Genomic DNA, 121,896 nt, shown 5'->3' with positions numbered 1-121,896 from the left:
CAAGGTAAATTGCAGGTTGAGTGAGGAGTTAAGAAGACAAATGCAACGATGCATTTATTTTGCAAAGACTTGAATATAAAAGCAGGGACGTACTTCTGAGGCTCTATAAGCCTCTGGTGAGAACACATTTGGAGTGTTGTGTGCAGCTATGGGCCCCAAATCTCAGGATGTACTGGTCCTGGAGTGTGTTCAGAGGATGTTCATGAGAATGGTCCCAAGAATGAAAAGCCTAACATAAGAGGAACACTTATGACTCTGGGTCTACACTCGATGGTTTAGAAAGATGCGGGGGGTCTAATAGAAACTTACCAAATACCGAATGGCCAGGACAGAGTGGATGTTGGGAAGATGTTTCCATTGGTACGAGAGACTAGGACCTGAGGGACAGCCTTAGAGCAAAGGGAAGACCTTTTAGAACAGAGATAAGGAGAAACCTCTTCAGCCAGAGTGTCGTGAATCTATGGAATGCACTACCACAGAAGGCCAAGTCATTGAGTATATTTAAGACTGAGATAGATAGGTTGTTAGGGATCAAGGGTAACAGGCAAAAAGCAGGAGAATGGAGTTGAGAAACGTATCAGCCATGACTGAATAGCAGAGCAGACTCAATGGGCTGAATGGTCGAATTTATACTCCCATGTCTTTTGGATATGCCAATGGAATTAGACCATAACTGCTAAGTTAATGAAGTTAATGATGTTTGCACTGGCTCAGGCATGCTCACCAGATGGATGACAGCTGAATACCCAAACATCATTTGTATGGTGAACTGGCATTGGGCTCATGACCAACTATCATCCATAACAACTTGAAAGGGAGATGTACACTGAGGGGGTATACACTGAGCCTGGGAGATAGTCACGGATGGCATGGTCTCTAGGAACTGACTATTTGGAAGGGAATGAGAAGAGGCGAGCAGAAATGAAAAACTCAGCTGGCTGAAGAAAACGGAAATGCAAGTGTACTGTACACCCTCTCAATCCACTGTCATCTTCTGCCACATAGGTGGCACAGGCTGCCATGCTTGAAAGGGGCTCCTAGGTCATACAAGCAATGCTTAATATAATGTACCTCTACAGCCTTAACCTCAATTCAAAACAGTACCATCAGGTGTCTGCCTCATCCTCTCCCCATGCCCACTTTCTTTGTAGGTTAACAAACATGGGACTATTGACAGAACCTGAGCATCCCACAGTCTGTATTGCTCGTATTTAGGACATTTTCTCAGTAATGTCATGGAAAGTACATCCTATAAAGTTAACCAACCAGTTTGCATTTGGTAAATAAAAAGCCCAGTTACAGAAGGTACAATTCAATATTTTATTGAATTTTTAGACTTTTATGAAGTCACAATGCTGCAATACACCAATTATTGCAAGGAGTGCACTGCCAATGTCAACAACCCAAAATGGATTGATAATGAAGAATAATAATACAGATTTACACCGTATGACAAAGAAAATCTAATCCTCTGCAATTGAATCTACTCAACATTTCCTTTATAAAATACATTTTAAAATGCAAAATGCTATTGCACAATCCTGAATGATTCTAAACAATTATTCTGAATATCAATTTGCCTTCCGACTCAAGAAAAATGCGTTTATTGTAGAAAAACAAACAGGAGAGGCTTAATGTACACAGTGGCAGAAATGGGACATTATGATTCCCACACGAGGATTCAGCACAGTCATGTTTCTTTCCGACAGTTAACCCCATCTTGAGGGAGCTGGTGTATAACCAGTGTTCTATGCAAAGGCTATCAATAACAAAAAGACAGTCGCATATTATTTCTACTTAAAGAAGCAAACTGTAAGGTCTACCGAACGAGCTTATTAAATAGCCGTATTATTGACACCATTTGGCACGTGAAGTCTATGCATCTACCCTTTGCAAAATGCCCTGTCAAAAAAGGCAACAACCAAGTACATACAATAAGTCAGGTTATTTGGTCACCACCATTTTTAATTTAACTGGCAAGCCAACTCTCAAAAAAAAACCCGAAGCACAGATTTTGAGGGGAAGGCTAATGCATAAAGTCCGTGGTGTCAACAAATGCAATCACTCACTAAAAAAACAGCCTCTTCAGAAATGTTATGACATTTCTGGAGCAGTTGGGACTTGAACTCAGGCTTTCTGGCTCAGAGGTAGGGACACTACACTGCATAACAGCCCTCAAACAAAGATTCTCGAGGACAATTAGGAATGGAGAATGGCTGGCCACATCCCATCAATGAGGTTTAAAATAATAATGGAGTTGGGAAGTGCTCTTCATGCCAAAAATATTGCTTTACCTTTGAAAAATACCAAAAAGAAGTTATTTCCAGTATAAAAAAAACACTTCCCATGAATTTAAAAAAGATTGGTGTGATCACAGAATCCCTAGTGTGGAAACAGGCTGTTTGCCCCATCGAATCCACACAGACCCTCCGAACAGGACCTTACACAGACCCATTTCCCCCACTTTATCCCTGCAACCCTACATTTCCCATAGCGAATCTACCTAGCCTACACAACCTTAGACACTGAGTAATTTAGCATGGCCAATCCACCAACTTGCACATCTTTGAACTGTGGGAGGAAACCGCAGCACGGAGGAAACCCAGGCAGATACAGGGATAATGTGCAAACTCCACACAGACACCAGAGAATGGAATCAAATCCAATTTTGTGACACTGAGGCAGTGGTGCTAACCACTGAGTTAGGTGCAAGTGAGGACTACAGATGCTGGAGATTAGTGTCAAGTGTGTGATGCTGGAAAAGCAGGTCAGGTAGCATCGAAGGAGCAGGAGAATCGACGTTTCAGGCAAAAGCCCTTCATCAGGAATGAGGCTGAGGGGGTCTTGAGATAAATGGGAGGGGAGGTAGCTGAGAGTGCGATAGGTAGATGTAAGTAGGGGTAAAGGCGAGAGGTCAGAGAGGAGGGTGGAGCGGATAGGTGGGAAGGAAGATGGACAGATAGGACCGGTCATGAGGCCGTGCCGAGTTGTAAGGTTGGAACAGGGATAAGGTGGGGGGAGGGGAAAATTAGGAAACTGGTGAAATCCACATTGATGCCGTGCATCAATGCCTCAGTCCCATCGCTCCCCACCCCCTCAGCTCACAGCCTCATTCCTGATGAAGGGCTTTTGCCCGAAACATCGATTCTCCTGCTCCTTGGATGCTGCCTGACCTGCTGTGTTTTTCAGCACCACTCTAACCACTGAGCTGCCTGCTGGTCATTGTTCTTAATTCCGAAATGGACATAATTTGACAGTTAGCCATTTTTGCGAATACAACTGAATGGCTTCTTGGTTCATTTCAGGAGGGAGATCAAGACAGTCACAGACCAGGCAAAGGACAAATTTCCTTCACTAAAATGCATCAGTAAGTGAGGTAAATTTTTACCACAACTCTCTGGGTTCAAGGTTCTGATACTAGCACTTTATTCCATTTTCCCATACAATAGGCTTTAAACTTTTCCAGCTTCCAAGTCAGGATTTGAGCCAGTCTCTGGATTATTACCAGGTTTGTGGATTATCTGTTCAGTAAATATGACCACATAGTCTGTATACTCCCAGGATATGACAATGGATTTAGTAACCCTTCAAATCTCCCCTTCCACAAATAGTCAGTCTAATGGAAATTCAAATAGCAGATTCAGCCCTCCCATACTGAGCTAAGTATTAATGGTAATGGCTCCTAACCAGGAAATGTTTACACCACCTTCTCCCAGCTTCAATGCTTTCAGATCAAGAATCATTTCAGACTATGCCCTTGACCATCAAAACAGCTGCCTCTGATTGTACACAAATATCAGAAGTAAGAGGTTTTATTAAGTCCACAATACAAGTACTTTAAAAAAATGTTTATGCAAGTCCTCTTTGAATTATGATCCTTAATGAGCAAGATTATGATTGAACGTTTTTAAGAACAATATTAACATTCATGAGTAAAAAGTGCATTTATAAAATTCATACTTCAGAATTAAAACAGTGCACCATACACTTGAATTGTATAAACTATGTGCACTTTTAAATCTGATGTACCTGACACTAGAGCAGGACTGTTGTCCCAGAAAGAGTGCACACAATAAATGGTTATACCAATACAAGGCATGCAACATCACTCACTGCACCATTCAGCAGTCTCACCATTACCTTAACTTACTTCTCTGTATCACACTGTATAAATGGCGGCAAATTTTATCTTTTTAAAAGACGCAGATATATTAAAGTGGTTTTCATTTGTCACATTCACCTTGGTGAAAGCAATTCTCATGCACAAATCTTTTAAAAGGCTACTTCACATGATCCAACCCAAATTAAATTCAGGAAAAGAGGGATTTTTGATGTGTTTCTGCATAATCTGAAAAGCAAGGCAAATGGGAGCTTTGTTGATTAGACACAGTCAGGAGTGAATCAGACATTAGGACCGGTAACAAAATACAAATTCACATCCTGGGTTACAGCCTAGTCAGTACCAGTAGGCTAAATTCACCTCAAACCAATAACAATGCATCAAAATTTAGGCAAGACTAGTGTGTTACAGTTGTTGACCGAAAATAACTAGGTTAGAAAACAAAAAAAAATGAGGAAGAAACTGGATGTGTACTTAATTTATAAACAAGCATTTGAAAATGCTGGAAGTTACAAATAAAAGCCAGATCCAAGAACAGAATGCACAGCTAGCAGCCATACAGAAAATGTAGGATAACAGTTTACAGGTCACAGGAACAGGCATTTGGCCCTACCAGTCTAATTTTTTTTTTAGGGGCGGGGTCAGTGGGAAGACCACAGCACTTGTGTGCAACTTCAAAGGTCATCTTGTTCAAATCTGCCAAAGAACTTTGCTCAAAATCTCGTGGTTTGTAACAAACAGGTATGACCAAGTGGAACCAAAATCATGGAGTATTTCAAGATAAAGAAGGAAAGACTATGGATTGTAAATTAATTGAGCTGGCAATACTAGAAATCTGAAGTCTCACAACATCAGGTTACAGTCAAACTGCACCTCTGTCAGGTGAAGTGGAGGGAACAGCATACGCACAGAATTTATATGCGGAGAGATAATGGCAAGATAATTCCAGGCAATGACAAGTGTCAAAAATTAAGTATAAATAGTGAGAATGGAGTGTCAACAGGCTGACTAAGTCTTTGCAGGTGATCAAAAGTGTCAACTGGTGTGAGTAGAATGTCAACAGCTGAAATCATCCTCCAAGGCAGCCTTGAAAACACACCAAAACGCTGAATTGCTGAGCAAACATTGATGGCCAAGCTCCGCCACCATGAGGACGGCTTCAACTGTGATCTTGGGTTTATGATGTGCTACATATAACCTCACCATATTATTCTGTGTGAAATCTTCCTTATTATTCTGTTTTGACACCATCACCTTGATAACTTATTATCTCTCTACCTTTAATTAGTTTGCACAGTTTTGCATTCTTACTTTGGTTAGACCCTCGTCATATGACTCTTATACCTATCATGCTATTTTAGTCATTTGGTTTGACTCTAGCACCATCTTATTTTTGATTTTTTTAAAATTCTTTCTCTACCTTAATTAATTGGATCATAGATCATCCTTTCACTTGCTTTCCTTCACAGACACACAGACAGACACACAGACAGACACACAGACAGACACACAGACAGACACACAGACAGACACACAGACAGACACACAGACAGACACACAGACAGACACACAGACAGACACACAGACAGACACACACCATTTGTACTTATCTATTGACACTTTTCATTACCTGGAATTATCTTACCACTATCTCTCTGCATATAAATTCTGCGCCTGTGCGGTTCCCTCCACTTCATTTGACAAAGGTGCAGCATTGTTAAAGTTTTTCAAATAAACTTGGTGGACTATAATCTGGTGTCATGTGACTTCTGACTTCGTTCAGCCCAAACCAACACCAGCACCTCAATCATAGCGAGGTCAGTACAGATGTCTGCAATGACTGCGTAAGACTATATACAGCAGGTAACCAGGAAGGCTAATTGAATATTGGCCCATAGGACATAAAACATAGTACATTTCAGGAGGAGGTTCAGTACACCATGTCTCTGCCAACCATGATGCCATTGTAAACTAATCCCATCTGCTTACACATGGGTTTGTTTTGTTGTATTTCCTGCCTGTTCATGTATCTAGCTAAATGCCTCAATTATGCTTTATTTAAAGAGGGTTGGAGTAGAGTAGGGTAGTCTTATTGTACAAGATGCACCCTATGCTCCCATGAATGTTTTTGGTTTCCCCCTATTTAAGATATTATTTCATTGGAGGCAGTTCAAAGCAGGTTCACTAGTATTATAGACCTCCTAATAGTCAGAGGGAAATTGAGAAACAAACTTATAAAGAGATCTCAGCTATCTGTAAGAATAATAGACTGGATATGGTAGGGGATTTTAACTTTCCAAACATAGACAGTGTTAAGGAATTAGATGAACAGGAATTTGTTCAGTGTGTACAAGAAAATTTTCTGATTCAGTATGTGGATGTACCTACTAGAGAAGGTACAAAACTTGATCTACTCATGGGAAATAAAGCAGGCAGGTGACTGAGGTGTCAGTGGGGGAGCACTTTGGGGCCAGCGACCATTTAAAATAGTGATGGAAAAGGATAGACCAGATCTAAAAGTTGAAGTTCTAAATTGGAGAAAGGCAAATTTTGACGGTATTAGGCAAGAACTTTCGAAAGCTGATTGGGCGCAGATGTTCGCAGGTAAAGGGACGGCTGGAATATGGAAAGCCTTCAGAAATGAGATAACGAGAATTCAGAGAAAGCATATTCCTGTTAGGGTGAAAGGAAAGGCTGGTAGGTATAGGGAATGCTGGATGACTAAAGAAATTGAGGGTTTGGTTAAGAAAAGAAAGGATGTGTATGTAAGGTATAGATCGAGTGAATCTTAGAAGAGTACAAAGGAAGTAGGAGTATACTTAAGAGGGAAATCAGGAGGGCAAAAAGGGGACATGAGATAGCTTTGCAAATAGAATTAAGGAGAATCCAAATGGTTTTTACAAATACATTAAGGACAAAAGGGTAACTAGGGAGAGAATAGGGCCCCTCAAAGATCAGCAAGGTGGCCTTTGTGTGCAGCCGCAGCAAATGGGGAAGATACTAAACGAGTATTTTGTATCAGTATTTACTGTGGAAAAGGATATGGAAGATATAGAATGTAGGGAAAGAGATGGTGACACCTTGCAAAATGTCAATATTACTGAGGAAAAAGGTGCTGGATGTCTTGTAATGCATAAAAGGTGAATAAATCCTCAGGGCCTGATCAGGTGTACCTGAGAACTCTATGGGAGTCGAGGGAAGTGATTGCTGGGCCCCTTGCTGAGATATTTATATTATTGATAGTCACAGGTGAGGTGCCAGAAATATAGAGGTTGGCTAACGTGGTGCCACTGTTTAAGAAGGGTGGTAAGGACAAGCCATGGAACTATAGACCAGTGAGCCTGTCGTTGGTGGTGGACAAGTTGTTGGAGGGAATCCATAGGGACAGGATGTACATGTATTAGGAAAGGCAAGGACTGATTAGAGATTGTCAACATGGCTGTGTGTGTGGGAAAAGCACATCTCATGAATTTGATTGAGTGTTTTGAAAAAGGAACAAAGAGGATTGATGAGGTCAGGGTGGTGGACGTGATCTACATGGACTGCAGTAAGGCGTTCAACAAGTTCCCCATGGGAGACTGATTAGCAAGGTTAGATCTCAGAATACAGGGAGAACTAGCCATTTGGACACAGAACTGGCTCAAATGTAGAAGACTGGAGGCCTGTGACCAGTGGAATGCCACAAGGATCAGTGCTGGGCCCTCTACTTTTTGACATTTACATAAATGATTTGGATGCGAGCATAAGAGGTACAGTTAGTAAGTTTGCAGATGACACCAAAACTGGAGGTGTAGTGGACAGCAAAGAGGGTTACCTCAGATTACAACAGGATCTGAACCAGATGGGCCAATGGGCTGAGAAGTGGCAGATGGAGTTTAATTCAGATAAATGTGAGGTGCTGCATTTTGGGAAAGCAAATCTTAGCAGGACTTATACACTTAATGGTAAGGTCCTAGGAAATGTTGCTGAACAAAGACCTTGGAGTGCAGGTTCATAGCTCCTTGAAAGTGGAGTTGCAGTTAGATAGGATAGTGAAGGTGGTGTTTGGTCAGAGTATTGAATACAGGAGTTGGGAGGTCACGTTGCGGCTATACAGGACATTGGTTCGGCCACTGTTGGAATATTGTGTGCAATTCTGATCTCCATCCTATCGAAAAGATGTTGTAAAAATTGAAAGTGTTCAGAAAAGATTTACAAGTATGTTGCCAGTGTTGGAGGATTTGAGCAATAGGGAGAGGCTGAACAGGCTGGGGCTGTTTTCCCTGGAGCGTTAAAGGCTGAGGGGTGACCTTATAGAGGTGTACAAAATTATGAGGGACATGAATAGGGTAAATGGACTCCCTGGGGTCAGGGAGTCCAGAACTAGAGGGCATAGGTTTAGGGTGAGAGGAGAAAGATATAAAAGAGACCTAAGGAGCAACTTTTTCACGCAGAGGGTGGTACATGTATGGAATAAGCTGCCAGAGAAAGTGGTGGAGGCTGGTACAGTTGCAACATTTGAGAGGCATTTGGATGGGTATATGAATAGGAAGGGTTTGGAGGGATATGGGCCAGGTCCTAGCAGGTGGGACTAGCTTGGCTTGGGATATCTGGTCAGCGTGGACGGGTTGGACCGAAGGGTAGTTTCTGTGCTGTACATCTCTATGACTCTATGGTCCCTAATATTAAAAGATTGCCTTAAGAGCAAAGGTTGGCCTCTAGTCATTGAAATTTGGAATAATGAGTCGTGATTTCATTGAAACACAGGGATCTATAAAGGAGTTTGAGAAGATGGTTCCCCTCATGGAAGAGTCTAGGACCAGAGGGCATAGTGTCAGAATTACAGGGCACCAATTTAAGACTGAAATAAGGATGAATTGCATCAGAGGGTTGAGTGCCTTTGAAATTCCTTGCCACAGAGAGCTGTGAGGTCACAAGTCTTGGATATTTAAAGATAGATTATTGGTAAGTCAGAGAATAAAATATTATGGAGGAAAGTGAATTGAGGAATGTTTGATAGGCCGTGATGCTATTGAATAGTGGAGCAGACTCAAGGGGCTGAACAGCCTACTCCTGTTTCTAATTATTCGTCTACAGATCGAGGCTTGTGTTGTTCACTCTCAGGATGTGGACACCAATGGCAAGGCGAACATTTATTGGCTTTTTCTATACAACTGAATGATTTACTAATCATTTTAGTGGGCAATTCAGAGTTAACTACAGTTCTGTGGAACAGGACTCACATGTAGACCAGACCAGGTAAGGTTAGCAGATTTCTTTTCCTAAAAAGCAGCGAGTCAGAATTTTGAAAACAAATCTGAGAGTTTCATGGTTACCAGTGAAGCCAACTGTTATTCCTGACTGATTTACTAACTGAATTTAAACTCTCCAACTTTAAGTCTGAGCTCTGGATTATGAATTGAATAGCATAACCTACCAAATTTTACATTATCATATCCCAAGTTTTGGGGGAGTTGGAATTTATGGTAGGTATTTCCAAACTATGTGTTATGAATCCGAGTGAAATGAAAGGTCACATTTGCATCTCTGTAAAACAAATACAACAGAGAGGAAGAGATCGCCCAGTCTGGAAGTTTGACAGGACAATCCTGAACCCACTGGATTCATGTCAGCAAAGGAACAAGTCAGCCCAAAGAGCTCACTCGACTTGAAAAAATATTTCTAACATGGAGTTCATGTGGGCCTCGAACTTTTGAGGGCAGTTGCTGACACTTGGTGCAATAATTTTGCTCGGATCCAATTTGTGTACATGCAATTCGGCCCTGACAACATGATGTCAAATCCTGATGATGTCATACCAGGTCATTGGACATTCCAGGACAAGCATCATAGCCTTAGGATAAGGGGTAGCAAATTTAAAACAGGCTTGAGGAGGAACTACTTCTCCCAAAGGGTTTTGATTCTGTGGAACTCATTACCCCACAGTGTAGTGGCTGCTGGGACAGTAAGTAAATTTAAAGGTGGAGTTAGACAGATTGTTAATAGATAATGGGTTGGAGGATATGGAGAGAAGGCAGCAAAATGGTGAGGAACATATCAGCCATGATTGAATGGCAGAGCAGACTCCATGGGCCGAATGGCTTAATTCTGCTCCTATATCTTATGAACTTCTGTGGTTCAGGTGAGAAGGTGAGTGGCTGGTTCAAACTTTACTATTGTGTTCCTGCTCCTGTAAAACAGGCTCCTTAGCCCAGACTGATAAATTCTGTTGTACTGGTACCAGAAACCACTCCCAAATCAAGGGGACAGGAGCTAAAGAGTACGCTATGGTGGGAATTGGGGAAGACCGCTTAATAAATAAGTGGGCAGAGAGGTAAGGTAGGAAGAGGCTAGACTGTATAGAGTAGATTGACATTTACGAGAGGTGGTTTGATTATAATGAAATTGTGGTAGTGTGGAGAGGAAATTACATAGTTAATGATATAAAATAAAAACTAACAAGGTGCTTTAAAGCACTGATCTTCATGCTTACAAGATGTATGCCTTGATCTGGAACACACAGACTATCACATATTGAATGTTAATGAGCTATTTCATTGCTGGCAGCTGGGGTCACATCCTTAAAAATTAGTTCAGACAGAAAAACTATTTGGAAGCAGAGTTCCATTTTGTTTTTCATTTGCTTGTCCAGCCTTCCCTCGAATACATCACTTCCTCTACTACTGCACACCTTCCCCTGCAACAGATTAGGTGCCCATTTTACTGGGTACCCACTCAGGGTGACTCAATGTTAACTCCTCTTTCTGTTTCTATTTGAAACTCAGTCTTCAGCTTCCAACAATGTTACAAGAAAACTGGAGGAACACCACCACATATTTCTCCATCCCTCTGGTTTTGAGAAAATATCCTCAGTAGATTTAGAGATCTTGGCCACATTCCTCATTCTTGCCATTCACAAAGGGTTAATTGTATTGGTAGTAAACCCTTCTGGGAGGACAGTCCAGAAACAAACAAGAATCTACCCATAGTGTTCTCTTATTTAATCACCTGGCAAGACACAACCAGTGTTGCAATCTGAATTTTATGCATTTGCAGATTCTTTCAACTTTCAGACCAATTACATGCTAATTTCCATAGACTACTTTTTTTTCAATTTTCAATTACCTGACCACTTTTTTTTTGCTCAATCACTGTCGTTTCTGGGATATTATTAAGTCAAAGTTTCATGGGTGAGCAAATAAAAACTGAACAATTTTAATTGCACCCGTACCAAAGCTTCGACAACCCCTTTCAAACTTGTCATCCCTACCATCTAGTAAAGGAAATGACAGAAGATGTATGAGACCTCCACCATCTGCAAACTCCCTTCAACATCACACACCAACTTGATTTGGATCTCTAATCACTGCTCCTTCACTGCCACGGGATAAAAATCCACAAAATCCCTTCTCAACAGGACTTTGGGTGTCCTGAAACCACCGACTTCAGTGCTTCAAGAAAGCTGCTCACCTTCACTTGAAGGGCAATTAGGATGGACTGCAAATGCTGGTTTTGTCACCATGCTCACATCACAAATTCCATTAAAACAAGATTGCAACGATTGAAGTAAACTTTTACTTTTTAATTCCATCTTTCTCCTAAGATGCTTATGTTCACTTTTGTTTCAAGTAGTTGACCCTAAACAATAATTAATTCATCCTTGGATTTTAACAGCCTCTTTTATGCATGTAGAAGACAAGGGTATCACTGGTTAGGTCAGCATTTGTTGCCCATCCCGACTTGTCCTTGAACGGATTGCCTATTGAATGGCTTAGAGAGCCAATTAAGAATAATCTATATTTCTGTGGGTCTGAAGTCAGAGCTTGGCCAAATCAGATGAGAATAACAAATTTCCACCTCTGAGAGGAGACAATAACATAAGCAATGAATAAAAGAATGATCAACTAACTTATGACAGGAATGGACGAAGGAAATTAGCATTAAAAGTACTTTAATGAACTAGATGGCTTTTGTGTAAATTTTTATAATAGTGAAATGCTCACTGTTAGGGTGTTTTTTCCTAAATTCCAGATTGTTCATTAAGATTTCACCATTTGGCATGGTAGATTCAAAATCAAAATCATGTCCTCAGAACACTGGCTCTGCAGATTACTAGTCTGGTGATATCATTATGCCACCACTTCCCATTTGTAGTACCAACATACTATATTTCAAATGAAGATTTAATGTTGTTTGATTTAGCAAGCTGACAATTTTTTTTTAACATGACAAGAGCAGCAAAGATAACAATCTAGTAGCCTATTCACCTGTATGGGCTAACTCCAGCACCACTTAACTAATCCTATTTCTACTCTTTCCCAACAGCCTTTCGTTATTCAGATAGTACCTCAGTTTTTGTGTACTGAAGAAAGTTGATATAATAATTAATGGCACATATGTTTGAGTAAGATCAGGTGTTTTTTTTAAACTGGTTACAATCTGCACATTAAACAGCTTTTCCTTCAGGATGAACAAAAACTAAAATGGGGGTCACCATAATGAGCCAAAATTAAAGCCAGAAATCAAAATAGATGTATAAATTTGAAAATTTTAACACATTTGCTGAACACAACAACACAAACCCATGATCTTAAGAATGCACAAAATGATATAATAGCATGATAAAGGTCCTGGAGGAATAATCAGATTGGACAGACTTAAGCATTCTGCTCAGTAATTTTTAACCTGATTTTGAATCAATGTTGAAAACTGCTTAGCAATTAAAGAAATGAAACAAATTGGTTTTGGATACTCAACCAGATCAATGTGTTCTACATGAACCTGGTTGACATGACAAGGCAAAGAAACTGGGTTTGAATTTTGCACTGCATCTTAAATGAGCATGATAGCCCAGTATCAGTCCAACACCTACCCTCCACATCTGCAATGAAAATGAGATCACAGTTAGCACTGCTGCCTCGCAGCGTCAGAGACCTGGGTTCAATTCCCGCCTCACGCAACTGACTGTGTGGAGTTTGCACATTCTCCCAGTGTCTGCGTGGGTTTTCTCCGGGTGCTCTGGTTTCCTCCCACAGTCCAAAAATGTGCAGGTTAGGTGAGTTGGCCATGCTAAATTGCCCGTAGTGTTAGGTGAAGGGGTAAATCTCGGGGGATGGGTTTGAATTGGGTTGCGCTTCGGCGGGTCGGTGTGGACTTGTTGGGCCGAAGGGCCTGTTTCCACACTAAGTAATCTAATCTAAATGTAAAGGATATGCCTTCTGCCAAATCAGATGCAGATTGGAATTTTCACTGGAATAACCCAAAAAGGTGCTGAAGTAGTAGCACTACAATTAAGAGCAGCTGACCAAACCCTAATGGAAACGGAGCCTGGGACCTTCTTCCCTTAACTGATCACTGCTGCACAGAACTAAATCATTACCCATTCAAGCATTGAAGAGTTGGAGAAAGAAGTGTCATGACAACATGGGAAATTTCTGAATGTTCATCTATTCTTAGCTGGTCAGAAATTCAAGCAAGATATTTACAGGACAAGAAATTAAATATCTTCAGTCAATACAGTAGTGTAAACAAAATGTCAAATATAAAGATACAGCTTGCATTAAGAACTCAAATTTCTTTCACTATGAAATTTGCACAGCATGATTAATAGATGTACTTATGCCATTGTGCCCTCACAGCACTATAAATACATTTTAAACTTCACCATTCACCATGTCCAGTCAGGCCAATTCCCAAAACTTTGTGGTTGAGGGGCAGGTATTGCTTTCAAATCCACATTGCAGTGTTGATTCAGTTTCTAAAAATACAGGCTTACAGTTGAAAGCTGGACAAATGCCCTTAGACATAAGGATGCAATGAAGTTAGGAGCACCACAAGCATCACACATCCCTCTTCACAAACTAAACTGCAGTTTTCACTTTCTTTTGAAACGCATGCATCTGATCTACTGTGCACGTGCAGCCACGAGAGGAGTGCACAGTATGTGCTTATAGAATAGAATTAACTGAAACTGTGGTGCACAAGACAAAATGAGTCCTCAAATCAGTATATCTGCACCTGTTACTTCAAATACATAATCCTCCAAGCAGAGACATTTTCTTAAAAATGTTAAGAATCAGTTTGGATGTATAGTAGAAAACGTGGTGAGAGGCTTTAGTATCACATCACTTGGTCCTGAAGACCTTTGACAATTTTTTCAAAGTAAAAGTGGTCAGAACGTGCCTTGACATCTTTTTCAAATATTGATTGCATTGTAACAATTGAAATGGAAGGTGTCAGAGATCAAGAACCTGCAGGCTGAGCAGATGACGTCCACTGTTATGAGACAGATGCCCTCACAGCCTTGACTCCATTGCAGCTGAGTGTCCGTGACCTCTGCCTCAGCAGCTGCCTTTCAGGAATGTCAAAGCTCTCGAAGTATGGGTTGTTGACAATGTCCACAGCCTCTGGACGTTCCACTGGTTCGTGAGAAAGCATTTGCCGCACCATTTCATGCTGTACCAGGAGGGGTTTCAAAAATTCAGAAAAGTTAATTTCCACACAGCATACTGTTAGGTTTGCCCAACTTCCACCTTGTTGCAAATATATTCTCTAAAGACCTCTGCAGAATATTGTGACCAATACTACATCAAAACTTACAAAAGAAACTTAAGGCCTAGGACAGCATAGAGGAGATTAATAAATTGGTTTCAATTATCAGAGACATTAAGGAAAGATTTAGTTGGGGAGGTCAACTTTATGGAGGAGAAAAAAAAAGATAGGAAGAAACTATCTACTGACACCAGTGTCAGTAACATAAATGTTATGGCACATTCAACATAACTAGCAAAAAGGCAATTGAGAGAATATTTTTACTCCACAAACACTAAATAGCTTGCAGAAAATGCACCAAGTTGTCATAAGGTGCTTCGTAAAAGTGAAACAAAATTTGATATTGAGCAACATAAGACATTTGAACAGGTGACAAAAAAGCTTGGTCAAAAGGCAGCATCTTCTTGGAGGAAAGCAACAGACAAAACGATTAAAGTAGGGATTTAAAAAAGAAATCATGGGATGTAAGTGGCCTTGGCTGGATTAGTGTTTATTGCTCATCCTTATTTTCCCTTGAAAAGACAGTGGTAGTATTAAGCTGACGTTTTGAATCACGGCAGTCCGTTTCATGTAAGAACAACTACAAGGTCATTAGCGAGGGAGTTCCACTGACATTGAATGAACAGCGATATATGGGATGGTGAGTGGATTGGTGGGGAACTTGCAGGTAGTGGTGTATCTGCTGACCTTGTCCTTATAGATGATAATGGTCATGGATTTCAAAGATGCTAAGGAGCCTTGATGAATTTCTGCAGGGCATCTTATTGATGGTGCACACTGCTGCTACAAAGCATCAGTGGTGGAAGATGTGGGATTTGTGATTGTAATGCCAATCAAGCAGGCTGCTTCGTCTTGGACGAGCTTCTTGAGTGTTGTTACAGCTGTACTCATTCAGGCACATGAGGAGTATTCAAACACACCCCTGACTAGTATATGGTATGTGGTGGATCAACTTTGCGGAGTTACATGATGATTTACTCAATGCAAGATAGCTAGCCTTTGACCTGCCTGGTAGCCAGAACATTTAGACGGCTAGACGGTTCAGTTTCTGGTATACCAAATAGATGTTTGTAATTGCAGATTCTGTAACAGTTATGTCACTGAATGTCAAAGTTACAAAGGTTTGGGCTTAGATAGCTGATAGCAGAGTTGGCAGAGCAATAAAATCAGTGATGCATAAGCCAGAATCAGAGGAATACTGAGATGTGAAGGTTACAGATCTTGAGCTGGTCAGAAAGAAATGTGATTTAGTCCATAAAGATTTGAGGAAAAGAAAACAAAAGTTAAATTGAAACCTTTGTGGACAAGAAGCTAATAAGAGGTGTGATATGTGAACAGGACGTAGTAGAGGCAGCAGGGTTTTGGATTTAGGTAGGTTACAAAATGGGAAGCCAGCCCAAACAGTATTAGAAAAGTCAAGTCATGTTGCAACAAAGCTTTGGAGGAGGGCATCAGCAATCAGCTGAACCAGGGATGGAGCAGATGTTACAGAAGTGGAATGAGGCAGTCCTATCGACAAACTTTCACAGTCAGAAACTGAAATGAAATGACACCAGGGTTGAGAATAGTCTTGTGGAGCCACAGTCATCTTGACAAGAGGAGGGGGAACAGTCAGCAGGTAAGGAATGGGATTGTGCCAGAGACTAGTATCATACTGGAAATCAGATAAACAACAGTGTAAAGAGGGGAATGCATAGTATAAAGCTTAGCATCAAAGGCAACATGGGGAACTAAACATTATGTTTTTAGATGATATCACTGAAGGGCAGCATAAGAAATAACAGAGGGCTGAGGAGAGGTTCCTGAGGGTTCTGAGAAGTAACTGTACAGGACTGGAAAGAGAAACCATTTTAGATGATTATCTAGTTACAACCAGATAGAGAAGAATGGAACTAGGGGAGTGCAGTCCCATCTGGCTGGACAAGATACTGGATGTCGCATTTGGTACACTTGCCTTTATTGGTCAGTGCATTGAGTACCTGAGTTGGGAGGTCATGTCATGGCTCTACAGGTCATTGGTTAGACCACTTTCGAATACTGCGTGCAATTCAGGTCTCCATGATATAGGAAGGGTGTTGTGAAAATTGAAAAGTTTCAGGAAACAATTTACAAGGTTGTTGTCAGAATTGGAGGGATTGAGCGATGAGGAGAGGCTGAATAGGCTGGGGCTATTTTCCCTGGAGTGTTAGAGGCTTATAGATGTTTACAAAATCATAAGGAATATAGCTAAGGTGAATACAAAAGGAATTTTCCCTGGGGTGGAGAAGTCCAGAAGTAGAGGGCATAGGTTTAAGGTGAGAACGGAAAGATATAAAAGAGACCTAAGAGGCAACTTTGTCATACAGGGGTGGTGCATGTATGAAATGAGCTGCCAGAGGAAGTGATGGAAGCTAGTACAATTGCAGCATTTAAAAAGGCATCTGGAAGTGCATATGAATAGGAATGTTTAAGAGGGATGTGAGCCAAATGGGACTAGATTTGTTTAGGGTATAGAGTTACATAGAACATAGAACAATACAGCACAGAACAGGCCCTTCGGCCCACGATGTTGTGCCGAACATTTGTCCTAGCTTAAGCACCCATCTATGTAACTATCCACGGACAAGTTGGACGGAAGGGTCTGTTGCTATGCTATACAACTCCATGACTAACAGTGGAGTGCTGCAGCAGGAGGGTTTTAACCAAGGGTGTCAAAAGCTGCAGACAGACGAGAAGAGGCTTACAGGATGTAATTTGTGATTTTTATAGGGCAGTTTTAATCCAACACGATCAGAAACCAATTTGAAAGAATTTAAACATGATAGATAAAATGGGCAAGGATTTGTCACGGCACCACAGTCAAGGACAGTATCAGAAATGTACTGTCTGAAAACGATGGTAGAGGACTGAATAAACAGCAACGTTTAACAAAAGAATTGGATCACCACTCTAAAAACTGCAAAGGAATTGCAATGCAACGGGAGAAATAACAGCAGAGGTGAGACACCAACTGACTGTTCTCTCAGAGAGTACAGATTGTTCTGGTATAATACGTGTAAAAGCAATGCAAATTAACTCTAACATGATTAATGAATTGTGGATGCTGCTTGGATAACACATGGGCATAGTGATTTTCTATAGTAATCTTCTCCAGAAGAATATTCTATCGCTTGAGGTCACAGAGGAATACAACTGTCGTATTATAGCAGAACGACCTGTATGCGAAATGAGTACCAAATGGTTTCCTTTTGCGGTGTATGACTTTATTAGGAAATCATTGTCACCATGAAATAGGAATATTTATCTGTGACACATTGACACTTTTTACAGCAACTTAAGACAGCTTAGAGCAAGGCATCCTGGTGATGACACAGGATTGTCTAACATATAATGCTTCAGAAATAAGTACACAGGCAAAATCACAAGGCAGCACAGCAGAAAAATATGCAAATTGTTGAGACTATGATACTTCAACAGTGAAAGCAAAATACCTCCCCATTGTCCTCACCATCTGTCAGTCCGCTTGTACTGCTCAGGTGGCTTGGTGTTAAGCAATTAAGTTTCTGACCAGGAGTTCTGTGACTAATATTCCCTGGTCAAAATAGCTCTAACCCTTCCAGGCAAACCCAGATTATAGAACCGTGAAATAGGCAGTGATGCTCAGAAGTTGATAGAAATCATGCATTACTAGTCACTATTTTCAGCAATTACATACTCCCAGCTTGAAGCTTGTAACAGATGGTCACTCCCAACACGGCCAGCTCATCAATATTTGAATATTTAATCATTAAGGATTGTATTCACTTGCCTGCAGACCATTGACTATGACAAGATCTATGCTTCTTTCCATTCCTCATTTCTGCCTTTTTGACTGAGATTAGGAAGCCATGGTACATGCGCAAGAATTTCACCTCATCTTCTCATGTTCCAGCAAGTGGTAATTCACAAAAAGTTCCCAGTTCTGTTTATAATCTAGGTTTACGTTGTTCTTGTTAACGCCCATATAATTGAACATGTTAACATCGGATCATTTGTGCTACCAATTAAAAGCTAAGTATCAGATTGTGCCCCAAGCCCAATGCTTACCTCCTGAAGATAGTCCTCAAGAAATAAAGAGGGGAACTTCAAATTTCTTACATCTGTTAATGTCTAAAAAGGGAAAGGAATTTTATTAAACATTACAAATTAGCCTTGAATTCACAGATAATTCAATGGATAAACACTGCTTGCAACATAGACCATATCTTAGATTAATCTTTGACATGCACTAGTTAACTAAAGCCAGCAAGGAAAACGGCAGAAGTATAAAGTAAATTAACAAAAAATGAAGTCAGCCAACATCTCTGCCTCCAAACCTCTCTGATCTGCTCCCTGGATGTCCCTCTTTTTATTTTCAAAGAAAAACATAATTCATGAGACTTCAAAGTCACTGGGTGGGTCAGTGTTTATTGTCCAACCCAAATTGACCTTGAACTAAGTGGCATGCTCGGCCACTTCAGAGGGCAATTAAGAGTCAACCACATTGTTGTAGAGAAGGAACCACATCAGCCAGACCAGATAAAGATGGCAGATTTCCTTTCCTGAAAGGTATCAGCAAATCATTTGAGTCTTTATAGCAACCAACAGTGGGTACATGGTTACCATTAGGCTATCTTTTTTAAGACCCAGTTTTTACTAAAGTTGAATTTCATAAATCTGCCATGGTGGGATTTATAATCTGCTGTCTATACCTTTATTTCTGAGATTTGGATTACTAATCTAGTGACACTTGGCAGAGGGCAGCACTGGCATACTGGTCAAAAAAAAAAGTTTTTCTACCTTTCTGTTCACCTTCAAAATATTTTTCAGAATATTGTTTTTGACCTAAGCACCACTCCCCGAAAAGATCTTCTCTAGTAGCTCCAACACACACAACACACACACAGACACGCACACCTTGTATAGTGGAACAGCTGTGATACAGTGACTGGTTTGTCACTTTGGGCTTAGTGAACTGCATGTATTCTATGGGATCAACAGAAAATCATCATACTCCTAATTTGTTTTTAAAATCTTGTCAACTGGGAGAATACCTTGCTAGTTACCAAGTGTCTAATTTGTTATTTAATTATCTCAATTAGTGGTATTACTAAATCAAACACATTCCCAGAAGGAAACATGGCTCTACAGATCTATATTTAATTGTTTGCAATTGCTTGCCATGGAGATGCAGACGAACAATGTCAAAAGTCACATGACACCAGGTTATAGCCCAACAGATTTATTTAAAATCATGCGCTTTCAGAGTACTGTTTCATCCGGTGGACTGAAGTGAGTTCGGAGCAGCCCTCCAAAGCTTGGTGATTTTAAATAAATCTATTGGGCTATAACCTAGTGTCATGTGACTTTTGACTTTGCTTACCATGGTGATTAGAAACACACTCATACAAGGCTACAGGTTTCTTTGAACAAAAGAACATTCAAGCATACAAAACAAGGGGCAATAGTAGATTGGTTGACCTCTTGTACCTTTCCTAACATTCAAGTTGATGGCTGATCTGTTCTTTTCTTTTAAACTCTACATTCCCATCTACTTTGGATAATCCTCAATTCCTCTGCCTAACAAGAATCCATCCTCTGAAAAGTGTTTAATGACCTCACTTTCACCATGTTCTGGAGGCAAAGAATTCCAAAGTTCTACAACCCAGAGAAAAACTTTCTCATCACTACCCTGAAAGAGCAACCTCCTAACTTTGAACCCTGCCCCTTAGCTCTAGACTGACCTGAAACAGAAAACATTCTTTCTTCATCCACTTAGCAAAACCATTCAGGATCTTGTACTTCAACCAAGTCTCCTCTCACTCTTCTGAAGTCCAGAGGAAACAAACCTAGCCTGTGCAACCTATCCTCAAGACAACACACTCATTCTTGATACTTTAGTAAAGCTCCACTGGACCTCCCAAGCATTTACATGTAAAACAAAAAGAGACCAGAAGCTCATATGGTATTTGGGACGTAGTCTCACAACTGCCATACATAACTGAAGATTCCAATCTTTACTTTTATGCTTATAGTCAGGGCAGTGAGTGGCTTGGAGGGGAACTTGCAGGTAGTGGAGTCCCACATATGTTCTGCCCTTGTCCTTCGAGATGGATGTGGTCATGAGTTTGGAAGGGACTGTCTTAAGATCTCTGAATATCTCAGTGCATCTTATAGATGGTACATACTGCTGCAACTGAGTGAAGTTGGAGGAGGGAGTGGATGCTTGTGGATATAGTGCCAATCAAGCAGGCTGCTTTGTCCTGGATGATGCATACTGGGTATTGTTGGAGCTGTACCCATCCAGATACTTCTTGACTTGTGACTTGTAGGTGGCAGACAGGCATTGTGGAGTCAGGTGGTGAGTTACATGCCACAGCATTCCTAACCTCTGATCTGCTCCTGCGTTTGTGAGACGAGCCCAGTTGACTTTCTGGTCAATGGTAACTCCAAGATGTTGAAAGGAGGGGAATTCAATGATGGTGACATTATTGAATATCAAGGGGCAGTGATTAGATTGCCTTTCATTGGTGATGGTCAACGCTCGGCATTAGTGTCAAATGAATACCAGTTGTCAGCCCTTATCATGCCTTTCATTGACATCACTGTTGCAAATTGCAAAATCTTGAGGCTCCAGAAGACTCATGAAGCATCTGATCTCATCACATCCGATTAAGCAGGCAAAGACCCATTTATGTATACTCCATTTTCTGCCAGCCAGCCAACCATCTATCCATTCTAATATAGTACCCCACACAATGAAATCTTATTTTCTGCTACTGTTCTTGATGTAGCACTTTACTAAATGCCTTCTGGAAACCCAAGTATTCCGACTCCCTTTTAGCCAAAATGCAAATAACTTATACAAAGATTACCAATTTTTTTTCATTATATCCCTGGGACAAAACCATGCAGACTTCTCAAATACAGATACTTAAGTGCACAGCTCTCCTCTCTTTAGTGATTGATTCTAACACCTCCCTCATGAAAGACATTAAGCTAACTGGCTTTAGTTTTCTACCTCTTGCCCTCCTTGAATGGAGAGGTTATACTTGCTACTTACCACTCGCTACTCAAAAAGCATATGTTTATTATACAAAGAACAAAACTACAAGTTAGTTCAAAACATTTTGATAAAGACAGCAAAGTTTCAACCAATTCTCAAACACCATCATTTTTAGGGACACTATTTTAGACAAATAGGACTCCTAGTTTAATGCTATGGATTACTTAAGTGATATTTCCAATTCTTGTCTTTTGACCTTGAGACAATTTTTCAATTCCTATCAAAGTTCACTGGCATGAACCTTTCATAATTCTGAGTGCTTAAGCTCGGAGTTTTAACAAGGTGAAGCTTTCTAGCCAATTTGCCTGCCTTGGAAAATTGATAAACTATAACACTTTGGTTGTTGTGACTTCCTCTGTACAATACGTTAAACTTTTCTGCTGATAGCAAGTGTTCTTGCTTCTGAAGTAAACTCTTAGTTCTTCTGAACAGAGGCCTTGAACCTTCTGCTTGGAGGTCAAACTAAAATTATTGCCTTTTAATCTCATGTAAACTCAAAATAAGCATCTATCCATCAGTATGATAGTTCTCCCAGGTTCATTAATGTCATCACAAACATTTGGGCACTGTTCCTTGGGACTTTGACTTTTTTTTAATAAAAACAATGACCTTCAAGGAAGTGACACAATCTATTTGCCTCCATTTAAAAAAAAATAAAACCCATAATAACAACAAGTATAAAACATCTTTCTTCACAACTCATTGTCTCTTCATCAATGTTACATAACTCTGTAGTGGTATTTACCTGAACTCTCTCCATTTGTGTACTGAAGGGATACAACAATTCAAACAGGATCAGGCCCAAAGAAAAGATGTCCACTTTGTGAGAGTAAGTATTTCCAGATATCTATGAAGTATAAAGAAGCTTTTACAATGTTAAACTTAGCATTTACCGAGTTCAGTGGAAATGTTTGAGTTTGACATTACTCACCTGCTCTGGACTCATATAGAGCTTAGTGCCCACTTGCCCTGTGTGTCTAGCATACACTGGCATTGGTGTAAGTATGGATCCCTCTTCTTCCTCTTGGTCCATTTCAGTGACTAGCCCAAAGTCACCCACTTTCACCACATCATCCAAAGTAAAGAAAATATTTGAAGGCTTAAAAGGGAAATAAAAATGAACCCCATTTCAAACAAGAGTACATAAGACTCGTGATTAAGAGAAACTATTGATAAAAGTGTATTCAGACTAAATAAGAGACTGTTAAGAAATTAAAACAACTTTTTGCAAAAAATTTAGGATTTGTTTGAAAGTGTGTCTGGGAACCACTGCATTTAATGGTGAACATAGAAAGTAGGAGAAGTACGGTATTCCGCCCTCAAAACTCCTCCACCATTCACTATGACCGTGGCCGATCCTCTATCGCAATATCATATTCTTGTTTTCTCCCAAAACCCTGTGGTGCCTTTAAAAAAAAAATGTATAAACTTCTCTTTCTGGAATACATGCAGTAACTTCGTCTCCACAGCCTTCTGTGGGAGAACATTCTTTGTGAGAGAACCTTTGAATGAAGAAATCTTTTCTCATCCTAAACCTAAATGCCCTGAGACTGGCTCTAGACTCCCCATCCAGGGAAAACATCCTCCCTGCTTCTAACCCATTAGAATTTTACACTTTTCAATTAGAGTACCTCTCATCCTTCAAAATTCTAATTAAGACAAACACAAGTGAACTAGTCGCTCCGCATAGGATATCCTGATCAGCCTAGTGGCCTCCACCACACTGTATGACAAGAGAAACCAAAACCGCAAAACTGTTTAGGAGTTCTAGGATTTTAACCAACAAAAATTGAAGGATCAGCAATACATTTCCAAGTCAAGATCGTGAGAGACTTAGTGAGGAACATGCAGGTGATGGTGTTTCCATGCAAATTTTCTTGTCCTTATTGATGATAGCAGCTGTGCACTTTGAAGTTGTTGCCGAAGGAAGCTTAGAAATTTCTTCAGTGCATCTTGTAGATGGTACTCACTACTGCGACGAACGAAATAAATACTTATTAATATGGTGCAAACCAAGCAGACTGTTTTTATTTCCTGGATGGTGTAAAACTCTGATTATTGTTGGAGCTGCAGTCATCCAGGTAAATGAAGTATATTCTTTGAAACACTTGACTAGTGCCAAGTAGATGGTGGACAGGCTTTGGGGAGTCAAAAGGAGAGCTGTTTGTTGCAGGATTCCTGGTCTTAGACCTGCCCTGATAGCCACAGGATGTGTATGATGAGTCTAGTTCAGTTTCTGGCAAATTACAACCCCCTAAATGATTTAGCAATGGTAATTATATGGAATGATGGCTAGATCAAAGATAGAAGTGGGAAGTTGAGTGTGGACCCTGTGGAGATCGAAGAGGAGCTAAACGAACATTTCTCATTGGTTTTCACTCAGGAAAATGAGAATCTTGTTGAGGAGAAGAATGAGGTATGAGATATTAGACTAGAAAGGATCGAGGTTAGTTACAAACAGGTGTAATCAATTCTCTGGGAAGCCATGGAGGAGTTGTTGTGCCCTTGTTCAAGAAGGGCAGAAGAGATGACCCAGGTAATTATAGATCAGTGAGCCTTACTTCTGTTGCGGGAAAGGTTTTGGAAAGAATTAGGAGAGATAAGATTTATCATCTAGGAAGCAACAATTTGATTTCAGATAGTCAACATGGTTTCGTTAAGGGCAGGTCATGTCTCACAACTTCATTGAGTTTTTTTGAGAAGGTGACCAAACATGTGGATGAGGGTAGGGCAGTTGACGTGGTATATATGGACTTCAGTAAAGTCTTTTATAAGGTTCCACATGGTAGGCTGTTGGAGAAAATGCAGAGGCAAGGGATTGAGGGTGATTTAGCAGTTTGGATTAGAAACTGGTTTTCTGAAAGAAGGCAGCGAGTGGTGGTTGATGGAGAATATTCAGCCTGGAGTCCGGTTACTAGTTGTATGCCACAAGGGTCTGTTTTGGGACCACTGCTGTTTATCATTTTTATAAATGACTTTGACGCAGACATAGGTAGATGGATTAGTAAATTTGCAGACGACACTAAAGTCAGTGGAGTAGTAGGCAGTGTGGAAGAATGTTACAGGTTGCAGGGGGACTTGGATAAACTGCAGAATTGGGCTGAGAGGTGGCAAATGGAGTTCAATGCAGCTAAATGTGAGGTGATGCATTTTGGGAAGAATAACAGGAAGGCAGAATCGATGGAAAGATTCTTGGCAGTGTAGATGTGCAGAGGGATCTTGGAATCGGTGTACATTGATCCTGAACGTTGCCACCCAGGTGGATAGTGCTGTTAAGAAGGCATACGGTGTGTTAGGTTTCATTCGTAGAGGGATCGAGTTCCGGAACCGCAATATCATGCTGCAACTATACAAAACGCTAGTGCGGCCACACTTGGAATATCGTGTACAGTTCTGGTCGCCCCATTACAGGAAGGATGTGGAAGCATTGGAAAAGGTGCAGAGGAGATTTATCAAGATGTTGCCTGGTCTAGAGGGAAGGTCTTATGAGGAAAGGCTGAGAGACTTGAGTCTATTCTCATTGGAAAGAAGATGGCTAAGGGGGTGGGGATTTGATAGAGACATACTAGATGATCAGAGGATTAGATAGGGTAGACAAAGACTTTTTCTGAGGATGATGACGTCAGCTTGTACGAGGGGGCATAACTACAAATTGAGGGGTGATAGATTTAAGACAGATGTCAGAGGCAGGTTCTTTTAGCAGAGAGTGGTAAGGGCGTGGAATGCCCTACCTGCTAATGTAGTCAACTCAGCCACATTAGGGAGATTTAAACAAATCCTTAGATAAACACATGAACGATTTTGGGATAGTGTAGGGGACGCGCTGAGAATAGTTCACAGGTCGGTGCAACATTGAAGGCCGAAAGGGCCTGTTCTGCGCTATATTGTACTATGTTCTATTCTTGTTGGAGATAATCATTGTCTGGCATTTGTGTGGTGCAAATGTTACTTGCCACTTATCAGCCCAAACCTGGATACTGTCCTAGCACTGTAGTTGGATATGAACTGCTTCAGTTTCTGAAGAGTCATAAATGGTGCAGGTAATTGAATTATACAAGATGTGGAAAGGAGGTCTCTTCACGGGTCAAGCCCAGAGCAAAGGGACACTATTTTAAAATTCAGGGTTTCCCTCTCAGAGAGTTGCGCCTCTTTAGAACACAATGCCTCAGACCAGCTATGGTCTGACCTAATGGCTTGAGGAGCTGAATGGCCTATTTCTGCTAATTAGCACATTTGAATGTTCAAAACATATGACTGGCATAACAAGAAACAAGATGGGGGCTAAATAGTGTTCAAAACTGGAAGGTGCTGGTGTTAAGATGATTACTAATTAATCTAATGGTGGAAGTAAGGGGAAGCCTGTTTAGGCATGAAGTGTCTAGAAAGTAAAATTTGTTATCGTATGATACTACCCTAAGTATTGAGAATGACAGCACTGAAGAGATGATAATAAAAATATGCAACAAAAAGGGATGGAAAAATATGAAGGAGCAATTTGATCGAAAAGAATAGAGAAGCACTGAGAAGAACATAAATCTGTGAGGACAGAATGACAAGATTGTGTGTGTGAAATTCAATTAATTTACAAAGTGATAGTAGAGGTTTATAAAATCACGAGGGGCATGGATCAGATAACTAGACAAATAGACAAAGTCTTTTCCCTGGGGTGGGGAAATCCAGAATTATAGGCCATAGGTTTAGAGTGAGAGGGGAAAGATAAAGGAGGGAATTAAGACGCAACCTTTTCATGCAGAGAGTGGTACGTGTATGGAATGAGCTGCCAGAGGAAAGGTGGAGCCTAGTACAATTGCAACATTTAAAAGGCATCTGGATGGGTATGTGAATAGAAAGCGTTTGGACGGATACATCTGGTTGGCATGGACGAGTTGGACTGAAGGGTCTGTTTCCGTGCTGTACATCTCTATGACTCTGACTCTAAAAGGTCAGCTCACTGGACTCCTCACAACATTCCATATTAAGATTGTGGGGCATTGTGACAGTCCATAATACAAGTAGCGCTGAGAAAAGATAAAGGAAAAGACAACAGCTTGATGCAGAAGGTCAAGCTTCACAGGTTCTCATAAACACTGCATGAGAATGTAACATCAATTATATAAGGAGTCACAGAGCTGACTCGTACACTCAATTTAACAAGCTAAACCAGGTAACTTAAAGGACAAAGTGGAGGAAACTAACAATTTCTACTTCTAGCAGTAGTTACTCTTTGCACCTTTAACAATTATAAACACGAAGCACTTAGTAGTTAGGAGTTCAGCAGGAAGGAGCGCTAATTCATGAGCAGAAGTCAGCACCTGGTAATAAGGAGGTTTTCTTGTCCATGTTTAGCCTGATACCACAAGCTTTCACTATCTCGAGTCAACATTGACTTCTCCCAGGGCTTCAAATGTATGCAAATATAGTCTGGGTCAAGTAAGAGATGCCTTTGGTTTGTTTGAATAGAGTCAAATCCAATGTTTGCTTCCTTGAACTGAAACTACTTTCTGACTGTGTAAATAAAGATTTTCTATAATTAATGTATATTTTGAAATAAAAACTCCTAATTGTAAATCACTATACCATAGTGCCAGGCAATACATTCCAAAGAATTGTATACTAAAAATTAAAGTTACTCCTGCTGTAATTTGAACAAATATGATGTTTGAATCAAAATTATAAATGAAATGAAATTCTACACCTCTGTGTGCACTGAAGCAGAGTACTCTTCATCGTCAGCAAGACTGAAACATATGACAGATAAATGTGCAAACAAGCTGGAGATTGAAAAGAAAGAGATAAGACAGTCATGTACTGCATGACAAATAGTAGGCATATGGAACATCAATGTAGCAAAATAGAGCAGCCAGAGAAATAGACCAAGTATAATGCTCAAGTAAATTGCCTTGATGTACTTTTCTACATTCAAGATGTTGCGTTAATGTTTATGGACCAAAAATATGGTTAAATAAATAGGCATAGAGAAAATTAGCTAGTATTGTCACTGATCCCTATCCCTTCATCAAATCCGAGCCACGAAATTACAAGTGGAAAGTAATCAAAAGGCAAATTCAACAGCTAAACTATGTTAGAAGCAGTTAAAACTGCTTCAGACAGTGAAGAACATTGGCTCAGAGATCTACTCCTCTTTGAATAATGCAACAGAACTTGTTAAGGCTTCCCAAAAAGGCCAACAAGACACCTGTTAAATTTAAAATGGTATACCTGTAACAACACTGGTGGTTTTTTTAGATAGACAAAGATGCACAAGAGTGCACATTAAATTCAGCATTTGTTTTGAAGATTAAGCCAAGAGGTCACAAGCTTTAGTTAGTCAAATGGACAGCTTAGGACTCAGATGAAGACAAAATGATGGAATTGATATCGGAGGTGTAGAGGCAAAAACTCAGGAAAGATTCATCTATAGGGCACTTCAATCCATGACTGAATGCTTCCAGGATGCACTATTTAAAAGTCAAAAACATCTTCCAGCCATCACCTCTTTCCTTGCTGGTTTACACTGGTTCCCAGTTAAATTGAAATGGAGTTTTCAAAATTTTTTTTGTCGCTGCTTCGTGTCCAGACTGCCCCTAAATCACTGCAATCTTCTCCAGTGCTACAATCCTTGAATTTTAATCTCTTGAACATTCTACTTGCTCCACTTCTGGTGGTTAGGACTTTAAACGCCTGAGCCCCAAGATTTGGAATACCCTCTTTAAATCTCTCGAGCACATTTTTTAAATTTCTGAGATGCCTCTTAAAACCTACTGCACTGACCAAGCTTTTGGTCACCTATCCTCATATCTCATTTCGCACGATGCCACATTTTACCGCACTACACATTTGTAGAGCACCCAGAGACTCTTTAAGAGGTTCTACACAAACTGAAGTTTCTGCTGTACAACTCAATGATTCTTCAAGGACAACCCATATTTCAAAGGCTAAGAACTATATTCCACTCTTCCCTGCATTCCACTACCCGCTTTGTTTAGTTCAACTGTATTCAAAATGGTTCCAATTAAGTTTGAGTTACAGGCGTCAACATGTGAAATCTTAACCAGTATACTTTCATTGCATATTTAAATGCTTACAGACCTTGCAGAGTTTCATGTAGTATCACCAAATTCTTTCATATGCAAGACAAACAGAATATGACCACCATTGAAAGATTCAGAGAACACACTGATGCCTGTACTGTACCTTAAGATCTCTGTGCATTAATCCTTTGGTGTGCAAGAAGCAGACAGCATCCGCCATCTGTAAAAATATTTTTAAACACTCAGTCCGGTCCCGGTCCTCAATCTGACATCGGCCATTCATCCAGTCTTTCAGAGTCTCTTTCCTGCAGAGTTGCATCTGAATGTACAAGTAAACTTTAGGTGAGTTTGATTTTGCTTTCTCCCCTGGTTCGTGACACTGGCCCAGATTTAATGATGTGGGTCTTGGTGGAGAACGCGATAAAGCATCACTGGAAACCAGACCCGCAGTTCCACTTGCCGTCTCTTCCCGAGAAACGGTAGTTTGTCTCCCACCACTGCTTCTATTGTGACACAAGGGTGCCAAGTCCAGTGTATGCTCAGATGCTTGGTCACAGCCAGAATCTTCAAACACCACGTCAAAGGATGTGGTCCTGTCCTCCTTCACAAGACTGCCAGCAGCTGAAGGGAATGATTCAAAGGAATGTGCCAGCTCAGAATTGCCTTCACTTTCACGCTCAGACAGAAGACTATCCTGGTAACACTGGGGCTGTTCCAGTGACTGGCTGAAGTCTGTATGCAGGTCCAAACACACACATGGCTCTGAAGACGACGTCTGATTGGCAGTGATCACAGAGTAGGAACTAAACTTCACCGAAGACGAACTACCCAAACAGGTTGCTGCAATAGGAAGCTTTAGACGGTTCACAGAGGGAACATCTGGAGAACTCGCTGGCCAATCAGTGCTGGAAAAGTTAAGGCAAAAAACAAAATGAAACAAGGTTTTCATGTCTGATAATTAAATCATATCACAAATTTAAGGAATAATATTTCTGGTATAAAAATTAACATGTGGGAACTAAATGATATTAAAAGATGAAACAAAGGTAAGAAAGGAGAAAAAGCTTTGCAGACATGTCCATCTAAACACAAGGTTACATATTTAATCACAACCTATTCCTGGATATGGATTACGCTAAAAAACCAAAGATTTCAATGGATAGCAGATATAGGTTATGATGACAGGACAATATTTAGTATAGCTGAATGCAATTATCTGGACATCAGATAGGTATATAGATTTAGAGTCTAAATAGCGAGTAATACATTATATGAACAAGGAAATTTAGTGATCAAGGCAAACAAACCTATTTAAACAGTTAGTTGCAAAAGGAAAAAGAAAATGAGATGCTAGAGTACACAAAGTAGCAAACAAGTGCTACTGTGATCATAAATAACATGAAGATGACATGTGACAGTATACCAAGTTCTGGATACTTTTACCTGAGAAAGATACACTGGGAGGAGGTTCAACAATGATTCATGGGTGATACTGCAATGAAAGGACTGAACTATGAAAAGGCAACAGATAAACATCAGTTGAGTTTGTTAAACTCGAGACAAAGATCAAGGAGAAGTCCAACTAAACTGCTCAAAACATGGAGAATTGACAGAACAGATAAGGACTGGCTCTTTCTCTGGAAGAACTCAATAAGTCGGTATAGTCTTAAGACTTCAGTTAAGGCAATTAAAAATAAATTGAAGAAAATATTCTTCCCACAACAAGAACACAGGAACAAAAGTAGGCCATTCAGTCCCTTGAGCTTCCTCCACCATTCAAGAAAATCATGGCTGATCTGTGGCCCAACTCAATACCCTGCCTTGGGCCATATTCCTCAATGCCTTTGCTTAAAAGCTCATCTGTCAGATCTAACAAATGAATTAGCATCAACAGGTATTTGAGGACCATCGTTCCAAACTTGCATTACTGAGTGGAAGTGCTTTCCAACATCTCTCCTGAATGACCTGGCCCTAATTCTTAGATGATGTTCCCTCATTCTAGAATTTTCAACCAGTGGAAAAAGTTTACTTTTATCTTCCATTTTATCGTGTAAATATCCTGAAGATCTTGATTAGATTGTTCTCTAAAATTTAGAAGGTTAAGGACAATGTGTAACTTCTCCACATAACTTAACTCCTAAAGTTCAGGCATCATCTTGTGAACTACATTGAACTCCCTCCAAAACCAAAACGTCCTTCCTAAGGTGTGGTGACACCTGATCTGCTTACAGTACGATGAAACAGAGGGTGTGAAACACTTTCAGTGTCACAGACAAAGTGCTAAAAACAAAGAGGTATTTACTTGGGAAGTTAGAATACAGAAAAGGGATGTAGATAAACAAGAAATTTGGGCTGAAACCATGGGCCATATTAAATACTCTCCATCTGTTCTAGAGTGGGGGGGGCGGGGGGGGGGGGGGGTGGCTGGAGGAGAGAAATAGACCAATCCATTACCCTGGCTGTAAGCCACGCAACAAGTGACAGTCAATTCAGAAGAGCATATTCAGCTGCACTTGATGACCACGAGCACTGGAGTCAAAGAGAGATTTAGTCTGTCAATTTACCCTTCATCTTTCAGCAGTTGCTTGTCCATCTCCTCCTGCCAGCCTTCAGGTGGTGTCTCCAGCCAGGAGTTGAAATAACGGACGATGCCCGGATGCTCCAGCTTAGCCAGTGCCTTTACCTCCCGCATCACCTTCTCCCGTGCTTGATCTCTGTGGAATTATGAAGTTAATAAAACTCAAGACCATTCCCTAGGCAAATAACATCCTCTGCCTTTAGAGAAGTAAAGAAAATAATTTCAATATCGCACTTGGATATCAAATCACAGGACTGTCAAAGCTCCAAACTGAACATACAGCAACACATAGCTGAGGGAAATCGGTGTACTGAAATATAATTTGTTCTCAGGATGTGGGCATTACTGGCAAGATTAGCATTTATTGTCCATCCACACTGGATGAATTTTACAATACCTTGAAGTGGAGAGTTAATCAGTGATGTAGGACTGGAATTATGTTAGAACAGACTGCATAAAGGGAGGATTCTTTTCCTAATGGACATTAGTAAACTAGGCTTTCTTTTGTCAGAGAATGACAATAGAACATTGTATTGGTCACTTTTACTGATAGCAGCTTTTTAGTTCAGATTGTTAACTACATTACACTATCCATATTCAGGCCTTTCTGCCTCTCAAACCTGCTCTGCCAGTTGATAAGAATGTGGTCTTACGTTTTATGCACCCAATCGGATACCTTTTGATTCACTTTCTGGGCCTACCATGTGTGTGCATGATAGAAATGCAAGTACCCTTAAGAGCCAATGAGTACAGGTCCGTTGAAGGAGGTCGTCAGAGACTAACGGAAAACGTTTTTGCAACAAAACTTTGCAAACATTAGCATACCGATTCGGGAGTCGTATCCTCTTGATAGCGTAATTACAATCGTCAACTTTGTTTTTTGCCTCGAACACAACACCAAATCCTCCACGTCCAAGACACTGGACCAATTCAAAGTCAGTAAGGCATCTGAAAAAGAGGTTTATCTGCATTAATTACACCACTGGCATAGTTTTTCCATCGCTATACATGTTAAAAACCAAATAACTAGGGGAGTCCAAACTAGACAGTATAGGTTTAAGCTGAGAAGAGAAAAGTTTGAAAAGGGACCCGAGGGGCAATTCTTTCAGAGGACGGTGAGTGTGTGTGGAACAAGGTGGGGGAGCTGGAAGTGGAGGTAGGTACCATTACAACATTTAAAAAAGGTGTCTGGATGTGTACGTGAATAGGAAAGGTTTAGAGGAATATGATCCAGATGCTGACAGGTGGGACTAGATCAGTTTAGGATATCTGGTTGGTACAGATGAGTTGGACCAGAGGGTCTGTTTCCATGCTGTACAACTCAGACTCCATAAACTGGTGAGAAGATTCAAAATTATACATCCTCTGAATTAAGCATTCTCACGAAGGAAATGAATTAAAAAATAAATTGGACTATAAGAACAATATTAGGCTATTAAGCTAATCAAGCTTAATAAGATCCTAATAAACAGGAATAGGCTATTGGCCCATGAAGCTGGCTCCATCATTTAAAAGGACATGGTTGACCTGATTGCGATCTTAAATCTACTGTCTCACAATTAAGTCTTGGCATGTCTGTACCTCAAATCGCATTTTCCCAACTTTGCTTCACACTGGATTTAAACAAAAAAAATCTGTTCATCAAGTCCTGACATGCTCTCCAACATGAGGTGAAGGCAGTTCCAAATATCTTAGTGCATGAAGACCTTCTTGGTGACCTCCCAAGTGGCCGGAATATAATTAAGGTTACATCCCATTGTCCACCCATTGTGGCTTTTCTGTATTTGTTCTACAGAAGCCTCTTATAATTTGAAACATCTCAGTTAGCTTACCCTCAAGCCTTCTGAATTCAAGGGTGCAAGTGTTTGGATCATTGGGATTTCTTCAGCGGCAGAAAATACCTATTGAAAAGGGATGGTTTTCACCTGAACTGGAAAGGGACCAATATCTGGTGAAGATATTTGCTAGCTCTATTTCAGGAGACTTTAAAATAGTGGGGAGGGTGGTTCCGAAGTAGCATGAAAACAGAAGGGCAGAGGAGGATGGCACTGAATCAAAAAAAAGAGCAAGTCAGTTAGAAAAGGCAGACAAGAGCAAGTCAAGACACCAAGATAACTCTGAAGAATTAAACTGCATTTATTTCAATGTAAATGGGAAAAGCTGATGGAATCAGGATACGGGTGGGAATATGGACTGGGACATCACAGCTATTACAAAAACATGGGTGAGAGAAGGCCAGGACTGGCAGCTCAATGTTCGAGCACAGACAGGCAGTAAAACTCCAGGATTGGCAGCTCAATGTTCGAGCACAGACAGGCAGTAACACACCCCCGACAGGCATTAACACACCCCCGACAGGCATTAACACACCCCCGACAGGCATTAACACACCCCCGACAGGCATTAACACACCCCCGACAGGCATTAACACACCCCCGACAGGCTGTCGGAAGGACACAGACGAAGGCAAGAGAGGAAGGGTAGGGAGTTTTTGATTAAGGAAAACATTACTTGGAGATGATATTTCTGAAGGATTGGCCAGTGAATTTGGTAGAATTTGGAAATCAGAAAGGGATTATTGCCTTGACGAGTATGTACTACAGGCCCCCCCAGTAGTCAGAGGGAAATTGAGGAGCAAATATGTAGAGAAATCTTAGATATATGTAAGAATAGTAAGGTTGCAACATTAACTGGGTCTGCCATTGAGTTAGAGGGTGGATGGTGAGGAATTTGTTAAGTTTGTTCAAGATCATTTTCTTTACCCATATATACCTACTAGGGGAGGAGAAAATGTGACCTTCTCTTGGGAAATAAGGCAGGGCAAATGACTGAAGCGTTAGTAGAGGAACACTTTGGCACTAGCGATCAAAATTCTATTAATTTTAAAATAGTTATGGAAAAGGATAAGTTAAAATGTTTTAACTGGCAGTAAGGCGAATTTTAAATGGTATGAGACAGGAAGCTTCAAAAGTTGATTGGAGCAGATTATTCGCAGGTAAAGGGACAACTGACAAGTGGGTGGCTTTCAAAAGTATGATAACAAGAGTTCAGAGGCATTATGTTCCTGCTCGGGTGAAGGGTAAGGCTGGTAAGAAAAGGGAGCAATGATGAAGAAAGATACAGCTTTCTTCTATAATGCGCATTCTGTTAACATAAATTCGCTGTAACTAGGAGAAAGTGAGGGCTGCAGATGGAGAGTCAGGAGTCAAAAGGGGTAGGATTGAAAAGCACAGCGGATTAAGCAGCATCCAAGGAGCAGGAGCTGAAGGGCTTATGCCTGAAACAACAACTCTCATATTCCCAGATGCTGCCTGACCCACTGTGCTTTTGCAGTACCATCCTTTTTGACTCAAATTCACTGTAATAATATTGATGAATTGGGGACATTGTTTCTGAAGTGCAAACTTTTAAAACATGTATTGGTTGTAACATTACTACATCACCAACGCTTTAAGCACGGTTTCTAAAGCACAATTTTTTAATAATGCAGGATTACACAAGAACGCAATCATCGTGTTACAGAAGAACTATCAGTATTGAAGTCCTGGTCAAGACTAAGCAAGAGTCATACATTGGATATAGATAACTGGGATGAAATCACAGATATGACAGGCAACATTTTTTTTGAAAACACAGTGGGTCATGTGTGCAATAAACTTCCAGAGGAAGTGGTGGATGCAGGTACAGTTACAATATTTTAGAGAGACTTGGCCAAGTTCATGAATAAGAAATGCTTGGAGGGATATGGGCTAAGTGCAGGCAGGTGGGACTAGTTTGGTTTGGGAATGCATTCGGCATAGACTAATGGGTCTGAAGGGTCTGTTTCCATGCTATACAGCTCAAGGGCATTTAAGGCAGAGCTTTGCGAACTACCAGTCTTCAATTTTTGTTTAAGTTCATTCCTACATACAAAGTGAGCATCATTGACAAAGCCAGTATTTATTACTTATCAGTAACTGGCTTGGAGTCACTTTCTTTGACAGTTCTCATAATGCAAGTACACCACATGCTACTAAGGAATGGCATCTGGGAGCATGACCCAGTGACCGTAAAAGGAGCTATATTTCCAAGTCAGGATGGTTGCATGTCTTAGAGACGAACTTGCGTCCGACTGTGTTCTAATACCTTTATGCTTCAAAGCAGCAGAGTCTGTGAGTTTGGGAAGTGCTGAAGTGACCACAACAAGTAGCTGCAGTGTATCTTGTAGATGATACACACTGCTGCTACTAATGTTTTTTTGAGAAGATTTGTAGCTCAGGTTGATGATAAGTATGGAAGTTAGCTCGCTGAGCTGGAAGGTTTGTTTTCAGATATTTCTTCACTATACTAGGTAACATCAGTGGAGTCTCTGGTGAAGTGCTAGTGGTATGTCACGCCTCTATTTATAGGAGAAAGTGAGGACTGCAGATGCTGGAGATCAGAGGCAGGAGTGTGGTGCTGGAAAAGCACAGCAGGTCAGGCAGCCTCCGAGGAAGCGACGAGGTGGTGTGTTGTCCAGTCAAAGTGGTGTCTTTCTTTGTCTGTATGTATAGAAACTAGTGATAGTGGGTCATGTCTATCGGTGGCCAGTTGGTGTTCATGGATCCTGCTGCTACTGTGCATTAGGGCAGCACAGCTGCCTCACAACTCCAGGGTCCCAGGTTCAATTCCAGCCTTGGGCAACTGTGTGTGAAATTTGCACATTCTCCCTGTGTCTGCGTGGGTTTCCTCCAGGTGCTCCGGTTTCCTCCCACAGTCCAAAGATGTGCAGGTTAGGTGAATTGGCCAAGCTAAATTGCCCGTAGTGATAGGTAAATCAGTCAGACGGAAATGGGTTTGGGTAGGTTACTCTTCAGAGGATCGGTGTAGACTGGGTGGGCTGAAGGGCCTGTTTCCACACTGTAGGGAATTTAATCTAATCTAGTCTAGTGGAGGAAGGAGTGAATGTTTGTTACCAAGCCTGGGGCATCGATCAAGCACTGTTCTCGATGTGTCAAGCTTGGAATGTTGTTGGAGCTGCATCCATTCAGGTAGGTGGAGATTATTAAAATATAAGAAGGATTGCAGCTATTGTCTTGACTGATCTTTGTCATGAAATATGGGGGGGCGGGGGGGGGAAGCAAAAAGATAGTATTAGATGGCCAAACACCTACAGGAGGTAGATAATCAAGCACTAGCCCTCAGAATAGGTCACAAACACCACATCTGGACAATCTACTCCTGACAGCAGTAAGGAACTACATCTTAGTTAGGTAAGCAATATCGAATGCAAGTACACAAGTTATCCCAGGCTAAGTCTGCTACCTTGAAGTTATGATTTGACATATGTAGAAACAAGACAGCTGCTAAGTGACAGACTGACACAGGGAAAGGAGAAGTGCTAAAGTTGTGGAAAGAAGCAAAACCCGAAAAGCCAAACAGAAAGCCACTGATCCAGACCAGAGGGAGATTGAAAACTGCAGACAAGTTAATTCCGGCATTGGAAAGATGCTAGAAACCAGGTGTCATAGCTTAAGAAAGTGGTTGGGCCACTTAGGACTGAGATGAGAATTAAAAAAAAACTAAGTATGCAGGTGTGGAATTCATAGGAAACATTTGAGGCCCAAACATTGAACATTCTCAAGAAGCAGTTAAGAAATAATTCATAACAATAAAGGGATTAAAGGTTATGGGGCAAAAGCAGGAACAGCACACTGTATAGGATGATCAACCATGATTATACTGAATGGTTGAGTAAGCTCAAACAGCAAATAACCTACGCCTATTCTCTACATTTCGAAACCAATATCAAAAGTGAGCAACAGGACATTGAGAAAATCATACTGCAAACATGTTTTTAAAATTCATTCATGGTACGAGGATGTCACAGGCTAAGTCAGAAACTGTCTGTCTCTAATTGTCCTCAAGATAATGTTACTGCCTCCTTGAAATACTGCAGCCTTGGATGTCTGTTCACCTGCTGTGCTATTCGGAAGGGAATTCCAGCATTTTGACCCAGCAATAGTGAAGAAACAGCTTCAAGAAAGGGAAATCATGCTTGACAAATTGCGTTGCATTCTTTGAAGAGATAACAGACAGATTAGATAAATGGAAAATAAGCAGATGTAATATACTTGGATTTCATTTGTGATAAACTAGGATTGGTAAGGGACAGATGTTGAAGATACAGAAAAAGCTAAAACTTGAAAGAGTACCAACATTGTGAGCTAAAATACCAAGGTGACATGGATAACACACGGACAATGAGACAGGGTGCCACATAAAAAATTACCACACAAGACAATCTCATGAGGTTGCAAGGTAAGCCAACCTTATATCCAAGCTAACAGGAATACAGGTCAATACAAATGGATCACTCTCAGGTTGGAAAACTGTAGCTAGTGCAATGCTCCAGGGTTCAATGTTAGAACATAACAGTATGGTATAGGCCCTTCAGCCCTCGATGTTACGCTGACCTGTGAAACCAATCTGAAGCCCATCTAACCTACACTATCCCATTATCATCCATGCGTTTATCCAATGACCATTTAAATGTCCGTAAAGTTGGCCAGTCTACTAATGTTGCAGGAAGGGCATTCCACGCCCTTACTACTGAGTAAAGAACCTAGCTCTGACTTCTGTCCTCTATCTATCACCCCTCAATCTGAAGCTATGTCCCCTCGTGCTAGCCATCACCATCGGAGGAAAAAGGCTGTCACTGTCCACCCTATCTAAACCCCTGATCATCTTATGTCTTTATTAAGTCACCTCTCTAATGAAAATAGCCTCAAGTCCCTCAGCCTCTCCTCATAAGACCTTCCCTCCATACCAGGCAACCATCTAGTAAATCTCCTCTGAACCCTTTCCAAAGCTTCCACATCCTGCCTATGATGCGTTGACCAGAACTTCACTCAATACTCCAGATGCGGCCGCACCAGAGTTTTGTACAGCTGCAATATGACCTCATGGTTCCAAAACTCAGTCCCTCTACTAATAAAAGCTAACACACCGTATGCCACCTTAACAACCCTATCAACCTGGGTCACAACTTTCAGGGATCTACATACATAGACACCAAGATCTCTCTGCTTATCTATACTACCAAGAATCTTACCATTTGCCTAGTACTCTGTATTCCTGTTACTCCTTCCAAAGTGAATCACCTCACACTTTTCCACATTAAACTCCATTTGCCACCTCTCAGCCCAGCTCTGCAGCTTATTTACGTCCCTCTGTAACCTGCATCATCCTTCGGCACTATCCACAACTCCACTGACCTTAATGTCATCCGCAAATTTACTTACCCATCCTACTACGCCCTCATCTAGGTCATTGATTAAAAAATGACAAACAGCAGTGGGCCCAAAACAGATCCTTGCAGTACACCATTAGTAAATGAACTCCAGGATGAACATTTCGCATCAACCAACACCCTCTGTCTTCTTTCAGCTGGCCAATTTCTGATCCAAACCACTAAATTACCCTCAATCCCATGTCTCTGTATTTTCTGTAATAACCTACTGTGGGGAACCTAATCAAACGTTTTAATGAATTCCATATACACCACATCAACCACTTTACCCTCATCCACCTTTGTGATCACCTTCTCAAAAGAACTCAGTAAGGGTTTGTGAGGCAGAACCTACCCCTCACAAAACCAAGGTGGGCATAAATTTTACAATGCTCATGATATGGATGAATTGACTGACTATATAATAGGCAATTTTATTGCTAATTTAAGAATTGATAAAATAAATTAGAAGGAGGAGAATACAAAGCATCTGAAAATGCATCTAAATACATTAAGTGCGTGGACAAAAATGTCAGTTGGGCAAGTATAATATGGGAAACTATGCAAGACTGCGAGAAAAGAAAAGCAGTGCATTACTTAATTGGACAAAATCAACAGAACTCTACACTTCAATGGGTTTTGGGCTTCCTTGTACATGAATTACAAAATCTTCAACCTCTCCCTGCAGCAGGCCACTGTCCCTGCCTGTTTCGGGAGGGCCAACATCATGCCTGTGCCTAAGGATGCTCATACAGCATGTCTCAATGACTACCGCCCAGTGGCCCTAACTTCGGAGGTCATGAAGCGCTTTGAAAGGCTGGTCATGGCATTAATCAACTCCAGGCTCCCCACTGCTCTGGTTCCACTCTAATTTGCCCATCGGACCAACAGATCTACATAAGATGCCATACCACTTGCCCTTCAATCCTCCCGAGAACATCTTGACACCAAGAACAGCTACGTAAGAATCCTACTCATTGACTACAGTTCAACATTCAATACTATTTTCCCCTTGAGACTGATTACTAAACTTAGTGATCTCTGACTAAGCCCCACTCACTGCAACTGGATCCTCAGTGTCTTGACCCACAGGCCACTATCAGGGAAGACTGGGGACAATATTTCACCCTCACCCTCACTTAACACTGGCCGGCAGCATTCTCAAAGATCCATCCCACCCTGGCAATGTTTTTCTACAACCTTTACCATCGGAGAGAAGATACAGAAGCTAAAGCACACGCACCAGCCAGTTTCAACCCTAATGTTAGAATACTGAATGGACTCTCAAACTCTTAGCATTCGACTGTAACTGTGTTTTTGTTTTGCCGCTGCTTTCCTATTATTTACTTATCTGTGCTATTTAACTAGGTGATCTACCTGTATTGCTCGCAAGACAAAGCTTTTTCTTGTGTTTCAGTACACATGATAATAAATTCAATTCAATTCAAATTCTGTACACAGGTATAGCAAGGAACTAAGTGGAATTAATACTGACACTTATTGCATAGGGAAGAAACAGTGAAGGATAAACATCAGGAAGTTTTGCTACAACCGTACTGGGCAATGATGAGATTGCATTGAAACCTACACTGCTTTGGTTTCCTTAAGGATGTTTATATTTGCATTGGAAGCCATTTATAAAAAGGTTCACTTGGCTGACTCTGGAAATGAAGGAATTGTCATATGAGGAAGAGGTTCAGCAAGTTGAGCCTAGGAGAGGTTCTCTCATTGACACAAATATGATTCTGTAGAGGCTTGAAGGATAGGCCCTGTACAAATTGATCCAGGGGGCGGGCGGAAAGAAATAGATGACTGGCTAAAGCCAAGAATTTTTCTGACGTTATGCATTTAGCAGTTAACTCCATTGTCGCTTGAACTTTAGGGACAAGTGAAGGGTGAACATACTGAATTCAAAGGATGGTACATCTGACTGTTAGGATAGAAGCCTGTCCTCAGTACTGCGTTGAGGACAGGCTTCTCCATGTGCTTAAGTTTTGGGCAGGGACAAGAAACAATAATTTTTGATTTAAAAATGGGTCAAGGCAATGACCAGAAGCAAATCCAAGTCAATATCCCCTTATCAAAATTCAATATGCATGTTCACTAATGTGGAAGTCTAATTCACGTTGGCTACACCATAGGAGCTGGACACCTTAGCCTATGTTTGCTTGGGAAGCATTCATCACAACAAACACACTTCCAGGCACACATACCACCAATACACAATAAAGTTTAAGACTGTTTTTACCTGGACACATAGTCAGCAGTCCCACTGCAATTCATCAACTCAACCTTAACTTCTCCCACAGGCACCTCACTTGTGCTGTTAGTCCGACACGGAGACTCCAATTCTTCCCTTTTCTGCACAGAACAGACAACAGTGACAGGCCACTGTCTTAGCCAATCTTCATCCTGCTACAGAGGGATGGCATCACATAGCAAGCTTGGTAAATTGGAGATATAATCTGATGTGGAGAAAAATTTTTATTGAAACGTCGGATTCTGAGGAGCTCGACAGGGCAGATGTTAAAAAGGATATTTCTTCCCATTGGAGAATCTAGAACTATGGCAGCCAGTTTAGTAATAATTTAAGATAGAGAGGAGAAGGAATTTCTTCTCAGGTTTCTTAGTCAATGGAATGCTGTTCCTCACCGAGCAGTGGAAGCTGGAAAAATGGATAAATTTGGAAAGATTTTGTTAGGCAAAGGAATCCAGGGTCATGGAATGCAGAAGGGGAGGCCAAAATCTTATTGAATATATTGCACAAACCTTATATATTTCCAGAAAGCATTTCATAAGGTGCCACACAAAAGGTTAAAACAGAGACAAAGAGAAATTACTTCTCTCGAATGTCATGATTCTTTGTGGTGGCTGCTGAGAGATTGAGTAAATTTGAGGAGATGGATGATATTTTAATTAGTAATGGGTTGCAGAATTATGGAGAGTGGTCAGGAAAGCTAAGTCAAGGCAAAGAGGAGATCAGCCACAATTGTATCAAATAGCTGACAAAGCCTTCTCCTGCCCTCGTTCTTAACTCTTATACCAGGATGATCAGGAATGACCTAACTGAATGGCAGAGAAGACTTAATAAGCCAAATGGCCTTCCCCTTCAAATTGTTATGATCTTAATATTAGGTATTACCACAGTTTAGGACATCAGAGGCTAAGGGAATGACCATCAGCAGTGGAGCGATGGAAAATCAGGAATACATCAAAGCTGAGATCCCAACAGGCTGCAGAACTGAAGCATTTTCCAGCGAGACAGAGGGACATGGTCAGGTTTGCTAGGGAGGAGGGGAAAATATTGCAGATGAGTGAATCAGACTAAACCAGAACATCAGCTGCAAAGCACTCAACCATCAAGAATAAAGGCAGATAAAAGGGTGTCCCCTTGTGCTTTTCGGCCTCACACAATCACCGAAACTATTTTTAAATAAGAATTTGCAAAGCCATCTCTTTAAGAATGGAACCTTTTAAATCAGAAGCCTCCAACCAAAATAGCCCAACTGAAGAGTTTACATCAAAATATTGAAAAGCAAGAATTGAACATTGACACAGTCTAAGTATAATTGTTGTAAAATAATTGCAACAGTAAGAGTATATTTAGTGAAGGTGGATATAAAAGGAATAATTAGATTCCAGAAAATAATGTAAATGTGCATCTTTGTCCAGAGTTAACAAAAACAGCAATAAAATCACTTTATAGATTGACTTGCAGCACATACCCTGACTGAAGCTGGATATCGGATGAGTTTATGGACCACATAAGTAGTTGCAACAATGCAGCCAAGGATGGTGAAAGCAATTTCCCTCCACCATTCCAGCAGGAGAATGGGGTCCTTCCTTGTGATTTTCTTCTTGGTCCTTGTTGAGTCAAAGAATTTGATGGAAACCTGGGTGCCACGCTTGTTTTTCTCTCGCACATAGTAAGGCAAATGAAAACCATTATCTGCCAATACAAACACAAAAAGGAGTCACAAATTCAAGTTCACCTCAACCACTGCAGAGCCATGTTCTTGTTCACAATAATTCCCATTCATACAGTATCCCAGTTTCCTTGATCTAACTGACCCCTGGGTTGACATGAATTCTATAATTCTCAAAAATCAATATGGCCTCACCTGCCCTGTTCTTTAAGGTTTCTCAACAAATTCTGACCTTTTGGGATGCTCAGCGCTGCTACCGCATAGCTCCAGGGACTTGGTTTGATTCCAGCCTTGGGCGACCGTCTGTGTGGAGTTTGCACATCCTCCAGGTGCTCCGGTTTCCTCCCACAGAGCAACGGATGTGCAGGTTAAGTGCATTGCATGAACTGCTACTATGCTCAACCACAACCCTTCAATGTGACGATTAATCTTAAAGAATGCAGGAAGAATTCAGACTTGCTTTCTAGTACTTATAACTTGTCTCCAAACAACCTCTGCTGTTCCACACTGAAAATAATGGGGATTTTACCATCTTCATTCATTCACAGATACGGATGCTTATGGCAAAACTGGTATTTATTCCCCAGCTCGAATGCTGAGGAGTCTGGGCCTGCGTGTACTACCAATTTGATACATCTAACTGCTTTGTTAAGGTACTTCACAAGTTAGTTAAGAATCAATAATGTTGAGCTTTGGAACTCTTTACCACAGAGAGCTGAAGGGGTAAATTCTGGGTGTATACTTAAGGCGGAGATAGACTCTTGATCTGTAGGGAAGACAGATGTTTGAGGAAAATGGCTGAGAGAAAAGCTGGATCAGCCATGATCTTATTGAATGGAAGAGGCTGGTTTGAGGGACCAAATGACCTGCCCTGTTCCCATTTCTAATGATATTGAGTGTGGGGATTTGAGTTACACACAGTAAGGACAGCAAAACTGCACCAAAAACTCATCTGTGCCATTCTGACAGCTTCATGGATACTCTTACTGCCAACAGAGCTTAACTTCAGATATCTGACTTTTGAAACATCATTTCACATGTATGCTTTAAAACTAATCCAAGTGGTCAAGTTTCATTTACGGGATGTGAGCACCCTTTCTCTGAAATTAATCGATGGAAAATAACCATGACATTGTTGCTGGAGATGGCAGAGTATAGACAGGCTACAAACAGGATCGGAAAATTTGAAAAATCACAACAAAAAGACTCAAACTCTTGTTGGAAAGGTTCACAGCTGTCTCTTAAGCAAGTGCTCCCCAGTGTATATGCAATTGTATTTCAGTACAGTCAAGAGAGAGAGAGAACTGGACAAGTCAAAAAGATGAGAACAACTAATCATAGACTTACTTTAAAATACCCCATACTAGGCACAAGTACATACGGTGATTATAGAGGGTCTTAATCATAAACTATATCTCAACATCCTGTTTAGTTCATAGAATACAGAATATATTAGATACAAGCATCTAAACCAAGCTCATTTGCCACCACATATTAAAAGCATCAATAGCACAACCCATTAAAACTGAAGATTTAAAAAGCAGAGTTACTGACAAATCAGAAGTGCAGAATTAGTTAAGATTTTGCTACGTTAACTGCAATTTACTTTTTACCATAGTAAGATGCTTAGTTAGTGGAGACACTTAACTCACCGTACGGATACTGTAAAATTGACAGAGCTCCATTACTATATTCATCATGAGAGTGTCTATCATTGCTGAGACATTTATCATGCTCATCCGACCGAATCAATGCTGGTGTTCGAGCTGGTGAATCTTCCAAACAAAAAAATACAGAGAAGTAAACCTTAGATGACAAGTTGTGGACAGTATTCTCAGGTTCCTCACCTACCCGTCTCATCAGTTAGGTAGCACACTCACCTTTCTAATCAAGCCCACTACAGTAACTGTGCAAATCAGAGAGATCAGTACCTCAGTGGAGCACTGAAAGAGCACAGCAATGTTGAAAGGAACATCTTTCACATTAAATGTTAAACCAAGGATCCTGCCTGCAGTGTCAGGTCAATATATACAACACTACTTGGTAAATAGGACAGTGCTCTCTTCCTAACATCCATCTCTCAACTTATGTAAAAGAAGATTATTCATTTATGTCACTGCTCTTTGTGAGACTTGGATGCAGCATCTCAGACCATCAATAGTCATTGCCAAAGCTGACAGGAGTTCACATTCACAGTAAGCAGAACAAACTAATGCTGGAAATCTCAAACAAAAACACTGTGCTGCAATGGTTGGAAATATTATATTAGATTACTTACTTACAGTGTGGAAACAGGCCCTTCGGCCCAACAAGTCCACACCGACCCTCCGAAGCGCAACCCGCTCAGACCCATTCCCCTACATTTACCCCTTCACCTAACGATACAAGCAATTTAGCCTGGCCAATTCACCTAACTCGCACATTTTTGGACTGTGGGAGGAAACCGGAGCACCCGGAGGAAACCCACGCAGGAATTGAACCCGAGTCTCTAGCGCTGTGAGGCAGCAGTGCTAACCACTGTGCCACCATGCCACCCATTATCTTTAGAGGGAAAACAGTTACAGTTTCTGATGAAGGGTCACTGGATTTGAAACATGACTGTTTTCTCTGTAGAGATACCACCAGATATGGAGCTCTTTCTGGGGTAGGTGAGACCTTTACAAGCAGGATGGTCTTCATCGAAACCAGAGGGGGACCAATATCCTGGGTGGGAAATTCGCTAAAGCTATTCAGGTGCATTTAAACTAATACAGCAGGGGGGATGGGAACCAAAATTGTAGGACAGGTACAGAAGAGGATGCGAGTAGGGAGTTCCAAAATCAAGTTTCTGACACTGGCAAGCGAGAACCTGGCTTGAAGTGTGTGTACTTCAACGCGAGGAGCATCCGAAATAAAGTGGGTGAACTGGCAGCGTGGGTTGGTACCTGAGACTTCGCTGTTGTAGCCATTACGGAGACATGGATAGAGCAGGGACAGGAATGGCTGTTGCAGGTTCCAGGATTCAGATGTTTCCGTAAGAGCAGAGAAGATGGTAAAAGAGGGGGAGGTGTGGCATTGTTGATCAGGGACAATATTACAGTTGTAGAAAGGATGTTTGGGGACTCGTTAACTGAGGTAGTATGGGCTGAGGTTAGAAACAGGAAAAGAGAAGTCAGCATGCTGGGAGTTTTCTATAGGCCTCTGAATAGTCTCAGAGATGTAGAGGAAAGGATAGCAAAGGTGATTCTCGAAGGAGTGAGAGAGGCAGGGTAGTTGTCATGGGGGACTTCAATTATCCAAATACTGACTGGAATCACTACAGTATGAGTACTATAGATGGGTCAGTTTATGTCCAGTGTGCACAGGAGGACTTCCTGACACAGTACGTAGACAGGCCTACAAGGGGCAAAGCCACTTTAGATTTAGCACTGGGTATCAAGCCTGGCCAGGTGTTAGATTTGGAAGTAGGTGAGCACTTTGGAGACAGCGATCACAATTCTGTCAGGTTTACTTTAGTGTACTCCACCGAGCAAGAGTTACAGCTGGGGGAAGGGAAATTACGATGCAATTAGGAAAGATTTAGGAAGCATAGAATGGGGAAGGAAACTGCAGGGGACGAGCACATTAAAAATGTGGAGCTTATTCAAGGAAAGGCTCCTGTGTGTCCTAGATAAGTATGTACCGGTCAAGCAGGGAGGAAGATACAGAATGGGTGAGCCGTGGTTTACTAAGGAAGTGAAATCCCTGATCAAGAAGAAGAAGGAGGCTTATGTTAGGACAAAATGTGAAAACTCAGTTAGGGTGCTTGAGGGTTACAAGTAAGTCAGGAAAGACCTAAAAAAAGAGAGCTCAGAAGAGCCAGGAGGAGACATGAGAAGTTGTTGGCAGATAGGATCAGGATTAATCCTAAGGCTTTCCATAGGTATATCAGGAATAAAAGAATGACGAGAGTTAAATTAGGGCCAATCAAGGATAATAGTGGGAAGTTGTATGGGCTGAGGTTAGAAACAGGAAAAGAGAAGTCAGCATGCTGGGAGTTTTCTATAGGCCTCTGAATAGTCTCAGAGATGTAGAGGAAAGGATAGCAAAGGTGATTCTCGAAGGAGTGAGAGAGGCAGGGTAGTTGTCATGGGGGACTTCAATTATCCAAATACTGACTGGAATCACTACAGTATGAGTACTATAGATGGGTCAGTTTATGTCCAGTGTGCACAGGAGGACTTCCTGACACAGACGTATGTCAGAGGAGATAGGGGAAGCACTAAATAAATATTTTTCAACAGAGTTCACTATAGAAAATGTTGGCGAGGAAGCTACAGAGATACTTGCATCTAGACTAGAAGAGATTGAGGTTCACAAGGAAGGTGTATTAGAAATACTGCAGAGTGTGAAAATAGACAGGTCCCCTGGGCCGGATGGGATCTATCCTAGGATCCTCTGGGAAGCAAGGGATGAGATTGCCGAGCCTTTGGCATTGATCTTTAAATCATCATTGTCTACAGGAATAGTGCCTGAGGACTGGAGGATAGCAAATGTGGTTCCCTTGTTCAAAAAGGGTAGTAGAGGCAACCCTGGTAATTACAGACCAGTGAGTCTCACTTCAGTTGTTGGTGAAATATTGGAAAAGGTTATAAGAGATAGGATTTATAACCATCTAGAAAAGAATAATCTGATCAGGGACAGTCAGCACGGTTTTGTGAAGGGTAGGTCGTGCCTAACGAATCTTATTGAGTTTTTTGACAAAGTGACCAAACAGGTAGAGGAGAGTAAACTGGTTGATGTGGTGCATATGGATTTCAGCAAGGCGTTCGATAAGGTTCCCCACAGTAGGCTATTATACAAAATGCGGAGGAATGGGATTGTGGGAGACGTAGCAGCTTGGATCAGTAATTGGCTTGCTGAAAGAAAACAGCGGGTTGTAGTTGATGGAACATGTTCATCTTGGTGGAGAAAGTGAGGTCTGCAGATGCTGGAGATCAGAGCTGGAAATGTGTTGCTGGAAAAGCGCAGCAGGTCAGGCAGCATCCAGGGAACAGGAGAATCGACGTTTCGGGCATAAGCCCTTCTTCAGGAATGAAGAAGGGCTTATGCCCGAAACGTCGATTCTCCTGTTCCCTGGATGCTGCCGGACCTGCTGCGCTTTTCCAGCAACACATTTCCATGTTCATCTTGGTGTCCAGTTACTCGCAGCGTACCGCAAGTGTCAGTGTTGGGTCCACTGCTGTTTGTCATTTTTATAAATGACCTGGATAAGGGCTTAGGCGGGTGGGTTAGTAAAGTTGCAGACGACATTAAGGTCGATGGAGTTGTGGATAGTGACGAACGATGTGGTAGGTTGCAGAGAGACGAGATAGGATGCAGAGCTGGACTGTGAGGTGACAAATGGAGTTTAATGTGGACAAATGTGAGGTGATACACTTTGGAGGGAGTAACCAGAATGCAAAGTACTGGGCTCTTGGGAGTGCAGATGAGCAGAGAGATCATGTGGAAGGATGTGGAAGCTTTGGAAAGGGTGCAGAGGAGATTTACTAGGATGTTGCCTGGTATGGAAGGAATGTTTTACGAGGAAAGGCTGAGGGCCTTGAGGCTGTTCTCGTTAGAGAGAAGAAGGTTGAGAGGTGACTAATAGAGACATACAAGATAATGAGAGAGTTAGATAGGGTGGACAGGGAGAGCCTTTTTCCAAGTATGGGGACGGCAAACACGAGGAGACACAACTTTAAAGTGAGGGGTGATAGATATAGGACAGATGTCAGAGGTAGTTTCTTTACTCAGAGAGTAGTAAGGGTATGGAATGCTTTGCCTGCAACGGTAGTAGATTCGCCAAGTTTAAGTGCATTTAAATCGTCATTGGACAGGCATATGGACGGACATGGAATAGTGTAGGTGGGATGGGCTTCAGATTAGTATGACAGGGCGGTGCAACATGGAGGGCCGAAGGGACTGTACTGCGCTGTAATGTTCTGTCGTGTTTCACAAGCACTGTTTTTATCTCACATTAATTGTATTTTCAAAGATTTAGCAGAACAAAATGGTTCAACACCACCACCTGGTGGACAATATGGTAAATACGCCATTTAAGTCAAGGTCTGCACGCTCCTTGTGTTTAGACAGAGATAAACAGACCTCTTGGTCACTCAGGGTATTGAGGGATATGGGCAGTGGGCAGGAAAAAGTGGAGATGAAGCAAGAAGTCAGTCATAATGAATGGTGAGGTTGGTTCAACAGCACATATGGATTAGTGGTGCTGGAAGAGCACAACAGTTCAGGCAGCATCCAAGGAGCAGCGAAATCGACGTTTCGGGCAAAAGCCCTTCAACAGGAATAAAGGCACTGAGCCTGAAGCGCGGAGAGATAAGCTAGAGGAGGGTGGGGTTGGGGAGAAAGTAGCATAGAGTACAATGGGGGAGTGGGGGAGGGGATGAAGGTCCTCCTTGGAGAGGGTGGAGTGGATAGGTGGAAAAAGACATAGGCAGGTAGGACAAGTCATGGGGACAGTGCTGAGCTGGAAGTTTGGAACGAGGATGAAGTGGGGGAAGGGGAAATGAGGAAACTGTTGAAGTCCACATTGATGCCCTGGGGTTGAAGTGTTCCGAGGCGTTTTTCCTCCAGGCGTCTGGTGGTGAGGGAGCGATGGTGAAGGAGGCCCAGGACCTCCATGTCCTCGGCAGAGTGGGAGGGGGAGTTGAAATGTTGGGCCACGGGGCGGTGGGGTTGATTGGTGCGGGTATCCCAGAGATGTTCCCTAAAGCGCTCTGCTAGGAGGCGTCCAGTCTCCCCAGTGTAGAGGAGACCGCATCGGGAGCAACGGATACAATAAATGATATTAGTGGATGTGCAAGTAAAACTTTGATGGATGTGAAAGACACCTTTAGGGCCTTGGATAGAGGTGAGGGAGGAGGTGTGGGCAGTTCCTGCGGTGGCAGGGGAAGGTGCTAGGATGGGAGGGTGGGTGGTAGGGGGGTCGTGGACCTGACCAGGTAGTCACGGAGGGAACGGTCTTTGTGGAAGGCGGAAATATATCCCTGGTGGTGGGGTCTTTTTGGAGGTGGTGGAAATGTCAGCGGATGATTTGGTTTATGCGAAGGTTGGTAGGGTGGAAGGTGAGCACCAGGGGTGTTCTGTCCTTGTTACGGTTGGAGGGGTGGGGTCTGAGGGCGGAGGTGCAGGATGTGGACGAGATGCGTTGGAGGGCATCTTCAACCACGTGGGAAGGGAAATTGCGGTCTCTAAAGAAGGAGGCCATCTGGTGTGTTCTGTGGTGGAACTGGTCCTCCTTGGAGCAGATACGGCAGAGGCGGAGGAATCGGGAATACGGGATGGCATTTTTGCAAGAGGTAGGGTGGGAAGAGGTGTAATCCAGGTAACTGTGGGAGTTGGTGGGTTTGTAAAAAATGTCAGTGTCAAGTCGGTCGTCACTAATGGAGATGGAGGTGTCCAGGAAGAGAAGGGAGGTGTCAGATGGTCCAGGTAAATTTAAGGTCAGGGTGGAATGTGTTGGTGGAGTTGATGAATTGCTCAACCTCCTCGCGGGAGCACGAGGTGGCGCCAATGCAGTCATCAATGTAGCGGAGGAAGAGGTGGGGAGTGGTGCCGGTGTAATTACGGAAGATCAACTGCTCTACGTAGCCAACAAAGAGACAGGCATAGCTGGGGCCCATACAGGTGCCCATGGCTACCCCTTTGGTCTGGAGGAAGTGGGAGGATTCAAAGGAGAAATTGTTAAGGGTGAGGACCAGTTCGGCCAAACGAATGAGGGTGTCGGTGGAAGCGTACTGTTGGGGATGACTGGAGAGGAAAAAACAGAGGGCTTGGAGGCCCTGGTCATGGCGGATGGAGGTGTAGAGGGACTGGATATCCATGGTGAAGATGAGGCGTTGGGGGCCGGGGAAACAGAAGTCTTGGAGGAGGTGGACGGCGTGTGTGGTGTCTCGAACGTATGTGGGGAGTTCCTGGACTAGGGGGGATAGGACAGTGTCGAGGTAGGTAGAGATGAGTTCAGTGGGGCAGGAGCATGCTGAGACAATGGGTCGACCAGGGTGGTCAGGCTTGTGCATCTTGGGAAGGAGGTAGAACCGGGCAGTGCGGGGTTCCCGGACTATGAGGTTGGAAGCTGTGGGTGGGAGATCTCCTGGAGGTGATGAGGTTCTGTATGGTCTGGGAGATGATGGTTTGGTGATGGCGGGTGGGGTCATGGTCGAGGGGGCAGTCGGAAGAAGTGTCCTCGAGTTGGCGTTTGGCTTCAGCGGTGTAGAGGTCAGTGTGCCAGACTACCACTGCGCCCCCTTTATCCACTGGCTTGATGGTGAGGTTGGGATTGGAGCAGAGGGATTGGAGGGCTGCGCGTTGTGAGGGTGAGAGGTTGGAGTGGGGGAGGAGGTAGACAGGTTGAGGCGGTTAATGTCCCGGCAGCAGTTAGAAATGAAGAGGTCGAGGGCAGGTAATAGGCCAGTGCGGGGTGTGCAGGTGGATGCAGTGTGTTGGAGGTGGGCGAAGGGGTCCTTGGAAGGTGGACGGGAATCCTGATTGTGAAAGTAAGCTCGGAGGCGGAGGCGACGGAAGAATTGTTCGATGTCACGGCGTGTATTAAATTCATTGATTCGTGGACAGAGGGGGATGAAGGTGAGTCCTTTGCTGAGGACTGATCGTTCGTCCTCAGTGAGGGGGAGGTCTGGGGGGGTGATGGTGAAAACTCGGCAGGGCTGGGAGCTGGGAGCTGGTGTGGGTGTAGAGCTGGGAGTGGGGGCGGAACCTGTAACTGGAGTGGGTGTGATGGTGGGGGGAATGGGGGTGGAGTCATGAGCAGGGGTAGTGCTCCCCTCGGGGTTCTGGGGGGTGGGGATAGTGACAGTGGGGTCTGTGGGGGGCGCGTCAGCAGAATGCAGGTGAGTGGCACTGGTGGGGGCGGAAGTGGTGGTGAACACGGCAGTAGGGGTGGCGGAAGTCACTGAGCATGTGGCATCAGCGATGATGTGAGGGGTCCTTCAAAATAGAAATCGCTGTACCTCAGGAAATAGAAGGGAAGGAATTCAAGTGATTTACAATCACCATGGAAGTGGTGCTGAGCAAATTATTGAAGTTGAGGGCTGACAGCCCTCAAAAACAGGAGGAGACAGAATGCAGAGACCTAAAGGCCAATTAGTTTCATATCTGTCATCGGCAGATGTTAAATGCTATTAAAGACAACTGCAGGGCACTCTAATAAATTCAAGATAATCAGACAGGGTCAACATCGGTTTAGAGAGAAAACATTTATTGGAGTCATGGAGTCAGAGTCATAGAGATGTACAGCACGGAAACAGACCCTTCGGTCCAACTCGTCTATGCCGACCAGATATCCCAACCCAATCTAGTCTCACCTGTCAGCACCCGGCCCACATCCCTCCAAACCCTTCCTGTTCATATACCCATCCAAATGCCTTTGCTTGATTAGTCAGTGAGATAGTTCTTTAAAGAACTAAGATGTGCTATGAATAACAGGAATGACACGATGTACTGTAATTAGATTTTCAGAAGGCATTTGATAAGGTCCTTCATCACGGAGAATATAAGCTCATTGTGTAGGGAGTGACACATTAAAATGGATAGTCGATTAGCCAGCTAAGAGGAAACAGGATAGACAAAATACTCATTTTCTGGTTGTCAAGCTGTATCAAATCATGTGCCACAGGGATCAATGCTGCGGCCTCAACCATTTATAATTTGAATAAATTATTAGGATGGAGGAATTATAGTTGCTAATGATACAAAGATGGGTCAGAAAATAAAGTTGTGAAGAGGACATAATGAAGTTACAAAAGCATATACACAGGTTAGGTGAGTGGGAACAGACCTGGCAGAGTGTATAACGCAGGAAAATGTGAAATTATTCATTTCGGCAGAAAGAATAAAAATTCATATAATCTAAAATGGTGAGTAATTGCAGAGCTCGGAGATGCATAGGATCCTGGATATTCTTGTGTATGAATCGCAGGGGTTTAGCGTTCAGGTACACCAAGTAATTGGAAAGTCACGTTCATACTACTCCTTTACATGCCCTTGTTTTCAAAGTCTGATGCGAATGAAAACTTCAAATTAATTTTGACTATTTTTGTGCAACATAACAAAAGATCAACTCAAACAACAACCATCTGGATAATAATGACGACATCTGGGCACAATTTTATTGACTAGGTATCCAGAGAGTGCAATCCCAAATTCAATCCCCCAGCCAGGTTCTCACCTGAACAAATCTTTTCAGAATCTTCTAACGTTTCAATGAGATCACTGCTCATTAATTTCAGAGAATACAGGTTAATTGTACTCCGCCTCGCACCATAGGCCAACCCTCTCATCCCAGGATCTAATCTAGAGTTGCAGTTCAAATACTTTGTGCAATTTAGAAGCAAACGGTTAAAGCAAACAGCAAAGAGTGAAGCACAAGACCAGTAATCAACCAACAGGATCCTTGAGTGGTGGTTGGGATATACAATGAAGCGGCTCGTGCGCGCAGAGAAGGGGCAATGTGTTGAGAGGAACACAAGCACAAGAGAAAAGACAGGGTGGGAACATCTCTCACAGACAGCAACAGGGAAGGTGCAGCGAGTGAACAGCTTGGGAATTTTGGGTCTGCTTTAGGGGTGTGAATTAAGTTTAATTCACACACTGCTGTTTATTGGGGGGTTGGGAGGTTCTTTTGCTGCAATCAAACACATAAGGAGGAAGACGGGTGAGAGGCAGAGAGCACCCCATAAAAATCAAAAGGCTTCTTTCATAAACTTCAATGTTGCAAAATAATCTGACTTTAGCTAGAAAAGCATAGTACCTACCAATGCTGGAAATCAGAAATTAAAACAGAAAATGCTGGAAGTATACCACAGGTCTAGTATCATCTGTTTGAATTTCAACAGACAGAAGTGATGGGTATTAAAGTTATTTGAATCAGGAATTCACAAAAATTTCTTCAGTGGTTAGCACATGGTATTCACTATCTCAGGGAATATTATAAATGAAAAATCAAGGGAAAGCTAGATCAGGATAGAAGGGAGAAATAAATAGACCCAAGAGCAAGATGTCAAAAGACACAAACACCAGTAGAGACCAGTGAGGCTAAATGATTGGTTTTTGTGCTTTAACTATAATATACATACAAGAGGCACCGCACTTTACATTGATTTTAGCCATTTTATTTTCTAATAAAAAGCAAATTTAAGAGAAATGCAAGTCAAATAACAAACCTTGGAAATGATCATGGTAATATCATTGGACTAGCAATTCAGAAGTTAATGTTGGAATTCTATCATGGCAGATGGGGGAAAATTTGAATCAATAAAAAAATCTGGAATGGAAAGCTAATCTAACCGGTGACTGTGTAACCAACATCAATAGTCATAAAAACCTATCTGGTTCACAAATGTTCTTTTGCGAAGGAAATCTGCCATCCTTACGTGACTCCAAACCCATAGTAATATGTCCGACCCTTATATGTCCCAGAGGCAATTAGAGATAAACGACAAACTTTAGCATAGCCAACTGTGGCCACAGCCCATGAACAAACAAAAAAAAGTACTGTAGTAACTTACGGATTAGAGGCTTCCATCTGACATTAGGCAAGGACGCAACTTGGTTGTCCCCGTGGTCCTCAAGGGGGGGCATCAATGGGAATTTTTCACACAGCCTGACAGATGACTGCATGTACAGCTGTCCCTTGTACATGCCTGGAATAGGGAGAGTGAACAAATGCAGTGTTTAGACATGGTAGGAATCTACAGGAGATCAGTCAGCTAGAACATTCACCTTGTAATTTACTTTTAAACTGCAGTTATGTCACCTGACAAAACCTTGACAGGTAAAATAAAGAGATTAAAAACAAAAAAATAGAAGTGTGCTACATTATCTCTCCATTTAAAGTGTAACTGATGTCGTATGGGTTTGGCTCATTATTAGTACTAATACAGAACAGGTCATGGGGAGCTTACCAATCAGCTCTGAATCTCATTGCTCCATTAAATCAACTAGCATACCAAGTAACTCTCCACTGTCACCTGCATTACTTGCACCTTTCCATTACCTCAAATTTTATTTTATTATGCTGTATTTACAAATAATAGCTTGATACTACAGTGTGAAAGAGTGGCACAAGTCAAACCTTTTCATCTTGCAATCATCAGGATTAACTTAAAGGTAAGCAAGCTTGGAAAAAGATTACTGATTGAAATAGCGTGAGAGGGGTACATATTTTACTCATCCTCTTCAGACATGCATGGAGGTGAGACTTCATCTCATGCTGCTAGTTTGCAGCGAACACGAGAGTGATTTTCTCTGTTAGTACAACACTACCACTTGACTTTGCTGAGTACTTCATTTTCAGATGGTGTTTCACTGACGTTTTGGAGGTGGGGGGGGGGGGGGGTTGAGCAGTTCATATAATATCCAAGAGTACAGGGTAGTTTGGAGTTGAAGATGGCCACATTTTCCTACGCTAGTGCATCCACCCAGAAAGACACATGTTATCCAAAACCCCAATCATAGCAGCATCAATCGCTTAAATGACTCCATGAGGTATTGCATGGGAGGCAGTGATGTCGTGACAACAGGCTCAAATCCCAAGGCAGATGGTGAAAGTTGAATTCCTTAAAAATATCTGGAGCTAAAAGCTAATCAAATGGCCATGTTGGCACTGTTGATTGTCGGAAAAACTCACCTGCTTTCCACATCCCGATTCCTTATTAGCACTAACCCTAACCAAATTACATTATATGGACTCTGGCTGGATGGCTGGTTTATAATACTGGTTTAATCCCCACACCAGCTGAAGTCACCATGACGCATTCACCTTCTCAACCTTTTTCCTCACCTGACAGATGGTAACCCTCAGGATAAACCACCACCAATGAGTGCCATCCCTACGTCTGTTAAAATTATGGCCTTTACCTTTACATTGTGTCTCCACTTCAGGTGTTAACCAACACAGCATACTGTCATTGTGTGTTTTAATCTGTGTTTCTTTTACATATCGAACTCCTCATTAGCAAAGGAAATCTGCCATCATTACCAGGTCTGGCCTACATGTTACTCCAGATCACAGCAATGTGATTGATGCTGAAATGGCCAAGCAATCGATTCAGTAAGGGGTAACCGTATCCCCACAGAAGAATGATTATTTTTAAAATCTTCCTTGGTTCAGTGGCAGCACCGAAGATCAAATCCCACATAAAAGAATCTTTGTACATCAACCTAAAAGTAACAGGCCTTTTAAGAGAAAGATCACAAGTCTGTGCAAATCACTTCTCCAGAATGCAGTGGTTATTGAATTTATCCAAGACTGAGTCAGGTAGATTTTTGTTATAATAGTCAAGAGTTATGGGGATGTAGGCAGTCACACAGAGTTGCGATCATCCATGACCTTACTGAATGGGTGGCACAGGCTAGAACAGCTAAATAGCCACCTCCTACTCCCATGTTCACATCTAAATGAGAAATGAAGCAGTTTTGTTTTCTAACAACTCAAACTAAAACTCTAGAGCTTCAGATTTTTGGTAATTTCTTCAAAGGCCCTTTCATTCCCTTTGAAGTTATCAAACAGGACTGAGATTTCTTCCGTAACATCCCACGAGCAATCAAAATCTCATTGCATGAAGAACTTGCAACAATCTTGTGCTAGTGTTTAACTGCAACGTAACCTACACTGATGTGCCACAATCAGAGTGATGCCAAGCTTACTTATATCGACTGCAACTGAACTTCATTCTCTTACCGAGATAGACTCCAGACTCGGACGTCTCTGCTGCTCCTCTTGCGGCCTCCACCAGATCTTCCTCATCTTCTATCTCACTGCTGCGGCTAGCAGAATAGCTGGCATCGTCAAACAGGCTGACCGGGATCACTTCCCCATCCTCCACCAACCAGGCAGATGCCACTGGAGTACAGAACTAACCAGGGAATGGAAGGGATAAGAAGGGTAGTCACAAATCTCTACAAACTGTTTACCTATAGAGCAGCAGAAAATTTCAAATTCAAACAATTTTGTTTTTTATTAATACAGCTGTGAATTGAAAAATTGTATTGTCACCTGGTGTTCCCACTCCAGTTGGCCACCTCGTTTACTGCTAAAAGACATCACCTTCCAGTCCGACACGGAGACTTTTATGATGCGATCTTTCACAGTGGCACCCTGGTCCCATTCAGAGAATGTCGCCGATCGACCATTCTTACTGCTAGCAGTGGAACTACTCTCAATGTAGTTGATATTCGTTGCTGCATCTCGAATAAACCTTAGCTCGTAGTGCCCAACACTGAAGTTCCATCTTAAAAAGAAATTGCAGAATTTAAAAGGCAACTCACAACAACTTACTTTTATATCTCAAAACTTTTCAAGAAACTTCATCAAATAAACCTTCACGCCAAGCAAATAAGACCATAATAGGTAGGATAGGGTAGTCAAAGCTTGGTCAAAGAGGTGACAGGCTTTAAAGGAGTATCCTTTAAAGGAGACAAGGGGAACAGGCTAGGCAGGAAATTCCAAAGTTTAGGACCTTGGAGCAAGAAACGAAAGAGTGAACAAAAAGGAGAAATAAAATATGAGACACACAAAAGGCCGAGGTATGGGATGGATGCAGGAAATAGTTGAAGACAGGGAGGAATTTTAAAACAAAGTCAGAATTTTGAAATAAGCTAACATAACCTCTAAGAATATAATCAATTACATTGCAGGTAAGGCAGGCACAGACAAGTTACTGTATATCACCCCTCAAAAGCCAGTTAGGTAATAGTTATAGTTGGCATGAAATGCTGCAGTTAGTTTTGCAATATAGATTTAAAATGATGTGCAAAAGAAACGAGGGTGATGTGAGAAAAACATGTTCACACAGCAGGTGGGTGGGATATAGAAGGCCCTGCCAGGAGTGTGTCAGACGAAGATTCAACTGAGACATACAACACCACACTGGATGACTTCTTTGGCTAGAAATAAGGGTTATTGTGGTGAAGAGTAGTATCCCTATCTCTGGACCAGGAGCCACAGGTTCAAATCCCATTTGCTCCATAGCTGTGTAACAATAGCTCTGTACAGGCTGAATAGAAAAATATCGAGAATATGCAAGGGTTTGGGGAGAAAGCAGGATATTTGCACAGTGTAACTATGCTCACACAAAGAGCTGGTGAAAGCACAATCAGCTGAATAGCTTCCTTCCTCACCGTAACAATTCGGCGATATATTACAAGGTTTCTAAAACAGAAATCAGGGAATCCAAGTAGTGTGGCATTAATGCAAAACCATCTAATGCTTCATTACTCATGGTCTGCAATCAGATTATCCATCTAGATCCCAATTTCTTATTTCTCATGATGCCAGAATTGGTGGAACTGAGTCATGAAAACCAAAATAAACAAGTAAATAGAGGGAGAAATACTTGTTGTCCTCTGTTGTAAAACAACCTCCAAATGGTCCCACATTGTATCAGGACAACAGCAATGAATGCAAGAGTGAACTGCACTCACTTCTCAGCACCAGATCGAGGTCCCACAGCCCTGACAGTTTTCTGCGTACGCTGCAGCAGCAAGATACCCGAATCCTGCTCAGTCGTTTCCTCTTCCCAGCGGCGGCAGCCTGCTGCCGAGCAGATATATCGCATCTGTTCAAGGACATGGGGAAACAGAGAAGAGGAGGAACCTTTTTTAACATTGGTAGGACTACAGAGAAACTCTCACTTCTGGTCACTGCTCTGACCAGAGCTAGACCACAGGCAGAATTGTAGAATTTAAATCAGTCTTAGCTGGGGCCTCAATTCCCACTCCATTGAGAGACAGTGCAGCAGCTGAACTTGGGGCAACCATTACAACGGAGAAGCTCACTTCAGCAATTCGGATCTAATGGAAGGAAGCATTGGCCAAGAGTCTCTTAAGTGGTCATAATGCAGCTCATGTCCCAATGCTAGAATGCATTTATTAGGAGTGGTCACCACAGCTGCCTGATCACACATACCATTGATTGCATACGATGCATTTTTAAAAATTGCATATACTTAAAATAGAAACAACAAAAAAAAATTTCCATGTTGTTTTGGTACAAGCCCTACATCAGGAAGGGCTTTTGCCCGAAATGTCAATTTTCCTGCTCCTCGGATGCTGCCTGACCTGTTGTGCACTCTAATCCCCAGCCTCTGCAGTACTCACTTTCACCTCACATAGAAACATGTCATTGGAGTTTGATTAAGGGTGCTGCTGTGAGGGGCTCTAGGATTCAACAAATTACAGTTTAAAGCCCCACTATGGTAGACTGGTAACCTGCACTCGGTCAAAGGAATTCAGGAGGAGATTATTTCTTTGGATACCAGGAGTTGATCATCTTGTGCCACTGATTCATGCGGATTGCAGGAAGTCTGAAGAAACAAGCAGCAAGATTTAGGATTTCTCAAGTAGCAGTTCTCTCTCAAGCAAGTTGGAGTCTAGTGTTACAGTGGTAGCGTTCAGGCCTGGATTGAAGTCGCACCTGCCCCAGAAGCACATACAGCAAACTTTGTTTTAACCAGCACTTTATGGACCATCAATCTTGCTAAACCGACAAAAATAATATACCTGAAATAGTGGATGCTTACTGTATTATAATAATCTCCCCAGTGTCCGAGTCGGCAGCTCAGGGCGCAAGTGAGAAGGCTGCCTGCCGCTAAGTTTTATTTAAGGTCAAGTTGCCTTATTTAAATAATTTATGCTGTAAATAAAAGCATAATAGTGAGGTGTATACCCCCTGCATTAGGTTGCAATTACTTCACATGTGCTTTTATTTTGCTGTTTGCTGTAATAACATCTCTGGATAGGTTAATTAAAAATATCCTCCCTCAAGCAAAAGCTCTTACTGTCTTTATTTCTGTATTGTTTACAAGAGGCAGCTATTGTATTGTTGATTGACTGAAGCAGACATTATGATTTTAAATAGAAGACTAATGTTCCTTATTTCTTCAGTTGTCTCAGATAAAAACAGGAACATAGGAACAGGAATAGGCTATTCAGCACCTTGAGCCTGCTCCACCATTTATTGAGATCATGGCTGATCTATGGCCAAACTCCATAAAGTTGCCTTGGGCCATACCCCACAATAGCTTTAATCTTATATTGTAATACTTAATTTCAATTAATTACAAAGACGCGTATTCAATTCCAAAAGACCTATTTAGGAAAATGAATATACATTAGAGGTAACCACTTGTTAATTCTTTCAGAAATTCTACAAAAGGAGTTACATCCACAGGTTGAGTAACCTCACCTTTCCAGTATACGGATCCAACCCATAGCTTGTGTGTGACTTCCCTCCAACCAAGACCACATCATCACTAAATCGGTAGGAAGATTCCAGCAGGGATTCCACTGTAAAAGGAACGGTCTCCATGCTCTCCCGGTCTCTGTCCCATTGGAAAAGATCTCCATCCAGGGATGGAATTATTACTTTATTCCCAAAGACCTGTGGGTAAGTACAGCAATTAGGTACATCGGACATATAGCTGTGGTTGCAGCACCAGGCAAACATAGCACGAGACAACCACAGTGCAAGCTTCAGAGCCATTCGTTCAGTCAAGATAAAGCTCATTGTTCGGTGGCTGTGAATCTAAAGCAACTTTGTCTAACATAAAACCAATACATGGGGAAGTGGGGGGGGGGGGTGGGGATGATGATGGGGAAAAGCAAGAAGAGAAGCAAGGGACGACCAGGAAATTCTTAATCGAAACACCGTATCATTAGGATGACAAATGTTAAACTCCTATTCAGGTAGATTTTCTCCAAGCAACCCAACACCACTTTGATTTAGGGAAAGACGAACACTCAGATAAAAGCAAAGTACTGTCGATGAAGATAGCGTCATAGAGATGTACAGCATGAAAACAGACCCTTCAATGCAACCCGGCCAGATATCCCAACCCAATCTAGTCCCACCTACCAGCACCCGGCCCATATCCCTCCAAACCCTTCCTATTCTTATACCCATCCAGATGCCTCTTAAACACTGCAATTGTACCATACTCCACTACTTCCTCTGGCAGCTCATTCCAAACACGTACCACCCTCTGCGTGAAAAAGTTGCCCTGTAGGTCCCTTTTATATCTTTCCCCTCTCACCCTAAACCTATGCCCTCTAGTTCTGGACTCCCCCACCCCAGGGAAAAGACTTTGCCTATTTACCCTATCCATGCCCCTCATAAATTTTGTAAACCTCTGTAAGGTCACTCCTCAGCCTCCGATGCTCCAGGGAAAACAGTCCCAGCCTGTTCAGCCTCTCCCTATAGCTCAAATCCTCCAACCCTGGCAACATCCTTGTAAATCTTTTCTGAACCCTTTCAAGTTTCGCATCATCTTTCCGATGGGAAGGAGACCAGAATTGCATGCAAAATTCCAACATTGGTCTAACCAATGTCCTGTACAGCCGCAACATGACCTCTCAACCCCTGTACTCAATACTCTGACCAATAAAAGAAAGCATACCAAACGCCTTCTTCACTATCCTATCTACCTGCGACTCCACTTTCAAGGAGCTATGAACCTGCACTCCAAGGTCTCTTTTCTCAGCAACACTCCCTAGGACCTTACCATTAAGTGTATAAGTCCTGCTAAGATTTGCTTTCCCAAAATGCAGCACCTCGCATTTATCTGAATTAAACTCCATCTGCCACTTCGCTGCCCATTGGCCCATCTGGACAAAATCCTGGTGTAATCTGAGGTATCCCTCTTCGCTGTCAACTACACCTCCAATTTTGGTGTTATCTGCAAACTTACTAACTGTACCTTTTATGTTCACATCCAAATCATTTATGTAAATGACAAAATGTAGAGGACCCAGCACCAGTGCTTGTGGCACTCCATTGATCACAGGCCTCCAGTCCAAAAAACAACCCTCCACCACTACCCTCTGTCTTTTACCTTTGAGCCAGTTCTGTATCCAAATGGCTAGTTCACCCTTTATTCCATCAGATCTAATCTCGCTAATTAGTCTCCCATGAGGAACCTCGGAAATAAAAATAAAGTGGAGAACTAGGCAGCATCCATGGAGAGAGAAAAGCTGTTCACAGTTTGTGCCTCATATAACCCTTCTTCAGAACTAAGCATGTTATATCTAAACATTCACCACATATTCAAGTTTGGGGATAATATGAATACATGTACATGTAAGAAAAAAGGTAGAGAGAGTCATTGAATATCTGTCTCTAGAGATCGCTATGTTACATAAAGAGTAATTACTATTTTATTTCAAAGTATATACGCCCTGATATAACCAGTGAGAAAGACATTGCCGTGCACAAATCTATGCATTAGACAAAGATAAAAACTACACATCAATAGATTGACCAAATTTGAACATGCAAAACATGAAAACTACAAGTATGCCTAGGTTGGGCTCACTTGCAAAAATAAGAAAAGCACTGAAATGTAAAGTGTATGAAAACATAAACCATACAGTACAGGTTGTAGATTGAATCAGTTAGGTCCTGCTAATCACTACAGCACTACATTCTCTCTTCAAGTACACTTTTACAAAATGTGTTATTGGTATTGCTCAACATCACGCATCTCTCAGATTGTCCACGGCTGTTTCTGTGCTATATGCTACTCCAACTGCAGAGTTTGCCCCTTGACAACCATTGATTCCAGTTTTGCTAGATCACCTTCAGGCCATACAGTCAAACATGGCCTTGATGTCAAAGGCTGCTACTTTCATCTCATTCCTGTAATTCAGCTCTTTCATCCATGTTCGAACCAAGGCAGTCATGAAGCCAGGAGCTGAGTGACCCTAACGAAACCAAAACTGGGCGCCACTGAGCAGGTTATTGCTGAGCATGTGCTGCTTGACAGCACTAATGATGGCACCTTCTATCACTTCATTGATGAATCGAGAGTAGATTGATTGGACAGTAATTGGTCTGGTTAGATTTGTCCTCCAATGAGCGTAGGACACACCCAGGCAACTATCCACATAGTCAAGTAAATGCTAGTGCTGTAGAACACTGGAACAGCTTGGCTAAGGGTGCAACTCGCTCTGGAGAACAAGCCTTCAGTACTATTGTCAGAATGTTGTCATGGCCCATCGCTTTTACAGTATCTAGTGCCTCCAACCATTTCTTGATATCACATGTCGTGAATCAAATTGGCTGAAGACTGATATCGGTCATGATGGGGTCCACTGAAAGCAGCCAAGATGGATCATACATTTGGCACTTCTGGTTGAACACTGCTGGGAATACTTCAGCCTATTATTTTGTATTGATATGTTGGACTTTTCTGTCATTGAGGATGAGGATATTTGTGGAGACTGCTCCACCAGTGAGCTGTTTCATCGTCAACCACCATTCACGACTTGCTGCTTATGCTGTTGGGCACAAAAATTGTCCTGTTTGGTAGCTTCAACATGTTAATACCTCATTTTTAGGCATGTAAGGTGCTGACTTGAAGATAGTGGCTGAGTAGGGAATACTGGATTTGATTTATAATTGTCACATGTATCTAGGTACAGAGAAAAGTTTTGTTTTGTACGCAATACAAAATGCATTAGGGTAATAGAACAGAGCAAGGAATACAATGTTACAGCTGCAGAAAGGTACATAAACAGCAAGAAGAGCATTAAGTTTAAAATTTGAGGTCCATTCACAAGTCTAATAACAGCGGGGAAGAAGCTGTTCTTGAATCTATTTGTGTACGTATACAAACTTTTGTATCTTCTGCCGAACAGAAGAGGGTGGAAGAGAGTATAATTAGGGTGGGGGTGGTCTTTGATTATGTTGGTTGCTTTCCTAAGGCAGCAGAAAGTATAGATGGAGTAAATGGATGGGACGCTGGTTTGCATGATTGACTGGACTTTGTTCACAATTCTGTAGTGTCTTACAGTCTTGGGAAGAGCAGTGGCAAAAACACATGATCCAGATAGCTGCATCATAGAAGGCATTCTATAAAAAATATCAAGAGTTCTTCTGGGCATGTCAAATTTCCTCAGCATCCCAAGGAAGTGGATGTTGCTGTGCTTTCTTGACCACTGCACTGACTTGTGGCCCAGAACAGATTTTTTGGTGATCGTCAGTCCTAGGAACTTGATGCTCTTGACCATCTCCACCTCAGCACCATTGATGCAAACAGGGCCATCCCCTCCACTCTGCTTCCTGAAGTCAATGACCAGTTCCTTCATTTTACTGATGTTGATGGAGAGATTGTTGTCTTTCCATCATGCTACTAAGCACTCAACCTCCTTCCTGTATTCTGCCTTGTCGCTGTTTGAGATCTGCCCTACAACAGTAGTGTCGTCAGCAAAGCTGTAAACAGATATGCCGGGCTATGAGTACAGTTCTGCCACTGTAAGTGGCCCACAGTGCCTCAAATGCCCAGGCTTGAGTTGCTAAATCTTTTAAGTCTGTTCCATTTCACATACAACACGATGGAGATTATTTGCAATGTGAAGGCAGAACTTCATCTCCAGGAGGAGCGTCCAGTGGCCACTTACCGATGCGTCTGTCCATGACTGTATCTGCCCATTAGTAAGGATGATGTCAAGTACATTATCCCCTCATGTTGGTTCCCTCATCATCTACCACAGACCCAGTCTAGCAGCTATGTCCTTTAGGACCCACCAGCTTGATCAGTAGTGCTGCTATCAAACCCCTGCTGGTGATGGGAATTGAAAATCCCACCCAGAGTACATTTTGCGCCATTTCCACCCTCACTACTTCCTCCAAGAGTGGCTCAACATTGAGGAGTACCAATTCATCAATAGAGAGATGACAGTACAAGGCAATCAGCAGGTTTTTCTGCCCATGTTTAACCTGAAGACTTGACCTCACAAGTCTTTGAGAGGTCCAGAGTCAATGTTGAGGACTTCCTGGGCAACTTCTTCGACTGCATTGGGTCTGTCTTGCCAGTGGGACAGGACATATCCAGGGATGGCAATGCTGCTGTCTGGGACAGTGTCTGTAAGGTATGATTCTATGAGTATAACCGTTTCAGGCTGTTGCTTGACTCTCAGCGAGATAGGTATTGCAATTTTGGCACTCGACACAAAAGGTTTATAAGGATGTCTTTACAGGGGCAACAGAGCTGTTTCTATCATGGTCTTTTCTGTTGCCTAGGGTTGAGTGGTGGTCCATCTAGTTTTCTTTCATTATTGAGATCCTCTCAATAATCTTCTCAAAACTTGCTAAGACTTCATAGCAATTTAAATAGCTGAGTAGCATGTTGGGCCATTTCAGAGGGCAGTTCAGAATCAACCTCATTGCTGTGGGTCTGGAGTCACATGCAGGCCAGAACAGATTTCCTTCCCAGAAATTAGTGAACCAGCAAGGGTTTCATGATAATCAGTAGACTCTAAGAGATATTTTAAAAATACAATTCAAATTCTATGATCTACCATTTGGGATTTGAATCGGGCTTCCAGAGCATTAGCTAAGTTTCTGGATTAATAGCCTAGTGACCATATCACTGGGCCCTTTTACGACCCGTTTTCCTCCTATGCCAGCTTTGTTTTTATTCTGAACTCCTGCTTGGGTTCCAATCTACCGGAGGGGTTGGCTTACTTTGTCCCAACAACATTTTTAAATCTCTTCACAAACATAAGAGGTCCAGTCCTACTAAAGTGCAAGTTATGATATTTATCCCTCAATGAAATGATTTCAGGAGAGGTTACTTGATCATTAATTACTTTTCACAAACTGCCTGAAATGTTCCCTGACATTGAAATGAGGACATTAAAAAAAAAGAGATGCCAGAGGTGACCTGTCATCAAATAAACAGAGATCACTTCCATATAAGTTGTGAGGGGGATGTCGAAACAAATATCAGGAAAAGTGATGTCAAAGGCTGATATCAGGAACTTCTTAAAGAATAATACACAATAAGAATGGAATCCAAACAGTATGGAACTCCAAGTTAGTTGTGAGGAGGAGTAAACAAGTTATTAAAAATGGGTACACCATGAGCAAAGGCTGTCCTTCACTTGTGAATCTAGCTAACCGAGTTAGTTGGGTGAAGTAACAAACTGTTCGAGGGAGACATGAAACAATAACAGAAATTGATGGGGAAATTCTAACATGTATGAAGGTGCTCTCTCTCCCCCAAGGATGCTGGCAGGTCTGCTAAGTTCACCAGAAATTTCTGTTTTTGTTTACGACCTCCAAAAATCAACATTTCTTTGTTTTATGTTTAGGGGGAAGCATGTTGGGCAGAATACCAAAACACTCATTTCAAATAACAGGTGGAATAAAAAAAGAAGAGACTATAAAGACATCTGAACTGTAGGAACAAGTTGAAAAACTGTTTTATTCCAGGGATGGCTCCACAACAAAACCCCATTAATACTGCACTGACATGCAAACTTGAAACAATAATCTTAGTAAACATCTCAATCTCTAAAGAGCTCCAAACAAACATTAACCTACCAGTATGGTACTGGGTCCCTGAAGGGGAAGGATTTAACTTTGAATTTTGTCTCAATACAAAACAAGACCGTGGCTCACAAATGGGTTTCACTGAAGCTGGTAATTAAACTATTTCTTCTGGTTTCTATTGAAGAAAAGCTTTCAACAAAAATAGTGTTTTTGTTTTGCTGCAATGCTCCTTTCAGACGACAACATTTAAAGAAAAATGAATTCAAGGAATAAGCAAGTAACTAGTTCGGCTAACATTTACTGCTTATGGACGGCACAGTGCCACAGACCCAGGTTCAATTCCTGCCTCGGGCAACTGTCTGTGTGGAGTTTGCACGTTCTCCCCGTGTCTGCGTGGGTTTCTTCCGGGTGCTCTGGTTTCCTCCCACAGTCTAAAGATGTGCAGGTTAGGTGAATTGGCCACGCTAAATTGCCCATAGTGTTAGGTGAAGGGGTAAATGTAGGGGAATGGGTCTGAGTGGGTTGCTCTTCGGAGGGTCAGTGTGGACTTGTTGCGCCGAAGGGCCTGCTTCCACATTAAGTAATCTAATCTAATCTATAATTCCCCAGATGGTAGCTACAGTCAACACATTGCTCTGGTTCTGGAGCTACATGTAGGACAGCAGATATCCTTTCCTTAAAGTGAACGAGATTATCCGTTTTAAAAACAAAGTGTTACATAGTCATTCTCAAACTTGCTTTTGGTTTCAGAATATTATCAAATTCAAATTCCACCAATACAAATCGCAAAATTTAATAGTCAGCTAAATAATTAGCAAAAGTTGTCATTCTCCCTCCTTGTGGCACTGGATTCCATCATCCCCATGGGTAAGTACCTAAGGACTGTAAAGTTGAACTAACTTTATTTTTCTGCCTTGATATAGTTTATTTTTCTGTTTTAAGATGACAAAGAATGACAACACCATACAACATTTTTCACTGTATTTTGTAACAAAGTACACATGACAGTAAAGAAATCAAATCACCTGAACAACAGAGTTGTGATAATCCAGGACTTTCTTTCATCTGCCACATTGTCTCTTCTCAGCACCAAATGTTTACTGACCTAGTCTGTAAAACCATTTCAGCATAACTAGTGTTTACACTTCACAAATCCTCCTCATAACCACTTGGGTCTGAAACCAAAAACACACTATTCCTTTCTCACTTGTGTGCTTGTTTATCTCATGCAGTCTCTATCACACTTACCTTAACTAAGCAATCAATGCCACAGAAAATCTTTTAAGGCCATGAGAAATGCAGCCAAATAATACAATCTACTGAGCAAAGTTGCATGAGTTACAATACTCAAACTGGAGAACAGGTTGATGCATGTGAAAGTACTTGCAGCACATGCACAAGAGCAAAGTTTTTAATTTCTCAATATGTAACCAAAATGATTTCTCGACTTCCATCTCACTTCTTGCACATTTCACTGCAGGAAACTTTATGAATTCCCACCTCCCCCCTCCCAATCCCATGAAGGATCATCTCATGGCTGCAGTTATATGCAGAATGGATTCAGACTGCAGCAAATTACATCAGTGCAGTGCAGTGAAGCTGTACTATATGTGTTCCACAGTCAAGAGGCTGAATTTAAAAGCTGAGCACAGCAAATTATTTTACATCATTGGCAAACTGGCATTTTATTGAAAATTTCTAATTAAAAAGGGAAGAGATTAACACTGGAACTTATCAATGACACATTGAGTAATTTATAATCCAGTTTCAGCTCTTACTGTAGGTATCTGAAGATGCAGTGTGAAACAAGGTGACATCATCTATCCTCCTGTCTCTCCAAAGACCATTACCTCACCAGCTAATCTGTTAGTATGACTCATACCAGACGGAAGGCATCCTATTGCTTCCAAGTAGCACCACATTCAAACAGTTATTGCCCCTTGCAAAATAATTTCAAAATGTTTTACAGAATGCCAGTGGGGAGCAGAGATTGAAGTCAGCAGGAGCAGGGCAAGTATCCAGCAAGAAATTCTAGCAGGTGACATTCTTTAAACTTAATTAGATTATCTCTTGTGAATAACTAAAGGAATACGCACAGAAGATTTGCACATCCTCATCTGCTGTTCATTAATTACTCAGGTGAAAGAAGGATATGATCTTAAGTGAAAAAATTCCTTGTTAAAACCCTCATCTTAAGCAAATTAGCAGGTGACAGCTTGGAGGACCTTAATGTTGCCCTTACTTTATTGGTTGATAGACATTGACAACCCCAGGTAAGACAGGAACTGCCTAAATGATTTCTCACGACACAAGGATCGAACGCAGCCAATCCAGAGAAAATATTGTGACTCAGGCTGGCAAGAATGATATTTGGCTCAATGTCGTACTAGCTGGTGTCTGGCAACACATACTGCCATCTTGCATAAATAGTCACTTCAGTACAGAACTGGACAGCTGCCAGTTGACTGAAACTAGAATGAAATGGAGTCATTTTGGAAAGGAGTAAACATGCATAGATGGGTCACTAAAGTAGCAATTGAAATCAAGATGATTGCAGCAATTTAGGATAATTTTCATATGGGTTTGAGTTAATGTGTAAAAAAAAATCAACCTGTTCAAACACACCTGTGTTAAGTGGGGACTTGAACCTTGACCTTCTGGCCCAGAGGCAGGGGCACTACCTGTGCAACAACAGGCCAACACAACAATGTACGATCAACAAGTAAGATGGCTTTTTTATATAAAAAGAAATCACTGCTTGACTCTGCAACAGCACACTTACAGGATCGATTGCAAGGAGATCACCTTTGCATTCACTCATACTGTGGGAGAAGGTTTAAACTAGTGTGACGGATATGGAAACTTGAAAGAGAAGCCAGAAGAAAAGGAAACAAAGTTAGAAATTGAAGATTGAAAAGTAAAGAGCAAAAATGAAAGGCAGAGAATCTAGGACCAGTAGGGCCATAATACAAAAAATGTAAAAATGCAATAAGACTATAGAAGTAGGCCAGCCACATTGGAATACAATGTTAGTTAATGTGAAGTCATTCATTTTGGAAGAAATAATAGTAAAAAGGACTATTATTGGATGGTTAAAAAGTTGCAGCATGCTGCTATGCAGGGTGACCTGGGTGTCCTTGTGCATAAATCACAGAAGGTAGCAGGTACAAAAGGTAATTCAGAAGGCAAATGGAATTTTGTCCTTCATTGCTAAAGGGATTGAGTTGAAAAGCAGGGAGGTCATGTTGCAGGTGAGTGCTGTTTGCAGTTTTGTTCTCAAAGGGCCAAATAGCCTACTCCTGCTCCTAGTTCTTATGTTCTTTTGTTCTTTTCTCCTGGGGGGCATAGATTTAAGGTGAGAGGGGCAATGTTCAAAGGAGATGGGCGAGACAAGTTTGTTAAAAAAAAAAATGGTAGATAGCTGGAACACACTGCTAAGGGAAGCAGTAGAAGCAGATATGACAGCAATATTTAAGAGGTGTTTCCATAGACATCAACAGGCAGGGGATAAATAGACAAGGACCATTTGCAGACAGATTGGATTGGTTTAGAATCGCATCATAGTTGGTACAACCATGGTGGGCCACTATGTACTGTACTGTTCACTATATAACCTTCCATTCCATTACTCATTAAAATTCTGTTTGCTTCAGTCTCGAACATACTTAACAACCCAGTCTTGACATCACTCCATGGTAAAAAAAATTCTACAGACTCAAGCAGAAAAAAAAAGTCTCTTTGCATCTACCCTGTCAAGTCCTCAAAGTTTCAATACAGTCACCTCTCATTTTTCTAATCTTTAGAGAGTACAAATCCAATTTATTCAGCCTCTCCTCATAAAATAGATTAGATTCCCTACAGTGTGGAAACAGGCCCTTCGACCCATCCAGTCCACACCGACCCTCCAAAAGAGTAACCCACCCAGACCCATTTCCCTCTTATTAATGCACCTAACACTATGGGCAATTTAGCATGACCAATTCACCTGACCTGCACATCTTTGGATGTGGGAGGAAACTGGAGCACCCGGAGGAAACCCACGCAGACACAGGGAGAATGTGCAAACTCCACACAGACAGTCGCCAGAGGCTGGAATCTAATCTGGGATCCTGGTGCTGTGAGGCAGCAGTGCTAACTACTGAGCCACCATGCCGCAGTCCCACCTTTTTTCAGGATGAAGCTTGTGATCTTCTCTGGATTGCCTCCAGAGGCAATATATCTTTCCTTAGACAAAACCGGTCACAGTATTTCAGGTGTGGTCTGACTAGTGCCTTGTATAGTTGTCACAAAACCTCCCCACTTTATACTCCATTGCCTTTGAATTAAACTTCAACATTTCATTTACCTTACCCATTACCTGTTGAACTTAAATCCTAGCTTTTTGTGCTCAAGAACTCCCAAACTCCCTCTTGGGGAGATGATGGTCGAGCAATATTGCATCGTTAACCCAGAGATCCATGTAATATTCTGGGTTCAAATCCCAGCACAGACGATGATAGAATGTTGTTTCAATAAAAATCTGGAATTAAAAGTCTAATGATGACCACAAATCCAATTGTTGAAAAAGTCCACCTGTTTCACTAATGCCCTTTCGGGAAAGGAACTGCCATCCTTAACTGGTCTGCCCTGTGACTTCAGAGCCATAGCAATGTGGTTGATTCTGAACTGTCCTCTATGCAATAATAAGCAATGCCCTCATTCTGTGAATGAATATTTAAAAAACCCATCTGTTCTATAGCTTTCTATAGTTGTGCTCCCTTTAAATAATCACCTCTTCTTTTCTTCCTTCCGATGTATGCTCTTTCCCACATTGTATTCTGTGTCAGGTTTCTGTCCACTCACTTGACTTGGCTAATGCATCTGCAGTCATTGTTTTTACCTTTTAATCCCTCTGTAGACTGTTTCATCCTCACCAATTGTCTTCCCACCTGTGTCGTCCACAAACTTAGTGACAGTACATTCTTCATCTAATTCATTATTACATATTGTAAATAATTGTGGCCTCAGCACTGATCCTTGTGGTACTCCATTAGTTACAAGTGAAAATTCTGAAAATCCAGAGAGCATTCACAACCATCATTCTCGGTTAGTGGGTGCTGGAAGAGCACAGCAGTTCAGGCAGCATCCTCACAACCATCAGGCCAACACTGACTTCTTCATTAGTTAGCCCATCCTCTATCCATGACGACATTTTACTTCCAACACGATGGGCTCTTATCTTAAGTAGCCAACTGCACAGTACTTATCAAATGTCTTCTTACATCCACTGCCTCTTCTTTACCTATCTTGCTTGTCACTTTGCTGAAAATTTTTAAAATTTGTCAGACATAATTTTGTCTTTGTGAAGCGATGCTGATGCTGCTTAATCATGTTTTATATTTCTAAGTGCTCTATTATTACATCCTTCATCACAGATGTTAGCATTTTTTTAATGATGGATGTTAAGCTAATTCACTGGTTTTTGAATTCTTCCCTTTTTAAAAGATGCTGCTACATTGACAGTTTTCCAAACTTCTGGGACTTTGCCAGAATCTAAAGATTCTTGCAGATTACTACTAGCACACCCTATTTCTGTAGCTACTTCTTTTAATATCCTATGATGCGATGCATTCCATTCAGTCAGGTACCGTATCTGAATGCACAGTAGTTGTAACAGGATACAATATGATTGAAATACAGAGACAAGATTGCAGGGTAACCAAGGCTAAGATTATTCAATATTTTGAAAGAACAGGCAAAAAAGAAAGGGAGTCCAACAGTGGAAAAGCATATTTGCTCAGAAAATCTCAACGAATGATCAGGATCAGTCTCAGAAGAGCAAGAGGTAAAAAAACTTTTCAGGTAACATACAAAACTCAGTAATCACAAATTAAAATAAAACGAGACATGCACATACCAAGAAGGCTGTAGTAATCATCGATGGCTTTAATCTACACACAGAATTGGCAAACCACATGTGCAATTATACAGTGGCTCACGAATTGTGTACAAAATTTGTTTTACGACTAATATTATGAGGAACAAACTAGGAAACAGGGTTTCATAGATTTAGTATTACACAATCAGAAAGGATTCATTAATAATCTGCTTGCGCAAATTCCTTCAGGAAAATGTTACCACATTTGATGGCATTCTTCAATGCAACAGAAAATAAACAAGTTTAATCCAAAACTGGGTCCTAAACATAAAAGGAAATCATGAGGATGAGGCACAAACTGGCTACAATTTCAGTGAAAGACATGAGGTGGATAAGCAATGGCTATTATTTTAAAAACAAATTCATGCATTTCAATACTTTTACATTTCTTTCTAGAGGACAAATACAGAAAGAAAATCAGCCCAACAATGGATAACAAAATGAATTAAGGATAGCATTAGATCTAAGGGAAAATCACACAAAGTGTTTAGTAAGCATGAGGATTGGGAGCAGTTTCAAATTGAGCAAAGGAGGATGAAGAAACTGGTTAAAGGGGAGAAACTAGTTTGAGAGTAAGCTTGCAAGGTACATGTAGAAGCTGTTACAATTTACTTTGAAGGATGCAAATAAAAACACTTAAAAGAACCCAGCAGGTAACTATTAAGAATAGGTCAGCTGTTTGGCCCCTCGAGCCTGCTCTACTATTCAATAGGATCATGGCTGATTCGACATTCCCCATTATCCACTTAACAGACAAATTTAGGTTCCTTACAATCTGAAATATGACAACTGATCACAGAGAATAAGGAAATGGCAGTGTATATTTTCCCTGATACGCTATGAAGAAATAGAAAGAAGTCAGCATTAAGAGGAGAAAAAGTGCCAGACAACAAAGACAAAGATATTGAAAGCTGATAAATGCCCAAGGTTTGATAACCTACATCCCAGGTTACTAAAGAAGGTGGCCATGAAAACAGTGAATGCATTGGCCATCATCCTCCAAAAACTAGACTGTGAAAAAAATCCAAGAAGATTACAGAGTGATGAATGCATTTAAATAAAAAAAAAGTGTTCATTGATGGGACGATGGGCGCGGGTGTCCCAGAGATGTTCTCCAAAACAATCCGCAATGTAGAGGGGACCACACCGGATGCAATGGTTGCAGTAGATGACATTAATAAAGGTAAGTGAGTTTTGAGAAGATTCGTAGCTCAGGGTGAGGTTTTGGATGTAAGTTTGCTCACTGAGCTGGAAGGTTCATTTATAGACATTTCGTCACCCTACTAGGTGACATCTTCAGTGGGCCTCAGGCAAAGCACTAATGATAATTCCTGCTTTCTATTCATATGTTTGGGTTGGTGATGTCATTTCTTGTGGTGATGTCATTTCCCATGGTGAAGTCACCTCCTGTTCCTTTTCTCAGGGGGTGGTAGATGGGGTCTAACCCGATGAGTTTGGTGATAAAGATCCAGTAGGAATGCCATGCTTCTAGGAATTCTCGTGCATGTCTTTGTTCTTGGTAGAGGTACTGCTGAATTTCTGACAGATGTGGAAGGATCCCTTGGGCCTTGGATGGGGGTGAGGGGAGTGGTGTGGGCACAGGTTTACACTTCCTGCAGTGGTAGGGAAAGATGCCAGGAGTGGGGTGTGGGCTGGTGGTGGGTGTGGACCTGACAAGGGAGTCACATCTGTAAGAAATTCACCTGTACCTCTACCAATGTCACCTACTCCATCCGTTGCACCCGGTGTGGTCTCTTCTACATAAGGGAGACAGGACGCCTTCTTGTGGACAGTTTCAGAGAACATCTTTGGGACACACGTACCCACCAAGCCCACCACCCTGTGACTGAACACTTCACCCACACCCCTCCCCCGACTCCATGGACATGCAGCTCCTGGGTCTCCTCCACCGCCAAACCGTTACTACCCGATGCTTGGAGGAGGAACACCTCATATTCTGCCTTGGAAGCCTGCAACCACATGGGAGAAAAGTGGAATGCAACAGCATCATCATTTCCTGCCCCCCCACATTATCCCAGTCCCAAGCCTCCAGCTTGTTATCGCGCCCCCCCCCCCCACCCGACCCTTCCATCACTACCCCGTCTGATCTATCGCCTTCTCCCTCACCTTCATCCACCTATCACTTTCCCAGCTACCTCTCCTCAAACCCACCCCACCCCTCCCATTTATCTCTCTGCCCCAACCCACAAGCCTCATTCCTAATGAAGGACTTATGCCCAAAACATCAATTCTCCTGCTCCTCGGATGCTGCCTGACCTGCTATGCTTTTCCAGCACCACACTCTCGATTCTGATCTCCAGCATTTGCAGTCCTCATTTTTTTCCATGCTTATGATCAGTATGTAATACCTGTACATTTAAAACAAGATTTCGGGAAACAAATGGTGTTTTTGGAAACAAAGGAAGACATGGAAAGAATAGAAAAGAGGTCAGTGGATAAAGTCTGCTGGATGGTATAAGTGGGGAAGTAACCTTCATGGGGAAAGTGAGGGCTGCAGATGCTGGAGATCAGAGCTGAAAATGTGTTGCTGGAAAAGCGCAGCAGGTCAGGCAGCATCCAAGGAACAGGAGAATCGATGTTTCGGGCATAAGCCCTGCTTCTGAAATGAGGAAAGTGTGTCCAGCAGGCTAAGATAAAAGGTAGGGAGGAGGGACTTGGGGGAGGGGCGTTGGAAATGCGATAGGTGGAGGGAGGTCAAGGTGAGGGTGATAGGCCGGAATGGGGTGGGGGCGGAGAGGTCAGGAAGATGATTGCAGGTTAGGAAGGCGGTGCTGAGTTAGAGGGTTTTGACTGAGACAAGGTGGGGGGGGGGGGGAAGGGAAATGAGGAAATTGGAGTTCATCCCTTGTGGTTGGAGGGTTCCCAGGCAGACGATGAGGCGCTCTTCTTCCAACCGTCGTGTTGCCATGGTCTGGCGATGGAGGAGTCCAAGGACCTGAATGTCCTTCTTGGAGTGGGAGGGGGAGTTAAAGTGTTCAGCCACAGGGTGGTTGGGTTGGTTGGTCCGGGTATCCCAGAGGTGTTCTCTGAAATGTTCCGCAAGTAGGCGGCCTGTCTCCCCAGTATAGAGGAGGCCACGTCGGGTGCAGCGGATGCAACAGATGATGTGTGTGGAGGTGCAGGTGAATTTGTGGCGGATATGGAAGTGTCCCTTGGGGCCTTGGAGGGAAGTAAGGGGGGAGGTGTGGGCGCAAGTTTTGCATTTCTTGCGGTTGCAGGGGAAGGTGCCGGGAGTGGAGGTTGGGTTGGTGGGGGGTGTGGACCTGACGAGGGAGTCACGGAGGGAGTGGTCTTTTCGGACCGCTGATAGGGGAGGGGAGGGAAATATATCCCTGGTGGTGGGGTCCGTTTGGAGGTGGCGGAAATGACGGCGGATGATACGTTGTACATAGAGGGTGGTGGGGTGGTGGGTGAGGACCAGTGGGGTTCTGTCCTGGTGGCAGTTGGAGGGGCGGGACTCAAGGGCGGAGGAGCGGGAAGTGGAAGAGATGTGGTGGAGGGCATGAAGTAACCTTCATGTTTGACTGGATGCTGATATCAGAGCATAATTGCTTAAAGAATACCAGTCCTCCAATGGAACAGTCAACATTCTGAGTCACAAGAATGTAGTGTTTACAGGCAATCACATGAAAGTATAAAAATGTTGCCAAGATTTTTTTTTTCTTTTAAAAAGGTCCAAAGTTAAATAGGCATAGGCTGAAATGTTTAACTTGCAAATGTACAAACCCATATCCACACACCATAGTACATGGTTAAATCCACAAGTCAGCACAACTGCATTTGAAGAAGTTAGCTTAGTCATTTGACCTACTTACAAGGCATTTACAGTACATGTGTAACAGTAGCATCAAAATCACAAGTTTATTACCCTGCCAACTATTGCTCCAGTGTATCCTCAAAATGATAAAAGATATTGTCAACAGTGATAACATGCAGCAACAAGGTGTTTGCTTATTATGGGTTCCACTAGAACCACATAACAGCCATGGGAAAATAATCAATAGTTAGCTGCAAGAGGAAAAGAGAGGGGTAAGGCAAGAGTATAGTTGAGCATGGTATCAATGACCTCAAACAAAATTGAAGACAACAGGAACCAGAAGAAAGCACTGCACTGATTAGATTCGCACCAAACATAAAAGGAAGATGGCGTAGATTGTTGAAATGCAATCATCTCAGTCTCAGGGTACTGGTGCATGTGTTCCTCAGGCTAGGGCTCTAATCAAAAATTGTCAATGATATTCTGCTCTCTCAAGGTCAGGCATAATAATTGAAGTGATCAATCAGTTCCATTTAGTTACAGTTTAAAAATACCAGGTTGCCCATTTAAAATGGTGAAGTATTTTCTTTTGAGTGTCTTTCAAATTCCCATCCTCCAAATATATTGAAAGATTCTGCATCTAAATGTGTTTAAGGCAGTGATAGATAGTTATTGAAAAAGATTTCAGAAATTTGCAGGAATGCACAGCAGAGGTTAAAACCAGATCAGCCACAATATGTTGAATGCCACAACAGGCTTGATGGGCCACCCCTCTTCCTGTAAAAACACAACCCGTTTCTCCCAGTTCCTCTGCCATATCTGCTCCCAGGAGGACCAATTCCATTCCAGAACATCCCAGATGGCCTCCTACTTCAAGGACTGCAATTTCCCCTCCAATGTGGTCAACAATACCCTTCAGTGCATCTCCTCACCTTTCTGCAGATCCGTCCTTGAACTCCATCCTTCCAACCACAACAAGGACAGAACCCGTCTGGTCCTCACCTTCTATCCAATCAACCTCTGGGTACAACACATCATCCTCCGCCATTTCGATTACCTACAGTCAGAACTCACCAGCAGCGAGATATATCCTTCACCACCCCTTTCAGCATTCTACAGAGACCATTCCCTCCACAACTCCCTTGTTAGGTACTCGCGACCCCCCCCCCCAACCAACCCACCCTCAATTCCTGGCACCTTCCCTTGCCACCACAAGACTGGTAAAATCTGCATCCACACCTCCTCCCTCACCTCAATTCAAGGCCCCAAAAGATCCTCCACATCGGGCAGAGATTTTTCTGCACCTCCAAACACCTCATCTACAGTGTCTGTTGCTTTCAATGTGGTCTCTACATTGGAGAGACAGGACGTCAACTTGCAGAACATTTCAGAGAACATCTCTGGGATACACGCACAAAACAACCCCACTATCCTGTGACCGATCACTTCAATTCCCCCTGAGAAAGTGTGTAAGGTATGAGCACGTAGGGAAAGAGTTAAGTTTTGAGTTTTGTGAAACAAGAGGCTCAGCTAAACATGACTCAGATAAGAACTTGCAGTAAATGAGGTACTGGAGGCAAGGGTAGTAAGTTATCAAGATGGAAAAGCATTCATTGAATCATTCAGTATGTAAAGTCAGTGAACAAGGTGAAAAGTATTCATTATGTGAAGTCAATTAACAAGGTTAGAACATTCATTACGTAACAGCAGATGGCTTAATCCCTACTACTGACACTTACTGATTGTAACGGTCACCCAATCAAAATGTATGTTGCCTTAACTGGATGCTCCTCTCTGAAGTGACGATATAATTCATTAAGAATCTACTGTTGGCCTATCTCCACAGCTGCTGCCAGAGCCTCACCCAGGTTAAGGGAGTGTTGCTGCTGCCTGGGACCCACTCCCACTGCTGGTCTCTGGGACCCTACCCGGACCTGCCTCTGCTGCTACTGCTTGAGGCCTGCCTCACTGCTGCTGCCTGAGACTCACCTTAGGCCCCTCCTAGGACCTCCACCACTACTGCTGCCAGAGGCCCACCTCCACCGCTGCTGCCCAGGACTCGCTTTGGTGCTGCCTGGGACTTGGCTTGGGCCCCTCCCCAGAATCTCCACCACTGCTGCTGCCAGAGGCCTGGGACTTGCCTTTAAAAAAAAATCTGCTGTTCCAGAGAAGACTGAGAACCTATGTCCCTGTGCACATGGGTGATCGTTCTCTCTCCCTCCAGGGCCCAGAATAAAGATGAAGGAGGTAAAACTATACAGTGTGTCTGAGTGTTTTGCTTTGATGCGGGAATGGAACGACACCCCTCCCACTCCACCAAGGACATGCAAGTCCTGGGCCTCCTCCACTGCCAAATCCTAGCCGCACAACTGGAGGAAGAACACCTCATCTTTTGCCTTGGGACCCTCCAACCACATAGAATCAATGTCAATTTCACCAGTTTTTTTGTCTCCCCTCCCCCCACCTTATCACAGATCTAACCCTCCAATTCAGCACCGCGCTCTTGAACTATACGACCTGTCCACCTTCCTTCCCACCTATCCCCTCCAGTCTCCACTCTGACCTATCACCATCACCCCCACTTCTCATTCCTAGCTACCTACCCCTCTCCCATTTAGCTCTCAGACCCCCCACCCCCACCTCCACATTCCTGATGAAGAGCTTATGGTCAAAAAGTCTACTCTCTTGCTCCTCAGATGCTGCCTGACCAGCTGTACATTTCTAGCACCACACTCTGACTTTGATGGGCCAAGCGACTCATTCTTGCTCGTTGTTATCTTAGGAGTTGCAAAAACAAAGCCTGCAAACAATAAGAGCACAATCTGGATAACATTCAGACTCTGGAAGCAACTGGCAAGCAGCTTTGGCGCTGCACAAGTACTAGGCACAACTACTGCTATGACTCCAATATTCAACTACATTATCAGGCCCAAGTCCATCAGCATCAACATCCTGGGGGGTACCATTAACAAGAAATTGACTGGACCAGCCATATAAATATTGCAGTTAAACATTTTGTGGCAAATAACTTACCTCTGCATGCCTAAAGTCTATTCACCACCGACAAGGCACAAGTTAGGATGAGTATGATGGAATATTCTTCATCTATATATGTGTAACACTAACAATACAAGAAACAGTGTCCAGAGGACAGCAACCTGCTTGATTGGTATTCTATCACAGTAAATCCACAGTAGGACCAGTATATACGATGCACAACGTGCAGTGCAGAAACTCACCAAGCCTCCTTCAAAAGCATCTTTCAAGCCCATGACTTCTACCATTTAGGGAATTAGGGCATCAGATATAATGGGAACACCACCACTTGCAAGTTCCCACCAAGCCACACAACCTTGACAATATTTTGTCATTCCTTAATGATCGCTGTGTCAAAACCCTAAGTGTCACTAACGGTAAGTGGAGGGTGGTAGGAGGTGGCATTTTAGGCAGGTGAATTATATTGTGGGAACATGTGAGGTGTGAACTTTGGCCAGAAGAATACAGGTGGTGATTATTTAAATGGAGAATAACATTTGAAGATGATGGAGAGTACAAAATACATAAAGGTAGATAAATCCCTAGGATTGGGTCATAGAGTGGGGGATTTCAGGAATAGGGGGCATTAATGTTAAGGTGAGAGGAGAAAGTTTTTAAAAAAGGATATGAGGGACAACTTTTTAAAAACACTGAGTGGTTCATGTGTGAAATGAATTGTCAGAAAGTGGTAGATGCAGATACAGTTAAAATGTTTAAGAGATATTTGAACAAGTTCATGAATAAGAAAGGTTTGGATGGAAACTGACCAAGCACAGGAAGATAGGACTAGTTTAGTTTGGGATTATGTTTGGCTGGGGTTGGTTGCTGTGCTAACTCTATAAACTGTGAAAGCACCCATCACATTGCAGTGCTTCCATTTACCAGCAATTTCAAGAGCAATTCCAATAGACAATATTGCTGCAGTAGTATCTGCAATCCATGAACCAAGTGAAAAACAAAAATTGAACTAATATGTCGTTGAGAGGAAGAAAGAATGGGCATAAATCAATACATGGATCTGGATTAGAGAGGTGCTGGAAAAGCACAGCAGTTCAGGCAGCATCCGAGGGGCAGGAAAATCGACGTCTCGGGCAAAAGCCCTTCATCAGGAATAGAGGCAGAGTGCCTGATGGGTGGAGAGATAAATGAGGAGAGGTGGGGGTGGGGAGAAAGTAGCTTAGAGTACAATAGGTGAGTGGGGGTGGGGATGAAAGTGATAGGTCAGAAAGAGGAGGGTGGAGTGGATAGGTGGAAAGGAAGATAGGCAGGTAGAACAAGTCATGGAGAAAGTGAGGTCTGCAGATGCTGGAGATCAAAGTTGAAACTTTATTGCTGGAACAGCACAGCAGGTCAGGCAGCATCCAGGGAACAGGAGATTCGACGTTTCGGGCACAGGCCCTTCTTCAGGAATGAGCAGAGAGTGTTCAGCAGGAGAAGATAAAAGGTAGGGAGGAGGGACTTGGAGGAGGGGAGTTGGAAATGTGATAGGTGGAAAGAGGTCAAGGTGAGGGTGATAGGTCGGAGTAGGGTGGAGGCGGAGAGGTCAAGAAGAAGACTGCAGGTCAGGAAGGCGGTGCCGGGCTGGAAGGATCCGGCTGAGACAAGGTGGGGGGAGGGGGGATGAAGAAACTGGTGAAGTCCAAGTTCATCCCCTGCGGTTGGAGGGTTCCCAGTCGGAAGATAAGACGCTCCTCCTCCGACCGTCGGGTTGTTGTGGTTTGGCGGTGGATGAGTCCAATGACCTGCATATCCTCGGTGGAGTGGGAGGGGGAGTTGAAATGCTGTGCCACAGGTTGGTTGGGTTGGTTCGTCCGGGTGGCCCAGAGGTGCTCCCTGAATCGCTCCGCAAGTAGGCGGCCTGTCTCCCCAATATAGAGGAGGCCACACCGGCTGCAGCGGATGCAGTAGATGATGTGGGTGGAGGTGCAGGTGAATCTGTGGCGGATATGGAAGTTTCCCTTGGGGCCTTGGAGAGAAGTGAGGGGGGAGGTGTGGGCGCAAGTGTTGCACCTCCTGCGGTTGCAAGGGAAGAACAAGTCATGGGGAGAGTGCTGAGCTAGAAGTTTGGAATTGGGGTGACGTTGGGGGGGAAAATGAGGAAACTGGTGAAGTCGACATTGATGGCCTGGGGTTGAAGTGTTCCGTAATGGTCTTAACTGTGCATCTCAACAGATTCTTCACGAACAAATAATGAACAACAGCGTATACAATGAGCAGAAAGAGATTCACAGTGAGAATTAGAGAGTTTATAATTTCAAAAATAGATGTCCTTAAGCCTTAAGAATTCTTAAGAATTGGAGGAATATTGAAATCACAGCACTATGCGACATGGGGTAAGAGAGTGTGAAGTAATGGAAAGATTTGAAATCCCAAAATGGAGAATTTTGAAACTTAACGTTTGGCTGGACTATGAGCAATAAGGCCAGCAAGCAGAGCTATGACTCACAAAGAAAGCTTAGTGCAAGTTAGGGTATAGCCAGAGCTTTGGTTGAGCTCAATTCACAGGATTGCAAACAAAATGGGTGGCAGTTCAGGAAAGCATTGGAACAGTTGAGTCTACAGGTAACAAGAGGCAGTGAGGTTGGATGACATGGATAGTATTGAGGTCGAGATAGGTTACAATAGCATGTGAGAGAAATCTGACATTATGTTTTCTGATTGTGCTGCTGAGGGACAGCAGGAGGCACCACCCTCCACCATGTCCTCTCGCAGCTCATTCCATACACGCACACCCTGTGTGAAAATGTTGACCCTTAGGTACGTTTTATATGTTCCTCTCTCACCCTCAACCTTTGCCATCTAGTTCTGGACTCCCTCACCCCAGGGAAAAGACCTTGGCTTTTTATCCTATTCATGCCCCTCATGACTTTATAAACCTTTACAAAAAGGTCATCCCTCAGCTTGCGACACTCCAGGGAAAACAGCCCCAGCCTATTTAGTCTCTCCCTTTAGCTCAAATCCTCCAATTCTGGCAACAACTTTGTAAAACTTTTCTTAACCCTTTCAGTTTCACAACATCATTCCCATAGGAAGGAGACCAGAATTGCACACTAACCAAAAGTGGTCTAATCAACATCCTACACAGCCACAACATGACCTCCCAACTCCTATATTGAATACTCTGACCAATAAAGGAAAGCATACCAAATACCTTCCTTCATTATCCCAGCTACCTACGACTCCACTTTCAAGGAACTACGAACCTACCCTCTAAGGTCTCTTTGTTCAGCAATACTCTGTACGACTTTACCACTAAGCGTAAGAGTCCTGCTTTGATTTGCTTTTCCAAAATGGAACACCTTGCATTTATCTAAATTAGACTCCATCTACCACTTCTCAGCCCATTGGCCCATCTGATCAAAATCTCGTTATACTCGGAGGCAATCTTCTTCGCTGTCCACTACATCAATTTTGGTGTCATCTGCAAACTTACTCATGTTACGACATGGGGTAAACCCCTCGGCTAATTTCAACCCGACACACAGAAGCTCACCTCGCACCATAATCTAACAAATTTTGAGAGGCAAAAACTTTCCAAGATTTCACTATTTACAGTAAACATTAACAATTAAATTATTTAAGTCCAACAGAGAACATTAGAACCACTACTTACAACTCCTTTCTCTTAAACCTATCTTTTACCTCCCACTCTACAATACTGATCCAATAAATTCCCTCTTAACGGCAAATCAATTTCAAAGCCAGTTGTCACCTTCAGACGTCGAACTTTCTCTGTAGATTTCTCTTGTCCGCTTCAGTCTTCTGCTGCACAAATTTCTTTAAGAGCTTTTCTGCTGGCAGTCTTTACTTGTGTGCTCTTTGCTGTTCTCTCTCTAACCGTTCAAAAAATCCAGTTTCTACCCCAAAACATCAGATGATTTCATTGGTTTGATGTCATCAAAACACTAAATTCAAATTAGATTGGATTTTGGTCTCTGGGGCATAATTTAAACTGATTAGCTGAATTTGAATTTGTACCATGGCAACACAACTCCAGCTATTTGTTTCAGTTAAATGTTAGATTTTTAAGTTGTTCAGCACACTGTGCTTTCAGCCAATCCTTGCTAGCTTCCATGCTCTCAAAAGTTACAGTACACACCTACACCATCACAAAATTAACTATACCTCCTACATTCACATCAAATCATTTACATAAATGAAGTAGTGGATCCTGCACGGATCCTTGTGGCACTCCACTGGTCACAGGCCTCCAGTCTGAAAAACAACCCTCCACCACCACCCTCTCTGTCTTCTACCTTTGAGCAAGTTCTGGATCCAAATGGCTAGTTCTCCCTGTATTCCATGAGATCTAACCTTGCTAACCAGTCTCCCATGGGGAACCTTGTTGAACACCTTACTGAAGTCCATATTGATCACATCTACCACTCCGCCCTCATCAATTCTCTTTGTTCCTTCTTCAAAAAACTCAATCAAGTTTGTGAGACATGATTTCCCTTGCACAAAGCCATACTGACTAACTATCTCTAACCAGTCTTACCTTTCCAAATACATGTACATCCTGTCCCTCAGGACTCCCTCCAACAGCTTGCCCACAACCGACATGAGGCTCACTGGTCTAGAATTTCCTGACTTTTCCTTACCAACGTTCTTAAATAATGGCACCCTGTTAGCCAACCTCCAATCTTCCGGCATCGCACCTGTGACTATCAATGATGCAAACACCTCAGCAAGGGGCCCAGCAATCACTTCTCTAGCTTCCCACACAGTTCTAGGGTACCTGATCAGGCCCTGGAGAGTTATCCACTTTTGTGTGTCAGCACCTCCGCTTCAAAATATCACCATCTATTTCCCTACATTCTATATTCTCCATGTCCTTCTCCACAATAAACTCTGATGCAAAATACTGGTTTAGTATCTCCCCCATCACCTGTGGCTCCACTCAAAGGCCACCTTGCTGATTTTTGAGGGGCTCTACTCTCTCCCTAGTTACCCTTTTGTCCTTAAGAAATTTATAAACACCCTTTGGTCACTTCTTCAGAAGGTTCATTCCACACAAGAACCACTCTGTGTAAAAAGTTTGCCCCTCACTTTTTTAAATCTCTCTCCTCTCACCACAAAAATGTTCCCCCAGTCTTGAAATCCCCTGGAGCAGAATGGTGTGGTCAAGCTCATCAAAAGCTGTAATCAGCTTTGAGAAGAACACAGAGATAAAGCTTACTGTATGTCACTCACAGAAGATACCATTGAGGTCAAAAAGTTATTATTCTAGGCCTATTCTCATTTAGATTGCGTAGTTTATAGAGTCATAGAGATGTACAGCACGGAAACAGACCCTTCGGACCAACCCGTCCATGCTGATATCCCAACCCAATCTTGTCCCACCTGCCCACCCAGCCCATATCCCTCCAAACCCTTCCCATCCAAATGCTTCTTAAATGTTGCAACTGTACCAGCCTCCACCACTTCCTCTGGCAGCTCATTCCATTCACGTACCACCCTCTGCGTGAAAACGTTGCCCCTTAGATCTCTTTTATGCCCTCTAGTTCTGGACTCCCCGACCCCAGGGATCTTAATGGTTACTGCATAAGTCCTTCATAGTCAAATGATGGAAGTATTTAGCTTGCCTCACACCTTGTAAGCAAACTGCAAAATCAGCAGAACACCTTAGAATATAAACACAAATGTAATCTAACAGCTAACTACCAGTTACCCCCCCCCCCCCTCAAGTCAAATGTTCAGACAGCACAAAAATAATCCAAAGTGCGAAATGCATAAAAATAAGTTTAAAAAGGTAAAGTTTCTATCACCCTTGAACCTTATAAGACTCTGCTCTCTTTGTAGGGTCACTACAATTGAAGGGAGCGATAATGAGAAGAAGGGACCTTCATGGTAACCCCAGCCGATATAAGAATTGAACCCATGCTAGCATCGCTCTGAATCACAAAGCAACTGGCCATCCAGCCAACCTCCATATAATAACCTAATTATATTCCATATTGTCAGGAGACAAGGTGGTCAAATCTTGACATAGCAGCAGTAAAAGTCAGAAAGCAATTATTCATTTAATTTTAAAACATATCGCAACTGTTATTTTTGATTGGAATTGACCACAAAACAATAAGAGGCACTGATACAATGAAATTGCAGTATGATCAAATATTTAAAGGCCTGGTGTACCAATGTGTTAATGAAGTCTCTTATTTAAATTATTATTTAATTATTAAACACTTTGCAAACTATTTCAAAGGTGTTCTAGTCTTCCAAGGAAACAGTCATTAAATTGCCAATATTTTTATGTAACCAAACTAAGCTCATAGAATTTGGAGCATTGAACTCTCTTCAGTTTATTCGAAAGATTTATTCATGGATTGAAAGTGCCACTAACATTTACACCCATCTCTAACTTTATTCAAGTGATATGATCTTCCTTCTTGAACCACTACCACCCATTTGGTGTAGACACATCAACGTTAATGAAAGTGAAGAAGTAGTAAATTTCTAACTCAGGACTGTACGTGGCGGCATTTCCAATTAGCTGATGCCCTTATTCTTCTTGCTACACCTCCCTCCACACCTCCGTCCAAGGCCCTAAAGGAGCCTTCCACATCCATCAAAGTTTCACCTGCACTTCCACACGTCATTTACTGTACCCACTGCTCCCAGACTACTTCAGAGAACATCTCCGGGACACCCATACCAACCAACCTGACCACCCCGTGGCCAAACACTTCAACTCTTCCTCCCACTCCACAGAGGACATGCAGGTCCTGGGCCTCCTCCATCGCCACTCCCTTACCATCCAACGACTGGGAGAAAGAACGCCTCATCTTCCACCTCAGGACCCTCCAACCCCATAGCATCGATGATGCAATCCACAGATTCTTCATTTCCTCTTCCCCCACCTTATCCCAGTTCCAAGCTTTCAGCTCAGTACCGTCCTCATAACCTGCCCCATCTGTCCATCTTCCTTCCCACCTATCCGCACCACCCTCTGCCCTAGCCTATCACCTTTACCCCCACCTCCATCCACCTATTGCACTCTCAGCTACCTTCCACCCAGCCTCACCCCTCTCCCATTTATCTCTCCACCCCACAAGGGTCCCAGCCTCATTCCTGATGGAGGGCTTTTGCCCGAAACGTGCATTCTCCTGCTCCTCGGATACTGCCTGATCTGTGTTTTTCCTGCACCACACTCTCTATTCTAATCTCCAGCGTCTGCAGAACTCACTTTTGCCTTGGTGGCAGAGGTCATGCGTTTAGAACATACTGTCAAAAGGAGCCTTGACAGGTACACTGCAGTGCATCTTGTAGATGATACATACTGTTACCCCCCCCAATGTATGCTGGTGGCCATTATTTGAAAAATTAGCGACTAGAGAATAGGAGAGATGCAGAGACATTTCCTGGTAAATTTTGATCCATAAGTATAGATTACTGAGACGGTTGCATAATCATTTGCAGCTTAGGACATGCATAGCGATAGAAGGAATGGGTTAGTTTTTAATTACTCCTTCGTATTGTAAGCTGCTATACAGTATAGCAACATTACCATGCTGTTGAATAAATATGAAAATAACAATTAACTTTGAGAACTAAGATGTGTATGTTTATGCACAATATCAAATATTTACTCTCTTTGCCTCATCTGAGTCACTAATGACCAAAAGAATTGTAAACAATACTCTGGAGTTTACTATAATCCGAATAAATTTACAGGGTAAACATTTCAACGCCAAGGGGATCCACACAAGCTTCTACTAAAATCATGTTATTGTCTCTAAACTTGCATCATATTTGCTACAAAGTTCATAGCACAGATGTAACTCGAAACTTAACTAGCTGTATTTGGCACTAATCCAACTTCAGACTGATCCTGATTGGATTAGTGAATACTTCCATGTCACAACAGACATCCAATTCATGACAATGCCTTAAAGCTAATGAGAGAACATACGAGCATGAAGAAAGGTTGCAATCGATGATGGGACTCAGAAGATACCTCAAACAGTATACAAAAAGGCTAATTTGCTATCAAGCTGGAACATTCAGCTTCAAGTCCCAGCTGCTCCAGAGGTGTGTCGTAACATCTCTGAACAGGGTGATTAGAAAATATCTACCACCCAGTTCCTCCAGCTCACAGTATCTCTCTCAAGCACTGTGAAGTTAAGGGAGTTCACAAAAGTACAAAATAAGTATCAGTTCTCATTAATCCATCATGGATTTGATTACGTGGTGGAAGGAAACAGAGCAGCACAGGCCCTTCGGCCCTCGATGTTGCGCCACCCTGTCATACTAATCTGAAGCCCATCCCACCTACACTATTCCATGTCCGTCCATATGCCTGTCCAATGACGATTTAAATGCACTTAAACTTGGCGAATCTACTACCGTTGCAGGCAAAGCATTCCATAACCTTACTACTCTCTGAGTAAAGGAACTACCTCTGACAGCTGTCTTATACCTATCTCCCCTCACTTTAAAGTTGTGTCCCCTTGTGTTTGCCATCCTCATACTTGGAAAAAGGCTCTCCCTGTCCACCCTATCTAACTCTCTGATAATCTTGTATGTCTCTATTAGTCACCTCTCAACCTTCTTCTCTCTAACGAGAACAGCCTCAAGGCCCTCAGCCTTTCCTCGTAAAACATTCCTTCCATACCAGGCAACATCCTAGTAAAGCTCCTCTGCACCCTTTCCAAAGCTTCCACATCCTTCTTATAATGCAGTGACCAGAACTGGACACAATACACCAAGTGTGGCCGTACCAGAGCTTTGTACACCTGCAGCATAAACTCCTGGTTCCGGAACTCAATCCCTCTATTAATAAAGGCCAAAACACTGTATGCCTTCTTAATAACCCTGTCAATCTGGGTGGCAACTTTCAGGGATCTGTGTACAGAGATCTCTCTGCTCATCTGCACTCCCAAGAATCTTACCATTAGCCCAGTACTTTGCATTCCAATTACTCCACCCAAAGTTTACCACCTCACACTTGTCCACATTAAACTCCATTTGCCACCTCTCAGCCCAGCTCTGCATCCTTTCTATGTCTCTTTGCAACCTACTACATCCTTCGTCACTATCCACAACCTTAGCGTTGTCCGCAAATTTACTAACCCATCCTTCTAAGCCCTCATCCAGGTCATTTATAAAAATGACGTACAGCAGTGGACCCAACACCGACACTTGCGGTATGCCGCTAGTGACTGGACACCAAAATGAACATGTTCCATCAACTACAACCCTCTGCTTTCTTCCAGCAAGCCAATTACTGATCCAAACTGCTATGTCTCCCACAATCCTATTCATCCGCATTTTGTATAATAGCCTTATTGAACGCCTTGCTGAAATCCATATACACCACATCAACCAGTTTACTCTCCTCTACCTGTTTGGTCACTTAGTCAAAAAACTCAGTAAGATTAGTTAGGCACGACCTACCCTTCACAAAACCGTGCTGACTGTCCCTGATCAGAACTGAAGTGAGACTCACTGGTCTGTAATTACCAGGGTTGTCTCTACTACCCTTTTTGAACAAGGGAACCACATTTGCTATCCTCCAGTCCTCAGGCACTATTCCTGTAGACAATGATGATTTGAAGATCAATGCCAAAGGTTCAGCAATCTCTTCCCTTGCTTCCCAGAGGATCCTTGGATAGATCCCATCCAGCCCAGGGGACTTGTCTATTTTCACACTCTGCAGTATTTCTAATACCTCTTCCTTGTGAACCTCAATCTCTTCTAGTCTAGATGCAAGACCTATAGAAAACTCCCAGCATGGTGACTTCTCTTTTCCTGTTTCTAACCTCAGCCCATACTACCTCAGTTAACGAGTCCCCAAACATCCTTTCTACAACTGTAATATTGTCCCTGATCAACAATGCCACACCTCCCCCTCTTTTACCATCTTCTCTGCTCTTACGGAAACATCTGAATCCTGGAACCTGCAACAGCCATTCCTGTCCCTGCTCTATCCATGTCTCCGTAATGGTCACAACATCAAAGTCCTAGCACCAACCCACGCTGCCAGTTCACCCACTTTATTTCGGATGCTCCTCGCGTTGAAGTACACACACTTCAAACCAGGTTCTCGCTTGCCAGTGTCAATGTCAGAAACTTGATTTTGGAACTCCCTACTCTCATCCTCTTCTGTACCTGTCCTACAATTTTGGTTCCCATCCCCCCTGCTGTATTAGTTTAAATGCACCTGAATAGCTTTCGTGAATTTCCCACCCAGGATATTGGTCCCCCTCTGGTTTAGATGAAGACCATCCTGCTTGTAGAGGTTCCAGCTACCCCAGAAAGAGCTCCAATTATCCACAAACCCGAAACCCTCCCTCCTGCACCATCCCTGTAGCCACGTGTTCAACTCCTTTCTCTCCCTATTCCTCACCTCAATAGCACATGGAACAGGCAGCAAACCAGAGAAAACAACTCTGTTTATCCTAGCTCTAAGCTTCCATCCTCACTCCCTGAATTTCTGCCTCAAGTTCCCATCTCTCTTCCGACCTATGTCGTTGGTGCCAATGTGGACCACAACTAGGGGCTGCTCTCCCTCCCCCCTAAGGATCCCCAAAACACAATCAGAGACATCACGGACCCTGGCACCCGGGAGGCAACACACCAACCCGGAGTCTCTCTCATCCCCACAGAACCTCCTATCTGTCCCCCTAACTATCGAGTTCCCAATGACTACTGCTCTGCTCCTCTTCCCCCTTCCCTTCTGAGCAGCAGGTGCCCCACTGCCTTCCTCTGGCAAGTCATTCCCCCCCCACCCCCCAACAGTATCCAAAACGATATACTTATTGTTGAGGGGATCCCTGCACTGCCTGCCGGTTCCCTTTCTGTCCCCTAACTGTTACCCATCTGTCTTTTTCTTTTATCTGGGGAATGTCTACCTCTCTATAAGTCCTGTCAAGAAAGTCAAAGTCATGGCCTAAAAATGTCAGTGCTCAGATACCAGTTGGAGGACTAGGTGTGCAGCAATCTGGTCTGCATGTACTGCTGCTCGGATGGAATTTCACTTTGGCCCCAGATTCCTGAACCTCCTCACAATCTGAAGAGCCTCATGAGAATGCCCTACATATCGTTCCAACTGGCAAGAGATCCTTTTTATATGGGCTGTTATTGCACACCGTCCACTTCAACTTCCCAGACATGCCTGGAGTACTTTTTTACGCCCATGAGATGTGGATGCCAGTGTAGGGCTCCTTTTGCAGGAATACTCAACTTTCTGTCAGGAATCTGATGTGAAGAGTGTTGTGCACAGGAGTCCAACATAAGTGCAGATCACAACAGTTCACAGATCCCCACCCCAACAGTTTGTTTTACATGTTGTGGAGTCTGTGGATCATGTACATATTAGTTGTGGGTGAATGCACCTCCTTTATTGTTACTTTAAAAATCTTTTGTTTAGCCTAAGGTTGCATTTCAGCCCCATGCTCCTGATCTTTAGGCTTCAGTGCAGAGTTGTGGCCACGTCAGAGGACCTTCAAGCAAGTCTTCCCTTGGGCTTAGCCAAGTTGTCTATTAACAGGTCCAGGCAGCAAGCTTTGGAGAGTATCATATTTGCTGGCTGACTAACTGTCCCTCTTCTGTGGCCACAACTGATTTGGTGATGGGAATCCAAACAAACATTTAGTCGTACCTAAGAGCATCTGTAGATATGAAAGAGAAACTAGCTCTGAAAAGGGGACTTCTGGTACAGTGATAGCATCCCCATCTTTGAGGTAGGAGACCCAGGTTAGATTCCCACCTGCTTCAGAAGTACAAAATATTACATTTCTAATGTTGGTTAGAAGTGGTTTTTGTGGCACAGTGGTAGTGTACCTACTTCCAAACCAGATCAGGGTTCAAGCTCCACTGGCCCTGGATGTGTGTCATAACACGTCTGAACAGACTGTTTAAAAAAAACGACTCTCAGCAGGCATACAATACATATCTGCATTTTGCCCTCCACACGGGGGGAATGGTGTCACAGTGGTAAAGTGAATTCAAGCAGGACATCTAGGAAACCAATCAATCAGTGAAGCAACAATTGAAAGAGGTAATCTTAATAGACTAATAAACCAGAATCCTAGACTAATGTTCTGGGAAAAGAGAAGTTGAAATCCCACTGTCACAGATGAAGATATTTAAAATCAATTAAGGAGAGCTTGTGTGGTAGTGTCCATACCTTAGAGCTTTGTGGTCTGGGTTCAATTCTCAGTTTCCACAAACAAATTAATAAAAAAAATCTCCACTTGTGCTCATATAAAAAATAAAGTTAATATCCCTTAGAAGGACCTTTGTAGCATAGTGGTGGTCCTACCCTTGAGCCAGGAAGCCCACATTAGGTCCTTTCTGCACCAAAGATGTATAATTAATATTAATGTAACTTATCAGTTGTCATAAATACCCACCTAGTTCACTAACATACTTTAGGGAAAGAAAGCTGCCCCATCCTTACCTAGTCTGGGCTACACACAACATACAACTATGTCATCAGCTCATAACTGTCCTCTGGTCAATTAGGGACTGGCAACAAATGCTGGCCTTGCCAGCGACAGCAACATCCCATGAACATGAATTTTCTTTTTAAACATGTTTAAACACGTACCAGGTCTGCAGTAGGGTTTTACCCCACAACAGGTTGGAAGCATTACTAACTGATCTATGTCTACAATGCAATGCGCCAACAAATTAAAAACAAAACATAGAAATTACAACAAGAACCTTGAATAGTTAAAAAAAAATCTGAAAAGGTTTTGCAGATGAAAACATCTTCTTCAGACCAGCATCAATTTAGGTGGGAAGACTAAAGGCTCAAATTAAAACAGGTTTCTCAAGTGGGTTTTGAGGTTGATCTTGAGGAAAAGGGTGGGTTGGAGAGGCAGAGAGAGAGAGATTAAGAAGGGAGTTTGAGCTTAACAGCTGAACAAACGGCCAGAGTAAACAGGGAATTGTAGAGAGGCCAAAGTTGATGTAATCCAGAGCTCCAGCAAGGTGCAGGACAGGAGTTGGTTCTACAAATACACAATGGACAAGTCCACAAATATAGTAAATTCGGCACAGCATGTCTAATTGTGGGATAGCATGTGGAATGAGCTGAAGGCCACAGAAGGTGGAGAATAGGAAGCAAGAAATCTTTCAGATGTTTGTATCAGTGTGGCTTTGGGTAGATGGACATAAGCAGAAACGAAGAAAGTTACAATATAGAACTGGAAGATATTGCAGACTATGGCATTTGCCTCTTACCTCAGGTTTGCTGAGACTGGCTGAGACTAAAGAACCAGCACCCACATCAAGCTCCCAGCGCTTGACTCCATGATTCTCTGGATCCAATGCTGCAATGCGACCATCCATCATACTTACAATAACCAGGGATCTGCCAGCAGATACAATCAGAGTAAGGAATCTGACAAAAAAGGTTTTCTCCTCAAAAAGGTTACAAACTTGGTAGGAGCCTTATAAAGACTGAAAATTCCATTGATGAATTTCTATAAAACTGGCTGGTGTAATTTCCAGACTTTACACCACATGCTTCCACAGTGCTCAATAGAGTCATAGAGATGTACAGCACAGAAACAGACCCTTCTGTCCAATTCGTCCATGCCAACCAGATATTTTAACCTAACCTAGTCCCATTTGCCTGCACTTGGTCCAAATCCCTCTCAACCTTTCCTATTCATATACCCATCCAGACGCCTTTCAAATACTGTAATTGGAAGTCCACCACTTCCTCTGACAGCTCCTTCCATACACGCACCACCCTCTGCGTGAAAAAGTAGCCCTTAGGTCTCTTTTATAATTTCCCATCTCACCCTGAACCTTTGCCCTCTAATTCTGCATACCCCCACGCCAGGGTAAAGACTTGTCTATTTATCCTATCCATGCCCTCAAGATTTTATAAACATCTATAAAGTCACCCCTCAGCCTCCAACGTTCCAGGGAACAGCCCCAGCCTATTCAGCCTCTCCTTGTAGCTCAAATCCTCCAAACCTGCCAACATTCTTGTAAATCTTTTGTGAACCCTTTCAAGTTTCACAACGTCCTTCCCATAGGAAGGAGACCTGAATTGCACGCAATATTCCAAAAGTGGCTTAACCAATGCCCTGTACAGTCACAACATGACCTCCCCACTACTGTAACCAATGCATTGAAGGGAAAGCCTTCTTCACTATCCTATCTACCTATGACTCTACTTTCAAGGAGGTATGAATCTGCACTTCAAGGTCTCTTTGTTCAGCAATACTCCCTTGGACCTTACCATTAAGTGTTCATAAATCATAGAATATTAATCCCTTCTAAACTTGTATTGTGTCCACAAAGACCATCTGAAATAATACAACAGGCCTACACAGAATTTACAGCACAAAAGGCAATGAGGAATTCCAGCTATTTGCCAACATTTTTGTTCAAGCCATTCTCATCTCTCTCCCGAGGCCATCAGCAATCCCTTGATCCTCTGCTCATTAGCATTAAAAACTCTTAAAACACTGATCCTGCCATGTCTGCAATCATGTGTATTGTCCTTCGGCTGCTTGGAGCTACTCCTAGCAAGACGCTTGTGGTCCTGTAGCTGAAACTGCTTGATGATTACCCAAACATGCTTAGATCTACACCTGTTTCTGCTGCCCTCTACTCTCTAAAAAGAGTTCTCTGTGGCTCTTCATTCTTCAATCAAATGGCTGATTTTTGAACATTGTCTTAAGATGCTACTTCTTAGTTCTTTTTGCACTTGTAATTTCAACGTGCAACTTCTGAATGATGAGTGAACCATCATCATCGACAGAGTTAACTTGTAGTGTTATATTAAAGGTATTGCGAAATGTTGAACAAAACGTATGCCAACATTTAAACAATAAAATCTTACCAGTACCGTGTAAAGTTACAAAGCCTCGAGGCAAACATTCTCACTGTATCACAAAATCAAATCACGACCTGTTTATCAAAATACTTGCAACAGAAACTTTTTTTAAAAAAATTAACATCCTTTGCATTCTCTAAATTTTCATTCAAAAAAAGTTAAGTATGTCTGCAAACAAACAAGGTCATGTTTGGTGGACCAGAGTTTCTCTCATCCATTAGGATGGGTTTATTCAATTGATCCTAATAGAAATGGTTCCACTACAAAAGGGTTTCATAAAATTAAATAGAAATTATGTAATATCGAGTGTGGAAATCAACCAAAGATCTAGCGAACACTGTCCGCAGATGTTCCAACTCAATTCTTTTCTGTTGCTAAAACTTTACTTCCTTCTGAGAACTTTCAGCACTGGCCAGCAGTTAAAACTGGTCTGTTCAGTCTAATAGCATCCCCTGTTCTTGCATTGTATTTAAATTGCTCCTGGAAGTGTAGCCAAGAACTATTAATCACGAGACAGCCGTAAATCATGCTTTGCACGTTTACTTGAGGTGGTTTAGTATATGTTGTTTCACGTAGGTCACGTTCAACAACTGAACACAAATTATTACTCCTAGGTTAAATGAAGTACAAGGAGCTCCATGAGAATATAAAAATGTCAAACGAAACCTATGACTCGGAGGTGCTGGTGTTGAACTGGGGTGGACAAAGTTAAAAAAAAAATCATTACACCAGGTTATAGTCCAAGACGTTTATTTGGAAGCACTAGCTTTCAAAGCACTGCTTCATCAGGTGGTTGTGAAGCAGGACCACAAGTCACAGAATTTATAGCAAACGATCATTTGCTTTAAATTCTGTGTCATATGGCCCTGCTTCAATTGGGGGGGGGGGGGGGGGGGGGGGGGGGGAGGGAGGGCAGTGGGGTCAATGTGGGGGGGGGGGGGGGGGGGGAGGGCAGTGGGGTCAATGTGGGGTGGGGTGGGGTGGGGTGGGGAGGAGGGCAGTGTGGTCAATGTGGGGGGGGGAGGAGGGCAGTGTGGTCAATGTGGGGGGGGGGGAGGAGGGCAGTGTGGTCAATGTGGGGGGGGGAGGAGGGCAGTGTGGTCAATGTGGGGGGGAGGGAGGAGGGCAGTGTGGTCAATGTGGGGGGGGGGAGGAGGGCAGTGTGGTCAATGTGAGGGGGGGAAGGAGGGCAGTGTGGTCAATGTGGGGGGGGAAGGAGGGCAGTGTGGTCAATGTGGGGGGGGGAAGGAGGGCAGTGTGGTCAATGTGGGGGGGGGGAGAAGGAGGGCAGTGTGGTCAATGTGGGGGGGGGGAGGAGGGCAGTGTGGTCAATGTGGGGGGGGGAGGAGGGCAGTGTGGTCAATGTGGGGGGGGGGAGGAGGGCAGTGTGGTCAATGTGGGGGGGGGGGGGAGGGCAGTGTGGTCAATGTGGGGGGGGGAAGGAGGGCAGTGTGGTCAATGTGGGGGGGGGAAGGAGGGCAGTGTGGTCAATGTGGGGGGGGGGGGAGGAGGGCAGTGTGGTCAATCTGGGGGGGGGGAGGAGGGCAGTGTGGTCAGTGGGGGGGGAGGAGGGCAGTGTGGTCAATGTGGGGGGGGGGAGGAGGGCAGTGTGGTCAATGTGGGGGGGGGGGAGGAGGGCAGTGTGGTCAATGTGGGGGGGGGGGGGGAGGGTAGTGTGGTCAATGTGGGGGGGGAGGAGGGCAGTGTGGTCAATGTGGGGGGGGAGGAGGAGGGCAGTGTGGTCAATGTGGGGGGGGAGGAGGGCAGTGTGGTCAATGTGGGGATGGGGTGGGGAGGAGGGCAGTGTGGTCAATGTGGGGATGGGGTGGGGAGGAGGGCAGTGTGGTCAATGTGGGGGGGGCAAGGAGGGCAGTGTGGTCAATGTGGGGGGGGAGGAGGGCAGTGTGGTCAATGTGGGGGGGGGAGGAGGGCAGTGTGGTCAATGTGGGGGGGGGAGGAGGGCAGTGTGGTCAATGTGGGGGGGGAGAGGAGGGCAGTGTGGTCAATGTGGGGGGGGCGAGGAGGGCAGTGTGGTCAATGTGGGGGGGGAGGAGGGCAGTGTGGTCAATGTGGGGGGGGGGAGGAGGGCAGTGTGGTCAATGTCGGGGGGGGAGGAGGGCAGTGTGGTCAATGTCGGGGGGGGAGGAGGGCAGTGTGGTCAATGTCAGGGGGGGGAGGAGGGCAGTGTGGTCAATGTGGGCGGGGGGGTGGGGAGGAGGGCAGTGTGGTCAATGTGGGGGGGGGGGGAGGAGGGCAGTGTGGTCAATGTGGGCGGGGGGGTGGGGAGGAGGGCAGTGTGGTCAATGTGGGGATGGGGTGGGGAGGAGGGCAGTGTGGTCAATGTGGGGATGGGGTGGGGAGGAGGGCAGTGTGGTCAATGTGGGGATGGGGTGGGGAGGAGGGCAGTGTGGTCAATGTGGGGGGGGGGGAGGAGGGCAGTGTGGTCAATGTGGGGGGGGGGGAGGAGGGCAGTGTGGTCAATGTGGGGGTGGGGTGGGGAGGAGGGCAGTGTGGTCAATGTGGGGGGGGGGAGGAGGGCAGTGTGGTCAATGTGGGCGGGGGGGTGGGGAGGAGGGCAGTGTGGTCAATGTGGGGATGGGGTGGGGAGGAGGGCAGTGTGGTCAATGTGGGGGGGGGGGAGGAGGGCAGTGTGGTCAATGTGGGCGGGGGGGTGGGGAGGAGGGCAGTGTGGTCAATGTGGGGATGGGGTGGGGAGGAGGGCAGTGTGGTCAATGTGGGGATGGGGTGGGGAGGAGGGCAGTGTGGTCAATGTGGGGGGGGGGAGGAGGGCAGTGTGGTCAATGTGGGGGGGGGGAGGAGGGCAGTGTGGTCAATGTGGGGGTGGGGTGGGGAGGAGGGCAGTGTGGTCAATGTGGGGGGGGGGGAGGAGGGCAGTGTGGTCAATGTGGGGGGGGGGAGGAGGGCAGTGTGGTCAATGTGGGGGGGGGGGAGGAGGGCAGTGTGGTCAATGTGGGGGGGGGGAGGAGGGCAGTGTGGTCAATGTGGGGGGGGGGGAGGAGGGCAGTGTGGTCAATGTGGGGGGGGGGGAGGAGGGCAGTGTGGTCAATGTTTGGGGGGGGGGGAGGAGGGCAGTGTGGCAAAAGTGGAGGCGGGATTGGGATTGGGATTGGGGGGGGGGGGGGAAAGAGATGGTCGGGTTTACTGGGAGGATGGTCCCTTACCTGAGCTGATCTTCCCCGCTCGTATCACTCTCCTCCGCCTCATCGTCCTCCACGACCGCTTCCAAGCCGCCGCCTCCTCCCGCCGGCGAGCCGGGCACTGCGATCGGCTTCACCCCGCGGACACAGGCGGCCTCGGACGGTGCCGAAGCCGGAGCCTCGGGGAGCGGCTGCCCCTGGGCTACAGCAACGGCCACCGCCAGAAAGAGACGGAGTAGACAGCGGCCCAAGGGGCCGAACCGAAGACAGGAATCCATAAATCGGACATGAACGACAGGAGCAGCAGACCCAACGGCAGCTGCTAACACCCGGAAAACTCTCAACTCCGGCCCTTCTCCTGTTTGTTATGGTCCGTTAGGAAGGGACTGTGGGCGGGGCTTACCGGCAACCCCATCCCGTCCATCGATTGGTCAGCATCGACGTCACTCCGATGGGTACTACCAATACCGGATCGGATCATGGCATTAGAGCCCGCCCTCAAGTGTTCGATTGCACAATACCAATGTCACTCACATTCCGCGACCACTCATCGGCGTTTCCCTTAGGGGCGGGGATCTTTTTCTTGTGATTGGTCAAGGGGCTGGCCGCCCGCTCTGCGCTTGCCCAATCGGCTGTGGGCGCATACGGCGGGCCGCCAGGCCGCCTCTTCACGTCCCGAGCCTCCCCGCTCTGACCAATGAGTGGAGGGATGGGGCGGGTGACGCGAGCGGTTGGTCTCGTGATGCCCTGACACCGTTCATTCCTGACGGTGGTGTGCCTTTCTGATTGGAGGAACGGCTCGAGGGTGTCACTACGGAGACGTGGCCGTTTCCAGCGAGGCGTTGGTTATAGGAAAGGGAGGAGCAATAGAAGAGAGAATGAAATATAGGGAGGAGGCGCCTGAAGAAAGGCCGTAGAGTCCATATAGTGTGGACAAACGCTATTTGCCCTATCAGTCCACACCAACGTTATGAAGAGTAACCCACCCAGACCCATTACCCTACTTTATTACTTTACATTTCCTCTGACTAATGCACCTAACCTACACATTCCTGAAAACTATGGCCAATTCACTTGACCTAAATATGCCTGAACATTATTGCCTATTCACCTAACCTACTCATCCTTGAACACTATTGCCTATTCACTTAACCTTTATTCCTGATAAAGAGCTTTTGCCCGAAACATCGATTTTCCTGCTCCTCGGATGCTGCCTGAACTGCTGTGCTCTTCCAGCACCACTAATCCAGAATCTGGTTCCCAGCATCTGCAGTCATTGTTTTTACCTATTCACTTAATCTAAACATCCCTGAACACTATGGCTAAATAAACTAACCTGCACAACCTTGAACATGTCAGACTGGAAGTATTAACTGTTTTTAGACAATAGGTGCAGGAGTAGGCCATTCTGCCCTTCGAGCCTGCACCACCATTCATTATGATCATGGCTGATCATCCTCAATCAGTATCCTATTCCTGCCTTATCTCCATAACCGGAAATGTGTTGCTGGAAAAGCGCAGCAGGTCAGGCAGCATCCAGGGAACAGGAGAATCGACGTTTCGGGCATAAGCCCTTCCTGAAGAAGGGCTTATGCCCGAAACGTCGATTCTCCTGTTCCCTGGATGCTGCCTGACCTGCTGCGCTTTTCCAGCAACACATTTCCAGCTCTGATCTCCAGCATCTGCAGACCTCACTTTCTCCTCAAAGATTATCTCCATAACCCTTGATTCCACTATCCTTGAGAGCTCTATCCAACTCTTTCTTAAACAAATCCAGAGACTGGGCCTCCACTGCCTTCTGGAGCAGAGCATTCCATACACCCACCACTCTCTGGGTGAAGAAATTTCTCCCCATCTCTGTCCTAAATGGCCTACCCCTTATTTTTAAGCTGTGTCCTCTGGTTCGGGACTCACCCATCAGCGGAAACATGTTTCCTGCCTCCACAGTATCCAATCCTTTAATAATCTGATACATCTCAATCAGATCCCCTCTCAGTCTTCTAAACTCAAAGGGAGATAAGCCCAGTTGCTCCAATCTTTCAACATAAGATAGTCCCGCCATTCCAGGAATTGACCTCGTGAACCTATGCTGCACTCCCTCAATAGTCAGAATGTCTTTCCTCAAATTTGGAGACCAGAACTGCACACAATATTCCAGGTGTGGTCTCACCAGGGCCCTGTACAGCTGCAGAAGAACCTCTTTGCGTCTATACTCAATCCCTCTTGTTATGAAGGCCAGCATCCTATTAGCTTTCTTCACTACCTGCTGTACCTGCATGCTTGCCTGTCCAGGTCACCCTGTAATATCCTAACATCGTCTTCACATTTCACCCTGCCACCCAGCTTTGTATCATCAGCAAATTTGCTAATGTTACTATTAATACCATCTTCTATATCATTAACATATGTTGTAAAAAGCTGCGGTCGCAGCTGATCCCTGCCGTACCCCACTGGTCACTGCCTGCCATTCCGAAAGGGACCCATTTATCACTACTCTTTGTTTCCTGTCAGCCAACCAATTTTCAATCCAAGTCAGTACTTTGCCCCCAATACCATGCACCCTAATTTTGCTCACTAACCTCCTATGTGGGACTTTATCAAAGGCTTTCTGAAAGTCTAGGTACACTACATCCACTGGATCTCCTTTGTCCATCTTCAGAGTTACATCCTCAAACAATTCCAGAAGATTAGTCAAGCATGATTTCCTCTTCATAAATCCATGCTGACTCTGACCTACCCTGTTACTGCTATCCAGCTGTGTCATAATTTCATCCTTTATCCATAATTATATCCTGTGGGCGGCACGGTGGCACAGTGGTTAGCACTGCTGCCTTGCAGCGCCAGAGACCCGGGTTCAATTCCCGACTCAGGCGACTGACTGTGTGGAGTTTGCACGTTCTCCCCATGTCTGCATGGGTTTCCTCCGGGGGCTCCGGTTTCCTCCCACAGTCCAAAGATGTGCAAGTCAGGTGAATTGGCCATGCTAAATTGCCCGTAGTGTTAGGTAAAGGGGTAAATGTAGGGGTATGGGTGGGTTACGCTTCGGCGGGTCGGTGTGGACTTGTTGGGCCGAAGGGCCTGTTTCCACACTGTAAGTAATCTAATCTAAATTGACTCCAGTCAAGTTTTTCGGTCTCTTCGCTGACTCTGCTGGACCTGCTGAGTTTCTCCAGCACTTTTCAGTTTTTATTTTGGCTTTCCAGGATCTGCAATAGTTTTAAGCAGTCCCCCAGCCCTGTTTTTTTTTTCAGAAATAGAAGAGGCTGTATATACTTACAATAAGTTTTCATGGAATTGATGCTGTCCACAAGGGGGAGGATTATTCAGTCCTGTGAAGGATACCTGAAGGGGTGTGCAAAGATGAGAGAGTCAGGAAATTTGAGGGAAACCTCTGTAGGAGAGAGTTATGAGAATGTTTGACTCTTCATGGGGTGTGTACAGTTGAGAAAAATAGCGAAGCATCGATTAGAGAGCCATATCTTGATGTGATTAGATTATATAGTTTAATGTATAACCTGTGTTGAATGGTTTATTTGTTCTTTTTATTCAAGAAAGGTGGAAGCAGGAAATCACTGTTCAATAGGCTTAACATTTGTCATGGGGAAAATGCTGAATTTACTTTATTTTGGATGATATAATGTGTCACTTTGAAAATCTCAATGCAATCATACAAAACATTGGTGAGACCTCTTATGGAATACTACGTGAGGTGCAGGAGAGTCAACATTTCGGGGAAAAGCCCTTCATCAGGAATGAGGCTTGTGAGCCAAATGTTTAGAGATATAAATGGGAGGGGGTGGTGAGAGTGCGATAGGTGGATGGAGGTGGGAGTAATGGTGATGGGTCAGAGAGGAGGGTGGAGTGGATAAGTGGGAAGGAAGATAGACAGGTAAGACAAGTCTTGAGGGCACCACAGGTTATACATTAAACTATATAATCTAATCACGTTGGACGGCACCACCCTCATGATCTGTCCTATTTGTCCATCTTCCTTTCCATCTATCTGCTCCACCTCCTCTCCGACCTATCACCATTTCCCCCACCTCCATCTATCTTTCACACTCTCAGCTACCTTTCCCTCCCCCTCCCCCTCCAGCCCCACCCCTCCCATTTATCTCTCCGCCCCCTTGGCTCACAAGCCTCATTCCTAATTAACGGCTTTTGCCCGAAACATCAATTCTCATCATTTTCTCCTTCCAGAATACTATGTCTAGTTCTGGTCACCCATCTACAGGAAGGATATAGTTATGCTGGAGAGAGTTCAGAAGAGATGTTACCGGACATGGAAAGGCATACCAGGCATTCAATTCAATTCAATTCAGTTAATCCAGTTAGGAACTCAGGAGCAATGACTACTGAGACTGGAGCGAATATCGAACTCACTATCAATTGCAGTGGTTGAGGCAAACGATCATTTATGCAGAAGCTGGATAAGTGCATCTGAGAGAAAGGAATAGAAGAACTTGTTGATGGGTTTAAATGAAAGAGATGGAGACAGAACTCAAACAATAACATGGACCTATCTAGTTCTGCAGAGTCAAGAGTGTGGTGGAAAAGCACAGCAGGTCAGACAGCATCAGAGAATCAGTAAAATCGACGTAAATCTGGTTCTGCAGAAGAGTCATATTGGACTTGAAACATTAACTAAACTAATGCCATTTACAAGTTCACTGATGTCACCACCATAGTCGGTTGAATCTCAGATGGCCACAAAACAGACTACAGACATCGGTGGACTGGAAAAATAGTGCACTGAGAACAACCTAGCTGTCAATGCCAGTAAAACCAAGGAACTCATTTTTGACTTTTGGCAGAATGTTATTCATGCCCCCCTACACATTAACAGCACAGAGGTTGAACGAGTGGAGAGCGTCAAGCTCCTGGGAGTGGTCATTAACAACCTTGAACTGAATTGAATTGAATTTATTGTCATGTGTACTGAGCCACAGTGAAAAGCTTTGTATTGTGAGCAGTACAGGCAGATCACATAGTTAAGTAGCATAGATAAGCAAATAATAGGTAAACAGTGGCAAAACAAAAACACAGGTACAGGCGAATGCTAAGAGATTTTGAGTCCATTCAGTCTTCTAACAACAGTAGGGTATAAATTGTTTCGAAACTGGCTAGTGCATGTGTTCAGGCTTCTGTACCCTTCATCCCGATAATAGAGATTGTTTCTTGGACTCTTCACGTGGACACACTGGTTACAAAGGCCCAACAATGTCTCTTCTTCCTCAGGCAGCTGAGAAAATTTGGCATGACGGCAAATACCTTTGCCAACTTTTATAGGTGCGCCATCGAGAGCATTCTGTCTGGATGTATCACTACCTGGTGTGGCAACTGTATCATTCAAGATAAGAGACAGAGAGTGTGAACTCGGCCCGGACAATCACAAAAGCCAACATCCCATCTATAGAATCCATCTACCAGGCCCATTGTCAAGGGAAGGCCGCCAGCATTCTCAAAGATCCATCCCACCCTGGCAATGTTTTTCTACAACCTCTACCATCAGAGAGAAGGTACAGAAACCTGAACACATGCACCAGCTGGTTTTGAAACAGTTTCTACCCTACTATTGTTAGAATACTGAATGGATTCAAAAACTCTTCACTTTCGCCTGCACCTGTGTTTTTGTTTTGCCACTGTTTACCTATTATTTACTTATCTATATTACTTAACTATGTAATCTGCCTGTATTGCTCCCAAGGCAAAGCTTTTCACTATGCCTCAGTACACATGACAATAAATTCAATTCAATTCAATTCAAGGTTTGAGTTACAAAGAAAGACTGGATAGACTGGGACTTTCTTTCACTGGAGCGTAGCAGGTTGAGAGGTGACTTTACCAAAGTTTATGAAATTATGAGGGGTATAGTTAGAGTTAACACTAGATGACATTTCCCTAGCATGTGGGATTTCAAGGCATAAGAACTAGGAGCAGGAGTAGGCCCTTCGAGCCTGCTCCGCCATTCAATAAGATCATGGCTGATCTTTTCATCGCCTCAGCTCCACTTACCCTTCCTCTCTCCATAACCTTTAATTCCTTTACTATTCAAAAAAGTATCTATCTTTCCTTTAAGCATATTTACTATTTCACTACGCAGGGAATTTCATACATTAATAATCCTTTGGGTGAAGATGTTCCTTCTCAATTCAGTCCTAAATCTGCTTCCCCTAATTTTTTGGTTATGCCTTCTTGTCCTAGTTTCACCCGCCAGTGGTAACATCTTCTCTACCTCTATCTTGTCTATTCCCTTCATAATTTTATGTTTTTATAAGAGGCCCCCATCATCTAAATTCTAATGAATATAATCCCAGTCTACTCAGTCTCTCCTCATAATCCAACCCTTTCAACTCCAGAATCAACCTAGTGAACCTCCTCTGCACCCCCTCTACTGTCAGTATATCCTTTCCCAAGTAATGAGACCAAAACTGCATGTCGTACTCCAGGTGTGGCCTCACCAGACCCTATACAGCTGCAACATAACCTCCCTGTTTTTAAATTCAATCTCTTTGGCAATGAAGGACAAAATTCCATTTGCTTTCCTAATTACCTGTTGCACCTGCAGACCAAACTTCTGTTATTCATGCACAAGAATACCCATGTCCCTTTGCACACCAGCATGTTGTAAGACTAGGGGTGTACATTTTTAAGGTGAGAGGAAAGAGATTTAAAATAGACATGAGGGGCAAATTCTTTTACAGTATGGTCTGGGTGTGGAATGAACTTCCTGAGGAAGTAGTGGAATTGGGTTCCAATACTACATTTAAAATTCATTTGGATAAGCACATGTTAGAAAGGTTTGAAGGGATATTGGCCAGGAGCAGGCAGAACTAGTTTAGTTTGGGATTATGTTTAGCATGGACTGTTTGGAGCAAAGGGTCTGTATCTGTGCTGCAAAGGTTCTGTGAAACAATAGCAGAAATTGCTGAACTGAAACTGTTCAGAACAATTCTGAAGAAGGGTCACTGGACCCGAAATGTTAACTTTGCTTTCTCTCCACAAACAACACAAGACTTGCTGGATTTTTCCAATAATTTCTTTTTACGATTTTCGGCATCTGCAGTTTTTTTTTGTTTGGAGTTAACAGGATTGTTTGAAGGGAAATTATCTTTGAATAGTTTACTGGAGTTGATTGAAGAAGTAACAAGCAATGTGGATAAAGAGAAAGTTTCAACTTGTTAAATTAGATTTCCTTTCCAGAAGGCATTTGATAAAGGTTACTTCACAATATAAGGTCTAATGGATTAAGGAAGTAACGTGAGCATGGATAGAAGATTGGCTAAGTAACAAGAAATGGAGAGTACGCATAATTCGGTCTTCATTTTTAGTTGGCAAGATGTGATGAGTGGAGTATCAGTGCTGAGGCCTCAAGTACAAAGATGTACAAGTCAGGTGAATTGGCCATGCTAAATTGCCTGTAGTATTAGGTGCATTAGTCAGGGGAATGGGTCTGAGTGGGTTTCTCTCTGGAGGGTCGGTGTGGACTTGTTGGGCCGAAGAGCCTGTTTCTACACTGTAGGGAATCTAATCTAATATATTCTAAACTAATCAGAATTTATATGAATGATTTCCTAAATTTGATGGTGATACAAAGATAGGTAGGAAATTAGGTTGTGAAGAAGACATAAGAAGTCTGTAAAGGGATACAAACAAATTAGGTGAATGGGTAGAAATTTAGCAGATGGACTATGAATGTGGAAAATGGGAACTTGTCCACTTTGACAGGAAGGACAGAAAAGTAGCATTTTACTTAAATGGAGACACTGTAGAACTCTGATGTCGAGAGAGATTTGCTTTTTATTCATTTTTGAAATCCAGATATTTCTGGTTGGGTCAGCATTCATTGACCATCACAACTACTCCTTGAATGAAGTGGCTTCCTCGGGCTTTTTTAGAGGACGGTTAAGAGTCAACCACATCCTTGTTGTGACATGGAAGCCAGACCAGGTAAAGATTTCACACCTTAAAGGATGCTATGAATGAGATGGCAATGGCATTAGATTAGTTTTTAATTCCAGATTACACCATTTGCCATGCTGAAATCCAAGCCTCGGTCTCAGTCTAGTAACTTTACCAACACACCACCACCTGCCCCAGGCAATGGAGTACCCATAGCCTTCAAGGCTGGAAATTTCCAAAGACTCAACTCTGAGGGAAGAATTTCTTCTCATTTCAGTCAAAATGATTAGCTCCTTATTCTGAGACTCTGTCCCTATGTGATAGAAGCAGAGTCAGGGGAATCAACCTCTCACTGACCATCCTGTCAATCTCCTGCAGAATGTTCTATATTTCAATGAGATGACCACTCATTCTTCTAACCTGCAATGTATATAATTTATACGCTTACATATATATTTATTCATCCAAAGGAACAATCTAGTTAGCCTTAACTGAAATGCCTCCAGTGGAAATTTATGCTGTGTTACCTTAATTGTATGTAAGAATAAAGTTTTTGTGGAAAATAGTTGCAATGGCATGCTGTAAGTAAGGAGCCCTCTCCACACCTGCAAAAAGCTCCAAGACTCATCTGGTAGTGAAAACCTTTAGCGCAGGAATAAATGCAAAATAGTGATGCCCAAACATGAAGAGAAGGACACAGTCATACAGCACGGAAATAGGCCAAATCGTCCAAACTGAACATAATCTGCCAATCAAATTTAACAAAAGAATATTTCTGCAATTCTGTCACAATTTAAAATTGGTGAAAATAAACTATGTCCTTTTATTTCAAAAATATACTTTATTCATAAAAATATCTTTGTACAGATGCAATGTTACTAAAGCAGTTTGACTTTGTTCAGTAGCATATGAGGAAGCAAACAAACATCAGAGCTTGACTCTATCCAGTAAACGAACCAAGACATTTCTTGTACAAGACCTTCACAGTTTGAAGGATTGACATTTGCACATTGCGCGCTGCCTGGCTTGCCACAGTAATGTGACCAGTTTCTCAGCATTCACTTTTTACTTTGTTTTATGGCAGCTATTAAACATATGACACATCAAATACTCACAAAGTTCAAGTTCATTTATATTTGACTTGCCTCCAAGGGTTTTATTGACACATCTCTTTAAGTAGTTTAGGGTGGTCTGATAGCTCTGGTGATTTTAGGATTAGGCTACCAGCCTATCAGCTTGCAAGTTCACTTCACAGCCTGACTGACCCAGGGATTCTGTCTCACTGGGGAAGTAGTCATTGCCTTACACTGTAGTGCAGACTGCTAGACTATCAATGAACAGTTTGAACCATCTCTGACAAAATAATAAACCTGCCAAAGTACACTTATAATGCAGCCATTATAAGTGATGGACCATTGACTAATCTCACAGGCTGCTCTATTGCCATGCCCCTTCATCACCATCTGTTTCAAGTATTTATCCAGCTTCCTTTAAAAGAGACAATGATAGTTGCCTCACTACTTCATGTCATAAAGTATTCAACTCCAAAAATTGTGTAAAGAAATTACTCCTGATTTTTCTCATTTACATAATTACTTTAATTTTTAATTAATAACGTTTTTGCCTACCTAAACAGGCTCATTCAACCCAGATTTCATGGTGATTTTTAAAAGGCTCGATTAATTCTCCTCTTCAATTCCTTTTAAACACTCGTTGCTTGAGTCTGATCACTTAATGATGTCTCACTTATCATATCGGGAAATTATCATCAGAGCTTTTCTTTATACTTATTCTTGAGATATGAGCATCTATGGTAAGGTCAGCATTTATTGCTCATCCCTAATTGTCTTTGACAAGTTGAGGGGAGCTGCCTTTCTGGACTGCTACAGCCTGTGTGTTGTAGGCACCTACAGTGCTGCTAGCAGTGAGTTCCAAGATTTTGATGCATTAACTGTGACAGAATTTCAATATGCTTCCAAGTGGGATGATGTGTGACTTTCAGAGGAACTTGTCTTCCCATTCACCTGCTGTCCCTTCTCCTTCTAATTGGTAGAGGTCACAGGTATGTGAGATGTTCTTGAACGAGCTTTAGTAGGTTGTGAAGGAGGGAGTGAAAGTTTTAAGGTGAACCGATCAAGTAAGCTGCTTTACCTTGTATGATGTTTAGCTTTTTTGAGTGTTGTTGAAGTTTCATACACCGAGATGAGTGGACAGCATTTCATCACACTGCTGACTTGTGTCTTGCAGGTGTTGCATAGGCTTTGAGGAGACAAGATGTATTTTACTTGCTGTAGAATTCCCAGCTCCAACCTGCTCTTGTAGCTACATCATTTATTTTGCTGCTCCAGTTCCAATTCTGGTCAATGGTAAACCCCCAGGATGTTAATGGTGGGGGATAGTAATACCACTTATTGTCAAGGATAGATGGTTTTTGGTCAGCACCACTGTGGCATGACTATTTCTTGCAACTTATTATCCTAAGCCTGGATATTGACCAGATCTTGCTCTACATAGACATGAATTGCGAGTTGCCAACTCTATTGAATACTCTGAATTTATCTGGCCTTATTTTATATGAGAGGAGGATCATTGATAGATCAGCTGAGGCTGGTTCAGACAAGGACACTATCTTGAGCGACTACTACAGCAATGTCTCTCAACTGAGCTGAACAGTCTTGAACAGCCATAAACACAACCATCTTCATTTGTGATAGGTATGACTCCAACTGGTGAAGAGATTTCCTCTCATTCCCATTGACTGGGACAGCATCGTGGCTCAGTGGTTAGCAACTGCTTCACAGCACCAGGGACCTGGGTTCAATTCCACTCTCAGGCAACCGTCTGTTTGCACATTCTCCTCATGTCTGTGAGGGTTTTCTCCCACAGTCCAAAGATGTGCAAGCTAGGTGAATTGGCTCTGCTAAATTGCCCATAGTGTCATGGCGGCAGGGCAATATGCATTGGGTTCTGAATATTGAGGTTGATATGACATTCAAGCAAAATAGATAACAGCTGTTAATCAAGGATGCCATTTTTATAATAGTTAGAGATGACCTTGGTTCAGGAGATCAAGGTGTTGAATCAGTTTGGGTGGAAATGAGGAATAGGAAGGGGAAACCGTCTCTTGTGGGTTTGGTCCAAAGATCCCATAACAGTCAACTCAGTAAAGTATGGCAGAAGAAATAATATGTGTTTGTAATCAAAAGAAAGCAGTAATTATGGGCGACTTTAATCTACATTGTAAATTGGAGAAATCAGATTGGTAGTAGCTTAGATGAAGAGTTCACAGGGTCTTTCAAGATAGTTTCTGAGAGCAGCCAGCTCTGGAACCAACTAGGCAGCCACTCCCCACCTCTTCCTCCGCTACATTGATGAGTGCATTGGCGCCACCTCGTGCTCCCGCGAGGAGGTTGAGCAATTCATCAACTTCACCAACACATTCCACCCTGACCTTAAATTTACCTGGACCATCTCTGACACCTCCCTCCCCTTCCTGGACCTCTCCATCTCCATTAATGATGACCGACTTGACACTGACATTTTTTACAAACCCACCAAATCCTACAGCTACCTGAATTACACCTCTTCCCACCCTACATCTTGCAAAAATGCCATCCTGTATTCCCAATTCCTCCGCCTCCGCCGTATCTGCTCCCAGGAGGAGCAGTTCCACCATAGAACACACCAGATGGCCTCCTTCTTTAGAGACCGCAATTTCCCTTCCCATGTGGTTAAAGATGCCCTCCAATGCATCTCGTCCACATCCCACACCTCCGCCCTCAGACCCCACCCCTCCAACCGTAACAAGGACAGAACACCCCTGGTGCTCACCTTCCACCCTACCAACCTTCGCATAAACCAAATCATCCGCTGACATTTCCACCACCTCCAAAAAGACCCCACCACCAGGGATATATTTCCCTCACCACCCCTTTCCGCCTTCCGCAAAGACCGTTCCCTCTGTGACTACCTGGTCAGGTCCACACCCCCTACAACCCACCCTCCCATCCTGGCACCTTCCCCTGCCACCGCAGGAACTGTAAAACCTGCACCCACACCTCCTCCCTCACCTCTATCCAAGGCCCTAAAGGAGCCTTCCACATCCATCAAAGTTTTACCTGCACATCCACTAATATCATTTATTGTATCCGTTGCTCCCGATGCGGTCTCCTCTACATTGGGGAGACTGGACGCCTCCTAGCAGAGCGCTTTAGGGAACATCTCTGGGACACCCGCACCAATCAACCCCACCGCCCCGTGGCCCAACATTTCAACTCCCCCTCCCACTCTGCCGAGGACATGGAGGTCCTGGGCCTCCTTCATCACCGCTCCCTCACCACCAGATGCCTGGAGGAAAAATGCCTCATCTTCTGCCTCGGAACACTTCAACCCCAGGGCATCAATGTGGACTTCAACAGTTTCCTCATTTCCCCTTCCCCCACCTCACCCTAGTTCCAAACTTCCAGCTCAGCACTGTCCCCATGACTTGTCCGGACTTGTCCTACCTACCTATCTCCTTTTCCACCTATCCACTCCACCCTCTCCTCCCTGACCTATCACCCTCATCCCCTCCCCCACTCACCCATTGTACTCTATGCTACTTTCTCCCCACCCCCACCCTCCTCTAGCTTGTCTCTCCACGCTTCAGGCTCACTGCCTTCATTCCTGATGAAGGGCTTTTGCCCGAAACGTCGATTTCGAAGCTCCTTGGATGCTGCCTGAACTGCTGTGCTCTTCCAGCACCACTAATCCAGAATCTGGTTTCCAGCATCTGCAGTCATTGTTTTTACCTAGCTGGTTATAATTGGCCTGGTGTTGTGAAATGAAACAGGATTAATAAATGGCCTCAGAGTAGAGGCACTGTTAGATAGTCATGATTACAATATGAGTTTGAAAGGTCGAAGTTTGGGCCTAAGACTTGTGTTTTAAACATAGATACAGGAAATATGTGTGCATCTCAGCTGAGCCAGCTGAAGTGAACTGCATGCTTGTAAGGCATTTTTAAAAATTATTGAAGGGATGTTGACATTTCAGGAGCAGGGTAGGGCCTGGAGGAAGAACGCCTCATCTTCTGCCTCGGAATACTTCAACCCCAGGGCATCAATGTGGACTTCAACAGTTTCCTCATTTCCCTTCCCCCACCTCACCCTAGTTCCAAACTTCCAGCTCAGCGCTGTCCCCATGACTTGTCCTACCTGCCTATCTTCTTTTCCACCTATCCACTCCACCCTCCTCCCTGACCTATCACCTTCATCCGCACCCCCACCCACCTATTGTACTTCATGCTACTTTCTCCCCACCCCCACCCTCCTCTAGCTTATCTCTCCACGCTTCAGGCTCTCTGCCTTTATTCCTGATGAAGGGCTTTTGCCCGAAACGTCAATTTTGCTGCTCCTCGGATGCTGCCTGAACTGCTGTGCTCTTTCAGCATCACTAATCCAAAAAATGATGAAAAGAGATGTTTAGGCAGACATATAAGGCATTTTTTAAAATTATCGAATGGATGTTGTCATTTCAGGAGCAGGGTAGGGTGAACAGTGACCTTCTCAACAAAAGTCTGAGGCTTGAAGCCCAGATCAAGCTCAGTCAGAGGAGCAACCAAACAACAGGACTTCTGCCAGAATTCAAAAAAGCTGACAAAGGTGACATCAACTCAGAGAGCTGATTGGTGGGTCGTGGGTAAAGTATTTTTTCTCCACTTTACAGCAGTATTTAGGAAAAGTAAGAGTTATATCCTTTTTTAAAAAAAATCAGTAATTCTTTTTCTACTTTGCTTAAATTTAGGGGAAGAGTATTTTAACAAAAGGGATGGTGGGGAGCTCAGTCTCAATGTGATGCATGGCCTGCAGTATGTGAAAGGTTTCAGATGTCCCTGACAAACTGGATGACCACATCTACAGAAAATGCTCCGATTTAACTAGCTTGAGTACTAGGTTTCAGAGCTTTAGCATCAGCTGCAGACACAGCAGTTTATCCACAAGACTGAGAATTATGTAGGTAGAGCACTTTTAGACATGGTCACCCTGCAACATAATGAAATGAAGTCAGCAAAGGAGTGGCTGACCATCAGGCAGGTAGTCAGGCAAGCTCCAAAATGCTTCTCAATCAAGAACAGATTCTCTGTGTTGGGGAATGGTGAGAGTGATGGTTCCTCTGGGGAGTGAAGCCAGAACCTAGTTGAGCAAAGTGAAAGAAAGGAAGAACAATCGAGGCAGGAGACTCAACAATGAGGAGAATGGATGGGTGTTTCTTTGACTGCAGACCTGACTCCAAGATGGTGCATTGCCTCCCTGGGGTCAGGGTCAAGGATATCACTGAATGGCTGAAGGACATTCTGAAGGGAGTGGGGAAACCATCGGAGATTGTGGTTGACATTGAGACAAGGAACATTGGGAGAAAGAGAGATGAGTCCTGAAACAAGAATGTAGGGAGCTAGGTAGAAGTTGAAAAAGCAGGATTTCAAACATCATAATCTCTGGATTACTCCCCATTCCATGTGCTAATGAGTACAGCTATTATAGTACGGTAGTTCTGATCTCATGCAATCCTGTGTTACAAGAAAGTCGTGTAATAGCAGCACCATTTAAACTAATGGGGCAGGAATTGCATTATAACCACTACACACTTTAAAAGTTCATGCCACAGAAACAATGTCCCCAATTTATTAATCGCATTATTGCAAATTTGCATTAACGGAATGCATATTATAGCAGAACGACTTGTATAGGTGCAGGTGGATAGGGCAGATGAAGCATTGGAGAAGGGAGAAGGCTTTAGATCCTGGTTCACTGGGTTTGTTTCTGGGAAGAGCAGGTACGGTAGTGTTGCAATGCGTTGCATGTGAACTGCAAGGGGGCCAAACACATGCAAATTTTTGAGGGTTTCAACTAATTTGGCATTGGGATGGGACTCAGAGCGGAAAACAATAGGGGATATTGAACAGGCAAGTATAGAATAAAAATTAAGTAATTCCAAAAGGCAAAGAAAGAGTAGTAAAGTTACAGCATAGGGATCATGGCAAGGCTGGATGCATTTATTTCAATGCAAGGACTTTTGTATCCAGTCTGCAGTGGTGTACCACGGAGTTCCCTTGCTGTTTGCTGTATACATTAATGATCTAGCCATGAATGTGGGATTGAAAAATAAATACCGGCCTTGTTAGTAGTGTCCATACTCAGGGAATTAATCAATGTTTTGTTAAATAGTTTCTTTGTCTTTCATGGGATGTGGGCATAGCTGGCTAGTTGAGTGTTTAATGCCCATTGCTATTTGCCCTGGAGACAGTGGTGGCAAACTGCCTTAATGAACATCTACAGCCCCTGGAATGTAGAGACATCCACATTGTTCGGAAGGGAATCCCCAAGATATTGACTCAACGACAGCAAAGGAATGGAAATTAGTTCAAAGTGAGGATGGTGTGTGGTTTGGAGGGAACTGACAGGTGCTTCAAATATATTTGCCACACTTATATTTCTAGGTATTGGAGGTTGTGGGTTTTGGAATGCTGTCAAATATTAAAAAAAACTGAAAGCTTGCTGAGAATATCGACCCACTTTAGTTTCATATCTTTTCTTTTATACCCTTGGCAAAAAAATCTCTGTCCATCTCAAATCAGGACCAAGTTACTCCGGAGAAAATTGTTTCAGCACACTACAGTGAAAGTCTTGCATTTTTAATGCACAATTAGATCAGATATGATATACAGAGCAAGGAATCCAAAAGGAGAGGACAGCATATGAAGAAAAAGTACAGAGCTTTGGAAGACAGTGGGACGACAAATAAAATGGACATATTGCCTTTCCTTTTGACCTACTTAAGCATGAAATCTGTCGACTTCAGTCATCATAGTATCTTCTCATACAGAGCAGGTCTTAAAGGTTTAATGCATTAGCAAAAGCTGCACATCCTATCAATATTTAAATTCCCTGGGCGTCGGGCTGGCACATTACCTCATCTGCTGTTTATGTACTTCAGCAACTTGCCCTCCGGGAGCCAGGCAAGCGATTTCCGTCAGTGAAGCAATGTCTCTGCACCAGGAAGACAAAAAGTAATCACGATGGATAAGGTGAAGGTTTTACCTCATGAACACAGGGAATATAAAAATATCTGAACTCAATAAATCAATCCAGTGTCTGTGTGGATTTTAAACTCTTCAAGGATCCATTACAATAAATGACCACTGGCGCTCGCAGTGCTTGGGGATCACTTGCTTGATAATTGAACTGATTTTTTTTTAATTGAGCCTTTCTTCCTGTGGTTTTGTTTTTAAGGGGACAATGATGTGCAGCTGTTACATATTACTGATAGCCAACACAATGAAGAGATAATATAACAATGTGTGATATCTGGGGCTAAAGGGTTAAATTAAGAAGATAGATTGGATACTCTAGGGTTGTGTACCATCGAGTACAGAGAGGGAAACTTATTCGGGTGTTTAAGATGGTGAAAGGGTTTAATAGGATCGAGAAAGTGAAATGGCTTCCTTTGGTCAGGAGGTCCAGAACAAGGAGGGGGCATAAATTTAAAATTAGAATTGGACAATTCAGTAGTGATGTCAGCAAGATTCCTTCATACAAAGGGCAATGGAAATTTTTAACTCAACCCCTCAACAAAAAGTTACTGAACTTCACTTGAAAATTTTGAAAAAGAAATTGGGAGTATTGTTGAGTCGAGGATAATACATGTACCAGATTTATGGCAGACTGATGGTACTGAATGGTAGAACAGTTTTAAGATTCTGTCTGGTCTTCTTCAGTTCTAGCCTTTCACCTCCAGGTTTAAATCTGTGTCATAGGTAGACAGGGTGATTAATAAAGCATTTAGCACGCTTGCCTTCATTGTTCAAAGTTTTGAGTAGAGGAGCCGGGATGTCATGTTGAGGATGTACAGGACATTGGTAAGGCCTCTTCTCAAGTACTATGTGCAGTTCCGGTCTTCCTGTTTTAGGCAGGACATTATTAAACTGAGGACTGGATAAAGAGTGGACTGGAAAAGGCACAGCAAATCAAGAAGCATCAGAGAAGAAGGTTAAGTCGACATTTCAGGTTGGGACCTTTCATCAGGACTGGGGAAGGGAAGGGCGCTGCAAAATAACTGACCAACAATGGTTCACAGTTGAACACTTCACTAATTTTAAAATTCTCTTCCTTGCTTTCAAAGTCTTTCATGGTCACACCTCTGTTTATTCTCCCCTATATCTCTCCCATTCTTGATCCTCCTAAAACTTGCCTATGTTTGATCAAATATTTTGCTCATCTGTCTGAACGTTTCTTCATGTGCTTCTGTGTTGATTTTGTTTGCTGATGATTCTGAGGAATGCTTTGGGACATATTACTGTCTGAAGGAACATATTAAAGAGAGAGGTGGAGCAACTTAGGAATTTGAGCCATCATCCATAATTGCCCAGACAGCAGTTCAGAGTTAAATGTTTTCCATGGGTCTGTGGTCAAAGGTAACCTGGACAGAGATTGCAAATTTTGGTTCCAGAATGATATTCATGAACCAGAATGGTTTTCATGAACATCAACAATGACATGGTGACCATCACTATTGTTTTGATTTTTGCTTTGGAACTTGAGTTGAACTTGAGAATTCAAATTTGAAACTTGAACAGCAGTTGTTTTAGAAAGAGAAGAGAGCAAAAGACAGGTATTTGTTGCTGGGAACTGGCCTGGCAAGATAATGTAAGGTTGATTACTGTTCTGAAGACACTGCAGATAATTCAGCACCAAGATGTTGGTTTGCAGCTGGTTGGATGTTGAACTGGTCAATCAGGAGAGGACCAGTACTGGCCAGCCAACCACAGAGAATATTGAAAACAAAGAGAGAAAAGGAGATTAAACAGCCTCTGATTGGACTTTGGGCAGGACTTTGTTTTGGAAGCTTTTAGTCTGGGGCTGTATTTATAGTGTTGTTCACACTAATTATTCACCAGTCATTGAAAGTTCTGACAAGAGAACCCCTGTCTGTAAGAAATAAGCCAAAATCTCCAAAGGTCTGCAGAAGCTGTAATATTGATTGGTGATTTTGGAATTCAAGTAAGATATACAGATCTACCTGCCTGTAATACAATCTATTATCCAAGGACTTAATGAAGACCTGATATCCATAATTGAAATGGATATTGAACTGGCAAATTATGATTCTTTTTACTAAAATGTATCCTTTAATTCTATCTGTCTATTGGTTGTGAGTGTGGGTTTATGCTCAAAGAAGATTGGGCTTAGGTTATAGATATTAACAGAGTTCTTTGTAGTTGACCAATGTTCTGGCAAAGTTAAATTCTTTATAATAAATTGTTAATTTTTGTTTAAGTTATACAAAGATGTCCAAGGTCTGCTATTTGTAAAGTTCAGTGAGACATTGAGCAAATTTGAAGGTCATTGACCGTTTTACTATCACTGTGTTGTGAACCCAGTGATAGTGAGGCTGATTTGGTTTGGCTTGCTGCCATATGTTTCAATAATGGTTACATGGTCGTGGTGTGGTGAGATTTTCATTATATACATATTGCACTATCTGTTATGTTGGGATTTGAGCTCATATACTCATGCCATTACTAGTTCAGTGACATTACCCCATGTCACCACTAACTCCCCTTGATTATAATGGATGGTTATAATTGGGGATGTTCAAGAGGCCAAAATTGGAGCTTCATAATTGCCTCAGAATTACAGAATTGGAGGAGGTCAGAGCAGGATCGTGAGTAGTACAGCCATGGATGGATAAGAAGACAAAGTTGAAAATTTTAAAATTGAGACATTGCTCAATCAGGAGCAATATAGGTCAACACACAACCTGGACTGTGGGCTTTCTGAATTTAAGTGGTGCACGGCATCTTGGTGTACAAGTCCATAGATCCCTTCATTAGCCAGAGCATAGAATGTAAGAACAAGGAAGTCTTGTTACAACTTTATAAAACATTGATTTGGACTAGGAGGAGAAAGTGAGGTCTGCAGATGCTGGAGATCAGAGCTGGAAATGTGTTGCTGGAAAAGCGCAGCAGGTCAGGCAGCATCCAGGGAACAGGAGAATCGACGTTTCGGGCATAAGCCCTTGATTTGGACTACAATTGTGCAGTTCTGGTTGCCATACTATCAGAAGGATGTGATTGCTCTGGAAAGGATGCAAAAGAGATTCACAAAGAAGTTGTCTTGGATGAAAAATCTATGTTATGAGGAGAGTCTGAATAGCCTGGATTTGTTTTCCTTTGTGCAGAGCTGGCTGGGATAGGAGGGGTTGGGGGGATGGGGTGGGAATCTCATAATGATATACAAAATCAGGAGAGGCACATACAGAATAGATCATGAAAATCTCTTCCCCATGATACATGTGACCAAGACCAGAGGGCATAAGTTAAAGGTGAGGTGTAAGTGATTACAGAAGATGCGAGAAATGTATTTTCATCCAGAGGGTGATAGAAATACGGAATGTATTGCCTGAGAGGTTGGTGGAGACAAGTACTCTTGCAACATTTAAGAAGCATTTGAATGAGCACTTAAAATGCCAGGGCACAGCAGATTATGCACTAAGTGCAAATAAATGTGATAAGTGTAGTTTGGTGCTTGTTGGACCACAGACATGGTGGGCCAAAGGACATGTTTCTATATTGCATAACTCTATGACTCTATGACTGAAATATCCTGACATCTGGATAAGGAGGCCTGACTTCAAGTACCATCTGCTCCAGAAGTATGCTATAAAGTCTCTGAACAGGTTGATTGAAAAATATTTACAATATTTTGTAATATATTGCCAATTCCGAGTTGACCTTAAAAAGACTGTAAGACCATAAAATGTAGGAGCAGAATTAGACCATTTTGCCTATTACGTTTGCTCCACCATTTGATTATGGCTGATATGTTTCTCAATCCCATTCTCCTGCCATTTCTCCATAGCGTTTGATCCCTTTACTAATCAAGAACATATCTATCTCTGTCTTAAATACATTCAATGACTTTGCCTTCATAGCCCTCTGTGGCAAGGTGTTCCACAGATTCATCCCCTACTGGCTGGAGAGAATTCTTATCATCTCAGTTCTAAAGGGTTTTCCCTTCACTCTGAGGCTGTGCCCTTGGGTTCTAGTATCTCCTAATAATGTTAAAACTTTCTCCACATTCACTCCAACCATCCCTCTTAGTATTCTGTAAGTTACAATCAGATTCCACACCCACACGCCTTCATTCTTCAAGTACAGGCCTAGAGTTCTCAGGCGCTCCTCATATGACAAACCCTTCATTCCCAAGACCATTCTTGTGAGCCTTCTCTGGACCCCCTCCAAGACCAGCACATCCTTCCTTGGATACGGGACCCAAAACCGGTCACAATATTCAAAAAGAGATCTGATCAGCGCACTATACATCTCTGCTCTTGTATTCAAGCCCTCTTCAAATGAATGCTAATGTTGTGTTTGCTTTCCTAACTACCAGCTGAACCTGGATATTAACCTTAAGAGAATCCTGAACAAGGACTCCCAAGCCCCAAGTGTTTCAGACTCCTAAAGCCTTTTAAGCATTTAGAAAATAGTCTAGGCCTCTATTCTTCCACCAAGTGCATAACCTCACACTTTCCCACGTTGTATTCCATCTCTGCCATCTCTCTTGCTCACTCTCCTAGTCTGTCCAAGTCCTTCTCCAACGTCCTCAACACTTCTGGCCCTCAACCTACGTCTGTGTCAACTGTAAACTTAGCAACAATGCCCACCAGTGGTATTTTTGAACTACTGCAGTCCATACAGTGTAGGTAGACCCACAATGCCATTAACAAAAGAGTTTCAGGATATGACCAAATGGAACTGAAGGAACAGTGAAAACTTTCAAGTCAGGATCACTGTGGGTTGAAAGCAAAATAGAAATAAAGATGTTCCTATGCATCTGCAGCGTTCAGCCTTCTAACTGGTCACTGGTGTAGCAGGTACTGTCAAAGGAGCATCAGGGAGTTGTTGCAATGCTTCTTGTAGATGGCACACACTGTAGCCACTCTGCATTGGCTGTGGAGGGCGTAAATTTTTAAGGTGGAAAATGAGGTGTAAATCAAGCAGCTTACTTTGTCCTGGATTAAAAAACAAAAGAACTGTGGATTCTGTAGTTCAGAAAGCACTTGAGTGTTGTTTCTGTTCCTCTTCCTCAAACATAATGGGCTGAATTGGGACATTTCAAATTCAAGGAGCTGCAAGAAATTGTCACGTAAAAATTCCATAATAGATTTTTCACTAATAATCATTTCACATTCATTGTCATTATATGGAAATTCATCAATCTGTCCAACTAAGATTTTTGACTGTGTCTTTACTGAGCCTTCAGGAGAAATTTACAAAAAAGCTGCTAGGTTTTTGAAATATACATGTGGTAGGAGAGTAGTCTGAATTGGGTTGTGAGATTCCTTACTTCATCCCACACATTAAGCTCACCCAGCAGCCTTTCCCCTTCCAGGCTAGTAACTGCATCCACCTGCTTCTCCTGCTCTCTGTTACTGCCTGATAACTTCCTCACCTGCATCAGGTAACACCCTGCAAGGGTGGTGATTGGCTCTTATCTTAGACCTTCCCCAAGGTATTGGCAAGGAGTGATGAACACTCAGGATGTGAACTCTACTGTGGGCTTCCCACCACACTGTATTTCTGTGGAACTCTGAACTATGTAAACCTTCAGTGAACACAGATACTTTTAACTCATAGTGAGGCTTTCCAGGGCTAGACCTTTGCACAGAATTTGATTTATACTTTTTTTTAGATTAGATTAGATTACATTACAGTGTGGAAACAGGCCCTTCGGCCCAACAAGTCCACACCGACCCGCCGAAGCGTAACCCACCCATACCCCTACATTTACTCCTTATCTAACACTACGGGCAATTTAGCATGGCCAATTCACCTGACCTGCACATCTTTGGACTGTGGGAGGAAACCGGAGCACCCGGAGGAAACCCACGCAGACACGGGGAGAACGTGCAAACTCCACACAGTCAGTCGCCTGGGGCAGGAATTGAACGCGGGTGAGGCAGCAGTGAGGCAGCAGTGCTAACCACTGTGCCACCATGCCGCCCACTTCAGGATTTTCAGCATTTACCTCAAATAATTAACATATAGATGAAACAAATATCATGTATATAAATAATCCTAATATATGCCACAAGAGACCAATGCTATTGGTGATTCAGTGACCACACCAACAACATTGACCGTCTTATTCTCCAACCTTGATTGTTGAAAAATGTCTCAACGCTTTTCACAGGAGTGTTACCAAATAATAATGTGCGGTCACGTTAGCGAGTTAATAACCATCAGAATAAAAATCAGGTTTATACTGACATTGGACATCAGTGCTGATAACTGACAAGTTGCAGGGAGGAGAAAGTGAGGACTGCAAGATGCTGGAGCTCAGAGTCAAGAGTGTCGTGCTGGAAAAGCACAACAGGTCAGGCAGCATCCGAGGAGCTGGAGAATCAATGTTGAAGGGCTTATGCCTGAAATGTCGATTCTCCTGCTCCTCCGATGCTGCCTGACCTGCTGTGCTTTTCCAGCACCACACTCTCAGCTCTGAGCTCCAGCATCTGCAGTCCTCACTTTCTCCTAGTTGATTTCAACCTTAGTGCAAAGCCTCTTCCAAGGATGCTTATCTTGAAGAAGTTCTCCTCCTCTCATCCTGATGAAGGGCTATGACTTATGCCCAAAACGTCGATCCTCCAGCTCCTCGGATGCTGCCTGACCTGTTGTGCTTTTCCAGCACTACACAACAGACAAGTTGCAGCATGGATTTGACAAACATAGTCTAAAGTGATGGTGATACCTTCCAACTTTACTCTGATTCCCTCACATTAGAATCAGGAATTTATAGATGAAATAAATGAATTATTGCCAGTTTGGCTGAGAATGAGCTATGTAGGTCTCAAATGCTTGGCTAAGGTGGGCATTTGACATCTTGTCTCCTACTGTATGGGCCATCTTATTCCTGTTGTGTTATGTGTAAAAATCTTTTTTCAGAACATTAAGCCTGACTGGTTCATAAATCTGTTCATGTTCCATAACCTTCCCGAAAATCCCTTAGACAGTGGTTTCCAAACCCATGACCAATCCCATCCAGAAGGATAGAAGGACAAGGGCAGAGATTACTTGGGAGTTTCACCCCCTGCAATTCTCCTCTAAGTCACTTATTATCCTGACTTGGAAACATGGACCTTGGAGTGTAGGTTCATAGTTCCTTGAAAGTGGAGTTGCAGGTAGATAGAATAGAACAAAGAACAAAGAAAACTACAACACAGGAACAGGCCCTTCAGCCCTCCAAGCCTGCAGTGATCCAGATCCTCTCAACCTGTCACCTATTTTCTCCCTCTGCTCCCTGCCCATTCATGTATCTGTCTAGATATATCTTAAATGGCACTTTCATTCCCGCCTCTACTATCTCCGCTGGCAACGTTTCCCAGGCACCCACCACCCTCTGTGTAAAGAACTTTCCATGCATATCTCCCTTAAACTTTTTCCCTCTCACCCTGAACTCGTGACCGCTAGTAATTGAGTCCCCCACTCTGGGAAAAAGCTTCTTGTTAACCATCCTGTCTATATCTCTCATGATTTTGTCGGCCTCAGTCAGGTTCCCCCTCAACCTCTGTCTTTCTAATGAAAATAATCCTAATCTACTCAATCTCTCTTCATAGCTAGCATCCTCCATACCAGACAACAACTTGGTGAACCTCCTCTGCACCGTCTCCAAAGCATTCACATTCTTTTGGTACTGTGGAGACTAGAACTGTACGCAGTATTCCAAATGTGGCCAAACCAAAGTCCTATACAACTGTAACATGATCTGCTAATTCTTGTACTCAGTACCCCATCTGATGAAGGAACACATGCTGTATGCCTTCTTAACCACTCTATCAACCTGCATTGCCACCTTCAGAGTACAAAGGACCTGAACACCCAGATCTCTCTGTACATCAGTTTTCCTCAGTGCTGTTCCATTTACTATATAGTTCGCTCTTGAAGTGGATCTTCCAAAATGCATCACCTCGCATTTGGCCGGATTGAACTCCATCAGCCATTTCTCTGCCCAACTCTCCAATCTATCTATATTCTGCTGCATTCTCTGATAGTCCCCTTCACTATCTGCTACTCCACCAATTTTAGTGTCATCTGCAAATTTGCTACTCAGACCATCTATACCTTCCTCCAGATCATTTATGTATATCACAAACAACAGTGGTCCCAACACGGATCCCTGTGGAACATCACTGGACACAGTTCTCTATTTTGAGAAACTCCCTTCCACTACTACTCTCTATCTCCTGTTGCCCAGCCAGTTCTCTATCCATCTAGCTAGTACATCCTGAACCCCATGTAACCTACACTTTGTCCACCATGGGGAACCTTATCAAATTTCTTGCTGAAGTCCATGTATATGACATCGACAGTCCTTCCCTCATCAATCAACTTTGTCACTTGATCAAAAAATTCTGTTAAGTTGGTAAGACATGACCTTCCTTGCCCAAAACTGTGTTGTCCATCACTGATAAGCCCATTTTCTTCCAAATGTATATAGATCGTATCCCTCAGTATCTTCTCCAGCAGCTTCCCTAACATTGACGTCAAGCTCACCAGTTTATCATTACCTGGATTATCCCTGCTACCCTTTCTTAAACAAGGGGACAACATTAGCAATTCTCCAGTCCTCTGGGATCTCATCCATATTCAAGGATGCTGCAAAGATATATATTAAGACCCCTGATATTTCCTCTCTCACTTCCCTCAGTAACCTGGATAGATCCCATCTGGACCTGGGGACTTGTCTACCTTAATACCTTTTAGAATACCCTATACTTCCTGCCTCCTTATGCCGACTTGACCTAGAATAATCAAAGATCTATCCCTAACCTCAACATCAGACATGAATACTAACACAAAGTACTCATTAAGTACACAGTGAAGAAGGTGTTTGGTATCCTTTATTAGTCAGTGCATTGTGTATAGGAGTCAGGAGATCATGTTGCAGCTGTACAGGACATTAGTTAAGCCACCTTTATATGTGCCATTCTGGTCTCCCAGCTATAGGAAGAATGTTGTGAAACTTGAAAGGGTTCAGAAAAGATTGACAAAAATCTTGCCAGGCTTGGAGGGTTTGAGCTACAGGGAGAGGGTGAATAGTCTGGGGCTGGTTTCCCTTGAGTGTTGGATGCTGAGGGATGACTTTATGGAGGTTTATGATATCATGAGGGGCATGGATAGGGTAAATAGATAAGGTCTTTTCTCTGGGGTAGGGGAGTCCAGAACCAGAAGGAATAGGTTTAAGGTGAGAAGAGAAAGATTTAAAAGGGACATAAGGGGAAGCTTTTTCACACAGAGGGTGGTACCTATATGGAATGAGCTGCCAGAGGAAGTGGTGGAGGCTGGTACAATTACAACATTTAAAAGGCATCTGAATGGGTATATGAATAGGAAGAGTTTAGAAGTAGATGCTAACAAATGGGACTAGACTAATTTAGGATATCTGGTCGGCATGGATGAATT

At 43.0% G+C, this 121,896-nt stretch overlaps 1 protein-coding gene and 1 pseudogene across 3 annotated transcripts; both read right to left on the bottom strand.

The window, feature by feature from the left end:
* Positions 1–1,306: 1,306 nt before the first annotated feature.
* eif2ak3 (eukaryotic translation initiation factor 2-alpha kinase 3) lies at positions 1,307–96,840 on the bottom strand. Of its 3 annotated transcripts, none has more exons than XM_043698574.2 (17): positions 96,522–96,840; positions 91,728–91,857; positions 59,716–59,910; positions 57,954–58,087; positions 56,527–56,761; positions 56,212–56,386; positions 54,038–54,172; positions 44,150–44,272; positions 42,297–42,520; positions 40,820–40,986; positions 32,148–32,270; positions 31,309–31,458; positions 28,908–29,649; positions 22,645–22,812; positions 22,459–22,560; positions 18,716–18,778; positions 1,307–14,554 (listed from the first exon to the last, which is right to left on the bottom strand). In XM_043698574.2, the coding sequence occupies exons 1-17, from the start codon at positions 96,773–96,775 to the stop codon at positions 14,378–14,380; spliced, it is 3,297 nt and encodes a 1,098-aa protein (XP_043554509.2). In that variant the 5' UTR covers positions 96,776–96,840; the 3' UTR covers positions 1,307–14,377. The 3 variants fall into 3 exon arrangements, with proteins under 3 accessions (XP_043554509.2, XP_043554604.2, XP_043554691.2); XM_043698669.2 differs by having other exon boundaries at positions 40,820–40,983; XM_043698756.2 differs by having other exon boundaries at positions 40,820–40,932.
* A 20,902-nt stretch (positions 96,841–117,742) lies between these two features.
* LOC148152243 (Nuclear RNase P) lies at positions 117,743–118,008 on the bottom strand (annotated as a pseudogene).
* Between the last annotated feature and the right edge of the window lie 3,888 nt (positions 118,009–121,896).

This window comes from Chiloscyllium plagiosum, unplaced genomic scaffold (assembly GCF_037043375.1).
Source record: "Chiloscyllium plagiosum isolate Xiang-an unplaced genomic scaffold, Cpla_swu_hap1 HiC_scaffold_1, whole genome shotgun sequence".
Lineage (NCBI taxonomy): Eukaryota > Metazoa > Chordata > Chondrichthyes > Orectolobiformes > Hemiscylliidae > Chiloscyllium > Chiloscyllium plagiosum.
The sequence above is the reverse complement of the archived record's forward strand: the minus strand, read 5'-3'. Positions and strand labels throughout refer to the sequence as shown.

Bases quoted from the DNA above. Each gene is read 5' to 3' on its own strand.
- eif2ak3 (XM_043698574.2), bottom strand. From the start codon at position 96,775: ATGGATTCCTGTCTTCGGTTCGGCCCCTTGGGCCGCTGTCTACTCCGT. The intron at 56,762-57,953 runs GTGAGTGCAGTT...TTTCTTTTTAAG, and splicing joins CCTCGATCTGGTGCTGAGAA to ATGGAACTTCAGTGTTGGGC. The intron at 40,987-42,296 runs GTATGTGCTGCA...ATCCCTCTGTAG, and splicing joins GATATCCAGCTTCAGTCAGG to CAGGATGAAGATTGGCTAAG.